The sequence below is a fragment of the Panthera pardus genome, unplaced genomic scaffold, assembly GCF_024362965.1.
Source record: "Panthera pardus isolate Hobbes unplaced genomic scaffold, ASM2436296v1 HiC_scaffold_20, whole genome shotgun sequence".
Lineage (NCBI taxonomy): Eukaryota > Metazoa > Chordata > Mammalia > Carnivora > Felidae > Panthera > Panthera pardus.
The window spans coordinates 13,989,562-14,133,740 of NW_026526766.1; the positions used below are offsets into that span (position 1 = coordinate 13,989,562).

The 144,179-nt window shown below is 41.9% G+C and overlaps 1 protein-coding gene and 2 pseudogenes across 3 annotated transcripts; 2 read left to right on the plus strand and 1 right to left on the minus strand.

Annotated features, from left to right (window-relative positions):
* Positions 1 to 8,109: 8,109 nt before the first annotated feature.
* On the minus strand, positions 8,110 to 94,045 carry CEMIP2 (cell migration inducing hyaluronidase 2). Of its 3 annotated transcripts, none has more exons than XM_053907806.1 (24): positions 93,929 to 94,045; positions 73,856 to 74,198; positions 68,298 to 68,438; positions 67,282 to 67,843; positions 61,139 to 61,308; positions 55,756 to 55,944; positions 53,750 to 53,919; positions 51,363 to 51,572; positions 50,846 to 51,051; positions 50,634 to 50,703; positions 47,086 to 47,214; positions 44,433 to 44,521; positions 39,645 to 39,776; positions 38,380 to 38,415; positions 37,257 to 37,412; positions 34,483 to 34,660; positions 31,877 to 32,092; positions 27,733 to 27,941; positions 23,564 to 23,746; positions 19,230 to 19,449; positions 16,755 to 16,853; positions 12,901 to 13,055; positions 10,499 to 10,602; positions 8,110 to 10,144 (listed from the first exon to the last, which is right to left on the minus strand). In XM_053907806.1, exons 2-24 carry the CDS (start codon positions 74,184 to 74,186, stop codon positions 9,948 to 9,950), a joined length of 4,152 nt encoding a protein of 1,383 aa, XP_053763781.1. In that variant the 5' UTR covers positions 74,187 to 74,198; positions 93,929 to 94,045; the 3' UTR covers positions 8,110 to 9,947. The 3 variants fall into 3 exon arrangements, with proteins under 3 accessions (XP_053763781.1, XP_053763779.1, XP_053763782.1); XM_053907804.1 differs by lacking the exon at positions 93,929 to 94,045 and adding an exon at positions 92,844 to 93,058; XM_053907807.1 differs by lacking the exon at positions 93,929 to 94,045 and adding an exon at positions 85,591 to 85,613.
* Positions 15,072 to 15,216, plus strand: LOC128778747 (U2 spliceosomal RNA; annotated as a pseudogene).
* Positions 94,046 to 127,550: 33,505 nt separating the features above from the next.
* On the plus strand, positions 127,551 to 127,713 carry LOC128778745 (U2 spliceosomal RNA; annotated as a pseudogene).
* Positions 127,714 to 144,179: the final 16,466 nt, after the last annotated feature.

Sequence of the window (144,179 nt, forward strand, 5' to 3'; positions counted from 1 at the left end):
CATCTTTAACAAGAGTCCTCAGCATTTAACACTGCACACACCAGTAAAATATTCTTTGTAGTCCTCACCAAGATAAGCTTCTATAACAGGGGAGGAACCAAATTTTGTCGTTAAAATGTGAGTTTTTGACATGTGGAGGATCTCTTTCCAAATCCTCAATTATATAATTACAAAAAAAAAAAATCCATGTTTCAAAGAAACGTGCTTAATCCTAATATAAAATTCATGTCACTTACCACAAAGTTAGTCAAGTGTATTAAGGATAAACAAAACAGAAGCAGTATTTACAAATTTAGATTATATGAAACATTGTGAAGAACGTTCTGCTAGTAAACAACCTAATACATGCTTTTTTATACACCAAAATGATGTATCTGTGAACAATATGATAAAGTTTATAATGTTAAAGACTAAATTAAATTCAAGGTTGTCATATTGAAGACTTTTTTTTAAGTTTATTTATTTTGAGAGAGACAGAGACAGCACAGGTGGGGGAGGGGCAGAGAGAGAGGGAGACAGAGAATCCCAAGCAGGCTCCGCACTGTCAGTGCAGGGTCCAACGCAGGGCTCGAACCCACAAAGCCACAAAGCTATTTGATCACAACCTGAGAGGAAACCTTAACCGGACACTTAACTGACTGAGCCACCCAGATGCCCCATCATATTGAAGACTTTTAATTAAATGCAAGTACGATAGCATTGAAAACTAAATTCAAGGTCAAGGTCAGAGTGATAAAGACTTTAAATTCACGATTTTAGTGATGATATCAGAATAACTTATAAATTCTCAGGCATATGAGATACACACACACACACACAGTAACAAAGAGGGCAGAATTTGTTTAAAATAGCAAAGTCAGGGGCGCCTGGGTGGCTTAGTCGGCTAAGCTACTGACTTCTGCTCAGGTCATGATCTTGTAGTTTATGAGTTCAAACCCCACGTCAGGCTCTGTGCTGACAGCTCAGAACCTCGAGCCTGCTTAGGATTGATCTTCCTCTCTCTCTCTCCACCTCTCCCACTCACACTATCTCTCTCTCTCTCAAAAATAAATAAAACATTAAAAAAAAATTTTTTTAACTTAAATAGCAAACTCAGAAATTCACTGGCTAGATTCCACTGGTTCTGACCTGCTAATTTAAGTATAGAAATAGTTAATGGAAAGTTTTTCTTTAAAAAAAGAGGATAGTCATTCTTCTCTATCTCATTCTATGTTTCTATTTGCTATTCTTTACGCCTTTCATTGGTTACCTTTATGCTTCATTTTAATCATTTGTCTTCTGTGAGCAAATAAAGAATGAAATACTATTAAAAGATCCTCTCGTTATTTCAAGTATGTAGCAACAACATAGGTATTAAGTTGACAGTTTCAAAGCCAACTATCCAAAATATCCAATAATTATACTTATCGGTAGCTTCTGAATCCAATTATTTTAGATAACATCACATTAAGAATTTATAGCTGAAATAAACAAATTATCCCATTTCAAGGAATTGGAAACAAGAGCCAGAAAATATAGATCACCAATATAATAAAATCACCCTGCCTTCACCCCCCAAAATAATAATTTTGCATTTGTAATTGACCTTCTTCCTCTGGATAAAAGTGTACAGGAAACCCTAATCCTTGTGATCTCTAATTTTTTTTATACATCATCTATCCACTTGGATCCTCACTTAACCTTGCAGGCACATGTTTTCAATATAAGGCTGCAACAAAGGAAAGCTGTAATTACCCAATCTCTTCCTTACAGCTATTGAAATAATGCGATTTACAGAAATGCAAGACAGTACAAACAAAGGGGATTTTCCAGTGTTCACAGAGCACAGCTTCCAGGAACATGTCATGATAAATATGCTTTCTTGTGGCCAAGCCCCCTGGGCCTGGAATCCAAATGGATTATGTTTCAGAGCCAGGTAGGGTTACTCATCTAGTCTCTGTGTTCTGAGAACATTGTTTAAGTAGAAGGAAAATCACAGGAGTATCCATAACCTTCTTCAAGACGATCAGAAGGGATTCTATTCAAATACAAATACTGGTATCCCATAGATGGTTTTGACCCCATTACCCAGTGACTGATTACCTGGTTTGTGGATTTTCCAGATTTGTAACTTTCTCTAGGCTTTGATGGCACCAGCCCCATTTATAGGTGAAGGATGCAGGAGGGCAAAATCGCTTTAAAAACCAACCAAATCAGATAAACAAAACTTCCAGCAACACATTACTTTTAACATTATAAGCAATTGCAGGCTGATTTTAAAATGGCATCATTGCCTAAGAAGGAATTAGTTTTAGACATGAGGACTAATCTGGTTTTGAATTAGTTTAGCAAGGAGTAAGGATCCTGAGGGCTGGACACGGGATATGTGAGCAGGAATGGGTACAAAGAGGTCTGGGAATGTGGTCTTGCCCAGTCTCACGGTGCCGCAGCAGTGGGCCCAGGGCATTGAGAAGGAGGTGTAACAAGGAATGGGGTGCAGAGACATGGGAAGGTTTGGGGCCAAAGGCGTTCATTTTCCAAGCCCTTCGCTCAGCTTCAGCTTGTCATATAAACCCAAGCTCTGAATATTTCACTGTGTTAGCACTTTTCCTGCTTGCTAAGAAGCAAAAGTGAAAATGTGGGCGGTTGAAGCATGGAGCGAAAATTAGAAATGAGCTGTTTCTATTCCATGTGAGTTTATGGCAAAAGGGACTGGAAGAGACAAAGTATTAGCTGAGCTGCAGTTTTCCCTCACGCGGACGGAGAGCAGAAAGCTGCATACACAGCTGTGGGACAGGGTGCAGCCACATGTTCTCATCTCACGGTTGTCTTTCCACATTTTGTAGCTCTAGCCCGTACACAGCTGGTTTGCTGTCTTACCGAGCTGGCGCAACCAAGGGCAGAAATGCAAACTTCACAAGAACGCCCAAACCAAGTCGCTGAACTGCCTGGCCCGAGGTCCGGTTTTCTAGACACAAACAACTGAGTACAGGAAGTGGGTTAGAACTAGGCCAGGGGCTTTCATAGGGCCTCTCAGCGCTTCCCAAATCTGGCATTATCTCCAAAGGGTGTTTGTTTTTTTTTTTAAGTCTTTTTTTAAGTTTATTTATTTTGAGAGAAAGAGAGAAGGAGGGAGGGAGAGAGAATGCATGGGGGAGGGGCAGAGAGGGAGGGAGAGAGAATCCCAAGCAGGCTCTGCACTGTCAGTGTGGAGCCTGACATGGGGCTTAAACCCATGAAGCGTGAGATTGTTGACCTGAGCTGAAACTGAGTCAGAAGCTTAACTGACTGAGCCACTGAGGTTTAATGTATATGGATAAGTTTAATATATACAGATTCCTTAATCCTTAGCCTTGGAAAAACCACAAAATGAGAATTCACAGGTGTCTGGGGGGCACCTGGCTGGCCCAGTAGGTGGTGCAGTGACTCTTGATCTCAGGATTGTGAGTTCAAGTGCCATATATGGTGTAGAGATTACTTAAAACAGAAAGAATGTACAGGTGTCTGGAAATCCGATTTTTTTGGTAAAGAATCCACCCAGGTGTTTATTGTTACTGTTGATGATTAACCATGTTTGGGAACCATGGCTACTTTCATTTAATCCCCTTTGTAATTTTACCCAAGTATTGGTAGTCCCATTTTATAGATGAGAAAGCTGAGGACCAGGACTAGAAACCCATTTAAGTCACACCGCTAGTAAAGACCCCTAACTGGCATCAAACCTAGCGTGGTCACCAGAACATCCACAGTATCTACAGCAGTGAAGTATATGAGGCACTTCACTGTCTCATACCCACTAACTATTCACAAAGGGCCATTCTCCTTAGAAGAGTGTTCACATGCACATTTTTGAAGGAGGCAACAGGTTTTGGATGGTCTTTCTCTCCCCTGTCAGAACTCTCTTCTTCTCTCCCATATTGGGAGCTAACGATGCTTCTTGCCCTGAGCTATGTGTAGATCCTACCTTCTCCCACATCAGAGACCTATCTGATCTATGCCTCCCACTCTTAGGAACTGGGTGTTTAAGACCCACATGGGTTGGCGAGAGGAGGTGGAAGAAGGAAACCCTGCCACCTTCTTCCACAGAGTGTCCCATCCAGTTTCTCAGCAAAGACTAATTTCATAATCCCCCAAGTCCATCGGACTGCCTCTCACCCCCTCCATAAAGTTCACGTATTAAAAGGCTTTCACTTACACAGCAAATTACTTGTATGAAGTAATTCATTCTATCATTTATTTAAAGCTTATTTTCAGAGAGAGAGAGAGAGAGAGAGAGAGCACACAAGCACATGCAAGTGGGGGAGGGGCAGACAGAGAGGGAGAGACAATCCCAAGCAGGCTCCGAGCTGCCAATGCAGAGTCCAACTCGGGGCTCCAACTCAAGAAACTGTGATCATGACCTGAACCAAAATCAAGAGTCAGACATTCAGACATTCAACCAACTGAGCCACCCAGGTGCCTCTTTTATTTATTTATTTTTTTAAGTTTATTTTGAGAGAGAAAGAGAAAGAGAGAGAGAGAGAGAGAGAGAGAGAGAGAGAGAGAATCTCAACCGAGCTCCACGTTTCACACATCACACTGAGTCTGATGGGAGGCTTGATCCCACAACCACCAGATCATGACCTGAGTCAAAACCAAGAGTTGGATACTTAACTGACTGAGCCACCCATTTGCCCCTATCTTAAAAAAAAAAAAAAAAAAAAAAAAAAATCTGCACTTGACAGTGCTTCTACAAATATGAACTAACTAGGGTGGATACAGTTCCAATCTAAAAGCAAAGAAACACTGGGTGTTGTATGGAAACCAATTTGACAATATATTTCATATATTGAAAAAATAAAAGCAAAGAAACTATGCTTTTGTTTGTGCAACCTGTACATTGTGGCTAAATGTACATTTTTCATTTAAACTCCTCAAATTAACAAAAAGAACTTGCAAAAAACCCCAAAAGATGGCTGGGATAACCATAGGAATAATTGTAGGAATAACTGTAGGAACAATCGTAGGAATGACTGTAGCCAAAGGAATAATTCTAACAGTGAGAATTTCAGACAATGGAGAGAGAGGATTTTATCGTGGGCTCCAAGCCTTTGCCCCAGCAAACAGTTGTCTACTGTGCTGTGTGTGTCAGATCTGCCTTGCATTAGTCACAAAAAGTTCTGGGGAAGACAATGTAGATCAGGGTTAAAAAACACAACATTCAGATTTGTTCAGATGTGTTCTCTACTGAAGGAAAGGAGGGAGAGAATTAACAGGAGTTCACTACATGTTATGAGGTTCTCAGAAAAGTTCTCAGACTTTTCTTTATAAGAAATACCTGGGGAGCTTGTTATAAAATATGTTCCCAACTCCAACCCCCAGAGATGCCAAATCTCCAGTCTGAGTTGGGGTTTGAGATTCTTCACTTTCATCAAGCACCTCGGGTGATTCTGATGCCAGTTTTTTCCTTAACGTTCTATTTAAAAAATTCTCAAGCCTTGTGAACGTTCCAAGAACAGGATAATGAACACCAGTATGCCCTTTGCCAAGATCAAGGGTCGGCAAACTTTTTCATTAAAGGAACACAGTAAATATTTTCAGCTTCTCAATCAGTCTCCGTGACAGCTACTTAGATGTGCCACCGAATATGTAAACCATCACGTAAGCAAGTGAGTGTGGCTGTCTTCTAAGAAGACTACATTTATGAACACTGAAATTTAAATTTCACCTAATTTTCACATCACAAAATAATACTCTTCTTTCGACTTTGTCCAGTGGGTTAAAGAGGTAAAAGCCATGCTTAGCTCAGAATTGGTACAAAACCAGTCAGGGCAAGTTTGGCCTACACGTCCTTTGCCAACCCCTGAGGAATCCACCTGTGATTGTAAAGTCTAAGCTTTTCTGAGGATGAACTTTGTTTATTCCAAATGTCTACTTATTTTGAGAGAGAGAGCAGGCATGTGCATGAGCAGGGGAGGGGCAGGAAGAGAGGGAGAGAGAGAATCCCAAGCAGGCTCCATGCTGTTGACACAGAGTCCAACACAGGGCTCGAACTCACAAACCCATGAGATCATGACCTGAGCCAAAATCAAGAGTTGGACACTTCACCAGCTGAGCCACCCAGGCACCCCTTCTGAAGATGAACCTTAAACTGATCACTCTTCATGCAGACTCAACACACTGTCCATCTTAGGAAAATTGAAAAAGTTAATCAATGAGGTTGTTTTCTGACTCTCTGCTGTATTTTCAGATAGAACATTTCACAGCTTCCTATGGCTGATATTTTTGGATGCCCTGTGGGGTACAGTTCCTCCTTTAAAATCTTGATAGTTAGTCATTGTCTAATTTTACCACATAAAAATAAAGTGTGTGTGCCCTTCCCCACAACACCAGGACCCGATTAGCATCTTTTTTAGCTTCTCTCTCATACTGAGGACAAATATGGGTAAAAAGACAAAAACAGATGGGGCGCCTGGGTGGCTCAGTCGGTTAAGCGTCTGACTTCAACTCAGGTCACGATCTCGCGGTCCGTGAGTTCGAGCCCCGCGTCGGGCTCTGGGCTGATGGCTCAGAGCCTGGAGCCTGCTTCAGATTCTGTGTCTCCCTCTCTCTCTGCCCCTCCCCCGTTCATGCTCTGTCTCTCTCTGTCTCAAAAATAAATAAATGTTAAAAAAAAAACAAAAAAAAACAGAAACAAAAACAAACCCTCTATGCTCCAAATGGCTCCAATTTGTTATTTGTGAGCAAGGGGCTGGGGATACCTTTCCTCGATTTTTCTCCTCCCTGACCTTTGGCTGAAAATTTGCCCCAACCCAGAATGTGTGCTCACATTTGTAGCAACACTGGGTTATTACCGAGTTAAGACAACAGTAATGATGAAAATCTGTTAACCAATTACTTCCATTCATAGTCATCAAGAATTCTGGAGGGTAAGGTCCAACTCAGCATCACAAAATCAGCAAACATGGTCACAAAGGGATCTATGTATTTACCCATGAAGGCCAAGACAGTGGGGGGTTGAGGGTGGGGGGAACACTTGAGTTCACTAAGTGCATTCCTGCTTATTAAAATGCCTTTCAACTGGACTTATCCAAACATTACCTCATCTCCTAGGGAATGAACACCTAGTTATCTGAAGCATTCAAGCCTCTACCACCTCATTGCCCCGCCCTTCTCAAAGCAAAGTGATCTGTTTAATGGCAGGAGGATGTGTTCTCCTCTGATGAAGCTGGAGAACAGAGAAGTCATAACCGCCCCCCTCCCCATCCGGCATCTGAACATCAGCTTAGGCTGCTTTGGAGTCACATTGTAAAGACCTTGCATCTGCCTTTCATCTCCCAGCTAGTTCTCCTCCAGCTTGTGAGAATATGTGGCATGCTGGCTCAGGTGGAAAGGCAGGCACCTTAGAGTGAAGACTTAAAACCCAAGTCGGCCGACATATGAGAAGGCCCTGGGTTTCTCATCAGCTGGCTGATTTGTGGACGGTCGCATCACTGGAGCTCAGCCAGCTGCCTCACCTGATGGAAAATGCTTATGAGCTTTGAAATCACCTTTAAATAGGATATATTTTCTCCAAAGAAATTAGAACCGATTGCTAGCTCCCCATTGCCGGAAATGTATTTGTCAGTTTAGATGACCGATTCAACAATTTGAGACGATTAAGGACTACAAACTGTATCTAAAATTCTATTCAAAGAAGACAATAGTGAAATGCTATTTAGGTCCGGGAGTTCTGTAGTATAGGAATAGCAAATAAAAATAATAGACAAATGTAATTTTGTTTTAGTCAAAAATTACAGACCGAAGTTAAACAGTGGACCTATTATATTAGTGTGGTGGGTCCTAAACCTGGCTGCATGTTAGAATCACCCAGGGAGCTTTAAAAAAATTCCAATGCCCAGGCTGCATCCCACACCAATTAAACCTGAAAGTAGGGGTGGGGGGTGGGGCCCAGGCCTTTGTATTTTTTAAAGCTGCCAGGCAATTCCAATGTGCAGGCAAGGTTGAGAATGTGATCCCTGTCCCTCTGCGGCTTAGTCTTTCAAAATCTACTTGGCAGACGGCTTCCCTTCCTCATCTCTGCCGATAGCTTCTTTACAGCTGCAATCTGGAATAAAAAAATGATTGATTGATTGAGTCACACACAATATATAAAAAATACATGCACACACATTTTTATTTATTTAACTTAGGCCCTGATTATTAGCATATAAATCAGAAAAAAACGAGTGCCTTGGAACTTACATAGCCTCTCCAAATCTTTAAAGAACCAAACTCTAAAAAACACACACAAGAGATACTTAAGTCGTAAAAAACACACACACAAACAGACTTTAATCACCTTCAGGAACCATGATCCAATAATATATTTCATAGGTAAGATCTTGTTCATCAAGATACAAAAGAAAAAAAAACAAAAACAGCCTTAAACTTTAAGACATGTGCCCTTAGCAAGAGCACTTAGAGTTAGAATGGTTTATCGGCAGCATTTTGAGGTAGCATATTTTGTAAAGTCAACAGAAGTCACAGAGCTGCTCTGCAGTTTCTCATGGACACAAAGGGACAGGCCCTCAGCCTTTGCTCTCGGTGGAGGAAAACGAGTGTGTCTGTATTCAGGACCAAGTGAGCCTGAACACACTTCCTACCATCTGGCCACGGCCGTGTCTTCATACACTTCATGTATTACAGGCTTCGGAAAAGGTAAAGGCATTTTGATCCTTCTCTCCTCTTGGTGTGGTCACCGCCCCGGCTGTGGGGCCAATCTTTCTACACATGCAATTCTCGCTGACAGAACACTCGGGGGGAAGGGAAATAGGGCATCATGGCACTTTTTTAAAAAAATTGGCTCTAACGATTTAATTAATTAAGAGTGACTAACTCCTCTAAGGCTATACAGAGTACTGTTTCTGAAGATCTCCTCCATGATTCTGACCCTTAAAAGGCTCTCCCTTTTTTCTCCCCCTGAGTGTAACATTTTGGGGTATCCTTAAGCTTTCTGCAATTTTCCTGGCAGGATGGGGAGCAGAAAAGCTTTAAAAAAATCCACACATAAAAACAACAACAAAAACCAGGTGCAGGAGCAACCCCAAGAACAGACTTCCTTTGTGCAAGTTGAAACAACCCAAGTTTACAGTTCAGGAAAACGGCCTTCTCTAAAAAAAAAAAAAAAAAGAAAAGAAAAAAGTAAATATTCAGCTCAGCTCTGCGTTTTAAACACGAATATACAGTTGAAACAGGTTAAGAATTAAAGCTGCAAATATGGTCCCAACAACTTCAGACCTTGGTGCAGATCAAATTTTTGCCCATGGGCGCAGATTTATGAGGGACATCAAATCCCTAAAGCCCTTTTGTCCCAGTATCCTTTCTGTTTGAAAGTTAAACCCTTGGAAGGAATCAATGGACAAACGAATAAAAATAGCACATGCCCAGGCAAAAAAGGGCATGAGCTGGGCCTGAGCTGCCATATGGAAAACTCTGCCATTGAGTATCCTATACAATCGGCAAAAGCTGCCAGCCCAGATCCAGAGCCCAAGGCATCGGTGAACTTGCCAGCCACCCAGGTCAACTGTGGACCCAAAGCCAATGACACAACTGGGCATCAGCCTTCAAGTATATGAGGTGCTACAAGAGCTGGTTTGCTCAAGGACTTGGGCTGACCCTCGGAGGCCCCCGCCTTGTCCCATGACATCCTGTGATGCAAAAAGGAAAGCACTGCTTACAGTCACTAAAACACACAGAGTGGAAGGTGGGGAATCGAACCGCTCTCTGAATATACCAGCCTAACAAATACAAATAAATTCTTCAACACTTTGTACAACTAGAAGGTGCGTGAGCTGGTATTTAAGCGATCACTTGAAGCTCTCTTTTCCCCTGTCTGGATCAAATAGGAAAATGGTTCCGTTGGGTTAACAGTGTCACTTTAAAAATGCCATAAATTAAATAAGTTAGTTCACATTTTTTTCCCCCAGCACTTAAGTTACAGAGAGTCTCTAATGTGCTTTTGAAGTCTGCATCAACAGTTCCAGATCTCTTCTGCGGACAGCGCTGGTTCTGTGACAACCATATTCATCCAGCTGCAAAGGTATGAATTGTTCAAGCAGCCCAAGGCCCTGGCCAGCAGGACTGGTGAATAGCTTAGCCCATGATGGTTTAAAGTTTCCGCTGAATCCCAAAAATATGGTACTCCCTTTAAAAACAAACAATAACAAAAAAAAAAGGGTAATTCGTACATCTACTAGTTTCAGGCAAGATAATGCAGGAGGTGAGTCGGAGGTGAGCAAAACAAAGACAGTTATAAACACAAAAAAACTATCCTTCCTTACGTCAGCCATTGAACTCTTACCACCCACCTCTTGCCCCAAATAACAAACCACATCCCCAAACGCTTCCTCTAATAATGTTTCCTTATTTAAAGATGATCTTAATGATGCCCGCTTCAGCAAAATAAGCTCATGAAAACGATCTGGGGGCCATAGTCCACCATAAAAATGCTCATGTGGCTGGACTCAAAAGAACTCCATAGAATAATACAAATACAAACCTTTTTTATAAAGATGAGCTGGTTTGGCTAATCCCAGAGGTACTAACGATTCTGAAATATTCAAATGCTTTATTTCTCCTCTTGTGCTCAACAAAACAATTGACCTGTATGTAAAAGTTAGAAAGTTGGAGGGAATTTCAGTAAATCAGCATGTGTTAATTGAGTACCTTTCTGAACTGAGTACACCATAGATATGCTAGACAAAAGCAGAACTCAAAACAAACAGGAAAAAAAAAAACCAGATGCTTTTCACCTTCCTGCTGTTCCAAGTTTGGCTCCCCTGACCCACCCAGAACTGTGTTGCTATTCCAAGGTGTCTCCAAGAGTAGGGAAGGCAAAGGTCATTTAGGTCAGTTGACCCAGTGAACAAATCGGGACTCTGCTCTTTTATGGAATAAACTAACAGAGGAGGTTAGTTTTGTTTGTTTCAGATACTCTACTTATCTATTTAAGTCCTATTATCTATTTATCAAATAAATTAATAAACATCAATTCTAAAAAGAAATAAAATCTGTGCCCCATGGTTTGGTTGAAATTGCCCTGTTTGCTATGTAGCATAGCAACATATATACTTAGATCTGTTTGTGGATTTTCTCTTCTCCTGACCTCTCTTCTCTCCTCTCTCCTCTGCCAATGCTATGCTGGCTAAATTACTATGGCCTCATGATTTATTTTAATATCTTATAAAACAAGCCCCCTGTATTAAGTTGTCTACAAATATTTTATTACTCTCCCACATTTATTCTTCCAGATGAATTTCAGTACCAACTGTCAAGGACAATAGAAAAGTAACCTATTAGGACACTGATGGAAATGTGTTAAATTTATATTTATGTAGGTAGAGTGACATCTTTACAATATTAATTTTCCCTCTAGAAACAGGGAAAATCTATCCTTTTCTTCAACTTGCTTATATCCATCAGTATTCATTTTCTTAATGAGGGTCCTGACATGTTTTATTAAGATCCAGAAGTTTTAGGTTGGTATGGATTCTTTGAAGTCATTCTAAAGCAGTGGTGACCATTCAGACTCAGAACAGAGGTCTGACCATAGCAACCCTACAGGCCTGACTCCCTTCAGGCTAGTCCCATGAGATCACTTACAGGTCCCCACTCCCCCCCCACCCAATACGTGCACAGTCTCTCCAGAAGTCACTCCCAATTGCGCCATAACCTCTTAACACTTTGTTAAGACACAACACACAGACAGTAAAGTATTACTAAGTGTTTAGCACACCAAATTTCTGCCCACTAAACATACTTATGTCACCAGCCCAGATGAAGAAGCACAGCACTACCCATATTTTAAAAGTCTTCCTTCGGTCTCCTTTCTAGAAACAACCTTGTGACTTTTTAATGACTTGGTTTTAACTCTTAAATCTATAGGGTACCGTGAAGGACACCAAGTTATCCTAAATATTGGTGGTGAGAGGTACACTCTGGATTGTTTTAGGTGGACTGAGTACCTGTGTTTCCACCACTGGGAAAAGTTTTAAATCCTGAAAGAAAACTGAGGCCTTGGAATTCCCTACAAGTATCTTAAAGCAGAAGACAGGGCTACACATGCACATTGTATATTACACTCAAATAATCCGATGACTTTAGGGGACTCTCTGAGACCTGGTTCTGTAAAGCGTAATGAGCGTAAGTCATCAGATAACCGAAGATGTGTTCAAAAACTAGACAGGACTTTACTCCCCAGGAAGCTTATGTCCCTCCCTTAGTTACTTCACTAACTGAAAATCTGCATGTAAATCAATGTCTGTAGCACAACCAAGGAAGGCAGAAAGGAGCCTGAATTCATCGCCTTGCCTCTAGGCAGGGTCTAACCAATCCCCAAAAAGAAAGGTTTTGTTCATGTGCCTGCTTCTTCAGAGACCAACAAAACAAAACCAATCAGACCAGGGCTCTGAAAAGAGAGACCAGATACTCAACTGCTTAAAAATCAGTTGACTCCTTTCCAGTCCCTTCCATGTGAGCCAGGAGATGAATTCACAGCACAATGCCATCTGGGGGCTTATCAGTGGGACAGATGGCCACAAAGGCAAAATTGTGTATAAAATTGCTTACATCAGTAATGAACCTTCTGAGTGAGTTAGGTGCAAAGCAGATCAACCAAATGCTAAAATGTGGGACAGTAAAGCTCCAAAATACAGAACAATACCCCTTCAAAGAGCCTTTACACTATTTGTAAACTCTTCTAATAGCCCGGCTTTCACTTATCAATGATAGGTACTTTAGACCACAGGGGTGTCCATCTGAGAAGAGGAAGGAATGGATACCTTTCAACAGCCGTAAGTGCCCACCGAGGAAAAGGGTGGAAAGACAAACCAAAGCTCAGAGTTAACCGGGTGTCACTTGCTCAAGGTGACTTGTCCCTCTTACAGAGCAAGCTTCACCTACCTTGGAGGGATGCCTGTTCTCAAATACTCTTCCAAGCGACTGATATCAGCAAGAGAGAAAACCTTCTTTGCCATTAAGCGGAAAGGAACGCTGCAGGCATCCACAACGAGGAGAAGAACACCCGGATTTTGGATGGTAAAGTCGGTGCCATTGACCTGAGAAGAGAGAAACGCCTTCCGCCGTCACCACCATTTCATATCTCCAGGATGGCTCATTTTTCTAGTCTGTCCCTCTGTCTTCTAAACCCATGATTCAAATTATAGTTCCAGGATTCAAGCTGCATGATCCATTTATTCTTTCTCCACCAACATCTGAAACTAAGCCAGTGTTCTCTAGGCCGTGCCTCGATTGGTCTTTACTGTTGGGATAGATGCTCGAGAAAGGCATCTCGATGGAGGCACTCAGTTGAGCAGCGTGACTCTGCACGTGTACGGGATTAATTTTTGCACACACTCTCTCACTGGGGCCAATGCTTGCAAACTCAGTGAAAGATCAGTTGATAGCCTTGTACTGCAGCTCCGATAGCTCACTTAATGTCACATTGGTTCAGAAAAAAAATACCACACCTCCCCCCACACGTAAGCCCCCCGTTAGAGTTTAGGTTTGGAACAGGAGAGGAGCCAGATGGCTTCATCTCCTTTTTTCCATCCACAGCTCTCCTGTAAAATCAAAGTGGAAAAGTGGTAATTTCACCAGGATTTAAGCCACAAGGTAGTAATAGATTTGGTTCACAATTATTGTGAGCTGAAGTTTCCAGTAGTCCTCTTTAAACTAAATTAGCAGTTTGAGACTTCTTGAAGAAAAAGGAACGCCAGACACATCCGAATATCATTAATTCATCAGCCAAAAAAGAAGGAAAAAAAAACCCTCACCAGACTAAAAAATGATTCAACACCAATTTAAGCCACAGGCACTGTTCCTACCTAAAATGTGTAAAATTGGGGCATTTGGCTGGCTCAGTCGGATGAGCGTGTGGCTCCTGATCTCAGGGTTGTGAGTTCAAGCCCCAAATCGAGTGCAGAGATTACTTAAATAAATCAATACAAACTTAAGAAAAAAGTTTTCCTTAAAAAATAAAGAAAGAAATTGTGTAAAATTATAAACTATACTAAAGGCTAACAAAGGAGAAATGCTATCACCACTGCACCTGTACTTGTTTGGGGAAATTATATTGAAATTTTATTTCTAACCACTACTGGTCTCACAGGAATCAAAATGACTTTTTTGCTATGTTTATATTGCTCTAATCTAGAGAACAATTCTGGAAATCCTTGAGGTGAAGTAGCCTTTTATATTTGGAAAGACTGAAGTGTTTTTAAGACACTTGTTTTTAAAACTCAGAATACATAAAATTAAGATACATCTGAGAAAAAATATATAATGATACCCAACACGCTTAAACTGTCCTTTTGCAAAGAATCCCCTAAGACCTACTGCTTAAAGAAACACAGCAGTTTCCACACAGACCAAAGCAACGCCATGTCCTAGCAAAGACTCTTCAGGTACTGCAAGGGGAAAGCACTGGAGGCAAATGTGACAAAATACAATGTTCTGTGACTTTTTTGGGGTCCCGAGCACTCAGTATGCAGCAATGGAGGTTTAAAAAAATGTCTTCACAGGGCACCTGGGTGGTTCAGTCGGTTAAGCGTCTGACTCTTGGTTTTGGTTCAGGTCATGATCTCACAGTGCATGCATGAGTGCAAGCCCTGTGTCAGGCTCTGCACTGACAGTGTGGAGCCTGCTTGGGATTCTCTCTCTCTCTCCCTTTCTCCCTGCCCCTGCCATGCTCACGTTCTCTCTTTCAAAATAAAAATAAAACTTACCAGAACAAAACAAAACAAAGTCTTCCGACCCTGGAGCAGAGCCTGTCTGAGATTTTTTTGAGCAAAGCAGTATCTTCTTAAATTATTTAGTGAAGTTAATAGAGCAGAAAGACTCGGCACCCACTTGCTTCCATTACACAACTGACTCCCACCCAGATACCATGCCAACCGGCTAGGATCAGGCTCTCCAGGTAGCCGACGGCATTGAGATACTGAGTTAACAAATTTCATGCCAAAAAAAATCACATCTCAAACATAGTACAAAACGAGCAGTTGCTAACACAGGATAGTAGGCATAAATATACAGTTGGGAAATCTTTGGGCTACCTTTAAATAGGAATCTTCTCTATCGCTTCTCGGCCTTTTGGCTAAGATCAAGTGTAAATAGGAATCTTCTCTATTTATTTTTAATATTTGTGTGTGGTCATTTGATCCAACCGCTTAACAAATTTTAAGTGTGCAATACATAATTGTGGACTGCAGGGACAACGTTGTACAGCAGCTCTTGAGAGTTTATGTATCTTACTCAATTGAAACTACATGCCTGCTGATCAGGAATGCCTCATTTCACCCTCCCACCTTAAGTAGGGATATTCTTGTCTTAACTTGTTTTAACGTTTATTTTTGAGACAGAGACAGAGACAGAGAGAGAGAGAGAGAGAGAGAGAGCGTGAGCTGGGGAGAGGCAGAGGGAGAGGGAGACACAGAATCTGAAGCAGGCTCCAGGCCCTGAGCTGTCAGCACAGAGCCCGACGCGGGGCTCGAACTCACGAACCGCGAGATCATGACCTGAGCCGAAGTCGGACACTTTACCGACTAAGCCACCCAAGTGCCCCAGTAGGGATACACTTAATTCAGAGTTGCTACAAAGCTCTTAATTCAGAGTTCAGCCCTGGAAATGGATGGTGGGGATACCTGCACAAAAATATCAATGGACTTCATGCCACTGAGTTGCACACTTAAAAACAATTAAGATGATTGGGGCGCCTGGGTAGCTCAGTCGGTTAAGTGTCTGACTCTTGATTTCAGCTCAAGTCATGATTTTACGGTTTGTAGGATCGAGCCCCGTGTTGGTCTCTGCACTGAGAGCTTGGGATTCTCTCTCTCAAAATAAATAAATAAACTTAAAAAAGAAAACCCTAAAAAATGGTTAAGATGATGAATGTTATAAATACTTTAACACAAGTAAAAAATTGGGAAGGAAAACAAGAGTAAGGTAGAATTTTGTCAACATACAACATGTGGATTTGTGATTGTGTTGCCCACCACTTTAAAACACTGGGCTCGTATGGTTAGAGGATGGGTCAAGCAGGTGAAGGGGATTAAGAGGTACAGACCTCCAGTTATAAAATAAATAAATCACAGGGAAGAAAAGTACAGCATAGGGAATAGAGTCAATAATATTGTAATAACTTCATATGGTGTCAGGTGGTAACTACACTTACCATGGTGAGCATTTCATAATGTATACAGCTGTCAAACCTGCTGTGCCTGGAACTAATATAACATTGTATGTCAGCTATATTTCAATTATGAAAGTTAAAAAAGAGGGGCCTTTAAAGAGACCACGCGAGACTGGGACCAGGCCCAGGCTGGACGTCACTTAGATGGCTACATACCTGCCACCACAAGAGTTCCTAACACAGTGGCACTTGGGTCAATCTGATTTTGGACAGATCTCATGCCAACAGCTGGTTACCACTGGCGAGCTTGGCTCTTAACCCCAATTCTAAGTGTTGGCGATGAGGTTTAGGCCTTAACTTCCATAAACTTGCCTAGAACAGACAACTAACACTTTGTGAACAAGTTTTGACATTCACCTCAAAGTTATCAGTAAAGACAATCTACTGAGGAAAAAAAAAGATTTTTTAGTAAGTTTGAACTTATTTAAAACTGCAAATGTTTAGGAGGTACTTATAACTTTATTACATTGCTTGCCACCAAGGGACTGTTGCCAGAGATGATTCATGTCACCGGGATGAAATATCAAAGTGAGAAACTGAGGCAGGGTACATGTCAGATGGTACTTACGGAGATCACAGACAGGTCTCCACGCTGAGTCTCTGCTTTACTGGGTGACTGGAATTGCACGGGGAGGTAGCTTTTATGAGGATCACTAGTAAACACCACCTAAACGGGGAGGAAATTCCCTATTAACGTCAACTGCATCTTCCTTCAAAAGGGCCTCAAATTAAACCCAATTATATCAAACCCAATGGTGTTTTTTCCCCCTTTGTACATATTGCATGGCCTAGAATTCCATGTGTTGATACAGATGTAACACAAGAAGTGATTGTTCCTCACTTTCTGGTATAATCCCAGTCTCAAATAATTGTACTCTTATTAATAAAACCAATTCTGCAAAAGGCTAAGTAAGTGTGCTTTACACTTATAAACACTTTATACAAACAATAGTCACAAATGTTTTTAAAGGTCCTTTTCAGACCAGTTATCTTAAATAGGGACTGAGTCACTCCCGAACTAAGAAGTATAGATGACAAGGATTACCCTGTTCAAAACCTTTTAGCAGGCTGTGCATCACCAGGCTAAATTCTTCTACCAGACTTGCAATGTGTCCCATAAATCAAGCCACGCCTTATGTACGGGCCCCTAACCCCACTGTTCTAGCACATTCCACACACAGTGCAGCAACTTTGCTTTCCCACAGTGCTTCATCTCCTTTCCTGCCAAAATTCTGCCTTTGCAGATGCTGTTCCCTCCCAAGAGTGTCCTTGTTTCCTTCTACTCCTCAAAATCACCCCCAGCCTCCAAATCCCACCTCCTCCCTCCTCCCTAAAGGCTTTCTTCTCATTCTAAAGCAAGCTTCTCACACAACTGAGCACCTAAAGTATATATCTTTCGGAATGGATGTCAACAACTTCCTCACAAGGGCAAATAGTCATGAGACATCATGATGCTAAACATTCAGAAGCTCCACATTTCTTTGAGTCTCCGGTTTGGAGTCAAAAATTCATGTGAATTTTCCTATTTACTCCTAAGGTACATGTGCCTGTTTTTAATATTCAAAACAAACTCATTCCCTCAAATCTCCAAGTAAAAGCGATGTTTTCAAACACTTCAAGTACCATGCAATTGCACCAATATATATCATCGGTATTTTCAAAAAAATAAATTCTAACCAATGTTTCAAGAGCATGCGCACACACACACACACACACACACACACACACACACACACAACAAAGAATGCTAAACATTAAGGTATGGAACCATTAACAAGACAGGCTATTTCCAATGATGATTATTTTTAAAAATTATAATGTTGGAGTCGTAACTATAAATTATATAATCTTGTCAGTAATGAAGAACTTTCTTAACAAATTCAACTTGAAAATTGGGCTGGAGAATTTACTTTTCCACAAAGATTATCTAAAAATGCCACTTTAGCAGTTAAGACATTACATGGGACAGGCAAGGATCTATATAAACTTCTTCAGGTACATGGCTGGTGGGTTGGTGGGTTGGTGGGTTGGTAGGTGGGTTGGTGGTAGAGTTTTAGTTGAGTTGAAGAATAGAGGTGGCACAGGGATATGAAACACTGAAACTGTGATAGTGAACTGCCATTGAAAATATACTTACCATATATCATAATAGGAAGGAAAAAAAATCCCTGCCCTTACTATCACCGATAGGCAAAAACAAACGAGAAACATTTCTGATTCAGTAGGATTGGCATAGGACCAAGAATTCTAATATTTCACAAGTTCCCAGGTGATGCTGATGCTGTCAGTCTGGAGACCCCACTTTGAGAACTGTTTCCCTTAACCCATATTTGTTTCTGTAAAGGTTAAATATTAATTCCACACTTCTTTTTCACTTAGAATTGGTCTGACTTCCTTTAGAAACCCCATGCCCAATTTGAGCTCATATTTTGGACTTTCAATGTCATGTTTTCTTAAGATCCAGAGAGAAACTTTATAATTAAGAATATGTTAGGTGAAGCATTTCACTTCTAGCCCAAGTTAGTTTGTACTTTTAACTACAGACAAATATAATAGCACATGCTTCAAAATTAATCACTTCCAACCTTGAAAAAAAAGGAAATAATTTTCATATCAAGTGCATTTTTGGAAGAGAAATTTTACAGTCATCAATAAAACAACGTATTTTTCTACATCATTGAAATGTAAACCCAATAGCAATATTGTAACAGAATCACACCTGAGGGGGGAAAAAAGATGAGGACCAAAACGTCTATAGTCATCCAGGATAAACTGACATATCACAGGGGTAAGATATTTTTATTATGAATTTGGACTAGTTTGCTTCTTATAAGCATCACATTCTACAATGGGCCACAATTCAGGAGAAACCATGCAATATTTCTAACTTGGCAATACAGATGTTTCAAAGAAAAATGTGCCTATTGCAAAAAAAAAAAAAAACAAACAAACCCAAAAAACAAAAAACAAAAAAACCTCCAAAAACAAAAAAAACTTTTCATTCTTTCTCTCAACCCACAGTCCACTTTTCTTCCTTGTTTACCTGTTGGGTCCCGCAGCCTTGACAAAGCCCGGTGAGCATGGATGGCATGCGCTTGAGTGCTGATGGCTTCCTGTAATACTGAGGATAAGCTTTGGCCATGCAGTTACTGATGTCTTTTGAGTCTGTTGCTGCCTGGATCTTGACTCTTTCGCATCCCTGAGATGAACAGTAACTGTGGCCATCCCTGTGGCTTTTGGCTTTGAGATACAAAAATAGTAACCTGTATAGAACACAAACCAATCCATAGGGTGTTAGACTGACACTCACAAACTAACAAAAATTCCTCAGATCAGCTCATGGCCTAAAGGGACATTCCTTTAATAAAGTAACTTTTCCTTAAAAGAAAATAAATTACAAAAGTAATAAAGTTGTTTCTCATTCCTTTCTATCCTCCTAGGGTCCTAAGTCAAATGTAAAGACTATGTTCAGAAAATATTTTGATAACCCAATTCAGTCATTCTGGAACATATCAAAGCTAATTTCTGGATTAAATTAGTTCAATGGGTAATTTGGGAGGATGGCCTTTGGTTTGGTTCAAAAATTCTTTGGAAAATTTTAGACTTGTATTGAGTTTTAGGATTTTGTAAATTAGTGTGGTTTATTCTTTTTTTTTTTTTTTTTTTTTTTTTTGGTTTATAAATCATTTTGGTTTAAGGCATAAAATTGAAATAATAAAAATAGCAACTGTGACTTGCTTGGCTAAGGCCAAGATATGGTCTCACATCAGTTCCTGTGATGTTTACTAAGAGCAGATGGGCCTGAGGTCCTTCTGTCTGTACTTTGGCCAAAATCAAGTGAAATGAATAGTCACGCCCACTCTGAATGATCCTCCAGCTGCCAAGATGAATGGAAAAGTCACTTCCAGGCAACAGTCCAATGTCTGTCAGCGGAACTGGTGTTTCTGAACCAAGGGGAGACTGTAAAGCATTTGATCAAATGTGATTGATTACTAGAGATTAAGAACTCATATTTTAATAGGAAGTCAGTGAACAATGAAAAGTTGTGATACTGAGGAAAAAATCGGCCATTGTCTTAACATCGATACTTTTAACATATATGCAGAAGGAATGAAAGGGACCTAATTAGGTCTGGGCTTTTTGAGATATAATTAAAAATTGTCAAAATGAATAGAATTAAAAAGAATGAGAACCTTGGAGACTGAGGGATTATAAAAATACCTGGCTGAGCAATCCCTATCAAAATAACAGCAGCATTCTTCACAGAGCTAGAACAAACAATCCTAAAATTTGTATGGAACCAGAGAAGAACCCACATAGCCAAAGCAATCTTGAAAAAGAAAACCAAAGCTGGAGGCATCATAATCCTGGACTTCAAGCTGTATTACAAAGCTGTAATCATCAAGACAATCTGGTACTGGCACAAAAACAGACACTCAGATCAATGGAACAGAATAGAGAACCCAGAAATGGACCCACAAATGTTTGGCCAACCAATCTTTGACAAAGCAGGAAAGAATATCCAATGGTATACAGATAGTCTCTTCAGCAAGTGGTGCTGGGAAAACTGGACAGTGACATGCAGAAAAATGAACCTGGACCACTTTCTTACACCATACACAAAAATAAACTTAAAATGGATGAAAGACTTAAACATAAGATAGGAAGCCATCAAAATCCTAGAGGAGAAGGCAGGCAAAAACCTCTTTGACCTTGGCTGCAGCAACTTCTTACTTAACACGTCTCCAGAGGCAAGGGAAACAAAAGCAAAAATGAACTATTGGGACTTCATCAAAATAAAAAGCTTTTGCACAGCAAAGAAAACAATCAGCAAAACTAAAAAGCAACCAATGGAATGGGAGAAGATATTTGCAAATGACATATCAGATAGAGGGTTAGTATCCAAAATCTATAAAAAACTTATAAAACTCAACACCCAAAAAACAAACAATCCAGTGAAGAAATGGGCAAAAGACATGAATAGACACTTCTCCAAAGAAGACATCCAGATGGCCAACCGACACATGAAAAAATGCTCAACATCACTCATCATCAGGGAAATACAAATCAAAACCACAATGAGATACCACCTCACACTTGTCATAATGGCTAACATTAATAACTCAGGCAACAAAAGATGTCAGCGAGGATGTATAGAAAGAGGATCTCTTTTCACTGCTGGTGGGAATGCAAGCTGGTGCAGCCACTCTGGAAAACACTATGGAGGTTTCTCAAAAAATTAAAAATACAACTGCCCTACGACCCAGCAATTGCACTACTAGGTATTTATCCACGGGATACAGGTGTGCTGTTTCAAAGGGGCACATGCACCCCCATGTTTATAGCAGCACTATCAACAATAGCCAAAGTATGGAAAGAGCGCAAATGTCCATCGATGGATGAATGGATAAAGAAGATGTGGTATATATATACAATAGAGTATTGCTCGGCACTCAAAAAGAATGAAATCTTGCCACTTGCAACTATGTGGATGGAGCTGGAGGGTATTATGCTAAGTGAAACTAGTCCGTCAGAGAAAGACAAATATCTTATGACTTCACTCACATGAGGAATTTAAAGATACAAAACAGATGAATATAAGGGAAGGTAAGTAAAAATGATATCAAAATAGGGAGGGGGATAAAACATAGGAGACTCTCAAATATAGAAAACAAACAGAAGGTTGCTGGAGGCGTTGTGGGAGGGAGGAATGGGCTAAATGGGAAAGGGGCATTAAGGAATCTACTCCTGAAATCATTGTTGCATTACATGCTAACTAACTTGGATGTAAATTAAAAATAAACAAAAAGGGCGCCTGGGTGGCTGAGTCGGTTGAGCGTCCGACTTTGGCTCAGGTCATGATTTCGCGGTTCATGGGTTCGACCCCAATTCAGGCTCTGTGCTGACAGCTCAGGGCCTGAAGCCTGCTTCCGATTCTGTGTCTCCCTCTCTCTCTGCTCCTCCCCTGCTCATGCTCTGTCTTTCTCTCAAAAATAAATAAAGATTTAAAAAATTTAAATAAACAAACAAACAAACAAATAAATAAGTAAATAAAAATACCCGGCTGAACAAAATATTTCCCAGCTAATCATGAATTTGTGATCCCCAGACCATCCTCACAAATTTAGGTGTTGCATTTATTTTTGTGGAAAATCAATAGGGAATGTGGAATTTCTGTCATCTGTAGAACTAAAGTCCAAGTAGGGTGTTTTAAGTCTAATTAGAAATTGAAAATCAGAGACAATTATGGTAAGAGAAGACTTAAGCTGGCCACACTGGCTGCTGGAGGGGTCCTGGAGGGCAAAAGAGCTGCATCTTACTCAAAAACTAATAAGGCACTCGACTAAAACCCGACCTCATTCCCCCATCAGACTCGCCACCCTTCTCCCCATTCTGAACTTGTCTTTCCCCAAACATGCCATGCCACGTTCTTCCATGCCTCCATGCATCTATCCACACTGCTCCTAGGGACACCTTACCCCTCTCTTTTTCCATCTCCTCCTACTGGTTCCTCAGGAGTTAGCCCCATGACTGGGCATCCTAGACCGAGCTTCTGGGTTACCGCAAAAGGCCTACTGAACATCCTGCTACGGGATTTACAGCATATAATCCTCTAGCTCTCTAATTACTTGCTTGGCATGCCCACATCCTTCAATGGACTGTGAATTTGTGGAAGAAATGAGCCTTATTTACATCAGTATCTTTACAGCACCTAGACGATGGCACGTGATAGGAATGTCAGCTCAAGGAATGGATACTAAAGGAGCATGCTACTTGTTGGAAGAGTACAGGAGATCGAGCCTACCATAACCCAAAGGCTGAGAGACTGTAACTGGATAAAAGCAGACAAAGCCAACAGGACCCCAGGTGAACAGGATTAGAATTAAAAAGTGGAAAGATGTAGCCTAGAGAGAGTTGAAAGCAAATATGCCATGGTTATACAGTGGTTTGTTTTTGTTTTTTGTAAACTCAAGGTCAACTTGAAAGATCACCTTAAAGGAAGAAAAAAAAGAGAGCTTTTGCTGAAATATGAACTATATCACATGTAAATAATCATCTTAAGGGTTGTGATAGAAAAAAATTATTTTGATTTTCCATTGGGTCTACTGGTTCTTTACTGACAAGGATAATTTCTCTCTCTAAATTGCCTTAATAGGTATATGGCAAACATCTTCATTTCATTCCTGCTGCCAACTATAATTACGAGGCATTCTGTCTCTAAACCTCTAATAGTGATGAGCAGAGAATTACCCACATCAGCTGCTTTTCTAAACAGCTGTCACATCACAACCTATTCTTAGTTAGGGTGAAGAACTAGTCATTTCACCATTAAAGAAAAATAGCAATAATTCTCATTCACTGGTTGTGCTTCATTACCCCGCGCTGGAGTCAAAATAGAATTTCCTCTCCGACTGCTTTCTCTGCAATTCCTCCAGTGAATGCACAGGCTCATACTCTTCCATTTTGGATAATGAGCCATTATGGCGCTGTAAAAAGCCAAAGGTAACCTGAAAACTTGTGTTTGATGGATAGCAGAGGCCAACTCGAATCCAGTCATTCCTGTAAAGAGAGACAATAAAACAATGAATTCACACTTAGGCCTATATAATTTTGAGTATTATAGCATATGTAAATTTCAGCCATGATTTTTCTCCTCCTTAAATTTCTCCTGTGTACTGAGCCACTAACAGTGAAGTCCTGTACCCCAACATACCAGCAAATACCCTATCTTTGTATGTTCCCCACACTTCTCAATATATATATACAACAATTGTCTGGCTTATAAAAAATGTCTTAGTTTCAACAGGACTTCAGGGAATGTGAATAGAAGTTGGATAAAATGTACTTAGGCACTGCAAGAAGAGAATAAAGTTAAGTGACATGGCTGGGTATGGGGTACACGAAGATGAAGGAGACACTAAGAACCTGATAGCGGGAGCATACACCGGTAAAATCTTTGAACAGAACTTTTTTAAATTTTTTAATGGCTACTTATTTTTGAGGGAGAGAGAGAGAGACAGAGAGGCAGAGCATGAGCAGGGAGAGGGGCAGAGAGAGAGACAGACACACACGGAATCCAAAGCAGGCTCCAGGCTGTCAGCACAGAGCCCGACGTGGGGTTCAAACTCACAAACTATGAGATCATGACCACAGCCGAAGTCTGACGCTAACCAACAGAGCCACCCAGGCGTCCCTAAAGAGAATCTTCTTTAAAGTAATCTCTGCGTCCAACGTGAGGCTCAAACTCACAACCCTGAGATCAAGAGTTGCATGCTCCACTGACAGAGCCAGCCAGGTGCCCCTTCAAAGAATTATTTTGTTTATAAATGTGTTTTGTCTTTTGTTATTGCATTTAGGATAAATACCTAGTGGTAAAATTGCTGAATATAAAGGCATATGTATTTTTAAAGTTTTTGATGCATATTACCAAATTACCATGGTGTTTTTTCCTTATCTGATGTCCTATCTTTAGATATAAAATCAATACTTTCCGAAAACAATTAAAAATATTTCCCTTTTTTAAATCATTTGCTGTTTGGGGGAATTTTTTTTAAGTGATTTAATGTTTTTTTTTTTTTTTTTTTTTTTTTTTTTTTTTGACAGAGAGAGAGAGAGAGAGAGAGACAGTGTAAGAGGGGAGGGGCAGAGAGAGAGGGAGACATAGAATCTGAAGCAAGCTCCGGGCTCTGAGCTGTCAGCACAGAGCCCCATGTGGGGCTCAAACTCAGGAATGGCGAGATCATGACCTGAGTCAAGGTCAGATGCCTAAATAACTGAGCCACCAGGCGCCCCTTCAGGCATTTTTTAAGTTGTGGTAAAATATATGTAACAAAAAATATCATCTTTTTATCCATTTTAATTCCACAGTTCCATGGCATTAAGTACATTGGCAAGGTTATATAAATCACTACTATTCTAAAGAATTTTTTTTAAGTTTATTTATTTATTTGGAGAAAGAGAGACAACACGCAGGGGAAGGGCAGAGAGAGAAGGGGAGAGAGGATCTAAACCGCATTCCCGCTAACAGCAGAGAGCCCAATGCTGGGCTTGAACCCACGAACTGTGAGATCATGACCTAAGCCAAGATTGCCTGCTTAACCAACTTAGCCACCCGGATGCCCCCTCTTCTAAAGAATTTTTAAGGGCACCTGGTGGCTCAGTCAGTTAACGGTCCAACTAATGGTATCGGCTCTGGTCGTGAGCCGATACGTGAGCCGTTCGTGAGTCTGAGCCCTGCGTCAGGCTCTGCGCTGAGCCCGCTTGGGATTCTCTCTTTCCCTCTCTCTCTGCCCCACCCTGCTTGTTCTCTCTCTCTCTCTCAAAAAAAAAAAAAAAAAAAACACTTTAAGAATTGAAACAATATGTAACAAGGCCTTAAAATTATTCATGCAGATTTTACCAGTACTTTCGCTAAAGAATAATTAGAAATGCAGACCAAAAATGTCTAAGAAAAGATGCTCTGTGTAATATCATTTATAATAGCAAAAGGGGGATATGGAGAGGCTGGCAGAAGAAACACTAAATGTTCATGGAGGAAGAGAGTAGTTAAATAAATCTTGGTTTATCTATATGCTCAGAAAACACGTGAGGGCGGAGAGAGAGAACAATACGTTTATAATGTCTCACTTCGATTAGAAGAATTCTAGGGTTTTTTTTTTCCATTTTCCTCATGTTTTTCTCTATTTTCTTTATTTTGTTTAAGGAATACGTACAGCTTTTATCATGTTTAAAGTGTTATTTGCAGAAGAGGCACTGTGACAAAACCTATGACCGCTCCATGATCATATTAAATTTGAGAAGAAAAAAATTATCTGTCTCCTCCTCTTGCCTCTGCCCATGATGTAATTTTTACAAACTCTGAGCTACTTAAGCAAGGAAAGTCTGACTGAACTTCAAAAGCCCATGCAGATTTTTGAAACTTCTGGGCTCAGCCTTTTTTCACTTTATTTTTACTTGCTCAGTATTTGTTCAAAAATTACACGTGATACTTATAGAATCCTGCATACCACGTGGTTGTAATACCTCACCTCAAGTTCGTAACCTGCCAGATATAATTCTTCGGACTACTGATCGCTGACATTTCTCCTTGAGCCTCTGTAGCTATCATTTGTTTCTTTCATTGCCTTCTCCGCTGCTCACTCATGGGAGCGATAATATCATACTGGCTTTTAGGAAACTGCCCCCCAGACACACTGTGAACTAAGGATTAGAGACGAGGAGATAGAACAGGATCCAGGCAACAGATGATAATGGCCTGAACTCAGCCACAAGCATCAGAGGTGGAAAGAAGAGGAGAGATGCAAACAACATTAAGGAGACAGAGCTAACAGGGTTTGGTCACTGATGGGAAGAGATGAAGAAAAAGAAGAGTCGGTGATGACTCCTGGGATTTTTGCCTTGGTTGACTCAGTAGGCAGGGCTGTGATTCTCCAGCAAAGGAACAGAGAAAGCGCAGCAAGTATTATAGGAAAACAGCAATGGTCCAGTTTAGAGGATGTGCGAGATCTAACAGCTCAGAGCCCACTGATATTCACCGATCCTTGGAAGTGACCTATTCAGAGCTGAATTCCTACATGTTCTATGCCTCCCTCTGTTCATTTCAAGTGAGCGTTTTAAGAGAGTTCTAACAAGTCAGAGCTTTATGACCAGCCAGGTGAACAAGCCATTTTGATTTTTTCCAGTACATATCTGAGCAGTTGCATGGAGTCTCATAGGTTAACCATCACATATAAATAGATTGGTTACCTCTACCTTTCAAAATAATCCCATCCCTCCCTTCCAGCATCCTCTGTCACCTCCCCTGAGGCACCCTATGCTCTTAACACGCTGAATCCATCAGTCCCTGAGCAGAACCAGCTTTTTCTCAAAGGTATTGTTTTTATAACAAGACAAAACACTTAGTATCCCTTCCTCAGGGGCACCTGGTGGCTCAGACAGTTAAATGTCTGTCTCTTGATTTTGGCTCAGATTGTGATCTAACGGTTCATGGGCTCGAGCCCCACGTTGGGCTCTGTGCTGACAGCATGGAGCCTGCCTAGGATTTTCTCTCTCGCCCTCTCTCTCTCTCTCTCTGCCCCTACCCTGTTTGCTCATGCTTTCTCTCTCTCTCTCTCTTTTGAAACAAATAAATAATCTTAAAAAAAAATAAATAAACACTTAAAAACAAAATCACACGACTCTCTTCTGCCAAGTCTGAACTTGGCCTCAAAAGTCTTTTCATGTTCTTGATTACCAAGTGCTCAGTTGGAATACCAGATAAAACTTCTTTCCATCTCAGCTATGGGGCATTAAAGTATTCAGCAGACTATATTATAACCTAATGGCTTTCTGCACACAATACCTTGACCATAGACAATAAGAAATGTTTTTAAAATGACAGGATTCAATTGCTTAATCTCATCGGCATAAAATACATACAGCCTCCACATGAGAAGAACAAAGTACATGAAAACTGGCATTCTTTACTCACTACAGAAAAGTGATAATTTTTCTCCACTAAATTACAACTTGCTCAGCTACTTGAAGTAACCGTAAGAGAGACATACCTGTTGAAGTTTATGAGGTATAGAAAAGCAGTCCGTGGGGCAGGTCCATTCCAGTGGATGGTATAGCCCTTTTCCAGCATGATCACAGGCTGGTACTGTGGAAAGGTGGCCTTCTGGTTAATGCCTCGGAGCACCATCGGATAGGAGGGATACTCATCTCGTGCGATGGTCATCGTCAGATTCTGAGTGCTCCATGTCTGGACATAAACCTTCAAAGAACAATTAAGAATGAAAGGGAAGGGGGCGCCTGGGTGGCTCAGTCGGTTGAGCAGCCAACTTCGGCTCAGGTCATGATCTCGCAGTCCGTGAGTTCGAGCCCCGCCTCGGGCTCTGTGCTGATGGCTTAGAGCCTGGAGCCTGTTTCGGATTCTGTGTCTCCTTCTCTCTGACCCTCCCCCGTTCATGCTCTGTCTCTCTCTGTCTCAAAAATAAACGTTAAAAAAAAAAAAAAAAAAAAAAGAATGAAAGGGAAGAAGACTCTTAATTACAGAGAACAAACTGGTGATTCCCAGAGGGGGAGGTGGGTGAGGGGATGGGTGAAATAGGTGATGGGGATTAATACACTTATCAGGGCACCTGGGTGGCTCAGTCGGTTGAGCGTCCAACTTCAGTTCATGATCTCGAGGTTCGTGGGTTCAAGCCCTGCGTCAGGCTCCGTGCTGACAGCCCAGAGCCTAGAGCCTGCTTCAGATTTTGTGTCTCCCTCTCTCTCTGCCCCTCCCTTCCCTCTCAAAAATAAATAAACACTTAAAAAAACTTTTTTTAAAGCACACTTACCATGGTGAGCACTGAGTGATACATAGAATTGCTGAATCACTATATTATACACCTGACACTAACACTGTATGTTAAGTCTACTGGAATTAAAACTAAAAGCTTGATACAAACTTTTAAAAAGAATTAAGGAGGAGAGAGCAAAAGCTTAAATAGCTAAACAAACATTTCCAGCACAAAGTCCAGTGTCTCTACTTTCAGAACAGAGGTTCTGTGATCTGAGCCAGACTAAACGAGTAGAAGCCAACTTCATCGTAAGTTATACTTAAAATGAAGCCCCACTTAAACTGAAATGGTAAAACCAGACCAAGCATTCTGCTAGCCAAGATCTTCATCATCTCCTCCGCCACAACGGGCCAGCTTATTCATCAGAATATAAAGCCTTTGCGGCTTACACAGCTTGTCAAAGAAATACCTCAGTCTGAAGAACACACATCCAAAAAAAAACCCGTAAATTAACATGAAACCTGATACCCTCCAGTCAAATCTGAAAGCCTTTTCTCTAAAACAAGAGATGGAAAATTGAAATATCTTAGAGCTTTGACTTTTCATTTTCCATGACCTACATCAGCCCAAGAAGTCATTTTTCACCCATTCAAAAAAAAAAAAAAAAAAAAAAGGCTTTATAAAGCACTTTACAAAAACTGGAAAAATATATTAAACAGAGACAACTTTGAGAATTCTGAATTTATTCCAGTGGTATTTGAGCCCTTGCTCTGCCAAAACAAAACCTTCCCCAAATGCATCCTCTAAAGAACAAACCTCAGAACAATTTCCTAAAGCAAATCAGTATCCTGTAACAGAATTCCCCAGAAGTCTCAAAACATTTGCAGAATACTGTATTTAATCCACAATATTTCTCTATTTTTCTTCCTGTCATTTCTACAGTTTTGTACATATTGAGCCAGGAAAGCTTAAGTCTTATTTGTGTTTCAACACAATACTCTCCTTTCTGATACCACTTAAAGATTTAAAATAGATGGGAAATATATATTTTGAGATTACTGACTGTCTTCATTTAAATATATATATTTAGTATGTACTATATATTATAGTTACTACAAATAACATACTTATTTTTTTAATTATTATTATTTTAATGTTTATTAATTCTTGAGACAGAGACAGAGTGTGAACAGGGGAGGGGCAGAGAGAGAGGGAGACACAGAATCTGAATCAGGCTCCAGGCTCTGAGCTGTCAGCACAGAGCCCGACGTGGGACTTGAAACCACGGAACTGTGAGATCATGACCTGAGCTGAAGTCGGACGCTTAGCTGACTGAGCCACCCAGGCACCCCATAACATACTTATTTTTAAACACAGGTTTATATTTAACCTGTAGGTTATATATAATACATATTGTTTTTAAAAATGTTTATATTTAACCTGTATTTATTTATAGGTTATATAAATATCATATATATACATGTATATATTACAAAATATAAGTTAAAATAATAAAATATTAAAACTACATAAAAAACAAGTTATATATAACAGGTTATATATAATATATAATGGGAGATAGATAGATAGACAGATAGATCTCCTCCCTTCTTCCAAATCCGGGAAGATATGAGGTAGCACATATTACCTTAATTCTCCTATGTTACCACCTTTTTTCCTGAGCCCCTTTAACCCTTGGGTTAGCAAAAAACAAGCATCCCATTAAAATATATTTACAAATAGCTAAGTAATTGTTATTCTATCTTGAGATCCAGGTGTTCTACCCTTTGCTTAAAGACATAAAGTCTTCTACAAATATCTGCAGATCTGGGCCCCCAGCCCAAATCCAAAATTCTTAGGAAAAAATTTCTGACCTGTGGTCCTACCATTCCCAGAGCCTCCTAGGAAGTATTAGATGACTTATTTCTTTCTTCATCCTTCAGTAAAAAGTGAATTACTACTCTGCTTTATAAGATAGAAGGATCAGGTTCACATTCTCAAATACGCTTGAAATCCAAAGGGTTGACAGATGCATTTATAATAATTTTTTATTTCCTTGGTGAGTACACACCACTTTCAGACAGACACATACACACGAAACTTAACTAAAACTATAGCTACAAAAAGGAGCTGAAAGCTTTTTGTTTTAATTCTAAAATTTCTTCTTTTTTTTTTTAAGTAGGCTTCGTGCTCAGTGTGGAGCCCAGTGTGAGACTTGAACTCACAACCCTGAGATCAAGACCTGAGCTGAGTTCAAGAGTTGGATGCTTAAACGACAGAGTCACCAAAGCACCTTGTAATTCTAGAATGTCTATAGCTTCCTAGGTATTGATAGGTTACTTAGTTTTAGCAGGCAATTCTGATTAGGAATAAAATGAAAGGGGGGCACCCGGGTGGCTCAGTTGGTTGAGCTTCCGACTTCAGCTCAGGTCATGATCCCAGGGTTCGTGGGTTCGAGCTCCATGTTGGGCTCTGTGCTGACAGCCTGGAGCCTGCTTCAGATTCTGTGTCTCCCTCTCTCTCTCTGTCCCTCTCCCACTCAGACTCTGTTTCTCTCAAAAATAAACATTTAAAAAAAAATTTTTAAAAAGAATAAAATGAAAGGAAAAAAGAAATTACATTTTAAACCATGTTTTCTTCTTTACTAGAGTTAATTCATTTTTTCCTTGTCCTTCCCAGGACTTAGGCAAGAATAACATTTTTTTTTTTTTCCATATTGGAATGAGAAATCCCACAACAAAGAAGCTAATACTCCTTTAAAGTAAGTCAGGAGACTCCTTCCCATCTTCATCCCTCTGCCAGATTCCCTAATTTAGTAGAGATAATGACCCTGAGAGCAAAGAATAAATACCCCTCTCAGGGGGCACAGCTGTCGCATGACAAGGAAACCTGGCCTAAGACTCAGGAAATATGGGTTCTCACGCCAACCATATCCCAACTATATTTAACCAAGGGCGAGTCGTACTATTTCTGTTGGACCCACTTTTCCACCTGTTTAATTAATTTGGAGCAGTGGAACCTTAAATAAAACTGTACGAGTCCATGGGGCACCAAAGTGGCTCAGTCCATCAAGCGTCTGACTCTGATCTCTGTTCAGGTCGTGACCTCACTGTTTGTGAGTTCGAGCTCTATGTCGGGCTCCATGTTAACAGTGCAGAGCCTGCATGGGATTCTCTCTCCCTCTCTCTCTGCCCCTCTCCCGGGCTTGCTCACATACGCTCTTTTTCTCTCTCTCCAAATAAATAAACTTAAAAAAGTTTGTCTGAGTCCATGACTCCTAATGATTTTATTTTTCTTTTTTCCTAAAGGAAGCTCATGCCTTGGAAAGTATCGACCATGCTGAGGGGCAGAGGAGTACTCCTTGTGGAAGTGGTGCTGTTAGGAGCTGGGTAGGAATCAGGCACCAGAGAGCATTCTGGCCTACCTGGGCATAGTTCCCGCTGCAGACCACTGCATTCCATTTGGTAATATTCACGCAGCTTGGGTGGCGGATCAGGTAATTGTCGATTCTTCCCACATACGCATCCTTGTATCCTGTCACAGAGCCGTCGATGTCGTGGAATATGGAGTTCTTATCACCATCCAGCTCACAATCTTCAAACCAGGGGCCAGGCTTCCCAAAGAAGACATTCAGAGAGACCTGCCAGCAGTGAAAGACAAGGACATCACAAAATGAAGGCTTCTGCATTCCTGGCCAGCGTCCCCTGCAAGGATCCAACTGCATATCCCTTACAACTGCTTTGAGGTCAGAGAAGTTCTGAGTCACAGTTCATAGTTGTCAACCACAGCACCCAAAGTTTTCACTTAATTATGACATGGTTCGTTGGGGGCAGGGGGGGTGGTGGTGGAAATTACAAAGCCTTGCGGAGTTCAAGTGGCAAATGTTAAAAATATAGCTGGTGTTTCCCTTTATCTTCCATTTAAAAACTATGACCTGCTCTCCAGACAAAACTAACCTATGGTAAGAGAATCAGAACAGTTGTGGGGAAGGGAAATATGGAGCCATGCATATTTGTTAAAAATTATAAACCTGACACTTAGGATGTGAGCATGTCCCTGTATGCAAATTATACCTCGATTAAATAAAGTCTGTTATAAATTCTATCTTCTGAGTTAGTTCGTCATTTTATTTCACTCCAAATGCTTTAGTTCTTGTTCATTTGACTCCTTACACCCCCCCCCCCACCAAAAAACATGTACAGTTTCAAATCAAAACACAGGCCAAGTGTTGCCTTGGTATGCTGGGTGACCAATGAACTCACTCAAATCTGCTAGAAAGTGTATGTTACTTTCTCGTCAACATAGACCAAACCCAGCTCAGTAATTTTTATATCAGGTAGAGTTAATTTAAAGCTTTTATTAAACATGTAGTACACAACTGCAAAGCAGGCTGCAGATTACATGTTTTATAGTCTTTAGCTGTTTCTTATTAGTGGTAAATTATTCATACTATTCAAGGGGTGCAGACACACCTTTTTTTTTTTTTTTTTTTTGACAGAGAGAGCACAAGCAGGGTAGGAGTAGAGAGAGAGGATCCAAAGCAGGCTCTACACTGACAGCAGCAAGGCCGATAGGGGGGCTCAAATTCACCAACCCTGAGATCATGACCTGAGCCAAAGTCAGACACTTAACTGACTGAGTCACCCAGGTGCCCCATCATGCTCAGATGATTTAAAGTCAAACTGAACGTCTAAATGATAAGCAATTCAATGAAAAATCATTGACGTCTGGGACACATGGCTGGCTCTAGGTTCTTAGTCGTACGCTTTTTTTCTCATTTCCCTTGTACATCCTGTTGTTAAACCTAAGAGAAGTTTGGGCATGTTTCCCACTTTTCAGGGAGCACAAATGTGGCAAACCATTCCCTTTACAGGCTGTTCCCAGGGTGTGAGCACCATCAGACCTCCTGGATGATGACCACCGCGTTTGCACGGCAGGGATGTTAGAAGTCGGAACTCCACAACCAACACAACACCTGATGAACTGTTTCTCAGAACGACTGTGTCATCGTCACTGCAGCTCCATGTACGGAGGTCTGTGTGCACAGCAGGTGAACACCCGGCCTCCACACTGGAGAGCTGCTCCAAAGACCGTCCTATTTATTCATGTGGGAAGCTACCTGCTAGTGTCGCCCTCCCTCTTCCCCTGCAGTCATGCGGTTGAAAAGAGAGCCAGCCAACCAAGCTGGCATCCCAATTTGCACCTGTGCCTCTGTTTCCTGCCTCAGCCATTCTGGAAAACCAGATGCAGGCTTTGGTAAACTATCTCATGTTCTATTTTAAACTAGGCTACCACAGAGTCAGCCCACGGACGTGAATGAGAGAGGCATGAGCCCTTCCTAGTCGTGGCTGCCTGTGGAAGCGGCGAGCGAGATGGTCTGAGACCCAATCTCCATGTACCAAGGTCATTTTGGAACTGGCAAGATGGTGGAGGGAGAGGTACGTAACCTTACTGTCCTGTGTACTAACGGTACAGGGGTCACCGATGAAACTACTAAGAAAACAAACGATTCCTGTGGGCAACTGTACTGCAAACAATGATTTCTCAGTCTTCTTTGCAGTCTTCATAAAAACCTTCCGACAGTTTTTATCCATATTTGCTTTATACCACCCCAGGACTCCTCTTCTTCCCCATCCTTTTATCCTGTTTCCCCAAAAGAATAAGCCCCAGACAAGTAGAATACCAGGCAGAACTCAAATCACTTCATAGATTATCACAATGAACTCCCCCAAATCCTCTGGTTCCTATGAAACTCTACCATCCTCAGTCCCGCGCTATCATTTTAAGACACTGTCCCTTTCGAGATATCACTTGAATGTCAAAAATACCCCTGGTCACATGGGATCTCTGTTCTCACCTTGAACTCAACGGGACAGCGTGCATGGAATGAGGAGTCTCTTTTGCATGTATTTCTCCTCCCAGCTGTAAAGACTCGTACGAACACTTGGTTCGTGTGTTTGTCTCTGGGGATGCGCTACCCCTCTTGCTCCTGTCGTGGTCACCACATAGGTACCGTAAGAACATACTTACGTGTGGACCAAACTTCACGAGGGAGATGTTATTCCTGGGAGTTATCTGCCAGGGATTCTTCACAAGGAAGCCGATAGCACTGGTGTACCTATCTGGAGTTGGCACATATTTTTTGAAAGTGCACCTGGTTAGATGAATGGGCCCGTCATAAATCTGAAAGCCTCTAATTGGGAACGTCCTGTTGAAATACAAGATTGTGTTTAATGTGCATGGGCCCATCCCTGCACCGGCACGTCACTTACAAGTTTGTTTTATAAACACTGTTGAATATCTCATACACGCTAAGCACAATTCTAGGATACAGCGGTACCATGACAAAATCCCCGAGCAAAACGGTGGAAAAAGGCAAACAGAAAAACAAGGATAATTTCAGGCAGTGAGTGTTGTGCAGGCAGAGACACGGTAATACAATAGGTTGGGTAGAAGAGAGACGCTGTTTTGGACAGAACGGAGGCCTCTCTGAAGAGGTGATTTTTGCTTCCTTGAATCAACTCAGTCAAGACCTTTTATTTGGGAACTCCTATACTTCGGTTTTGGTTCCAAAATCTCTGGCAGGAGAATAAAAGACCAATCTGTGCTTTCACAGAGAGAACCTCCTTTCAAGCCACTAAATGATAGTAATAAGATGAAATGATACACTTAAAAGCATAAAAGTGTAAATCCTCAAGGCTTACTATGTCAAAGGGGTTGGCTGGATTGAGAAATTTGGTTTATTCATTTTCCTCCTTTCTGTTCAAACACAAACTCCTTAACCTACTAATCATATATCATTAATTATAATTAAGGTACAAAACCCATAATATTCTGGATCCCTTAGGTTTCTCCCCCTGTTAAATTCTTTAACGGCACTGCAGAGGATTCCTACAGCAACATCAGTTTACAACTTGGCAGTGTTTTACAGTAAAAACATACATGCCAGCAAGAAAATGAAGTAGCCTGCTTAAAAATCTATGCACCTTGATGAACGTCTAAGGATATATCCCAAAATGGCTCTCTCTCATAGAAAAAGTTGTAAAGATACAGTAAAATAAACACTGGATCCACTGACCAAGGAGGACTCTTTGTTGTAGAAAATCTTCCTTCATGAAGAAGCGATAAGAATTTTGAAACAAATCTGAAGGCCACATCGAATCAAAATTTTGTACACCTGAAACTAACATAATATTATATGTCAACTATACTTCAATTAAAAAAGAAAAATGGAGGGGGTGGCACCTGGGTGGCTCAGTTGATTGAGCGTCCAACTCTTGATTTTGGCTTCGCTCATGATCTCACAGTTGTGAGATCGAGTTCCATGGCGGGCTCCACGCTGGTGGTAGGGCCTGCTTAAGATTCTCTCTGCCCCTCTCCTTCCTTTGCGCCCTCCCCCACTCATGAGTGTGCGCTCTCTCTCAAAAAAGAAAAAGAAAAAAGAAAAAGAGAGAGAGAGAAAAAAGAAAAAGAAAAACACTAGAGGCCAATGTCAAGTGAAAAGAATGGAACTGGGCACCATCATACTGTAGCCAAACGCTAGCCGATATACAGCTATTTTTCATTACACATTAGAAGAGACAGCTACAGCCCAATCTTGACAGGCACATCACAGCGATGAAGGCAGACTAACAGGGTTTGAATCCCACCTCAGCTACTTTTAGTAAGCTCCTCATTTATAAAGCAGGATAATGATAGTACCTACCTCACTGGGCTTTGCGAGGATTAAGTGAAGAATAAAGTATTTAGAATGGGGCCTGACACATGGCAAGCACTTAATAAACGTTAGCTATTAAAAATCCACGAAGTTTCTTCCCTCATGGCTTCCACAGTCTGACTAACAGGAGGGCTACACAGAGCGTAGCTTATAAGGGCATTCAGGATTTCCCAACAACAAGCAAAGGGGGAGTGGAACCAAGCTCACTCTTTGCCAGAGGCTAGTAAAAGCCCTTTTGCCAACACTCACCTCGCTGCCCCTCAAAGTGAGCAGTCTGTGTGGCCCATCCCCCTGACCCATCCTAGCCCAATGCCTACAGTGTATAACTTTAAGGGAACTGATGCTTGATGAATTCTGGCAGCGGGTCCAACATAAGACCTTCAGAACATGAGTTGTTCTCTGTTTTTCTCACAAGTAAAATGAGGACAATTCCAAACTGGGTCTCAGAACCGAGGTATGGGTTAATTACTTACTAGTTCCCTAAAAGCTCTAAAGTATCTTTCTGGTGCTAAGTACTATTTTAATGACTCTGTGATTATTTTGACAGAAAACATGCCAAAAGTCTGCTCTGTACAGCTGAAACACTGGTAATTACACAGCCGTGGTTCGGTTTTGAGTCAGCTTTGGCATCTATCAACTCTTATTTTCTAGGACTTTTTTCAATAAGTTATTTCCTTTTTCCAGTGGCTATTTCTGCAAACCCACCTCACAAATTGAGGCAAGAGTGACCTAACGTCATAGTTTACAGTTTGGCCACTTTCTGTGGCTCAAGAAAGAAGAAAACAAAAAAGTCAGCAGCTTATATAAGGCCTTAAGCAAGAAATGAAAAACGAGATAGTTTCCTTCGTTAATTAATAATGAAATCTAAAGTGCTTGATAGTTAATGCTCCAAAATTCCAGAGTCTACCCAGCTGTAATAGTAATGATATAATAATAATAATAATAATAGTAATAATAATAAGATAAGGTGGGGAAAACCATCACAGAGGGAACCAATGCACCCAGGATTATTGCAGAAACTTCCGATAAGGGTTAGGTTTTCATTTATTGTTCAAATTTAACAGTCTACTGCTAAAGCAATGCTTACCTGTTCCTAGGTAGGGTCCGAGGCTTCTGGTCTATTCCTCCAGTGCCTACATATTTGTTCTGACCACCCTGAAAGCCATAATTCCTGCTCTCCCCAACAAAGAGAGATTCGGATACCTCCTGGCTGGAACCTTCATCACTGGGGAAGCTTCCATCACTGTTAAAATGAGAATAACCGTTACCTCCCACCTCCAGGAAATTTAAATTGGCCCTCAAATCCAGACACGCCATAACTTAAAAGCTAAAAATTTGCAAAACAGATAGGAGCTTTTTCTAATGCATATTATCAAGTCATCAAAAAGTCCTTCTAAGCTGTGAACATACCTCGTATAAATTAATACATGGTTTGCACATGAAACAGGTGACATTTCATTTAACAGCAACAATTGATTATTTTAGTCTGCAACAACCGTATTGTACATGGGGGATGAACTTGCCCTGAGTTTAACACTTAGATGACAGTCATATTTAAGACAGTACCCAAATAACTCTTGTCTGGAGAAAAATATGTAACATTAAAAGTTCGGTTCTTAAAGATCACTGCAAAATTAGACCAGGTTCTAAGAAAGAAAATATTTAAATATTTTTTTAATGTTTATTTATGTTTGAGAGGAGGTGGGGTGGGGAGATACAGAATCTCAAGCAGGCTCCAGGCTCTGAGCTGTCAGTGCAGAGCCCGATGCGGGGCTCAAACTCACCGGCTGTGAGATCATGACTGAGCTGAAGTCGGACACTTAACTTAACCGACTGAGCCACCCAGGTGCCCCTAAGAAAGAAGATATTTAATATGCTCCCAACTTTTCTTCCCTTCCTCTCAAGTGTTTTCTCCTAAGCAAAAAAATATGACAGGCCAATCCTTCTACAGAATTCCAGCTATATTAACCTATGACTTTGGTGCGAATTCAATTAATTAAGAAAAATGTATTTTGGCCCTCTAGTGGTATCAGGAAGTGGGTGCTGTTTTGTTTTTTCAACTGCCAACGTAATGATAGAACAATCCATGTGTGATCAAACCCACCCCTCCCCCGAAACACACACACACACACACACACACACAAAACCAGGGCCGTTTTACCTTACAGCTTTGAAATAATCAGATAAGTATTTTAAAAACAATTACAAACCTGGCAAAGGTCAGTCCTATTCCATTATCTGCAAATCTATGAGAAAAGAGAATAAAAGAATATTTAATTTATCACCTCATGTAAGAGATAATTTCTCTCAATATTTAATTTTTGGGAAAATCCAGGAGGTTCCAATAATGTTTACTCCCCAAGACCACAAGAAAATGTTTCACTTCCCAATAACTTAAAGCACACACTCCACAGTGAAGGTAGCGTTGCTGATTACCGGCCACATGACCTTGGGTAAGGCATTCGCCTTGACTCTCTCTCAGTTTTCTCACCTAGAAGTTGAACCGAGAACATAACCTTCCTCAATGGATACTTGAGGGCATTGAACATACTAATTAATGCCAACCCTTTAGGACAGTGCCTGTACACAGTAACCAGCACACAAGTGTGAGCTATATTATTTTTATGACTATTTTTGAAAACAATTAGGTCATGGGATTCTCTTCCAATTTTTCAACATTAATACCCAAGCTATTTCTACAGATTTAATACAAAACTAATTTTTTGCATGATGAAAGTCAGAGGTGACAGTAAAATGCCAAGAAGCTAATGTCAGTGCCAGTTGGAAAAAAAACATGTTTTTCTAGACTCTTGAACCAAATCTTAGCTCAACATACATCAGACTTCTAAAATTATGCAAACGGGAAAAAATTAAGATGCTTACTGCCTCAAGTCGTATTAAGCCATAAGTCAACAGACTTAGTAAGGTGGAATTCACGACTTGTATTTGTAATGGCAGTGGGAGAGCAACAGAAAAACTTCTGAGTTTCCAAAAGGAAGGGAAAAAAATCCAGGTAGTTTCAAAATCTTTATTTAGCTCTCTGACATAGACGATACTTGTTATATAAAGTTAAATCCGCAACTCCTGTTCAATCTCATCAAAAAACTCTCGTGTCACCAGATGAGTTCAATTCCAATAAAAGCAACAGAAAGAATGATTCCAAACATTTGCTGCCTATGAGCGCGAGCAAACACTTCCTCAGAGCTCACCCCGTCTGTTAGTAATAATAGTAATATGATTCCAGGGGTGCCCGCTGGCTCAGGTAGGAGAGCCGGTGACTCTTGATCTCGGGGTCGTGAGGTCCAGCCCCACATTGAGTGTAGAGATTACTAAACATAAATAAATTTTTAAAAATAATAATAATATAATTCCAGAAACTATCACTGTATTTTCAGCATACTGGGTTGTTTAAAATTGCCTTAAAAAAATAAACACATAGGTGCCATCAGATAATGACTGTGTAGAGAATACCTACGCTGAATTCTGAACGACAATGTCTCCCCCTCTGACCCAAGCTCCATTGTCATTATTTTTAAAAGAAATGAGCCTGTCAATTAAAGCAGCAACACGTGGCTTTTCAGGGTCCGCATCCTGATGAGGCCTAAACCTTGGAGTTTAAAAAAAAAAAAGAAGAAAAAGGACTTTTTAAACAAGCATTGGAAATCATTTATTTTACAATTGTAAGCTTAAGTGTCAGAAGGCAGGATTTACATATGACCAAGACAAACAAAATCTTAATGAACAATTTACAACTTAATTATTTGTATTTCAGATACTGAAAAAAAATTACATTTATTTATAGAAGTTTCCCAAGAACTGCTTTCATATTTTCTTATTGTTTTAAAGCAACTTACATTATAGAAGAGGACACTACAGAACATTCTAAGCACTAAAACCATTTCAAAACAAATAAATAAACAAAAACCTCAGACTAGGAAATCTGGTATGTTTTCACAAATTCTTAACTACATGGCACTAATATAAACACACTGAATAAATTCATCAGGTATTTTAACATACATATATGCAAACTAGAGTATTATTTGAGTTGTGTGCTAGTGAGATGTTTTAGATACAGAGATAAAACTAGTTCAATATTTAAAATGCCTAAATTTAAAACAGAGTGTATTTAATTAACTTGTTAATTACAAAGACTGAATTTTACTTCTTCTTTCTCTTCCTTCTACAACACTTACAAGGACCTTAATGAAAAGGTCAAAAAAATTGGTGTCAAACCACTATATAAATCAAATAAATAATTCTATAAAGCCACCTGGTTTTTAAATGTTTGTTTATTGAAAGAGAGAGAGAGAGAGAGAGAGAGAGAGAGAGAGAGAGAGAGAATCCTAAGCAGACTCCATGCTGTCAGCACAGAGGCCAACAAGGGGCTCAAACTCATGAACCATGAGATCATGACCTAAGCTGAAATCAAGAGTAGGACACTCAAGTGACGGAGCCACCCAGGCGTCCCAAGGCCACCTATTTTTTAAAAAAGATCATTTCTATCTTAATTTTTACAAAGCTGGGGGGTGGGGATGGGGGAGAAACAACTAGATAATTTTCCAAAAACCAATTCAGCAAGCTGAGATTTTCAAACCATGCAGTCAGGAAATACCATTTGTACAAATGCCATTACCATAGTTGCTGGCACGGTAGATGCTATCATGGGAGAAGACGACATGCACAGAAAACAGCAAGTGAGAAGGTCCTTAGGCATGAGTGAGCTCAGCCAAGGAACAAACAAATTGGCTGGAGAGTAAGAAGCATGGGGCAGAGGACAGAGAAGTGAGCATATGCCAGGCAATGTGAGGGCCTAGGGAGAGCAGGACACAAGGCAGGTGATGGTCAAAGAGTACAAAGTTTTAGTTATACAATATAAATAAATTCTAGAGGTCTATCATACAGCACAGTGCCTTAGCTAATAATACTCTATTGTGCACTTAAAATTTGCTAAGCCAATAGATCTTAGGGTAAATGTTCTTATCACAAAAACATAAAAAATATTCTTAAATTTTTTTAATGATAACAATAAAGGAAGGTGAGAAAACTTTGGGAGATGATGGCTATGTATATGACCTTGATGGTGGTGATGGTTTCGTGGGTGTATACCTATCCCCAAACTCCCTGAGATGTATACATTAAATAGACACAGGTTTTTAGACGGTAGTCATACCTCAATAAAGCAGGTGGAGAGGGAGAGGGAGAGGGAGAGGGAGAGGGAGAGAGAGAGAGAGAGAGAGAGAGAGAGAGAGAGAGAGGGAGAGAGAGGGAGGGAGATGGACAGTCTTCAGAAACATGGAATCAAGGAAGTGATACAACTGATTTCACTTTTTTCTTATAAACTGGTACTCACTGCTACTTGGTGAAAGGACTGTAGAGAATGGACCATAGGAGACCAGTCTGGAAGCTTTATACCTGTCCTTAGATTGTGTACATGACCCCTTACACTAAAGAGCTCTGACCTAATAGGTGAAATGTCTGACTCTGGGCCATCACCCACTCTCTGGTAATTGCGGTTGCTGCCAAACAGCTTTGCAGTCATTACGCAGTATCAAGCAGATGGAAGAGTTCTGGAAAGAAGACTACACAATGTTCTACAAGAAAGTTAAAAAAAGAAAAAAAAGGATCCTAAAGTAACACTGATTCTCTGCTGTAGCCATCTCACCTTTTCTGAAATTCCAATCCATATACATCAATTGTTGACTGCTTGCTTGGATACCCTTTATTTCTAACCTCTTTCCCACTTGATCTGTAGGCGATAGCTAACTTTCCCAATTTTTCACCATCCTCATTCACGAGCTTTCAGCACACTTTCCAACCTCCCTTAATTGGCCTTGGCCTTAAATACTACCTGGTTTCTGTGCTCTTTCATTCCCTTAGACGAAACGTCCCAATCTGACACCAAGAGCTTTCTTGGGTTACAATTTCCCTTCTTTGGATGCCTATAATTTCACATCTTGAAGACACACGAAAAGGCTCATCTGATTAACTGTTGAGTCAACTTTCCCTTTGTTGTACAGACTAAATATCTTCTGGATCCCATGAGCCTTATGTTTAATTCATGGGCTTATTACTCATTGTGTTAGTTGTTTTATCATTCTTACTCATGTCTGGACTGTACGAATGTACGTGGGCATATTCTACACATGAGTTTATACAAAATTAAATATATACACCAACTGCCAAATGTCTTATTCATCTTCCATAATCAGTTCTTTCCAGTAACAACTTCTAAATGGAGTCTAATTCTCACTATGTATGCATTTATAAACTGGTAAGACAAATAATGAAGAGCAGAGGAAAAATTACCATTATCATAATATACACACATACCCAGTAAAGAACTTCTCAGGCCATTATGGATAAATTGTTTTACTGTCAAGCCTGATTAAAGCATCAATGAATTTCTGAAATATATTTTCTCATTCATCCATTCATACACACACACAATTTTTTAAGGCAGGGAAGAGAAAATCAATTGTGTTGTGTTTAAGCATTTTTCTATTAATACTAAGCAAAGTACACATTACTAGTTCTACCAGTTAAAATAAACTCTTAAAAAGCAGCCGTGTCCTGTCAGCAAAGATTTCTTTGTTTTGCAAGTTAATATCCTCTTCTTGGTTCATAGTCCACTGTCATCTCTATGCTTCTTTTTCTTTTAAAGTTTATCTCCTATCTTCCCATTTCATATCTTGCTTAGCTATTAGGTGTCCAGTAACTTGTGTTTTATTTAAATAACGTCCAGAGTTTCCTGGTTTCTCAAATGTCATCTGATCATTGCTTTAAAATATTTCAGGCTCAACTTGACCTTTAAGTAGTCCTGATGAGTAATTTTACTAACTGTACTTTCTCCAGTTTTCTCTTGGCCTCGTGCCTTATTACTGTGTCGCAAAGATCTTGCCTCACACTTAAGTGGACTTACCAACCTACAGTGAGGATCCTATCTTATTCCCTTGTGAACAGTAGGGCCTGGTGTCTTTTTCTTAAATATCTATCAAAAGAGCCTATTAAACCTAGCACCCTTTAGAAACTATAAGTTGGTGGGGCGCCTGGGTGGACCAGTCTGCCAAGTGTCCAACTTTAGCTCAGGTCATGATCTTGCAGTCTGTGAGTTTGAGCCCTGTGTCATTCTCTGTGCTGACAGCTCAGAGCCTGGAGCCTGCTTCAGATTCCGTCTCTGTCTGTCTGTCTGTCTCTCTCTCTCTGCCCCTTCCCCGCTTGCACTCTGTCTTTCTCAAAAATAAACAAACATTAAATTAAAATAATAATAATAATAATAATAAAGAGGGGCGCCTGGGTGGCGCAGTCGGTTAAGCGTCCGACTTCAGCCAGGTCACGATCTCGCGGTCCGTGAGTTCGAGCCCCGCGTCAGGCTCTGGGCTGATGGCTCGGAGCCTGGAGCCTGTTTCCGATTCTGTGTCTCCCTCTCTCTCTGCCCCTCCCCCCTTCATGCTCTGTCTCTCTCTGTCCCAAAAATAAATAAAAAACGTTGAAAAAAAAAAAAAAATAATAATAATAAAGAAACTAAGTTGGTCAATCAACTTGAAGTATAGGAAAAAAACACGTACGCAGTTTCTGCTGAATAGGACTTTAAGTTGCCATCTTTTCCAAAAACTTTTATTTCCATTGGAGACATGTTATTTATTTTGGCTCTTATAGAGCACATAGAGGAACTCTGTTGAAATGTTCTCCCTATCCCAACCACATTTTGCGGTTACAAAGGGGGGCAACATAGAGCCCAGAGACGATGGGACTCTGAGACTACAAACAACTGAACCAAACTAGCTTGCTCATCAAGTTCAAGACCTTTCTCTGTGAAATACATTTCAATGCAATGTTCCATTTTGACCACTAACAATAAATTCGATAGGCCTTGGTTTTCAGGAATTACACCAAAATGTCTTAGCTTGTTTTTCAATGAATCATGTTCTATGTTAGGCCAAATGTAGACCCTGTTTTCAACACCTCTCTCTCCTTTTTCTTTCTCTTTCTGAATATCTCTCTAACATCAATTTACAATGGTGAAAAAAGGGGAAAGTATCAACTTCTCTGGCATCTCAATAATATTTTAAAACAAACAAACCAGCCACAGGACCTAGAACAGCAGGGGGAGAAAAAAAAAGTTTCCCCAAAGCCTTCCTACAAGCTTTGAAAACTTTAGTTTAAATGTGTTACTGGAGAACAGAGCACAATGACTTACAACTCAGGAAGTTTTGTTTTGGCAAGATAGGGCCAGAATGTGATGTAAAAGGATGGACTCTACCTTGCGCTGTTATCCAAACAGAGGTATTCTCTTGGGTCTGCCGCACTAGCATTGGTTGTTTTGACACCTTTGTCAATAAATAAGCCAGCCTGGAAAATATAATAAGGGACTGAAGTGAACATGAGTCCTAAGTTATATCTATATACTTCTCATGACTCATGAAAATTACTTGTAGCTTATCACATCCACCAAAGAGAAGGGAGAGGAGCGAAGAGCAAGGCAAAGGTTTTATGAAAACAACTACCTTTCTGGATATTTTTATAATTTTATGTATTCAGTCATTCAACAAATATTTACTTGGTGCCTACCTTGTGGGAGGCACCAAGCGTGATGCATTAACAAGGAAACCGTGGTCTTTGCTGTTGTTGGCATATCCAGTAGCAGGAAGACACGCAATTAAAGAAACAATTACCATCCTGTATGATAAGCAGTGATGAAGTGAGTAGATGATGCTTTAGCAGCATGTAAGAAGAGGCACCAAATGAGACCTTCCTCATAGATGGGAGACAGAGGATTCAGGGAAGGTCTCCTCAAAGCAGTGACCTCCTAAAGCTGAACGATGAGGGATGGGGAGGACCGAACCACACAAAAGAATGGGTTGGGATGAAGGGTGGCGGGGCATGGGTGGGAAGCAGCTGAAAAACCCGGAGCAAAGTACTCAAGGAAACCGTTGGTACAAAAAGTCTGGAAATGAGGGAGAGCAGGGCACATCTGAGAAGAGACTTAGATGGATGAACAGGAAATGTATGGAGGAGGGGAAAGCAAGGAAGAAGGCTGAAGAGAAACAAATGGTGGACAACATAGAGTCAATGTGCTGGAGTCCATTTAACGAGACTTTTAATAAAGGCAATGTAATTAACCGCACGTTAAGAATGAATGCTCTACCCACAGGATGGATAATGGATCAGAAAGGGAAAGGGGCAAAAAGAGAGATGAGAGATAAGAGATAAGGTAGGACATGACCCTGGTAATCCAGAAGAAAAACAAAGATGACAGAGACTTGGGCAGTAGTAATGGGGGAAAATGGATACGGTGAGAATTCTTTATGAGGTAGATACTGCTTAGCAATGAACAAAACGTCTAAGGGTGAGGGAGAGGGAGCGATAAAGGTTCATATCTTTCTGTTGGGGCAATCAGGTGGCCGGTGGTTTCATTCAGTGAGACAGAGATATGGGAATGGGTCTAGGGATACACATAAGGATTTTAGTTTTGAACACATTTTAGTGATGTGTCCCTGAGACAGCCAAATGTCAGTTGGAAATCAGACATGACTGACCTGTGCCAGATGCAGATTCGGGTGTCATGAGCAACCAAAGCAAAAAGGTCAGTGTTGGTATATTTACAGCTTATCCAAAGATGACAGGTTACTGTCTGAGGACCCCAAGGGTTCTGTTTCCCTTGGCTGTAAAGTATCATTCTGGACAGTCAGTCCCAAATTAAACAATTTAAAACCTAATCATCCGCTCATTATTTAGATATGATATTCTTCTAATCAATAGAATAGATTACTACATGTACTTCTGGTATATGACATTAAAAGTTAATTAGAATAGGATGTTTTTTTATATCACTACCATTAGAAAATTTTGAGGATTTCCACTTTGAAATGGTACTCTCAATAATTACTGGGCTTAATCAACTACTCGGCTTCTGACCAAGGTTTTTTGCTCTCTCAAGTGTTTAAGTGATGCTAAGCTCTTTAAATTATAGCACACTTAGGTCTTTACAGGATCCTCTCAGCATCGTAAATGGGAAGTATTTGTTGAACTTTGACGTGGATCATATCAGGGTAAAGAATCTGGGCACTATATTACATAGTGAAAATACCCAAGTGCCTTGTAAGCACAACATGAGGCAAATACATTTATCACTTGAGGGTGGGAATAAATACTAAATATCATGAAAACCGGTGTTCCTAAATGGCTTTTGCTTTAGTTGATCTGTATCATTTTAAATTGGGCCAAATATCATAAACAGTATTTTACCACATAATTCGTATGAAATGCCCAACAGGACATTCTACCAGCACTGTGAACTGAGAGAAGAAAGGAAGTATGCTTCTTAACCCACAGAAGCATATCATCTAATGTGTACATCCCTAATAGGTACTAACGATTGGAAAGAAGGTGAGAGGGAAAGAGGGAGGGAAGGAGTGAAGAGGGGAAGGTAGGAGTGAGGGAAGGGACAAGGACACAGGGATCAAGTCCATCATTGTAATTACTCAGATTGTATGCACATGCATGTGTTGGTATATATGCCTGGGTGTGTATAAATGAGATCCGGTATGTAATCCTGAATGTGTCTGCTTTCCTTTTTAAGAATTTTTCTTTAATGTTTATTTTTGAGACAGCAAGGGTGAAAGGGGGAGGAACAGAGAGGGAGACAGAGAATCTGAAGCAGGCTCTGCACTGCCAGTGCAAAGCCAGACGTGGGGCTTGAACCCAGCAACCACAAGATCATGACCTGAGCTAAAGTCAGACACTCAACTGACTGAGCCACCCAGGCGCCCCTGTGTCTGCTTTTTTAATCACAAATTACTTTTTGTGATGACAGGTTTTACCTAAAACTGACATTTCTCACTTGTATTTCTCAGCATTCCATCCTTCACCCTGTAAATCACATGAACTGATTTTGTTAAGGCCTAGGAACCTACCTTGAAACTTGAATGGACCCTGTTGTTATAAAATATACCCAACGGAGTGAGTTCTGGTTTTGCTAAGAGCTGCAATCCACTGGATTCTCCAGTAGGTTCCTTGTGGAATAAATACCATATTCCAGCATCCTGTAATTAAAAGGGTGAGATCATTAAAAGCCTTATTTTATAAAGCCACCCTATGAAATGGCTTCAATAGACTAAGTGCTTCAGAAACAAAAATGGATCTTTTTTAAAAAAATTTTCTTGAGTTTATTTATTTATTTTGAGAGTGAGAGAGACAGAGGCAGCGTGAGCAGGGGAAGGCAGAGAGAGAAAGAGAAAGAGAAAGAGAGAGAGAGAGAGAGAGAGAGAGAGAGAATCCCAAGCAGGCTCCACACTGTCAGTGCAGAACCTGACATGGGGCTCAAACCCACAAAACCATGAGATCATGACCTGAGCCAAAACCAAAAGTTAGACACTTAACTGACTGAGCCACCCAGGCGCCCCAAAAATGAGACTTTTTAACACTAATTTTTCATTGTCTCAGGCTCAGAATGGACTATAAAAACTTGTGCACTCACCTAGCACTTTCAGAGCCATTATAATCATGTTTTTAAAAAACAAATTTACTTCTGCTTGCAGTGTTCGATAGAAATAACTGGCTGAGGCCAAAACTCATTTTCAAAACATAACTCTCCCATCGTTATCTACTTTAATAAGTTATGCAGAGTTAGAACCAAACAAGGCTGCCTGCCTTCCATGTGACCAGGACAGCACGGCCTTTTAGCAATATGAGGGTTTTTCTGTTTACCTCCAAACCTGATCAATAGATGAGTCATATTCATTAAACAACTATCCGCCAACACGCAGAGCTCACTGACTTCTTTCAAACAACTCCAATGCCCTTCCTGTCCCGAGGCAAATTTTTGCCAAAGAAAAAAAAAACCACCACACGCATGAATCAGGATGCTGTCTCAGTCTGGATCCTGTCTGTTCAATTTCAGTATTCCTGACCTCAACAGGAGCAGCAGAACAGTTTAAACATCTTTGATACTCAAAATGAGCTATAAAAGTCAAAATGAAATGATCTTAATCTCCATGACCATTTTTTTTATTTTACATTAAAAAATTTTTTTTAAGATTTATTTTTGAGAGACAGAGAATATGAGCAGGGGAGGGGCAGAGAGAGAGGGAGGGAGACACAGAATCTGAAGCCGGCTCCAGGCTCTGAGCTGTCAGCACAGAGCCCGAGGAAAGGCTCAAATTCAGGGAACTGTGAGATCATGACCTGAGCCTAAGTCGGAAGCTTAACTGACTGAGCCACCCAGGTGCTTTTATTTTACATTTTAATTAAAAACCAGCCCAATGCTAAAAACAGCTTCACGTAGAAGAATGTGGATTGAATGGGATGTTCCAACGTAAACATACAGTCCCAAAGTATGCTACAGATTCAAATTCGGCAAATATTTGTTTAGAGCCCACTGTGTGCCAGGTATACAGTAAGACTATTCTCAAAGAATTCAGAGTGTAAGTGGAAAGAGAGAACAAAAATATACATACTAGGTACTACATTACAATTAATTACAAAGCTCTGCAGGAGCACAGAGAGATGCACCGTGGAAAGCATATATACCTACACACAAAAATGAAGGTAACATTTAACATTTTTCCACGATAGAGGAACTACCCTGAAAAAATGTGTTTGCCACCTCTACTTTTGGGGGCACAAAACAGACCACAGAAGAAGATCTGAAGGCTCTATACCATGGCCTTAAAAGCGGAGGGTAGAAGCGAACCCTCCCAGGATGCAACGGGAGTCTGGGGAAGGGGCAACATGGGGGGTAGCTGCTGTTTCCTGTTAAACACTGTGGTGTCAAAACAGGTAAAGGGAGCTCTGTAAAAAGGCAGTGGAAACGTACAAGAAGAAAGAGTTTGATTTATTTTGGGAGGAAAACCCTTGCCAAAACATGAGCTTCGCCGGGACAGTTTTTCTAGAAAGAAAAGAAAGAACTCACAGAACGAAAGGAAGAAGAACGAACACGGGGTGGAAAACAAGAGACCCGCTTCTTCGTTTCTCACACGAGCCCCAGGAAGGGCTTCTGGCAGCCTCACCTTACGCTTTTTCATCAACTATTTGCAACTTGTTTTCATCTTCACTGTTCACTTGAAACGTACCACAGGTCAGAAGATGATCCGGGGTTGAGGCTGCATATCAAACTCGCATCTTTACCCCTAGAACTCCCCCTTCTAATTAGGAACTCTCAACACAAACCCCGATAGATTGCTCAACAAACATCGGATGAAAAATGAATGAATGAATGAATGAAACCTGAAACGATTAAATGCCCAGGTCTCTACCCTGTCAAGTAAGAATTTTACATTTTATGTTTTTAAGGAAAATCGCAGAGGTCAATTCCACCATCACCCAGAGACGCCCGTGTTTTAGTTATCGGGAAGAAATACTTCCTTCAACTTATCTTTCACTTGGTCCTGGGAAACAATGCTAGGTATGTCTTTACATTTAATTATTTAATTTTAATAGTCACGATACATAAATATGAATATTTAGGTGTTGGTGTAAAGCTATTTCTCTACTGTGGTTTTCAGCACAGATATAATCATGATAGTATAATGTCTTCAGGATTCACTTTTATATTATAAGCTAACAGTTTTAAATCACACTCAATTATGAATGTAAATTTCTCCAGCTTTCTTCAGGAATTATTTCTGCCATCCAAAAATAGTTCACTTATTGTCTTGAGTTATACTCGTGTGTGTGCGTGTCTCTGAAATAATTCAAGGCACATAGTAATATAAAGTACAGAGTTGGGTTGACCTGCTTTGCCAAGGAGATAAAACCCCTAAGTGTGGATGATCCCTGCATTTAACAAAAAGACATATCCTTTCACCAGAATGACTGCTGTCATAATGTTCTACATAATAATCCATTCCTATAAAGAAAAGCTAAGGCTTTCTTTGTTCATCAGAATTAAAAACTGAAATGATCAGGGGCGCCTGGGTGGCACAGTCAGTTAAGCTTCTCACTTCATCTGATCTCACCATTTGTGAGTTTGAGCCTCACATCGGGCTCTGTGCTGACACCTCAGAGCCTGGATCCTGCTTTCGGATTCTGGGTCTCCCTCTCTCTCTCTGCCCCTCCCCCACTGGTACTCTGTGTGACTCTCTCTCAATAATAAATAAACATAAAAAAAAAAGAAACTGAAACGATCAGTTACTCGGACACACATGACTTAAATAGAAGTCAGAAAGATTACAAATGATACACTAAAAATACACTCTGAAGGTACAATAAACCCACATATCAGCCAGCCTCTTTTCTTCCATTTGGCATCTGTCTTACCCCACTCATAAATACTAACTGGCATGAATGATTTGGAAGAAACAGAAGAACCACCAACTGTATTCTCCTTTCAACAAAACAGGCAGTAGCAGAAAACAAAGCCATGCTTGAGTTAGACAGTCACACGTTACATTACATCCATATAATATCCAAAATACTTATAAACACGAATACAAAACAGCCGAAAGCATCTAATATTACTTACCTGTGAGCCTGCAGCCGCATTACTAATCAGGTTATTGTTGGGATGAGCAATCCAGAAAGTCGAAACAGCCCTGCAAGGCATTTTTTAAAGTGATTTAAACATCAGCCAATGAAAAAATCCTGCCCGCTAAAAATGTCCTCCAAAACATCTTCTCCCCAGAGTCAAAGGCCTTGAGCACCACACATGAGGTTTTCTCTCTGCCAGATACTCACATGCAGTCCGTGGCGGGCACAGGGACATAATTTCCAAACACTTTGTCTCGCATGGCAGTGCACATGGAATTATTCCTATCAGTGGGGAGGAGGGTGCCGGGTTTGGTGAGGAGTCCCAGATTGTGGAACAAAGTATTTCTCTGTTCAATACCATCTTCCAAAAAGAAACAATGACCCAGTGTGTCAAATCCAATTGTGTCTTTTATCTGCAGAAACACAAGCGTATCATGTCACTGGTAACATGAACGACTGCGGTGTTAGTGACGAGGCTATCTATGTAGCATGCTCAGTACAAACGCAAAGAGACGTTTTAATCTTCACCGGAGGGGCGAAGTCAACTGTCAGGCTTTATTGATCTCTTAAGAGAATAGAGGAAAACACCGGAATTCTCAGTACAAGCAGGATAGAGTAAGGGATGCGGGACAAGAGCCGACTTCTCTCAAACTGAGAAGTTGGGACAATGGAAGACAGTTAACGCTTCTGACAACACGCATCGACGTGATGAGACGCTACGTACCAGCAGGCCATTTGTTCCGTGCACAGTGATGCACCTTGAGAAGCTGTGATGAATAGACAAGCCATCCACAAATGTCGCGTGTCTGTACCCTCCCTTGTGATCCACGTCCCCACACAGGTGAAAATGAACAGGATACCGCCCCAGATGCTGCTGACCCATGTGTCTCAGCTCCACATAGGACAGATGCACTGAAGTAAAATTTTTCCTTATCTATAAGACAAGATAACTGGAATCACACTGATAGGCTTTGGAATATTTTTTTAAAAAATTGTTTTTTACATTTATTTATCTTTGAGAAACAGCCTGAGGCAAAGCGTGAGCGGGGGAGGGGCAGAGAGAGAAGGAGACACAGAATCCGAAGCAGGCTCCAGGCTCTGAGCAAGCGGTCAGCACAGAGCCTGATGCGGGGCTCGGACCCACAAACTGTGAGATCATGACCTGAGCCAAAGTCGGACGCTCAACCGACTGAGCCACCCAGGCGCCCCTAGGCTTTGTAATATTAAGGTAGGAAAAAAAAAAAAAAAAAAAAAAAAAAAAATATATATATATATATATAGTTCTAATAGAAAATGTCTGAAGGAGAACACATATTAAAACTTTTCTTTCTTTGGCACCTTGCTTTCTAGGATCTCCAGTTACTAAGTTAGCAAGTGCTGCTGCTTCTTTTTTTGGTTTTGTTTTTTGTTTGTTTGTTTGTTTTAAGTAATCTCTATACCCAAAGTGGAACTCGAACTCTTGACCCTAAGGATCTGGAGTCACATGCTCTACTGACTAAGCCAGACACAAGTGCCAGCAAATGCTTCTTAACCAAGTGAATACTTTCAAGAGCCATAAAAATGGCCTCTCATAAGAATACAAAGACATGTAACCAGGAAAGCCACAGAAATGATTTGTCTATATAATATGTATTGATTTCTTCAAATATTTTGGTCATTTCCAGTCTTATCTTGTTCTTTGATTTCTATAAACTCCACAATAGTTTGATAGTTATTTGTAAATCCTTCTCAATGTTTTAGCACATAATATTATTTACTTCAATTCTTTTTAAAACTTTCTCTGGGACCCACAATTTGAGCATAAATTAAAAAAAAATTTTTTAATGTATGTTTATTTTTGAGAGAGAGAGAGAGAAAGAGAGAGAGAGAGAGAGAGAGAGAGAGAGAAAGAGCACAAGCCAGGGAGGGGCAGAGAGGAAGACACAGAATCTGAAGCAGGCTCCAGGTTCCAAGCTGTCAGCACAGAGCCCTACTCGGACTTCGAACTCAGGTCAGATCATGACCTGAGCTCATCCAACTGAGCCACCCAGGCACCCCAGAGCATAAATTTTTAAACACCGGATTTTTAATCATACTGTTAAAAATAAAAAAATAACACTGACCAACATTTCCTAAAACAGTGTGACAGAAATGTTGCTAACAACCATAACCTACTGAGTGTACAAAAGACAGATTTTAAAACACATGTAGCCAAAATGCAGCCCAGAAGGCCAATCAGCTAGTACACAGTGCAATGCTTATCATATAGTGAGTGCTCAATACTTCTATATAAATAAAAATCTACATATAAAAGTATGTGTAGATTACTATTGCTTACCTTTTCATAATATCAAGGTATTTTTTTTAAGTTTATTTATTTATTTTGAGGGAGAGAGAGCATGAGTGGGTGAGGGGGAGAGAGGGGGGGAGGGGGGGAGAGAGGGAGAGAGAGAGAGAGAGAGAGAGAGAGAGAGAATATCCCAAGCAGGCTCCATGCTATCATCGCAGACCCAATGTGTGGCTTAAACCCACAAACTGTGTGATTGTGACAAGCTGAAATCAAGAGTTGGATGCTTAACCGACTGAGCCACCCAGACGCCCTCATACATGGAGATTGCATGCATGGATACCAAGACTCTTTGTTTTTTTTATCTCTATGTGGTTCTTCTCAGTGTAAATGGATTTAATTCTTCATGGGACAAAATGGTTTACGGCTCCAGATCAACTAAATGAAGATATAACTTTCTCTTTCAATTCTGAAAAATCTCCTCACTGTCACTAAATAAAGAAAACACAATTCCTTTTTAATATCCATATAGATCTCATCCCCAAACTTGAAACTTTCGGGGTGCTTGGGTGGGTCAGTTGGTGAAGTGTCTGACTTGGGCTCAGGTCATGATCTCGCGGTTTGTGAATTTAAGCCCCACGTCGGACTCTGTGCTGACAGCTCAGAGCCTGGAGCTGGCTTCGGATTCTGTGTCTCCCCCTCTCTCTGCCCCTCCCCAACTCATGCTGTCTCTGTCTTTCTCTCTCTAAAAAAAAAAAAAAAAAAATTCAAAAAAATTCAAAACTTGGAAGTTTTTTCAAACATGTATTTAGCAAGCAAGGAGCTCCTTAAATCTTTTTGCCTACCATGACATGTCCCCCAAAGGTGTCATAATCAAAGAACTGGCACTGGTTTCCAGCGTAGCATGAGTCTTCCATTTCTCCTCGGATCACAACATTCCGTGTGAGAATTCCGACCTCTGCTCTCATGTCTACACCATCAGTGATCTCACCCATGTGCAGGAACTGAGGGGCTTCTGATTGATGTGGACAAGAGACAAAAAATATTAAAAAAAAAAAAAAAGAAAACAGGAAACATATCAAAAAGACAGTCCTCTAACCACAGAATATAAGGAAGCAAGGCTTTTAAAGATCCTCAGTGTCAAAACCACACACAGACAAGGAGCTTAATCCTCTCCTGGATGGCACCAATATTCTGGAATCTACCTAAGTATCCACCCCCTCTCTCTTTCTTTCATTCTCTCTGGTTCCTGCCCATATGCTCTAGTTCTAATCCCTTGAGGACACATGAAGAATGAAATGCATAGTGAATCCAGATTAAAAGGAATGGTTTTGTAGATGTTGATAATGGGGTCTCAAGTTGTTTTTGCTTTTACTTCAAAGCTAAAGTAACATCCATTTAAACATTAGCAGTACAAACATTACCAAGATTTTATAACATTTCATAAAATAAAATATCTTATTTTAATATTGATAAGCATTCTTTTAAATGTCCACCTTTATTGGAAGTCTAGAAACCCTTTAATAATGAGCTTTTCTCTGATGTTTTTATTACATAAACTCAGGAAGGAAAAATACAAATAAATCAAGCAGTTAAGATCGTGGGAGATTCATTATCATGTAGACTTGTTAACAAGAGTGGGAATTTCCAAACAAAATTAATGCCAGATGGTATCATAGTTTTTTGGGTTTTGTTTTCCGCTTATGCTCTATAGTGTCAAGAAGGAAAAGTACAACACTGAGTGAAGCAGAGACCAAGTCCCAAGTGAGCCAATCATCCTATTTTTTTTTAAAGCAAACCAGAAAGCTCTAAATTACCCATGAGTGTGTGCCTATTAAATAGGTACTGTAAGCTCTCTTGTTTTATATCATAATTGTATATAATCTTGAGTACAGAAGGAAAATGATGTAAATAAGTGAAATGAATAATAAATTCCATAATTAAGGAAACACACGAACAAGCTTTGCCTATTACCTGCCTCAGGATAAGTGGCTGGTAAATGTCAGCCCCTCTTCCTAAATATGGCTTACAATACGGATCTCACTGCATATTCCTTTCATTCAAAAAACATTAGTCAAGACTGTGATTTAAAAAATGTAGTGTACGAAAATACCTTTTTGGTTCTATTTTAAGTATTAGTGAAATGTTTTTGTTTTTGTTTTGCCAAGGAAGTAGGCACTCAAAAATCATGAGATTTTTTAAAAAATTTTCTTTTAATGTTTATTTTAGAGAGAGACAGAGCACAAGCAGGGGAGGGGCAAAGAGAGAGGGAGATAACAGAATGTGAAGCAGGCTCCAGGCTCTGAGCTGTCAGCACAGAGCCCGACGTGGGGCTCCAACCCACGAACTGCGAGATCATGACCTGAGCCGAAGTCCAAAGTTCAACCAACTGAGCCACTCAGGTGCCCCATGAGATTAGTTTTTTTAATTAAGAAGAGAAAGACTTCTATTTAAATATGAATCAGTTGATAATTGGCATTATTATTATTATTTGATAGCAGAAAATTAACAAGAAGTTGGATATGATCTTGGAGAAAAAAAAAACAATCCATGTAGTTGCTATATATATACATATACATATAAATATAAATATATCTATAATTTTTTTTTAACAAAGAAATAGCACAAAATACTAATTTGCCTGCAACACTACTGTTCAATGAGTACTATACTTTTTATCTAACATCCTCTGGGATCTAGTGTTCAAAGCACCCCACTGTTAAGATCTTCGATATCAAGATGATGATGGTGATGGTGATAATGCCTTGGGATGGGAGTGGTGGAAGGGGACCCGGGAATGCAAAGCCAAGAGAAGAGCGTTTGCCAAGAAGCATTCTAAGCAGTCGGATACCTTTGACTTTGACCTGGAAACGGCTGCACTCTGGACAGGGGAGAAGAGTGAACTCCTCTGCTTGGTACATAGAATAGTCTGTGCTTGCAACCACAATCTGGTCTCCAGGTTTCCAGCCACTAACATCATCCAGCAGATGAAGCTTCACTCCATCCACAACCTCCACCCGGAAACCTGAAAGAGAAACACCTAAAGGAAAAAGCAAGGAAGAAAATGATACATCATAGGCATTTTTTCCCCTAAAATCAATTTTCTCACTGATTCACATCAAAAGTTAAGACAGACACAAGTCAGTATGATTTCACCAGTGCTAACCATGTGCCAGTCATTCCGCAGATACTACTAATAAAAAGATGAACATGTACATCCCTGACTTCCAGGGTAGAGAGCCCCAGCACCCCGAACCATGATGAGACAGAAAATGTCACGTTTCGGTACCATTTCTTTTATAATTTTGAAGAAGCCTCTCGATCCCCAGATCTTTTGCTATACTTCAACTCAGTGCTAAAACTGGGGTGTCTGGGTGGCTCAGTCGGTTAAGCGCCCAACTCTTGGTTTCAGCTCAGGTCATGATCTCGCAGTTCACGAGTTCGAGCCCAGCATCGGGCTTTGTGCTGACAGCTCAGAGCCTGGAGCCTGCTTCGGATTCAGTGTCTCCCTCTCTCTCTGCTCCTCTCCTGCTCACACACTCTCTCTCTCTCTCTCTCCCAAAAAATAAACATTAAAAAAAAAAGAATAAAAGCTTGCCTCTGGCAATCTCTCTTTTCTGTGCCTTTGCTCAAGCTTCATTCTTCAGTTACAGCGTCCTTCCACTCTTAATTCACCAACCAAGATACTATCCATCTTACAAAAGTCATGCAAATCTTTTTCTTTTTTTTTTTTCTTTAAGTTTAAGTAACCTCCACCCACCGTGGGGCTCGAACTCACAACCCCAAGATCAAGAGCCACAAGCTCAACCGACTGAGCCAGTCAGGTGCCCCAAGATCAGACTAATCTTTAAAGACTTCCCAAACATCCTTGCTGGAAGCAACCTCTTTCTCCAGTATCCTTCTTCTAGTGCTCCCTCTGGTGTTATCCATACCTTTCCAATGGAAGAATAGCTCCCTTCTTTGGAAGCTACATCTGTGAAGGCAGCAGAGTCCGTCCACCTGTGTATTCACTCCTCTTGCAAACTCAAAGATTTTTGCTGAAGGGATGAACATTCCCACTATGACCTGCAATGTCCCCCAGAGGTCACATGATAGATCCCCTGTCCAACTTGGCTCCTTCCCTGTGACTCTATCAACTATGCAGTCTACACAACCCAGGGACTACTAATCACTGATCTCTCCTAATACCTCCTTTTAAAACTCAAACTTGATTCCCAATTACGCAGACAAAACCTGAAAAGTTGATCCAACATCTTAACTTACTCTTTTACATGCAACCAAGTGTAGAAGCATTTCCTGGCTCTAAAGCATCTGTGATAAAATCTGCCACAAACCAAAGGTCGATTTAATGCAAATGTATACACACTAGATGCAAGCCACTTCATGCGACTGGTGGAGAAGGAAAAACAGCGCATCGCAAAGGTATCTGTGCACTCGTATCTGTACTCCACAACCATCCTTCCAGTTAACCACAACACTATTCGGGGGCTACTTTAAGATACTGACACCATGGGTCAATGACAGGAGTGAAGAAACACATTTATTTACTCAAGTTAGAGGAATCAAAAAGAGGGACATTCGGGCAGGGCACAAGGAATACTACAGACATCCTTACAATCTTGAGCCAGCTCTCCTGATACAACCTGGCCGTAACAAGTCTTAGATTCTGTTCCTTGAGATGCCAACATACCATGCATTTGTTTTTGCAAAGTACCAAAAGAAAAGTACCTTAAAAAATGTAAAGTAGCTTTCTTTTTTATGTGTTTCTTGCATCCAGATACTAAAGCCTATAAAGTAATTTGGTCTAAATAAAAATAGTAATAATGACTCTAATAACAGCCGATAGTCGCTGGGACTTCACTCGCATAATAAATAACCTTTTATTGGGGCGCCTGGGTGGCTCAGTTGGTTAAGCATCTGACTTTAGCTTGGGTCAAGATCTCGTGGTCTGTGAGTTCGAGCCCTGGATCATGCTCTGTGCTGACAGCTCAGAGCCTGGAGCCTGCTTAGGATTCTGTGTCTCCCTCTCTCTGTCCCTCCCCCATCACACTCTGTTTCTCTCTCTCAAAAATAAATAAACATTTAAAAAATTATTAAAAAAAAAACCTTTCATCAAAACAACTTTGAGAGGGGTAGCTGGCTGACTCAGTCAATACAGCATGCAACTCCTGATCAGAGTCATGAGTTCAAGCCCACATTGGGCATAGAGCCTACTTGAAAAAAATTAAAAATAAAAATAAACAACTTTGAGAGGCAGAAACCATTTTGTGTACTAAAGATGAAGAAATCTGAAAGAAGTCAGGGAGTCTGGAGAACAGCTAAAAAAATGGTACAGCCCACAAATGAATGCTCATTTAACTCCAGAGTCCAGTTTCCTAACTTCTTTATTATTCTGCCTTTCCAAGAATCCCAACAGGCAGGGTAAACACAAAGACAATCAAGAAGCTCAACAACAATGATTATCACTGACCAAATTTTCAGATTTTACCCCCAAAAATTTATCTAAAAAACAACTAAGAAACATTAATTTTTTTCACACAAAATTTTAAAAAATGCTTTCTAAAAAAGAGGACTGTTAGACAAATCCATTTCAACTTAAAAGATCATTAGAATTTGTTTTTAAAGAAAAAAGTCAGAAAGTTAGATGGGAAAGATCTGCATTATTCAATAATTTCTCACTTTTTCCTAGCTTTAGATGAAAATCCTGCCTAAGATTTCCTCCCATTAACACGAGTGAATTGGAAATAAGGGAGGAAATATGCTCATCCTTCTTGCTTCCTGGAGAGAATTTCCACCTCTTCCAGAAAGTAAGAGTCATTGCAAACACGGGCCTCAATATCCTACGATAGCTAGAATGTACCCTCTTCCAGAAATGAGTAGTCACTGAGAATGTGGAAACGAAAACAAAATTTTCCACAGAGGAAATGTTGACTCGAGGTTTGTCAGTAATTATCCTCTGCATGAACTCTCACTGGAAGCGTTTCCACTAAACCCTTCATGCAGGTTCAAATTCTTGCTAAGAAATGCTTCTCATCCACCTATGCTTTTTGCCGGAGGCAACCATGATGGGGTAGAAAGCAGTAGTCTTGGGGAACCTGGGTGGCTCAGTCGGTTAAGCATCTGACTCTTGGTCTGACTCTTGGTTTGAGCTCAGGTCATGATCTCATGGTTTGTGGAATCAAGCCCCACATCGGGCTCCATGCTGACAGTGGGGAGCCCGCTTGGGATCCCTCTCTCCCTCTCTCCCTCTCTCTGCCCCTCCCCACTCTCTCTCTCTGTCTTGAAATAAATAAATAAGCTTAAAAAAGAAAAAGAAAAGTAGTCTTGGAGGCAGAAAGCTGAGGCTCGATTCTTGCATCATCATCCGTAACAGCTACCATTTCCTCACCCCAGACCCGGAAGGCCGCTTAGAAGCAACAGTCAAAGTCTCTGTTACATACCAGGAACTCTATTTACCTGTTTATTTTAGAGCAAAAGACTTTCTCCCTTTAATTACAAAGATACAAGATACATGGTTATAACCCAAGTCATGTATGGATCGCCGTTAAAAGAGCTAAAACCGTATGCTAATTATGCACGCTGTGCGAAGAACTTCACATCCTTCACATCGTGATATTCACAGCGGCCCTATGTGGTCGTTTCTCTTATTATCCCCACTTTTGAGATGAGGAAACCGAAGATTAGGAAGTTAAAGTCACACAATAAGGGAAAGAGCTGGATGATGAACCCAGGCATTCTGTCTGCAGAAATCCATCTAAGTAAACATTTTGCTACATTGCTGCTCAAAACAGAGGCGTGAGCCCTAAAATAAACCTTTATGGGTAATAATGCACTTCTGAATTACTCATGTCATGTTAATTTCGGCATACTATTTGGTTGGAAAAGAAAGGCCGAGGGCAAGTACAAGAGGCTGCCAATCCATACTGGGCGCCAAAAAATCTGGCAGCGACATAGGTAAGTAAACACCCTTTTTTTTTTTAATGTTTACTTTTGAGGGACAGACGGGGGGGAGGGGAGACACTGAATCCGAAGCAGGCTCCAGGCTCTGAGCTGTCAGCACAGAGTCGGACACAGGGCTTGAACTCGCAAACCGGGAGATCATGACCTGGGCCAAAGTCAAACACTCAACCGACTGAGCCACCCAGGAGCCCCAGTAAATAAACATCCTTAAAGAAACAAGTCAGGAGTACCCAAAACACCCAGTGCTAGGCATTATTTAATAAATTATACTTCTTCTAAAAGGTGGATTCAAATATAAATCATGTTAAAGAAAATGTAAAGACTTAAGATAACTGAATAAAATGTTATTTAAAGAGAGGGAAACAGGTTAAAACAAAATGAACACTAGAGAAGAAAATATATACAAGATAAAAATTACTAGATTATGTGCACAAAAATAATCATCTCTGAATGACAGAATTAAAGCTTAATTTTTACTTTGTACTTTTCTGTGTTTTCTGATCTATTTGTAAGACATACGTATTAGTTGGATCAAGGAATAACTGCTAAGGAAACGGGAGGTTTGTTTGTACAGCCTGTGTCTAAAAGTAATATTTGTTGTCATGTCTACATGAAGAGAAGATCCAAAGTACAAAATCACATTCACTGTCACAGAGCACAACCGAAGGCAGCTCACCCTGTCACATTTAGATTGGTCCAACTGGTACCAAATCCAGGAGACAAATCCATTTCTTTTTGTTTGTTTGTTTTTAATGTTTACTTATTTATATTTATTTATTTTGAAAGAGAGAGAGAGAGAGAGAGAGAGAGAGAGAGAGAGATAGAGAGAGAGGTAGGGAGAGGCAGAGAGCGAAGAAGAGAGAGAATCCCAAGCAGGCTCCGCACTGTCAGTGCAGAGCCCAACATGGGGCTCGATCTCATAAACCGTGGGATCATGACTTGAGCTGAAATCAAGACTTTGGACGCTAACTGACTGAGTCACCCAGGCGCCCCAACAAATCCATTTCCAATGGTTAACCACACCTTATGACTCAAGAATCAAGAACAAAGTCCAGGTGGGAGTGGAGCACTAGAACAGGGCGTTCTCCCATCCAGCGAGAACTCTTGAGTTCTTGATCAAACACAGTAGGGAAACCATAGGTTTCATCTTCAGTCAGTTGAGAAACCTAATCAGACTCTCCTTCGAATACAATACCACCTAAAAACCAAAAACCAAACCCAAACAGTCTTTCACAATACTTACCAATGTCTTAGTCTAAACTGTACTTGCTTACCTTCGATCCATTCACTGTAAGCCGTCACAGTGAACTTCTGACCATCCACAGTATAAAATTCTCTTTGGGCAAGAGCCTTCCCTCCACTGCTGTGATTTTCATAGTTCCTCACAGATTCATTGCAAGAAGCACTTCCACCATCAATGACACCAACCAAAGCCCATGCTTGCCTAGAAGGAAAAACACCATGAGCCTTATTTGTCATGGTACCAGTCCAGATCCCTGACACACGTGTTATGTCAGGTGCTGCTAAATGCTTGTATTTCATTTGTATCAATCCCTCTACTTCTTTTACCATGAGGTTGTAAGTCTAAACCTTGACTGAAGTAACCGACTTCACAGAAGGAAATGCACCTGGACTTTAAACCCTTGTTTGTCTAGCTCTGTAACAGGTGAAATACCAATGACTGGCACTAAGATTAATCACTGTCTTCCCTCCTCAATACACACCCATTTGACACATCATTCTGGGCACAAACCCATGTATTTCCCTTCTTTTAAAATGTGTATTGCAGGCACCCTGATATTTATCGCAGCATTATCTACGACAGCCATATTACGGAAACAGCCCAGCTGTCTAATGACTGATGAATGGATAAAGATTTGGTATATATATATATGTACACACACACACACACACACACACACAAAAACACACAATGGAATATTACTCAGTCATTAAAAAGAATGAAATTTTGGCATTTGCAATGACACGGATGGAGCTAGAGAGTATTTTTTAAAGAGTTTTGTTTGCTTATTTATTTATTTATTTTTATTTTTTAGAGAGAGAGTGTGCATATGCGTGAGCAGGGGAGAGGGGCAGAAGGAGAGACAGAATCTTAAGTAGGCTCCGCACTCAGCGCAGAGCCCAACACTGGGCTCAATTAGACAACCTTGGGACCATGATCTGGGCCAAAATCAAAAGTGGGACACTCAACCAATTGAACTCTAGATGCCCCTAGAGAGTATTACGCTAAGTGAAATAAGTCAGTTAAAGAAAGACAAATATCATATGATTTCACTCATATGTGGAATTTGAAAAACAAAACGAACATAGGGGAAAAACTAGAGAGAGGCACGCCAAGAGACAGACTCTTAACTACCGAGAATGAACTGATGATTACCAGAGGGAGGTGGGTGGGGGGATGAGTGAAATCAATGATTGGGGTTAAACAGCACACTTACAGTGATGAGCGCTGCTGGGTAATGTATGGAAGTGCAGAATCACTATATTGTGCACCTGAAGCTAATATTACACTGAATGTTAACTAACTGGAATTTAAATGAAAACTTCAAAAAGACAGAAAAGAAAAATGAACAATAAAATGAGTATCGCCTGCTGTCTTTTGAACTCTCGGCAATGTTCTCAAATCTGGCTGCATAATAGAGGCACCTGGGAGATTTAGGAGTCCATCCGTGCTCAGACCCAGCCCAGACTGATGACATCATCATCTCTCCAGGTGGGGCGTGGCCTTATTAGGTTTGTTAAAGTTTCCCAGGCGATTGGGATGTGCAACCAGACTTGAGAAACACTAAGTTGGAGAGTGGTTCTCACACTTTGATGTGCATCAGAACACCCAGAGTGTGTCAAACCAGATTGCCAGGCCCCACTCTCAGATTGCTTGGGGTTGGGCCAGAGCATTTGCATGGAAGCAGGCTCTGAGCTGACAGCAGGGAGCCTGATGGAGGGCTCAAATTCATGAACCATGAGATCATGACCTAAGCCAAAGCCAGAAGCTCTACTGACTGAGCCACCCGGGCATCCCTCAAGAATTTGCATTTCTATCAAGTGCCAAGGTGATGTTAAAGCTGCTGGTCTGGGGACCACATTGGGAACCCCTGAGTTAGTCACCAACCCTGACTGCACATCAAATGCCTGGCGGGGAGTAGGGGGTGGGGGGGCCCATCCTTCAGAGATTCTGATGTAAAAATTTCTAGGTGGGCCCTGGGCATGGGATTTTTAAAAATTTCAGGAGGGGCGCCTGGGTGGCGCAGTCGGTTAAGCGTCCGACTTCAGCCAGGTCACGATCTCGCGGTCCGTGAGTTCGAGCCCCGCGTCAGGCTCTGGGCTGATGGCTCGGAGCCTGGAGCCTGTTTCCGATTCTGTGTCTCCCTCTCTCTCTGCCCCTCCCCCGTTCATGCTCTGTCTCTCTCTGTCCCAAAAATAAATAAAAAACGTTGAAAAAAAAAAATTTAAAAAAAAAAAAAAAAATTTCAGGAGTGCAGGGGCCCCTGGGTGGCTCAGTGAGTTGGGCGTCCGACTTTGGCTCAGGTCATGATCTCACAGCTTGTGGGTTCAAGCCCCGCGTTGGGCTCTGTGCTCACAGCTCAGAGCCTGGAGCCTGCTCCGGATTCTGTCTCCCAATCTCTCTGCCCCTCCCCTACTCACACTTGTCTCTCTCTCCTTTAAAAATGAATAAACATTTAAAATTTTTTTAATGTTTATTTATTATTTTTGAGAGACAAAGACACAGAGCATGAGCAGGAGAGAACCAGAGAGAGAGGGAGACACAGAATCCGAAGCAGGCTCCAGGCCCTTGAGCTGTCAGCACAGAGCCCGATGCAGGGCTCAAAGTCACAAACCTTGAGATTATGACCTGAGCCGAAGTTGGATGCTTAACTGATGAGCCACCCAGGTGCCCCTTAAACATTTAAAAATTAAAAATAAAAATCTCAGGAGTGCAAAACTGAGAACCAATAGGTTACTGGTGTCTTAATAGGCTTAAATCCAAGTTGTATAATCACTCTCCAACAGATTTACATTTTTACATCTCTTTGTTGAAAGCAACTGTGTTTGAAAATTCCATTTAATTTCATTTTGTTTCTGTAATAAACATTCCAGGGACTTGCTCAGACTTGTGGCCAAAATAAAAAAAGAACAAAGACAAAAAGCCAAAAAATGTGCCTTAAGACTCCAGGTTTAAAACACAGAAAGAAAAATGTCAATTTCCTACTCTGGGGGCCGGGGGGTGAAAATGTGTGTGTGTGTGTGTGTGTGTGTGTTTGTGTGTGTGTGTGTGTGTGTGTATGGAATGTAATCTATGTCAGACAGATGGCTGGATACTCACAGATAAAAGTCAACCAAAGCATGCCTACATCCTTATAAATTCCACACCTGCCCTGGCATGGATTAGCTACTTTTCAGCTGACTATGCTTTATAGCTCTATTTATATTCCTTGACACTGCACAAGGAATCAAATGCAGAATGTTTCAATTTATTATCTCCTATGTGAGAGGAAAGGAGAAGAAATATCAGAGACTCCCTTTATTCACCAGAACTGCCTCAGCAACTATAAAACAATGCTCTATTCTACTGACATTATCTCCAAAACACTCCTACTTCCCTCCTCCACTTGAGGAAAATTTCAGCGCACCAGAACATTATCTTCAAAGGCGTATGCTTATGTGCATTGGAGATAATGTCAAAGCAATGGAACACTGGCAAAGGATCACAACCCAAATCCCTCTGTCAAATCAGCAGCACTATTTTAAGGGGAATTTAGAAACCAGGAGGGAAAGGAAACAAAAAAAGGTCAAATGCAATATTCATAGCTAATGACCACACAAATCCAGAGAAACAATGGAGTAAAGAAACAGAAGTTGTCATCCTGGCATTAATGGGTAATGAAACAAGCAGGTGTCTAACTTTGCAAAAGATCATGTTTCCACTGCTAGGTCTAGAAGTTACAGAAATATATACACATGGGTTTCAAGAGATGGATAAAAGAACATTTGGAGAAGCACTTTTTATCGCAGAGGTTCAAAGTGGAAAACCTCCCAGATGTCCAGCAGTGAATACACTGTAGTACAGGCATACATAACACTCAGGAACATAGAGTTGAGCAAAGAAGCCAGATGCAGAAGATGATACATTGTCTGCTTGCATTTGTATGAAGTCCAGGGGCACCTAGGTGGCTCAGTCCGTTGAGTGTCTGACTCTTGACTTTGGCTCAGGTCACGATCTCACAGTTCGTCGGATTGAGCCCAGCATCGGGCTCTGCACTGACATCTCGGAACCTGCTTGGGATTCTCTGTCTCTTCTCTCTGCCCTCCCCTGCTCTCTCTCTTTCTCTCCATCTCTCAAAATAAATAAACAAATTTAAAAATATATATATTGGGGCATTTGGGTGGCTCAGTCAATTGGGCATACGACTTCAGCTTGGGTCATGATCTCATGGTTTGTGGGTCCGAGGCCCAGGCTGGGCTCTGTGCTGACAGCTCAGAGCCTGGAGCCTGCTTCCGATTCTGTGTCTCCTCTCTCTGCCCCTCCCCTGCTCATGCTCTGTGTCTCTCTCTCTCTCAGAAATAAATAAGCATTAAAAAAATTTTTTTTAATATATATTATATGAAGCCCAGAAAGAGGCAAACCTAAACTTTCATATTCTCCACAAATTCAGATGCATGGTGACCTTTGGTGAACAGAGAGAGTGATTGGTGAAAAGGAGGAAACAGCAAGGGCACTGCCAGGCCACTGGCAGTTGTTCTATTTCTGACCTGGTGGGTGGCTATCCAGGTATCACATTGTGATAAGTCATTAAACTCTGCATTCCTGTTTTTTGGCACTTTTCTGCATGTGTATTATATTTAAAAGCATAATTTTTTCAAAAACCCACCTCCTGCTCTTCTCCACCTCCCACTGCCTACACAGCATCCTCCTACACTCCTCTCAGGTGTCTCACCTTTGGGAAGCCTCCCCAGATTCCCCAGGCCGATCTGGGGGCTCCCTCTATTTTACGCTCCCATTACAGCCTGCCAGCAAGGGTCTCACTGTCTAGTTTGGTGTGTTTCTCCACTGGATTGAACGAGGGCTCTGAGGCTGTGTTCTTTCATCTAAGCACCTGTAGGTACCCAGTACTCGGCATCTCAATATTCCCTGGGTGAATAAAAGGGATTTAAAAAGCATTACAGGGGCACCAGGGATGCTGGGGTTGAGCATTCGACTCTTCATATCGGCTCAGGTCATGATCCCAGGGTCACAGGATCAAGCCCCACACCAGGCACTGCTCTGGGCACGGAGTCTGCTTGGGATTCTCTCTGCCCCTATCCCGCTCACGCACGCTCACTTTCTCTCTCTCAAAAATAAATAAACTGACGGCTGATGGGGGGTGGAAGGGAGGGGAAAGTGGGTGATGGGTATTGAGGAGGGCACCTGTGGGGATGAGCACTGGGTGTCGTATGGAAACCAATTTGACAATAAAATTCATATTTAAATAAATAAATAAGCATTAAGTTGTTTTTAAAAAGCATTACACACACTTTTCTTCTTTAATTTCGTCTTCTTTAACTTTGTCTAGAAATTCTACAGATAATATCCCATTCCAACACCCAATCAAAGGAAAATAATAACTGTATCACTCAACCATCCAAGGAAAAAATAACCAGATCATGTCAACATGTGAGTTTTAAAGCCTTCTTAACTTTTCACAGCAGATACTCTCCAACTTCACTAAGAACAGTAAGCAGGATTAAAACTTCCGTTTTTTGAATTGAAAGCGGAGCCAGCTACTTCCCCCAGACTCGGGGCTGCGTTAGGAAGTCACGGTAACCAGAGCACGGCACGAGAGCCATCGGCAGGAGAAATGAATCCTGCTCACGGATGGGCTTCCAGGCCCCTCCAGCTTGTCGCTCTCTCACACGTGCCAGGGCTCCACAGGCCTGCGCCAATCAAGCCGACGGACTCAAACCAGCGTGCAGAGGAGTCCAGAAAAAGAAACAGAAAACCGTGCGTGTTCCACAGGCTTTTCAGATAACTTTCACACCTCAGCGTGGGATCGGGGCCCCAACGAGCCTGAGTTTCATGTGGTTTTCAAAAGGTAACGAAAGAGGGAAGTAAACTGGCCTTGAACTGCCTGCCAAGTTCTCAGTACCACATTTCCGTACCTAACTTTTCACAAGCCTGGTGCTACGGTTCACAAAGTGCTTCATAAACCAAAGCCAAGAAGAGAGCTTTGCTAACCAGCGTCCCGTCCTCCATCCCGTCGTTTCACAGCACGAGGTAACCAGACCTGGAAACGGTAGCTGCCATTCTGACGACTGGAGACAGTCTATGGAGTGATGTGTCCCTTTCTCCAGCCCCCTGTCCTGTCACACAGATAACAGACTCAAACGCATAGCTGGGAGGGAAAGTAAAAGGTATGCCCACCTGTAGCCCAGTCCCTGGATGAGCTTACTTCCCAGCCGGTCCTGGATCATTTGTATGGTTCCTTGTAAGAGGCTCTTGGCTGCCGAATCTCCAACGGCGATAGCAACAATCCGGCCTGGATCCTGGATTCTCAGAAGTTCCTGAAGCCGTCTACTCTCATTGTGGTATTCGTGGGTATCAAACTTCTCACTTTCCAAAATTTTGGCCGTGTCTTGGTCGATGATCCTCACATTGAGGCCTCTAGAAAAGTCCTTTTCAAAGGCATACGACCCAAAGGTCAAGCCCGAGGAATGCAGAGTTCTCGCCAACAACGTCCACGATACTGTCTGCGCCCCGTGGATCTCCAGTGTCCCGCCAGCTTCCACACCAATAAATTTTTTGCCAAATGTTGGCATACTTTCACCTTCATCTGACTTGCCATACAAGGCAATTGTCGCTTTGGATTTATAGCGGCATTTTTCTGCTCCAATATGAAGCGCCCCACCATCCTTGATCAGGATGTAACGAGTCCTCAAAGTAATATTTCTGGATCCATCTTTATCATCCCCAAATACAAGCAATCCTGCAAGGAACAACACTAGTGTAAGCCAACCTCTGAAACATCTCTCTGGCATACAGAGAAATAGAGTTTACTTTAAGGCAGTTACTGCAGGATTAGCAAAACTCTTCTGCAATTGAGTTGGGAAAAAAAATTCATTACCAGTCTGTTTAGAAAATTAAGCCTGTTTTGGGGTACCTGGGTGGCTCAGTCAGCTGAGCGTCCGACTTCGGCTCAGGTCATGATCTGGCGGTCTGTGAGTTTGAGCCCCGCATCGGGCTCTCTGCTGACAGCTCAGAGCCTGGAGCCTGCTTCCGATTCTGTGTCTCCCTCTCTCTCTGTCGTCCCCCTGCCCCCCCGCCCCCCAGCTCATGCTCTGTCTCTCTCTCTGTGTCAAAAATAAACATTTAAAAAAAATTTAAAAACATCAAAGGAAGGGGTAACCTCACGGCTACCATAGGCAGGGACCTTTCTTTACCTCCATCCTGAATGACTACAGAATTCACCGTGGCATCTGACGTCAGACGGAACATATCTCCCTCCTTGATAACAACTTGCTTGGCAGAGTCTTGTCCTGGATCCCAGTTCCTGAGACGTGGGTTTTGATCTGGGCAATTCTCTACAAGCAATGCAACATCAGTAGCCATCAATGCAACAAAATTCACGAATGCTTTTAGCCAGATCCAAGTTCTACTATCATTTACGGCAATTTGCAAGGGATGGGCGGACCTGTTTTAACTTCCTGCCGTAAGGATGGAAATCCCATCCCGTTTCACCCAGCAGATATGTCAAAGCCTCTACTTCAACACATTCAAAAAGTTTCACCATGAAACTAAGTCACTATCATCTGGTTTGGGTCAAACTCTACAAGGTAAACAAGGAGTTCCTTGAATCATCGACTCTGGAAATAAATGAACAATACAAAACAAAACTGTGAATTGCTCTCAGACCTACACTAGGAAGGTGTTTTAGAAAACCAGTATTCACAACATACTGGTAAGTAAAAATTGGAAACTGCTAATACGTCTACCAGGTCCTCCCAAGTTCCCTGTGCACAGTGAAGCATAGCATAGGCGATAAAAGCACCTCTATCACCCCAGAGGCAGCAGCTAATACCAGCTATCTTCAGACATGTGCGCTTTCTCAATGAAACTGCCAGAGGCAGACGGCCAAAGACATGACTTCTCATTTTCAGAGATGAGGAAACTACAGATCAGAGAAGTCAAATCCAAGATGACTCAGCAAGTTGAGTGATATTCAAGTTCCCCCTTAAGAAAGAAATGAGGTTTACTGGACATGGTGTGTTTCTTTACTAAATTAGAATGTGACTCTCGAATGGGCGACGAGGAAAACATGAAAGCATTGCAACAGCTATTTAATGCAAGAGACCTTCAGCTGCTGCTATAATTTGGAAGAAGGGGGAGGGAGGGGCAGGAATCACACTGGTTTCGATCAACTAATGACCACATATTTACTGAGGATCAACGTGTTCACTTTGTACTAGCTATTGTAAAATTTATAAAGCATAGAATGAACTCTATTAAGCATAGAATGAACTGCAAAGGTTATACTCTACTAGGAGAAAAGTCACCAGGTAGGAAATAACTCCATATTGAACAATGTGGTACTCACTTGATGTGCCAATGAGCTCAGAGGGGTCGGCTGGAATAACTGAGGCAGTTTCAATGGAACACAGGGACACTAGACCTGGACCCCCAAAGGGCAGACAGTACTTAAATAAGAGGAGCACGAAGGTGGGAGAAGCAAGCGCCCCTTGCTGTCCAAGTCCATTGGCTGCTCCGTTAAAAGAGCCCACGTTTAAACTCAAAGTAGAGACAGGCAAGGAAGGTGTACTTGGGAATCGTATGAAAGTGGAAGGTGCATGTTGGGAAATAACATGAGAAAAGCCTGAGGAAGCATGAGGAAAAGTAGACAGGCTGAGTGCAGCATGAAGACATTATTTTTTATAGAAAGAAAATTCTGATTCCTCGTTTTTGAATTACACAACACTCAGGGCAAACATGTTATTTCTAAGCACTGGGGTTGACCTAGGCTTACGCTTTCTCTTTGACAGTAACTCCTGCAGTTACAATTAGCCTCCCTGGTTAAGACCTTGGCAATTAACCATTAAGTCCTTGGCAATTTCTCATGGAATTTTTCTCAGAGAAGTTTCATAATCACCAATATTTAATTCAGATAAATCAGTCATCATCACTATTATACTAGAAATAATCCTTAAATGTCTCTTTCCATTAAGAAAACAAGAACTCTCTTGGGAATGCAAACTGGTGCAGCCACTCTGGAAAACAGTATGGAGGTTCCTCAAAAAACTAAAAATAGAACTACCCTACGACCCAGCAATTGCACTACTAGGCATTTATCCATGGAATACAGGTGTGCTATTTCGAAGGGACACATGCACCCCGATGTTTATAGCAGCACTATCGACAATAGCCAAAGTATGGAAAGAGCCCAAATGTCCATCGATGGATGAATGGATAAAGAAAATGTGGTATATATATATACAATGGAGTATTACTCGGCAATCAAAAAGAATGAAATTTTGCCATTTGCAGCTACGTAGAATGGAACTGGAAGGTATTATGCTAAGTGAAATTAGTCAGTCAGAGAAAGACAAAAATCATATGACTTCACTCATATGAGGACTTTAAGAGACAAAACAGATGAACATAAGGGAAGGGAAACAAAAATAACATAAAAACAGGGAGGGAAACAAAACAGAAGAGACTCATAAATGTGGAGAACAAACTGAGGGTTACAGGAGGGGTTGTGGGAGGGGGGGATGTGCTAAATGGGTAAGGGGCGCTAAGGAATCCACTCCTGAAATCATTGTTGCACTATATGCTAACTAATTTGGATGTAAATTTTAAAAAATAAAAAATAAAATTAAAAAAAATCAAGATTCAAAGGAAAAAAGAAAACAAGAACTCTCTTGAATGTGTTCTGACTTTAAGGGTTTCTTAAACTTCTGTCTTCCCATAAAACATCTAGCTGGAACCCCCCATGATGTTATATCACAAGCAAATGTATGCCCCAGACAACAGGCCTGTACCCAGCCACTGAGAAAGAAATCTGGTCTGTTGACATGTAGGGCCCACTAAATGGTTATATAATTTCTCTTCATCTTTTAAAATTATTCCCCAGGAAGCACGCTTCCTCAGGAACCATCAGCAGAAATCCTAGTCTATTTCCCTCTAGTAAAGTACACTTAATGAGAAAATACGTGGTCTGCAGAAAGGACTGACAAATAGCTCAGCGGCCCTGCCTTTCTGGCTGCCCACTGTTGAGCTGTGGGTGCATTATCAAGGTTCTGGAACAGCAATAACCACAGCGAGGCGGACCCTGGAAGATGTCAGCATACCACATATTTCCACTGAAGTTCTGCACTTTTACTGCCAAAATTTGAAGCTGAGGAATGTTGATTCAAAGGAACCACATCAGTAATTCAATGTCTTAGATGGAATATTAAAAGGTCAATTAAAGCCAGAGGTTTCACCTCTGATTTTCCCCGAATCTAGCATCTCCTTACTGCAGATTACTTGGGAAGAATGAATCAATGGCAGTGAACTTGGTTATTCTGCTGGAGAAAAGGGGAGAGAAAGTCAATGCTAAGAGCCAATCAATAGAGAGCAGTGTCACAAATTCATTATGTGATCTACTGGTCTGGTTAGCAAAGACATTGCTATGAACACCCCTCTGTCTCTCTCTCTCTCTCTTTAAACACTTATTTATTTTTGAGAAAGAGAGAGACAGAACATAAGCGGTAGAGGGGCAGAGAGCGAGGGAGACACAGAATCCAAAGCAGGCTCCTGGCTCTGAGCTGTCAGCACAGAGCCCAATGCGGAGCTCAAACCCACGAACCATGAGATCATGATGTGAGCCAAAGTCAGATACTTAATCGACCGAGACACCAAGGCGCCCCTGAACATCTCCTTTACTTCAGGTCTATTTTCTTAGAAGCATTGACACAATCTTTCCCAGGACTTTCAAGCCTATAAAACCCCTAAAGCACCCATGGAAACTAAATAAAATAGTATTTGTAAGTTTTATAAGTGATGAAGTGTTTCTCAAATGTTACATTCATTTAAGGAGGCACCTAATTTGACAAAAATCTGTTGTAGATAGTAAAAAAAAAATTTTTAAACAGGCAAAAATGGTGCCCAATCCATTGTTATGGTCTGCTTCTCCTGAGACAGTCCTGAGACCTCTGATTTTTGGACTGATGGATGAGATTCTATCATGAGGTTCTATCATGAGGATTCTATCATGAGATTCTTGGTACTATATTGAGGCCGACTGGGCAATGAATTTCTTCAAAACCATTCAAAGTATTGATATATTACCAACTTGAAAAGCAAAGGCCATATAAAAAATTAAAACCTCCCACATGATATTTAACTATGAAGTAATGAGTGATTTTTAGATAAATGTATTGGAACTTGAAACTCCTAATGGATGTTTTCCTTTGGGGAAAAACATTGTTCCTCAAAAATATTTGAAGCTTCTTTTTGTCTCTCTGTCTCCCAGCTGGTTTCAAACCACAGAACACAAATCATAGTATTTTCACTCATTTTTTTTTTTTTTTTTTTTAGTAAAATGTAGGGGCTCCTGGCTGGCTCAGTTGGAAGACAGTGTTACTCGATCCCAGGGTTGTGAGTTTAAGCCCCAAACTAGGTATAGAGATTACTTAAAAATGAAATCTTAGGGGCACCTGGGTGGCTCAGTCGGTTAAGCGTCCGACTTCGGCTCAGGTCACGATCTCACGGTCCGTGAGTTCGAGCCCCGCGTCGGGCTCTGGGCTGACGGCCCAGAGCCTGGAGCCTGCTTCTGGTTCTGTGTCTCCCTCTCTCTCTGCCCCTCCCCCGTTCATGCTCTCTCTCTGTCTCAAAAATAAATAAATGTTAAAAAAAAATTAAAAAAAAAAAAAATGAAATCTTAGGGGTGCCTGGGTGACTCAGTCGGCTAAGTGTCTGACTCTTAATTTTGGCTCAGGTCATGATCTCATAGCTCGTGGGTTTAAGCCCTGCATCGGGCTCTGTGCTGACAGCTTGGAGCCTGGAACCTGCTTCTGCTTCTGTGTCTCCCTCTCTCTCTGCCCCTTCCCCACTCGCATTCTGTCTCTGTCTCTCTCAAAAATAAATAAACATTAAAAAAAAATTTTTTTTTAAATAAAAAAAAATGAAATCTTAGGGGCGCCTGGGTGACTCAGTCGGCTAAGTGTCTGACTCTTAATTTTGGCTCAGGTCATGGTCTCACAGTTAATGGGATCAAGCCCTGTGTCAGGCTTGGCACTCACAGCACGGAGCCTGCTTGGGATTCTCTCTCTCCCTCTCTTTCTGCCCCTCCCCCACTCACACGTGTGAGCTTTCTCTCTCAAAATAAATAAACATTTAAAAAAAATGAAAATATAGGGGCGCCTGGGTGGCTCAGTCGGTTAAGCGGCCGACTTTGGCTCAGGTCACGATCTCGCGGTCCGTGGGTTCGAGCCCCGCGTCGGGCTCTGTGCTGACTGCTCGGAGCCTGGAGCCTGTTTCGGATTCTGTGTCTCCCTCTCTCTGACCCTCCCCTGTTCGTGCTCTGTCTCTCTCTGTCTCAAAAATAAATAAACGTTAAAAAAATAAATAAATAAATAAAAAGAGAAAAAAAATGAAACCTTAAAAGAAAAAAGAACAAATGTAGTTTTACCATTACACTTAGTCATTTTTATCACTAAAAACCTCTGGCAGTCAGACAATCATACCCACCAGAAAGGATTAAGTCGCAGGAAGAATTCTGCTAAAGTGGCAGAATGGGCAGGAAGGGCAATCCTTTAACCGTGTCATGTCCACGGATTCCTTTAACAATTGCTTCCATAAGCAGCTACAACTCCTGTTCTCTAATTATCCTTTAATTCGCTAGAGCCAAGTGAAGATATCACAAGGCTTTCTTTTTAATTTCATTCCGCTTTTTCCTTCCCTCTTCCTTCTCCTGCACTGGGTCGTCTGTACACGTGCATGTCCACGCGTGCGCACTTACCATCTGGGGCGTATTTTGAGGATATGCCTAAAATGACCGCGAGTGCAACGAAAAATGAGAAACTAGTGACGGCGAAGCAAATGAAAGTATTTTTGTGCCTCTTCTGCTTTCGGCTCTCTCGCTGGGCCTGCTGCTCTTCAGGTGAGAAAGCGAAGGTGGCCCGGGCTTCCTGTCTGACGGAGGTCAATTTGGCTGAAGCTTGGCTCTTTGGAGGAGGAGGGGGACGCAGCGGCACAACCTTCCCGGGAACATAGCCAGACGAGCGATGGCCGTTTCCGTTCTGAGGTTGCAGGAAAGCAGGGGGGTGTCCCCTGGAATCAGTGGCATGCATGATACACTGTCACTGCGAAAAGAAGAAAATTACGGTTCAGAAATGTGAGAATTGTGATGGTTTTATTAAGCGTCTTTGGTGGTGGCCAAATCGCGTAACATAAAACGTGCTATCTTAACCACGTTTCAGTGCACAGTTCAGGGGCATCAAGTGCCTTCAGCGGTTGTACGACCGTTACCACCATCCATTTCCAGGACTTTTTCATCATCCCACACAGAAACTCTGCAGCCATTAAGCAAGAATTGCCCATTCCTCCCTGGTAACCACTGTAATGACTTTGAAAATACCAAGTCAGCCTACATCCCTGATATAACCACCAATTGTTTTCTAATGCTCCTGCTTTTTAAAAAAAATGTGTAATGTTTTATTTATTTTTGAGAGAGAGGGCACGAGTGGGGGAGAGGCGGAGAGAGGGAGAACAGAATCCGAAGCAGGTTCCAAGCTCTGAGCTGTCAGCACAGAGCCCGACGTGGGGCTGGCACTCGTGAACCCTGAGATCATGACCTGAGCCAGAGTCAGACACTCAACCAACTGAGCCACCCAGGCGCCCCGTAATGCTCCTGCTTCTTGACCTTGGTGGCACCTTATAATCACCCTCTAACATTAATGCCCAGTGCCACACCCCAAACAATCAAGTCAGGATCCAAGCATCTCTATCTTTTAAATGTCACCTGAGTAATTCTAGCAAGAACTTGGTTGAGAGCCGCTCTTCAGAGGCAACTGTTTTCAGTTTTCATTGTACAAAAAAGAATCACCAGGGATGTTTGTTAACAACGTAGATTCCTCGGTTCTCCACTCCAGTGATTCCAGCTCAACTGGTGCAGAGGGCCGTGGATTTTACATTTTTAAAACACACCCTGGTGACACTAAAGCAAGTGGTCACACTTTTTGAGGAGCATTACCATAAGCCCTTCAAACTGAACTTAAAGTCCATGCATCATATGAAGACCGTAAGTTGGCTCTAACAAGTTCCAATAGACAAGCTTTCATGTTTAGGTGTTCGATTTCCCCACAGATTTTTCTTTCAGTGAAGCAACTTAAGTATTTCTACCTGTTATTACTTAACTATAGGCTATGAGTTCATTTAGTGAGAAAACCTAATGTCTACATTAGCTGGTTTAAAAAGAGACAACGGGCTCTTTGGGGCACCTGGGTGGCTCAGTCAGTTAAGTGTCCGACTTCAGCTAAGGTCATGATCTCATGGTTCAAGAGTTCGAGTCCCATATCAGGCTCTCCACTGTCAACTTGGAGCCTGCTTCAGATCCTCTGTCCTCCCCTGTCTCTGCACCTCCCCTGCTCTCTCTCTTTCTCTTTCTTTATCAACATTAAAATAAATAAATAAACATTAAACATTTTTAAAAAGAGAGAGAGACAACAGGCCCAAAATGGAGTCACTTATGCTAAGGCCACGTCAGCAAACCGAGACTTAACAACGAACCCAATTGCAGTTCAGCTTCTCTCAGGAATATAACCTTTAACCAACCTTTAACCAACCTTTAACCAACCTGGTCAGCACTGGCAAGGTAATCTGCCTGACAAACCACTGCCTTCCCCCAAAGGAAGATACCTTGCCTGAAACAATACACTCTTTGCTAAAAACTTTTTCTGCCCCCTCTGCCTGGAATAAGCCTTCCATTTGGTACAGCTCCTCGAAGCCCCTCTCTACCTGCTAACATGAGATTCTGCCTGATTCATCAATCATTAAGTAAAGCCAATTAGATCTTCAAACTCACTCAACTGAATGTCATTTTTAAACAATCTCTTTAAATCCTCAAAATTTGTTTAAAAAATAGGCACTCAAATATTATGGTTAGGATAACTAAAAAAAAAAAAATCTGGCTCAGAGTACTTACGCCAGGCACTATTCTAAACATCTTACATGTACTACTCATCTAATACATTTGTTTTAAATGTCTATTTATTCATTTTGAGAAAGAAAGCGCACCACCGAGTTGCGGAGAAAGGGAGAAAGACAATCCCAAGCAAGCCATCAATGTGGAAGCTGACACAGGGCTCGATCTCAAGAACCATGAGATCATGACCTGAGCCACAATCAAGAGTTGGATGCTTGGGCGCCTGGGTGGCTCAGTTGGTGAAGCGTCCGACTTTGGCTCAGGTTATCATCTCATGGCTCGTGAGTCCAAGCCCCGCGTCAGGCTCTGCACTAACAGCTCAGAGCCTGGAGCCTGCTTCGGATTCTGTGTCTCCCTCTGTCTCTGCCCCTCCCTCACTCATGCTCTGTGTGTGTGTGTGTGTCTCTCTCAAAACTAAATAAACATTTAAAAAAAAGTTGGATGCTCAACCAACTGAGCCACTCAGGCGCCACACTCATCTAATGCATTTAATACAACAAATCTGTGTATCTCCCATTATCCTTATTTTGCACCTGAGAAAGGTTAATTAGCTATTATATGGAAAAAACAGGACGCTAGAGTTCTGGCTCTTAACCGTTACACTAATGTGTCTTTCAAAACAATTGAGAAGCAAGAATTCCAAAGAAATCAGTTTTCTGATTTGCAAGGGTGTAACTCGAACTGAGCTGAGTCTAAAAGAATACAGCACATTAATATTTTCAGGAATTCTTCAAGCAGAAGTTCACTACAAATGATTCTTATCTAAGAGAAGCTCTCTCTCTCTCTCTCTCTCACACACACACACACACACACACATGTCAGTCGTTTTTATTTTTTATAGTAAGCACTTGTAAGTTTTTGAAAGAGTAAGTTTTAAATGCAACCCTATTCTGTTACTTTGCAAAGGGAAGGGAAGGGAAGGGAGGGGAGGGGAGGGGAGGGGAGGGAGGGGAGGGAGGGGAGGGGAGGGGAGGGGAGGGGAGGGATGAAAGAAAGAAAGAAAGAAAGAAAGAAAGAAAGAAAGAAAGAAAGAAAGAAGAAAGAAAGAAAAAAGAAAGAAAGGAAGAAAGGAAGGAAGGAAGAAAGGAAGGAAGGAAGAAAGAAAAGAAATCCTATGCTACTATATAATGTTCTTATTGCAATGACTCTGGATAAATAAGATGTGCTGAATGGTTTCAGAAACATGGTGTTCAACCTCTCCCATTCCGTAATAACTAGAGCATCTCAGAGTCACCTGATTTCACTCAATAGCCTTGTAATTAATTCCCCTCATGTTTTGCCAAAACAATGAATGAGATCCCAGTCATAAGGGTACCCCCAAATTGCTCTAAACTACACCAAACCCATTAAACATAAAATGCCGTCATTAGAGAAGCCATCAGTAAGCATTCCCAGGACCCAAACGACCTGCAAATTCATGGGGACAGAAAGGGAATCTAATCAGGAATTGATGCTGATTTTACATGGGGCAAAGAACATTCTGAGTCAGTGTGTCTGTCAAAAACACTTGGTTAGCGGGGTTTGATTTCTGAACAAAAGTAATTATTTAGATGAAGCTTAAGCTCCATGACAAAGGAAAGAGAACATGATTCAAGGTGCTATTGAAGACATTACCGCATGTGCCAAACAGCAGAACGAGATAATAGAGACATCCTGCTGGAACAAATGAGAGAGTATAACAAAGAGCCCTTTCTGATCCTCTATTAACAAAGAAAAGGCTAAACTAGATATTCTTGAGTGCCAGGCTCACCAGGGCGGGAGGGGAGTCATGAGTATAATCTGCTCTGAAAGGGAGTGGGGATCTTTTGTTTGAGGCTGCAATCAACTGATACTTCATTGTTTCAGGGTGAGAAAGGTTGTTATTACTTAACAGGCTGGAGGGCCCTTTTGTGGGAGATGATGTGTCTCCAGATGTACCCACAGTATAATAACAGGCAGTAAGAGGCTAAATGAAGCCACCAAGCCACTGGGAATAATTTGTCTTCACAGTCATAAAATGATAGACTCACATGGAAAATTCAGATGGTGTCTGCCATAAACTAAAATGGTCAAGAAATGAAAGTAACTGTGGTTGTGTTTGCCCCAGAACTCTTTTGTAAAACTATATGCAAAATATTAATTTTTATTATTTTCTTAAGTAAACTCGATGCCCAACATGGGCTTGAACTCATGACTCCGGAGACCAAGGGTTCCATGCTCTACCAAATTAAGTCAGCCAGGCACCCCAAAACTAAATATATTTCTATTCATATATTTTGAGCCCATTAGCTCCACTCTATTGAAAGACATGTAAATGCATAAGCAGCAAATACAATCATTTTCTTCCTAAGAAGTAACATACTGTTGAAACCATCTTAAAATTACAATCAGGGGCACCTGCCTAGCTCAGTCAGAAGAGCGTGCAACTCTTAACCTCGGGGTCATGAGTTCAAGCCCATGTTGGGTGTAGACATTACCTAAATAAATAAACTTTTAAAAAATTACAATAAAAAAAATCACTTTATGCAGATTTCCCTTTCAATTTATTATAATTTGTAAAGACACAAGATAAATTTAGGATATCACTTTACATTTATGAGTTTATTTTACAAGTAGTATTATGAATCAGTTACTTAAAAATATAATTATTGCTAGTTATAGATTTAAACTATTTGTGGGAAAAATTGACATTTCACTCATTCAATAAGCAATAGTGAGATCCTAAGGTCATTAGAGGATTGTGGTAAGAACTACTGAGGATAGAGAAAAGATTTACTGCATCCCCAAAAAACACAATTCCTAAATTCAACTTTAATCACTCACTTGAAGGCAGAGTTAAATTGACCAGGGAAATACAGCTGACCCTTGAAGTGGGGGCACTTATCCCCTGCCATGCAGTCAAAAATCCATGTATAACTTTTGACTCCCCCAAAACTTAACAACTAATAACAGCCTACTGTTGACTAGAAGCCTTATGGATAACCAAATAGTTGATTAACACACATTTTGTATGTAATATGTATTATATACTGTATTCTTACAACAAAGTAAACCAGAGAAAAGAAAATGCCATTACGAAAATCCTAAGGAAGACAAAATACGTTGACAGCACTGGACTGTGTTTATGGGGGAAGATCCACATATTAGTGGATCCGAGCAGCACCGTGAGAACAGTGGTCAAGTTCCCAAGCTCTCTGACCCATGGCCGTTTCATCCACGAGATTGTTAGTACAGCCCCTGCAGCATTAGTGAGTCTGGCGTTCTGAGAACAAAGAGGCACCTAACAGAAGAAAGAGGATGAAGAGGTCCCTCTGGGCTTTCAAGACTTCAAGGTGAGTATTAGCTGTCATTGTGAAGTTTTGACGACAGACCAATGTTTTTACTTCATACGCTACTAATCTGTTCCCGTTACATGTCGTTTTTAAGACGGCGGTCTTTCTAGTGGAAAGCACACAGTACTATACAGAAGGAACACGTTCGCATTTTATGATGTATTTGAAGAGCTAAATCCCTAAACACAGATAGATAATCCAAAGTGGGGGGAAAAAAGTCATTCGTATTGAGTTGGGAAATGCACTCCATGCAAGTTTTGAAGCATAACTTTTGGTATTTGAATTATCTCGTATTTATTTACTGGATGACAGCCCGAAAGGCTTAGTAATAATTAATTAATTAAAATGTTAGTATAGGTGCTGCCGAAGCCAGCACTAATTAATTAAAAAGTTAAATCACTAAATATAAATAAATAAATAAATAAATAAATAAATAAATAAATAAATAAATAAATAAAATCATGCCATTAAAGATATTCACAGGGAATTTGGGCAAATATTTAAAATAGAACAGTTCATGGTGCCAGACTAGAAGTCTGGTGGGTATCGGGGTTTATATATCATAGCAGTAGCTCAGCTTTGGGAGTATCATTCATCATATTTGTCTACATTGACCAACTGGGAAAAGAAGGTAGAGGAATAAAAATTAAGATTTCTTGGCCCCTTATCCCTTCACTGCTTAGGGAAAAGTTTATAACGAAGGGCTGATTCTTCCCCCTCTTACCTCTAAAATAAGTAATACAAGAAATTACTAAAACTATGAAACTATCAACTTAAAAGATAAAAATGCAAATGCTGAAAAAGGGGGAAGCATTCAAAACCTACCATTTTGGGGGCACATGGGTGGCTCAGAGCCTGGAGTCTGCTTCAGATTCTGTGTCTCCCTCTCTCTCTCTCTGCCCCTCCCCTGCTCACACTCTGTCTCTCTCTCTCAAAAATAAGTAAACATTAAAAAAATTTTTTAAATAGAACTACTAATTTTGTCAAAAAAAATTCGCCAAAAAGAAACCTTTAAAACTTCCTGTTACTTTGAAACAAAATTCTTCTCTTGCATAAAAAGAATGCATAACCTTCAACAGCAACTCAAGGTGGGAGGGGGCCTGTACATTTGATAAGAACACTCAATTACAAGAAGTAATCACAGAAAATAATTTGTTTTGAAATTTCAATAACATTACAGGAGATCAGGTTGGTAAGGGTTTCTTGGGCCTATAAAAATAAAAGAGCATGGGGCACCTGGGTGGCTTAGTCAGATGACTGTCAGACTCTTGACTTCGGCTCAGGTCCTGGTCTCATGGTTCGTAAGTTCGAGCCCTGCATCAGTGCTGCTAGAACAGAGTCTGCTTGGGATTCTGTCTCCTTCTCTCTCTGCCCCTCCCCACTCGTGCACTCTCTCTCTCAAAAATAAATATTAAGAAAAAGAGAGAGAGCATGATTTTAAGAAAACTGAGATATTCTCATTTAAAGTCAGCAAACACTGTGCTATCCCATCCAAGAAACCCTTCCATCTCAGGATTCTGCAAGAAGTTCTGTCTGTTCTGCCCTGTACTCTGTGTAAAACTCTTGTTAGGGTGCTCCTGGCTGGCTGAGTCGGTAGAATGTAAGACTCTTGATCTCAGGGTCATGAGTTCGAGCCCCACATTGGGTGTGGAGATTACTAAAAAATAAATAAATAGATAGATAGATAGATAGATAGATAGATAAATCTCTTGTTGGATCATCTTGCTCTCTGCCTTATGTTCCAGTTAACGTGTAGACTTGTCCGTCCTTCAGTCAACTATAATAAGCCTCTTGAGAACAGGGACTATGTCTTACTCATCTTCATATTCTCACAGGATCTTACACATAGTAGGTACTCACTAGGGGCTTGTGGAACTTTGATCAATATCCCTCTATAGACCACACATACACATATACACAGACTGGAATTTCCCACTTAATCTTTCTTTAACATCCTTGAGGCTCTGGGAAATTTGTCTAATCTATCTGTATCTATTGCCCTGATTTAGGAAAAACTGAGAATGTTTACAACTTCAAGCAAAAAGGTCAAAGCATTAATTTTTACAAAATGCAGTCCTAGTGTGCAATCTAGCAGGTGACTAAAGGTATAATTACCAGCTGCAAACAGGAATTCTAAAGATAAAGAGCAGCACCCTAGACAAGCCCAACCTTTCACAATATTTTGTAATAGTTTTAGCAATACAGTATGAAATGCAGTAGGCACACAGGAAAAAAGAAAGTGCTCCATTCCGCTTTATGTTGTTATGCTGACGGCCAATAAATGCTGTGATCTGGGTCACTTGGCTGGCTCAGGCAGTAGAGCATGTGACTTTTGATCTCTGGGTTATGAGTTTGTGCCCCAGGGTGGTGAGTTCAAGCCCTACGTTGGACACAGAGCTTAATTTGGAAGAAAAAAAAAAAAAGGCGGGGGGGGGAATATCGAAAAATTTTTGAAAAAAAAAATTTATTGAAGGAGTCTTCTCATTACAGACATAGCAGCAGTAATTCAAAATTAATAAGAGCTCTTTAAAAGGACCAAGTTTTGAGGCGCCTGGGTGGCTCAGTCAGTTGAGGTCTGACTTCAGCTCAGGTCATGATCTCACAGCTCGTGAGTTCGAGCCCCGCATCGGGGTCTGTGGCTGACAGCTCGCAGTCTGGAGCCTGCTTCCGCTTCTGCGTCTCCCTCTCTCTGCCCCTAACCCACTCTCATTCTGTCTCTGTTTCTCTCAAAAGTAAATAAACATTAAAAAAAAAAAAAAAATTTAAAAGGACCGAGTTTTCACGTGCTTTCTACTGCGGAGACATTAATATAGAAGACAAAAACTGCTTCCTACATACGCTTATCACTTACATGGTGCTTGAGGGCACTTAGTGCCAGAAGCTGTATATTCAGTCCCCCCAATCGCCCAGCCCCTCCAACCCCGTGGGGAGGGGCTCTCATAGCCCATGCTATGCCCTGCATACTGACCCCATCATAGTGAACACTTAATGAAAACTCACTGCTTTTGATTCATTTAACCATTTTTAAATCCCGCCTGCACTTGTTTCGAGAACTTATTTTTGAATGGAAAATTTAGGCTTATAGGAATAGTCAAGAAGCTGGCATGATCTCAAGCTTATTCTTCTTTGATCAAGGACATAATTTTGGAAACAGTGTCCAATCTAAAGGTCACTTCTGCAAGTTACGGTCTTCATTTTCTAAGAGTTTCGGTACAACCGGCCAAACTCTGGCCGAGGAAACTTCCTTTTATTAAGATCTTGGTAGCTCTTCATAACACACTCACTGGTATGCCTAAGTCACAATAAAAAGTAAACCATGCCAGGAACGAGTGGTCATTTGTGAATTACCTTGAAAATAAATGATAGATGTTGATAATTATTAGTAATTATGACCTAGTTAAAATTTTAACCAGCTCCTAACGGCTTTGAACTTCCAATTAATGGTTTCAACTTCCAATCTCTCATGTTTAGGAAAAAGATAACACAGAATAACATCAAGGAACCAGGTTTAGGATTTGGGAGGGCGGTCGGGGGTTTCTTTAGTTTTGTGGTAGATTCGGACTACGTCTACAGTTGCTAAACAATGAGCTCAATACTTCAATCATATAAAACTGTTCAGTAAGAAATAAGCTTAGCACAACTGGCTTGTAGCTCCTTTAGTTTCTCAAGCTGTCAAATAAATACTTAAGTCTGATCCATATGTTTGTGAAGATTGTGTATTTAAACAGATATTATAAAGATTTTCAAAAAAACGATGGTTGAAGAAGTTTCTGGGGGGAAAATATCCTTCTACAGACAGTTACCAGGAATATTTTTTAGTGCATATCGTATTCCCAGAGCACACAGGATAAAGTACATTTTTAAACAGTGCTCCCCGCAAAAGAATTCAATATAAATGCTAGGTCTATACATAGAGCTATTTGGGAGAATACAGACAGATGGTGGGGAAAGATTAAGTTCACTTTCCCTCAGAGATCTGCTTCATTTGTGTAAGCATACTCCCAGAGAATCCAATACCCAGAGACCTCCAAACGGGACGGTGCCTTCACACAAGACACACTCACACAAAAGGGTAGCCTTTTTGGCTTTTCTTTCAACTCTCTAAACCAAGACGAGTCACTATCACCTGCAAATGTCTGGTATGTTCCCAAGGAATAAGACACTTTGCACAGTTTCTTCACATTAACTCTGGTTCACTTTTACTAAGCTGATCGTACCCAGGCCAATGTTTCCAGGAAGAGGGGAAGAATTGGCCCTTCATTATAAACCTTTCCCTAAGCAGTGAAGGGATAAGAGGCCAAGAAATCTTAATTTTTATTCCTCTACCTTCTTTTTCCAGTTGGTCAATTTAGACAAATATGATGAATGATACTCCCAAAGCTGAGCTACTGCTATTACATATAGACCCCGATTTTTCTAGTCTGGCATCAAGAAGTGTTCACATTATCTCCTCCCTCACAAGGAAATCACTCTCCCAGTACAGACTAACTCCATTAAAATAAAATACTTGGGGGGCACCTGGGTGGCTCAATCGGTTGAGCATCCGACTTCAGCTCAGGTCATGATCTCGCGGTCCGTGGGTTAGAGCCCCGCGTCGGGCTCTGTGCTGACAGCTCAGAGCCTGGAGCCTGCTTCAGATTCTGTCTCCCTCTCTCTCTGCCCCTCCCCCACTCATGCTCTGTCTCTCTCTCTCTCTGTCAAAAATAAATAAACATTAAAAAAATATATAATACAGGGGAGCCTGGGTAGCTCAGTAGGTTAAGCATCTGACTTCAGCTTAGGTCATGATCTCCAGTTCGTGAGTTCCAGCCCTGAGTCAGGCTCTGTGATGACAGGTCAGAGCCCGGAGCCTGCTTCAGATTCTATATCACCCTCTCTCTCTGTCCCTCCCCTGTCCTCTCTCTCTCTCTGTCTCTCTCTCTCTCTCTCTCAAAAATAAGTAAACATAAAATTTGTTTTGAATACAATACAGAGAAATTATAAAGAATCTTTTAGGGGCTCCTGGGTGGCTCAGTTGGTTGGGCGTCCAGCTTCAGCTCGGGTCATGATCTCATGGTCCATGAGTTTGAGCCCCGCATCAGGCTCTGTGCTGACAGCCCAGAGCCTGGAGCCTGCTTTGGATTCTGTGTCTCCCCCCCACCCCCGCCCCTCCCCCACTCATGCTCTCTCTCTCAGAAATAAACATTAAAAAAAAATTTTTAAAAAAATGAATATCTTAAAACTATAAATCTCCTCAAAAGACCTACGTTGACTAAAAAGCATTTTGGGTCAGTAAATATTGAGTCAGAATAAGTATTCTTTAAAGCAAAAAGAGGAGATACCAAGTAAAATGCGTGCATTTTTAATAACTGTGTACTTCTGGTGACTGTATAGTTTAAAATCCTATTTTTTTTATCAAGTTTTATAAAAATGGGAAAAAATAAAAGCTAGGAGACATTTGTATCTGCTCAGAAATTCACTTTTCAGAAAAAAAAAAAAAAGAAATTCACTTTTCAGTTAAGCTCTGCTCTCTTTGCTGGAATACTACAGTCAGGGAATAGTAGACCCCCAGAAAACAAAAATTAACCAAAATACAAAGAGGTGGCTTATGTTAAAAACAACAAAACAATAAATACTGAGTTTATGGGCCTGCATGGAGGAAATTCAGATTAGCAAGCCAGCTACAATTTCACTAAAGTGGAGATATCCTCGGCAAATTACACTGGACTCTCCTGTTAAATATAGATCCCTCAAAACAAAGAGTCTTATTTATGATATCTAACACCCAAAAGCAAACCAAGTGAACACTTTCGCATCTTAAAGTTATAGAGGTGACCTTTAAGACATATCTTTAATTATATTCTTATAGTCCTCCCATTTACGCAAGATACAGGAGGCAGATGTCTGATTTTCCTGACACCACACACGCTCATTAATCCCGTCTTTTCCAAATCTGTTAAGCATCTCCATGAAAAGCAAGGCTTGACCCCAAAGCCAAGATGGCTGACAGAGTGAAAAGGCTGAAGAACATTACCGTGGGCAACAAAAGGGAAGCAAAAGAAAAAAGACAGACCTTCAGACCAACAGGGGAGAAAGGCTGATAGTGAAGAATATCTCACACTCCTTACCCCGTCGAAAATAAATCTTAAAAGAGCAAAGTATGTAGGCCCTGGCTGGAAGGAAAGAACTAAGGGTAAACACAACAGGAGAAAGAACAAGGCTTCCACTTGGGAAGCTGGAGAAAGGAGAGGGTCAGTTTACCTCCCAGTCCTCTGCTCTTCACGTCTGTTTCTTTTTCCTGATGATTATTCCTCAGATTCCTTTTTCTCCTTAATCCTTTCTGTTGAAAAGCTGCCCCCTTTCTACCCTCCTTCCCAATGCTCCTTGGACCACCCCCCTTCGCCCTTGTTCCCCACAGGCTGGGAGGACACAGCAGAGGCTTCCACCCTGCTGACAGTGACGGATGGCTGCCAGAGGCACACAATGGCAGATGAAGGCGTGTCATCAGCCTTGCAGCTGGCCTTCGAAAGAAAGAACCGAAGCCAACGTCTGACCTGAGGGAGGCTGATTTAATTAAGGTTACGGCAAAGGGCAGAACTGTCTGCAGGCTGCATTCTCCACGAGCGCTGGGGACAAATCTTGAAAATACTTCTCAGGAAGAAAGAGCCAAGAAAGTTATGTTGGCTTAAATGTTGAAAGGGAGGAAAAAAGTAAAGGCAACAGAGATAGGTTTGATAAACAAGCACAGATACACCAAAAGTCCATGATCCCCTGATACACAGACATCAAGATACAGGGACCATAGGAAGCATATAACGGGTATGTTTGGACATGCCTTTCAAACTACGAAATATCCCAGATGAATAATGAGATGCCCAGAGTGAAGTGATCTGGGGCCCCTCAATCCAGCATCAAAGCAAAGTTCCTACCAATGGCAGGACCAGGACCAGAATCCAAATGTCCTGTTTCTTTCACTGACAACCTCGAGCCTATTTTTAATACAATTTTCCCCACTGAGAGTAAAGGCTTGCCCAAGAGGAAAAACATTCAGGCTTGAGCATCTCTTATGAGACAAGGACTCTGCTAGATGACAGGGACCCAGTGGTGCACAAACAAACAAATTCTCTACCTTCAACGAGCTCAGAGCTCAGTGTTGGGGTGGAGGGTGTCAGGAGATGAGCCAAGTAAAGAAGTCATTACAATGCACATGAAGCAGACACTGGGCTAGGGGGTTCTAAAGAGGTGATCGCCTGAGTTTATTAGATCTCAACGAATGGAACAGAGGTATATTTTTAAAAGCCCTGGCGAACTGACTTACCCAAATGCATATCACCAGACTACTACTAATAGCTTCTTTTTGGATGTGCAAAGTGAAACCTACCACTGAACTCTGCCACTGAAATGACAACACACTGTCCAACAATGACCACTATGTGGGGAAACCAACAGAAGTCTTTCGTAGTGTCTGGAAGGCTTGCAGGCAGAGTGTTACCTGCAGATGAGTGCCCGGCCGAAATAAAAACAGTCACAGCGCCCGGTCTCCCGGGGCATGTGAAATCTAGGCCTGCCAAAGGGACCATATCACACCTCCTCCAGTCTCGATGTTCATCAAAACTCAACGGTGCCAGAGCGTCAGCAAGGAGGACCAGTGAATGAGCAATTACTCAGCACTAGAGCAGTGTTTAGACTTTGCACAGCAGAGCAGGGACAGAACACAGCCAGCAGCAGTGGGACAGGCAAACAGAGGCTACGTGATCAACTCAACGGCTGCAAACACAAGCAGGGAGCAAGAAGAAACACTTTAAGGTTAAAGCCAAGCTCAGACCACATGGTAAGTAGGCAGCGGGGGAAAGTTATCCGTGAGCTGACTGTACATTGTGAAGCACGACCATGTGGAGAGGACAGGCAGTATCTAAATCAGTCCAAGCACTTGGGAAAGCAGCTATTAACATTAATCAAAAGACATTATTAACATGCGGAAAAGACGATTCATCTTCCATTTGGCCTTTCCAGCTATACCTTCACGCACACCCTACTTGCTCCCAACTGCTAGCTTCTCAACATCACCAGCCCTTCGTTTCTATCTCAGCATGTCCTCGGGGGGCTGGCGAATGACTGTCACCAAGTGCCCACTGAACAATTAAAGGTGTCTTTTGCACTAATGAAATATATTTTTTTAAATCCTCATATGAAGTTGGTTTTATAGAGGTGGCGCTGGTGATATGAATAAACAATAAGAAGTGTGTTTTTTTACCACAATAAAAAAAAAAAGACTCATTTTCCTCATTCCTTCTGAAACAGGAATCAGGCATTTGTCCTTGTGCTAAACTTAATCTTTCCACTCCCTAAAATGTTAATAATTAATTTTCCAACCCCAACCCCACCGTATGTGAAAAAAACGACTCATTCTGGAGGGAAGTGAGTCACCGTTAGTGAGGGCCACTGTAACAACAGAAGGTTGGCCGTCTCCAAGTACAAGCCAATAATTAGGCAAGAGCCCTCAAATCAATAACAATTTCTTACTCTTTGGACAGACTTCATAACTAGACGTGACCAAGACATCTGGCTTGTGGTGGATGTTCATGTGTTTTAAGATACTTACATCAAATTCAGAGTCAATAGGGACAATTCTTTTTTCTCGGTGGCTCAGTATGGATCATCTTAAATTGCAATCCTTTCGGGCAAAAACGTTCCAATCACACTTCTATGCAGTGTTAACACCATTTTAAAAACTTTATTAAAGCTAAGACTGCTACAAGATCCCTGAGGCAAACTTTTCATAATATAAAATCCCCAAATGTTGCCAAATTTTTACTTATTGTCCAAACTGAGATGGAGCCCTGATAAAATAAATATAAAAGGTTTATCACTTGTTACAACGTAATGAAAATAAGTGTCATGTTACAAATCTGGCTACAAGGTTAGACTAACTAATAACAATTTCAATGCAGATTTGCCTAACAGATCAAAGGACGGATTTTGGTGGGAGACAACAATTCCCTGTCTTTTAAGTCATACACAATGTCCCAGTCTGGGCCATTTTTTTTTTTTTAAAGAGACATTTTAGTAAAGACCCTACGCTTCATTCGTCTTTGCACTGCTCACAGCAACCAGCACAGAGCCTTGTACATCTTAGGAATGCAATAAAATATTTGCTGAACATAGTTCCTGACAACCAACATTAATGGCTTCCAAAGCAAACACAGGGAAAACAAAAGAACATGCCAACATATTTCTAATATACTTTTAACCTATGATTCACAACACAAATCTGAATAATGTTTCCAGGAACTTACTTCTTTTCAAAAATGTGCACTTCTACAATATTTTAAATTTGTGTACTATTAATGGAAAATGCAAGTAAAGCTAACATTATGGTTACATTTAGTTCCCTATTTGCCAGAAATGTATTACGAGTAACATCACCCCCACTGTGTACATCATGTCATGTGTAGGTCCTCCCAAACAAAAAAGAGTATCTGCTTTAAAGCTGGGTGCAATGGGTTTCTCAGCCTGAATGCAAATCATTTCACCATTAAAACATTAAAATAACTAAGTTGCTAACAAAAGCAAACAGGAACTAATTAGAGTACATTAGAGGGGGAAAAAAAATGCTGACCGGAAATAGGGACAAAGGGGTTCTTGTCCCTTGCTCAGCCATTAATTTACTATATGACCTTATCTAATTAGCCTCTCTGAGTCTCAATTTCCTCATTTTAATATTATTTTTAAGGCCCCTTCAAACTACAGGCTAAGATCCAATATGTCCCTGAAAATTGATTTACATTTGTACTGCTTCCCGCCCCAAGAAAATCACACTGAACTGATAGTTTGAAATATGTAAGTATGGATTTCTATCAAAGGCAATTTATTACACTGTCAGATGAGCTTAAGTTCATTTCAAGTGGGGAGTAAGGCAAGTACATTAAAGCAAGACGTGCTTACAGATTCAAGTTTCACCGAGACAGCGACTGTTCTGACTGTGAGAACAGCCTTTTCTTTAACAGCATCGTTGAAAATTACACCTCTTTATACATGGAGAAAACTAGTAAGGGTCATTTTCAGGATCTCGAAAATGCAGATGCATGGCTTTTCCTTCCTTTTCCATATTTATCTTGTTAGGATAGAGGAAAGCAGAGGGGTTAGCTTGCCTTGGGAGACGGGGGAGAAACACGGCAGTTACAGAACAGCCCCAGACAAGCCCCTCTCAATCGAGGTGCTGTATGCACCAGCCCATCATTCTAATTAGTGCTCACCACCTGAATGCAATGAGAAGATTTCCTGTGGCTGGCATGGGAAGCTGCCTGGACAAGTTGAGGAATGCCATATGACAATAACCAGCATAAAGTCTGAAGAATTGCACTCAAGATGGGATTCGGAACACTCTGGAAAGGGTCAACAAAATAGAAATCTGTCACTGGAGCCAGCTGGACTGAGTTATGATTTGGATCTCTTCATTGCTCTAAAAAGAAAATATTTTTGTTTGTTTGTTTGTTTTAAAGCTTTTTGTCTTTTGTGTTTTGGTTGTTTTGTTTTGGGGGTGTTTGTTTGTTTGTTTGTTTTTGAGAAAGACAAAGAGAGAGGGAGGGGCAGAGAGAGCAGAAGAGAGAATCCCAAGTAGGCTCTGTGCCGTCACAGTAGAGCCCGATGAGGAGCTCAGTCCCACGAATGTGGTATCGTGACCTGAGCCGAACTCAAGAGCTGAATGCTCAACCAACTTTTGGCTTTTCAAGCCACCCAGGCTAAAAGAACGTACCCTAAAAAGAACGTACTTTGAAAGTACCTTGCGAGAGCAAACAGCACTAACTTGTATGGAACTTTAGTATATGCACAGCAAATTAAATCAAAGTTAAACCTGAAAGAATTCAATAAAATATGATTAAACTCATTCTACAGATGAACAAAGTGTGAAGAACTGGGGGATTTGGGCAGCACCAAAGGGTTAGCAAATGTCAGAGCTTCGCTTCAGACTGAACTCTGCCTTCAAGTACTCCCATCTTTACATTTCAAAATGGTACCACTGACACCAGTGTTCTGCCCCTACTGTTTCTGTCTGAATTTTGAAAAGTTTAGTTTTCACCAAATTGCTTCCTTCCGCCCACTGCTCCCAATCTGGTCCTCCTCTGGATTCTTAAAGGATTCTATGCATAATGGTCCCCACACTTACACACTTCCTGCACCTGTTTCCTTTCCTCTCAGCCTAGGCTCTTTCCTTCCAACGCAGAGACTGGCTCATCTTTCTTTACAGATGGAAGCCACACACAGGTGATCTCGGCTCCCTTGGACTTCCCAAGCTTTAACCACTCCATCCACCTCCCTCTGCCTGCCTACTGACAAGGTGGGCACTCAGACTGTTTCCAGAGGGCCTGACACACAATGGGTGAACGAGAATTGTTAGTTGAATGCATGGTGGGTGGGTGATGCAATACTCCTCTTTTACAGCACTTTACAAGGTACACGTTTAAAACTTTACAAGGTACACGTTTACATACGGTATCCCATGTGAGTCTAAGACTGTGTATTTGATGATAATCCTCTAAATGCTCTCTTTCTGCACTGTGGTTCATCGTATCATCATTTGCAATTTCAGAACCCTGCCCAGAGGGACAGAGCTGGTAAACAGTAGCCTTTCAACTTCGGAAACGGCCCACAACTACTTTACTTTCTAGTTGGTCTTCTCACCATTCCCAAGAGAGCTTGGAAACAAGCTAGATGAGGTCTGTTGGAACAGGAATGAGGTGCTGTCCCCTGGTTTCCTGCCATGAAATCTGAGACTCCTGAAAATTTGCAGGGTACAGGTTACATCAACAAAGGAGACTTAACTCAAACAATTCCACTGTGACAAAAGAAATCTAAACAAGCAAGGGGTAAGGATATACTGATTCCACCTCCCTGTCCACACAGCCCGTGGCTTCTGTCACTGGCTGTTGAAGCAGAACAGGTAGATGATGATTCAAAATTCACTTCTAACCTTAATTTTCTGAGTCTGTAAACACACATTCATCAGATAAACCAGCTTCAGGAAGATTGAATTGAAAGCCAAAAGCAGACTTCCACCCACACAGACTCTGACCCTGCAGTGCAGGTTCACACAAAGCTGACGGGAGGAACTTTAGTGTTGAGAATACAACACCATAAGGTACTACCCAGTGTTGACTAAGCAGAAGGGCTAGTCCACTGTCTTCTCCTTTGCCCAGAAAGGCAAACCCCAAAGAGCCCTTTGAATAGCTAATCAAAGGCACACAACTAGAGCATGATGCCCAGACCAATTTTGAAAATAGCAAGCTTCCTTCAAGGGTCAAAGATTAATAGCTCCATTTTTGCCAAACCAAAGAACCATAAGGCTAACTACATGCGCTTCTAACACACCCGTTTCCAACAGGTATGTCTGGCTGCCCTGAGGCTTGAGGCCTCCCTCAGCTCAGGTGAAACTTCCTTCCATCCCATTTCCTCTAAATTCTTATTTTGCTCCTGAAAACATCTGCACACCCTGCAATTATGCAACAGGGCATCGCATGGTTGAAATGAAACCAGGAGAGTGGACACAAGCCGGTGAGTGGCTTCTGTGTGGAATGAAAGTTCTTAAAATTATTAAGCACTCCATCCTTAACCCCAACTCCTGATGAAAGGAGACATATATCAAAGTCTGTTTTCCTAACCTTACCCAGAGAATTTAAGTTGAGTGGTTTCTGCTCAACAGCGAGGTCTGGAGACAACCCTCAGCAGAGAGCATCCAGGGACATCAGGACCTCGGTTTTATTGCAAAGGATGTAGAAACTGGCACTAACTACTGAATTCTGGGATCCTCACAGAGCGGGACCCCCCTCCTTTGCCAAGACCTCGCAACTCTGCAGAGGAAAGCTGGGCGTGGGGTCCAGGGCTTAGGCTATATTCCCCAGCTGTAAAGAAAGCTGCAAGCGATTTTTAAAGCCTCCCCTGACTTGAACACAAAGCGGGGTAAGGGGTGTGGGGTGCACCAACCCAGGGGAACAGTAAAGAGACAAAGGTCACCCCAAACGCGTCCGCGCGCGCGCTGAAGCCCAGACTCTGCAATGCACATTCTATCAACCTTTCATAGTGGTCAGCTTCCCGTGGGGTTTATCCCCCACCCCCACCCCCACTCCCACCCTCTCCGGAAAGTTTGCGGCTGTTCACACCGACTTTCAAAGGTCCATTGTTTCCTCCCCCGTAAACGTAATGAAAAGAGAGACGGAAAGAAAGAAAATCTAGACGTGGTTCCCAGACCCTTTCTTACGGAGAGGATTTACTCCGGGGGAGTCCGGTTACTCCCGAACCCGAGAGGAGGGAGACCGGGAGAGGCGGTGCGAGGGGGGAGGGCGGGAGGGTGCTTCAGGGGGCGGGAGGATGTTTTCCATTTCGGCAGCAGCAGATGCCTAAATGCCAGGCCGCCGGGAGCCGCGGTGGTGCGCGGGGCCGCCGTCGGCGACCTCGCGGTGGCCCCAGCAGGCAGCTGGGGAGGCGGGGCGGGGGGCGGGGGACCCTTTGCTTCTTACCTTCCCCTCCCCCGCTTAGCGTCGGCTACTTCAGGTGCCTACACCGCGGTCCAAAGAGACGGAGCCGAGCTCCTAGCGTCCCCGGGTCCGGATCTTCCCTCCATGGCCAGAGAGCCCGGGTAGCCCCGCGCCCGCGCCCGCCGCCGCCGCCACCGCTGCTTTTATGCAACTGGCAGCCGCAGCCTCAGCCTGGAGGTGAAACACTCTCCTCCCGGGAATGACGCGCACTTCCCTCCGCCTCCGCCTCCTCCTCCTCCAGCCCCGACACTCGGGGGCAGGGGCCTCGGCTCGCTCGCTCGCTCCCGGAGCAGCCGCTCGGCTTTCTCCGCTCCTTCTCCGCGGGGAGGAAGAGAAGCTCGGCCCTGGCGGCGCGGGCCGGAGCGTCCCCGCGACGACGGGAGGAGGCGGCAGCGCGGGGCAGAGCGGGGTCCCGGGAGTCGCGCTTGTCCCTGGTCGGCGGGCGCCGCGGCTCGCGAGGGTCGCGCTCAGCCTCCGCCGGCCAGACAAGCCGCCCGGCTCTGCTGGGCCGAGGGCTGCGGATTGGGCGGGCGGGCGGACGGGACGCAGGAGGCGGGGGCAGAGGAGGGGCCTGCGGCCGGAGGAGGCGGTGGCCGCGCTGGGCTCCTCCCGCCGCCCGGCTCCGCGGGAGCTCGGGACCCGGCGCTGAGCGCGTCCGGACGCGGCTGCAAGCTCCTGCTGGGCTCGGCGGACCCTGAGCCGGCGCCCCCGCCACCTCGCGGCTGAGCCCGACCGCGAGCCCCTCTCACCCGCGGCTGGACCTGACAATGGGCTCCCATCACCCCCCCCCCCCCCACCCCGCCCCCGGCGGAACCTGCTCGCGCATCTGGTCCTGGCCGAGCCTGACACTGCGCCCCCATCACTCCGCGGCTAAGCTGGACACTGCACCCCCATCGCCTCCCGGCTGAGCCCTGGCTGCGCCCCAACACCCCTCGGCTGAGCTGGACTCCGAGCGCCCTCATCGCTCCCGGCTGAGCCACACTCGGAACCTCATCATCCCCAAAGGGACTTCCAGAACTCCCGAAAAATTTCTGCGCGTTCCGCCGGCGCAGCGCGGCCGCCCCCACCTGGCCAGCCACGCGCGCCGGGTTCTTAGCCCTTTCCGAAGACACCGCCCGCTCTCTGTCTCAGGACAGCTCCTCGGGCAGCTCGGAGCGGCCGGGGCAACCGGCTCTCCAGCCAGAATAAATAGAACGACGTCTCCCCACGCCCCCTGCCCGCGCCACTCTGGAGTGGCTGCGGCTTGCGGGAGTGGCGCTCTACAAGCCACTCCCCCGCCCACCCCAACGCCCCTGGACCTCTCTATGTATGGACTCCTGCTCCGGAGCTGGAGGAGCTCCAGCTGCCACCTCCCCGCCCCTCGCTGGAGCTGCTCCCACCGAGCACAAGTCTGGTCTCCGGGGGAGGGCGCCTCCGGGGCTTGGTCAGTCAGACCCACGAGGTCCCCAGCTGGTGACAGCAGTGGCCCTCCCCAATCCAGGCAGTCGTCATCCTCTGTTTAATTCGGAACTGGCGGTTGTCCCGACGGGGAACTCTTTCAGCGAGTCCCGGACAGATAGGGGTGTTCGGATTTCAGGGTTGCCCTTCCCCGCCGCCCCCCACCCCCCGCCCCGCCGTTTTAATGACACCTCAGTCATGTAACCATGATACACCCAGCGGGCGGGAAAGGGAATTTCCCCATTTCCATGAGTTAGGTTCAGGAATTTGTAGAAATCAAAGTTTCCAAATTTCGCTGATAACATTCTCCTGCGGCACTTTGAAAAATTAGGATTGCCAAACTTGCCGCCACCTACTGAATCAGAGGTGCCTGGAAGACTCGAGTTTGAGAAACAGCGCTACAGAGCATCCGCAAATGACTTCAGACTTTGGGGGACGCGGGGGCGCCTGGATGGCTCAGTCGGTTAAGTGTCCGACTTCAGCTCAGGTCACCATCTCACGGTTCGTGAGTTCGCCCCCCACCCCCCCCCTAGCGTCAGGCTCTGTGCTGACAGTGTAGACCCTAGAGCCTGCTTCGGATTCTGTCTCCGGCTCTCTCTGCCCCTCCCCCGCTTGTGCTCTGTCTCTCTGTCTCTAAAATAAATAAAGATTAATTAAAACTTTGGAAGGATGCCTCCAAAACAGCAACACGGTCCAATCCAACACGGTCCAGTGCTAAGATCTTAATGAAACTACCCAACTTTGGATGCCACTGTTCCTTCTGGGAGAGGGAGGAAGGTTCTTGAAATAAGGCAGATGATTTTGAGTGACAAACTGGAAGGGAGGAAGGGCTGTTTTCGTGATCAAAGGTGAAATGTTTGGGACTATGCCTTATGAAGACAGGATAGGAAATGTGTCACCCTGTGCTGTAAACTGAAAAATACCCCCCTCCCCCCACTCAGAGATTTCAGACCCTAATCACCAGAACCTGGAAGTGTTCCTTTATATGGAAACAGGGTCTCTGCAGATGGGATTAAATTAAAGATCTTGAGTCGGGGGGTTATCCTGGGTTCTCAGGGTGAGCCCTCAGTGCAATCACATGTACCCTTATGAAAGGAAGGCAGACAGGAGATGATGTGAGCATGTAAGCAGATGCAACCACAGTCAAGGAGCACCAGCAGCCACCAGAAGCAGAAAGAGGCAAGGAAGGGTTCTCCCCTGGAGCCTCCTCGGGGAAGGGAGTCTTGCCCACTCCTTGATTTCAGACTTCCAGCCTCCAGGAGCATGAGAGAATAAATTTCTGTTGTTTTAGGCCACCGAGTGTGTGGTAATGTGTTATAGGAGCCACAGGAAACAAATGTATCCTACCACCTGCACAGGGCCAACTTTATATTATAATGCCCATTTTCTGGGGCGCCTGGGTGGCTCAGTCGGTTAAGCGTCTGACTCTGCTCAGGTCATGATCTCACAGTTCCTGAGTTTGAGCCCCACACTGGGCTCTGTGCTGACAGCTCAGAGCCTGGAGCCTGCTTCAGTTTCTGTGTCTCCCTCTCTCCCTGCCCCTGCCCCCCTCTCGCTCTGTCTCCATCTCAGAAATAAACATTAAAAAAAAAATTTTTTTTTAATGCCCATTCTCTGAATGTTTAAGTGCCAGGCGCTTTGCTTGCAGTCTGAATATGTTACTCAATTTAATCCTCTCCCAAATTGTTATTCCAGTTTTAGACACGAGGATACTAGGACTCAAAGTTAAGGGAACCTGCCGCACAGCAAGAGCCCATTGGAATCAGGCCTGCCAAGCACTCAAGCATTAAAAATAGCAATTAAAATATCACATAAACTGTTTTCATGGAAGGTTTGGTTTTAAAGAGGTTTTACTTCCATAACCTATACGTGTTGTCAAAACCAAAGGAAATGGACGTCAATATCCAGGAAAGCTGTACGGGAAAGAGGCGGGCTGGTGGCGGTGATCGGTGATCGTAGGGGATTCTGTATCTTCTGCTCAATATTGTTGCGAACCTAAAAATGCTCTACGGGAGCCTGGATGACTCAATCTGTTGAGTGGTTGAGCACCACACTTCAGCTCAGGTCATGATCTCGTGGTCATGGCAGCCCAGAACCTGCTTTGCATCCTCTGTCCACCGTTCTCTCTGCCCTTTCCTTTGCCCCTCCCCTGCTCACACACTCTCTCTCAAAAACTGAATAAACATTTAAAACTTTTACAAATTAAAAATAAATAAAACTGCTCTAAATAAAGCCTATTGGGGGGCACCTGGCTGGTTCAGTCAGTAGAGCACACGACTCTTGACCTCAAGGTTCTAAGTTCGAGCCCCATGTTGGGTGTAGAGATTACTTAAAAATACATTTTTTTCATGATAAAAATTAAAAAATAAAGTCTACTGACCAAAAAAAAAAAAAAAAGAGGGCACTGAATCTTTGTGTAGCTGACCATTGAGAATTTTACAAACTTTTGTTCTTGGATATTTATCAGGAACATGAAAAATCAAAGGTTCTTGAAATAAAGCAGATGGTTTTGAAACTACAGATAGTCCCCAGCTTACAGTGGTTGGACTTAATTGTTTAACTTGACGATGATGTGAATGTGAAATGCACTCAGAAAATATACTTCAGATTTCCAGTTTGGATCTGTTCCTGGTCCAGCCATAAGCGGTATGAGACTCTTCCAAGATGCCAGGCAGTGACAGGGAGCTGTAGCTCTGTGTCAGCCTGGCCATCATGAGGGTCAACAACTGATACACTCAAACCATCCTGTACCCAGACAGCCTTTCTGCTTTTCACTTTCAGTACACTATTCAACACGTTACATGAGATATTCAACACTTTAGTATAAAGTAGGCTTTGTGTGAGATGATTTTGCCCAACTATAGACTAATGTGGGTGTTCTGAGCCCGTTTAAGGTGGGCTAGGCTAAGCCGTGCTCTTGGGTAGTTGAGGTGTACTAAATGCACTTTTGACTGGAGATATTTTCAACCTACGGGAGGTTTGTCCAGACGTAACCCCATCGTGAGTTGAGGGAGATCTGTAATGTGAAAGGAAGTCACACTGGAGACCAAACAAAGTGAGAGGCCACAGACTTCTCTGGTCAATGGAATTGATGTTGTCCTGGATCGGGTTCCCAAGGAAGCAGGCTCTGAGACAGAGGAGCAAGATGTTCGTTTAAAAACGTCCATGAGGTCAACACCTTTGGAGGGAGGGACAGGAAGCAGGATGGGACAGAGGGAAAAGTTGAGCTGCAATGTGAACCCAGCAACAGGCTCGGCCAACCTCCCCTGGGGGCCCTGGAGCCCGCATGGCCCTTCTGAATTACTGCACCCAGATGGCCGGACCTTTATATAGCCTCCTGAATTAGTCACTGGATGTGGTGCATCCTGGGAAGTTGCAAGACCTTGGGCAAGGCAGCTCAGCAGCTGAGGCAGTCCTGGAGAAGGATCACTGCCAATAACCCTCATTACGGGGCAGCACATCCTCCCTTGAAGGCAGATCAGGTGGTCATATCTCTATGTCACGTACTCCCTCAGGATGTGACACCCTCACTGTTGTTCTGTCATTTCCATATGACGGGGGGAAAGCCCCAGGATGAGTGAGATGCTCCTTTGATGCCTTTTCATTTGTGCTCTTCATGATGGTGGTGCTCACTGTGTTGAGGCAGGATAGCGCATTGGCCAAGAGTGAGGGGCCTTCAGTCAGGCGGCCTGGGTTAGAACCATGGTCCATGGCTCAGTGGCAGTATAACTTCGGACAAGTAGCCAAGCCTCTCTGTGCCTGTGTCTTCATTTAAAAATGGGAATAGGGGCACCTGGCTGGCTCAGTTAATAGAGCATGTGACTCTTGATCTTGGGGTTGTTAAGTTTGAGACCCATATTGGGTGCAGAACTTACTTTGAATGAATGGATGGATGGATGGATGGATGGATGAATGAATACTACTGAGCCCATGCAGGTGTTATGAGAATTTATTATGATAATGTTATAGGGGGTTTAGCTGCACACCCCATAAGTCCTCAGCGCACTGTGCCATCGGTGCCTCTGGCCATCTCTTCTTTAGGCTTCCACGACTGGCTAAATTAGAATCTTCTATCATACACTCACTACGACTTCCTCCATGGGGATTGGAAAGTGAGTGCTCTAAGATCCAGGCCAGAGGTGAAGATCATGAGAAACATACTTGGATCATTACCTAAAGGAAGCTGGAGCTTTCGTTTTAATGGCGAGAAACAACGACCACACTTCAAACATGCCTCATTCTTTCAACCTCTCCGGCCCCGTATGCACTTTCCTTTCCCCATCTCTCTGAAATGCCAGTTCTCCCACTCTGTACCCTGGCTGGCCCATCCTTATCACATGCACCACTGTCCTTTTCATTTTGCGAACTAGATCAAATGTGACCCTCTTCCTGAACCACTCTAGGATCAGTCAGGACCTCCACTCAGCTCCGAGGGCTCTATCCACACCTGCTACAACTCTAGCAGCCCTGCGTCCTGATTATTAAGTACGTCCTACCCCCAGCCATCCCCATCCTGCCCCCTTCCCTGCAGCTGGTAAACTGGGCACCTGAAGATTCAGCACGCACCACCTCTCCGCCCTTCCTACCCTCTTCCGTGGGCCTCGTGTCTACGCTTGGCTCCGAACATTCCGCTCTGCTCTGAAGGTTCAGAAATTCAAGATGGAGGCTCACCTTTATTTATTTATCTATCTATCTATCTATCTATCTACCTATCTTTTTTAGTAATCTCTACACCCAACATGGGGCTCTAACTCACCGTCCCCGAGATCAAGAGCCACACGTTATTCTGACTGAGACAGCCAGGCACCCCAAACCTCCTTTGTTTTTCAATCCTAAGAGTCTAGCGGTGTTTGCAGAGTGATGCTGCCTGCTGTATGGATGACAAAGGAGTCCACAGAGCCCTTCAGGAGAGGGGAGAGGATCAAACACCACGATCTGGAAATAACCTGTACACCTCTGCGTTCAGCATTTCAGTGCCTCTGCGTGGTTTGTATTTTTCAGCTCCAAACCCTTTTAAGGCAGAACCTCGCTTAACTACCAGCCACTCTTCCCCTTTCTGTTTCCCCCCAGGCTGTTAGAAATTAATTCCCACAAACAGTGTTTCATTCTGTGAGGGTCTGAACAGATCGTCTTTAAATCTCACTTTTCTGTTCATACTTGTTCCCTGCTACATTTAGTGTACAGGCTTGGAAATTATTCTCCAGGTGACTAATGCTTCTCCAGAAAGGTGTTGATACACTGTTTGCCATCCTCACCTTAATTAAAAGTCTTAGAAGATTTTTCCCCTGCTGACCCAGTGCAATAACATTACGGAATGTTAGTGTGACCTTTCTCCGCTGGGCTACAGCTGAGTGTCTACAAAACCATCTTTTCTTTCTTTATGTCCTTGCATCCAACTAAGCTCATTCTCACATTTCATCGGCTTGTCATGAAGACAGTATGCTTCCAGTTAAACTCTCTGGATACTTGCTTTAAAGTATGATGTAAGCAATTCTGATATAGCTAAAACTCTGACACGGTTTTTTCAGAGAGAGGAGAAACACTTATTTACTTAATTTTCAGGCTCTGCAATCTATCAGGTAAGTAGGAATGAAACCTCTTTTCTTTTTTTTAATTTTTTTTAAAAAAATTTTTTAATGTTTATTTATTTTTGAGACAGAGACAGAGCATGAGCAGGGAAGGGGCAGAGAGAGAGGGAGACACAGAATGTGAAGCAGGCTCCAGGCTCTGAGCTGTCAGCACAGAGCCTGACGCGGGGCTCGAACTCACGGACCGCGAGATCATGACCTGAGCCGAAGTCGGACGCTCAACCGACTGAGCCACCCAGGCGCCCTGCCTCTTTTCTTTTTGTTATTTGAAAACACAATCTTCCCCTCTGAAAAAAGTGATATTCCATCCTGATTCCCATGCCATATGTTCAAAATGTGCACAAAATCCTTTTAAGTTATATACCATCTCTATGTAAGTGGTTTTGCTTTGCTGTGAGACATCTCACTTCACAGGTGAAGACCCCATCCTTGAAAAGAGAAATGAGTTACCTGATATCAGTCAGCTAGAATAAAGTTGCTACTGTAACGTATTTGGTGTCAAGATTTTCTTCTACCAGGTCTAAGATATATGAAGTATTGCCGTCACTGTCTTATAAATTTGCTGTATGAAGATTTACATGATAAATGTAAATGGAAGAAATACACACGAGAAATGTACCACCTTTTTATCATATACACAAATGGATGTGTACTGAAAGGATTTAAATAGCCAATTAGTATAAGAACTGAGAAAGCTGATTATGTATACAGTAAGTTATTTAAAATAATACCAACATCCAGGGGCACCTGACTGGCTCAGTCAGAACATCTGACTCTTGATCTAGGAATTGTGAATTGAAGCCCCATGTTGGGCATAGAGCCTACTAAAAACTAAAAGTAAAAACTTAAAATTGTCTTTAAAAAACAAAATAAATAATACCAGCATCCCGAAATCATGCATTATCTCCTGGGTTTTATCCCTTCCTTCCTGTTCTTCCCTTCCAGGCAGTCAGAAATATAAGCCCACTGCACCCTGAAAGATTAAGAATCCTGTGTATTCTTCAAAGAAGCATAATTAGAAAGGAGAAGCAAGATTAGGAACACTTTACTTGCAAAAATTCATAGCTGTCAAATTCCCCAAAATATACTGTATAAAAGCTCCCCTGCATTTTCCATAGTTACAAATAAAAACTAACATATGAGAAAAAAAAATAATAGATCCCTGCAGTCTCGGGGGCCATTTGGGTGACAAAACAGCTCTTCAGGAATCTTGAAGTCACCAGTGATTTGAATATCAACAGTTAACAACTTGTCAGAAGTTACTATCAGCCTACCCCAATTCCACAAAACTCTTTTGTGACATTTCCACATTCCTTTCTAAAGAAATGAACATGAAACTATTTTGAAAGATAATTAAGATTACTTGAGGCAGGGGCACCTGGGTGGCTCATTCAGTTAAGCATCTGACTCTTAGGCTCAGATCATGATCTCCCGGTGTGTGGGTTCAAGACCCACATCAGGCTCCATGCTGCTGACAGTGCGGAGCCTGCTTGAGATTCTGTCTCACTCCCCCCACCTCTCTTAAAATAAATGAAGAAAAAAAATCTCTAGATGCACATTGCTAAACTCCAGGCATTTCAAAAGCGCTTAAAAAAAGAAAAAAAAAAGAAAAGAAAAAGGTTCTTGAGACAAAGGACAAATACTGTATGATTCCACTTATATGAAGTGCCCAGAATAATCAAATATCAAATCCATAGAGACAGAAAGTAGAATGGTGGTTGCCAAGGGCGGGAGAAGAGGGACCGTGTTGCTGTTTAACAGATGCAGAGTTTCAGTTTGGGAAGATGAAAAAGTTGTAAAGACGGACAGTGGTGGTGGTTGTACAACAATGCAAATGTACTTAAAGCCACTGAACCACACACTTTAAAATGACTAAAATGGTAAATTTTATGTTGCCACAGGAAAAAAAAATTACTTGAAATATTGTAGACTAACAAAATCATCAATATTTCCCAAATTTGCAACAGTATAATGGAAAAATGACAAAAGTAGAAAAACCCGATTTTATGTTCCATTTGGATGTAAGAATTTATCGCACCTTTAAACTGAACATTGTTTTCAGAAAACTACTGTTCAAATGCACTACAAGGTGGGGCTGCCTGGCAGGCTGGACGGGTGGTGCCTGTGGCTCTTGATCTCAGGGTCATGAGTTTGAGCCCCACACTGGGTGTAGAGATTATTTCAAACATGAATGAATGAATGAATGAATGAATGAATGAATGAATGAATAATGTACTACAAGGTGCTTAAAAATGGAGGGAGAAATTTCAACCCTTTCCATGATCACCTCAATGCAAGTTCTCTTTCTTTCTTTCTTTTTCTTTCTTTTGTATTTTCTTCAACATGCATTTTATTTATTTATTTATTTTTAATTATATTTTCTATTTTTTAAAATTTACACCCAAATTAGTTAGCATATAGTGCAACAATGATTTCAGGAGTAGATTCCTTAGTGCCCCTTACCCATTTAGCCACCACCCCTCACACAACCCCTCCAGTAACCCTCAGTTTGTTCTCCATATTTATGAGTCTCTTCTGTATTGTCCCCCTCCCTGTTTTTATATTTTGTTTCCCTTCCCTTATGTTCATCTGTTCTGTCTCTTAAAGTCCTTATATGAGTGAAGTCATATGATTTTTGTCTTTCTCTGACTAATTTCACTTAACATAATACCCTCCAGTTCCATCCACGTAGTTGCAAATGGCAAGATTTCATTCTTTTTGATTGCCAAATAACACTCCATTTTATATAAATACCACATCTTCTTTATCCATTCATCCGTCGATGGACATTTGGGCTCTTTCCATACTTTGGCTATTGTCAATAGTGCTGCTATAAACATGGGGGTGCATGTGTCCCTTCGAAACAGCACACCTGTATCCTGTGGATCAATTGCTGGGTCATAGGGTGGTTCTATTTTTAGTTTTTTGAGGAACCTCCATACTGTTTTCCAGAGTGGCTGCACCAGCTTGCATTCCCATCAATGCAAATTTTCTTTTGTAAATCAGCTGAACACAGCTAAGGAAATTCAAAGCTCAGTTATTTATTTAACAAATATTAATTGTTGGCCAGCGTGCCAAACACCGACAGATATTGGAGGTGAGACAGCACAGCCAATGTACTTGGTAGGGAGTTCCTCTCTCTCACAGAAGGAAATTGACAAGTTAACCAGTATGCAAATGATAGGGGGCACCTGGGTGGCTCAGTTGGTTAAGCATCTGACTTTGTCTCATGTCATAGGTCACAATCTCACAGTCTGTGAGTTTGAGTCCCCTGTCGGGCTCTGTACTGACAGCTTGGAGCCTGGAGCCTGCTTCAGATTCTGTCTTCCTCGCTCTCTGCCCCTCCCCCACTCGCACTTTGTCTCTCTCTCTCTCTCTCTCTCTCTCTCTCTCTCAAAAATAAAATAAAAACAGATTGTGATAAACTCTTTAAAGGACATAAAATTATGAATAATGAGTAGGGCAGAAGGCATTGATGGCCCTCAATGAACCACATTCCCAGCATTCATGCTCCTGTGAGGTCCCCTCCCACACTGACTCTGGACATGGCCATGTGACTTGCTTTGCCCAATGCGACAATGGTGGGGTGTTGTAAGCAGAGGCTTCAAAAGTGCTTGCACAAGTTGTTGGGTTGAGGTGGAAGATGGGGAATTTAAGATAATATGGTCAGGGAATATAAAGACAGTGGTAGTTAAGATCTAAAGGATGTTAATCCTAAGAACAAAAGTTTGAAAAGGAAAATAAATTATGATGGTAAAAAAGGAAGGACCAAGGTAGGTGAAGCCGAGGACTGGGAATCCAGGCTGGGAATACTGTGGACCCAGGAGAGGCCAATGGTGAACTTTGTGCATAATTTTGGCTTGGACTGGTCTTATCCAGATACTAAATAAATCAAAAGAAGTCATTAAGGTTCAAGAACTTTCTGGACAGATTCCTTGCTTTACATAGAAATATTAAAAAGTTGCATAGCTGAAAATAAGCAACAGTTTTAAGAAGGCCAGGCAACTTTCACTTTTATGTCTTTGGAAGCCTTGAGTTACCATGTTAAAATCTGGCTACCCTGCTGGAGAAACCACATGTAGAGAGAGTTGTGCCTTCACTCTCTCTAAACTGAGAGACTGTGTGTGGGGAAAGAGGACCCAAGATGCAGTGAGAAAGAAGACGCAGCCATCTCAGTATCCCAGCTGAGTTCAGCCCCACCTGCCCCACCCAATAAATGCAGGCATACGAGGGACCCCTGGCAAGAACAGCAGAGCAACTGCCCAGCTGAGCCCAAACCAGATTTCAGAATCATGAGCCAATGAAATAGTTTTCATTTTAAGCCACTAAGTTTGGGGTGGATGCTATGCAGCAAGAAAACACCTCAACCAGTGGTTCTAGACGGGGGCAGTGAGAAACTCTGACCTGCACAAAGGGTGTAAATTTTTACGATTTTTTAAAAATTTTATTTTAATGTTTACTTATTGTTGAGAGAGAGACAGAGTGTGAGTAGGGGAGGGGCAGAGAGAGAGGGAGACACAGAATCCAAAGCAGGCTCCAGGCTCTGAGCTGTCAGCACAGAGCCCGACGCAGGGCTTGAACTCATGAACCGTGAGATCACAAACTGAGCCGAAGTCAGATGCTTAACCAACTGAGCCACCCAGGCGCCCTGTTTTTACGATTTTGATAAGTGATTGTCAAACAGTCTTTCATGGAGGCTATGCCCATGTATTTTCCCAAAAGCAACATATGAGAATATGTCTCACCAGCAGCATATATCACCATCTACATAGATTCGTAGATAAAAATATAGACATAGATACAGGTATGCGCCTGTCTTTGCCATGGGAAAAAAAAATACCATCGCTTTAGCATGTATTTCTCTAATCATAATCGAGGATGCGTGTCTTTTCACATACACAGGAGCCGTTTATGTAGTTCCTCTTCTGTGATTTGTCTATTTATATCCTTTGCTCGTTTTTCCACCAGGCTCTTGTCCTTATTCCTTATTGATTTGTAACATCTCTGTACGTGTTAAGGAAATTACCTCCTTTGTTTTTTATTTGAGTTGAAAGTATGACTTCCCAGTTTAGCAGACTTAGGGTGGTAAAAAAACAACATATTTGTAAGCTACAAGTTGAATCAGTGTAAGAAACTAACAAGTGATGTGCTGAGGAAAGAAAACTAATATCTGTTGCCAAGAATCGCCCAGTAAAGGCTAGAGAGAAGCAGCACGTGTGAGTTGGGGGCAGAATGGACTGGGAAGCCGCTGTCGGAGAAGAGGAAGCCCCCTCTGAGGCCAGACTGTGAACCTGAGAGACTGAATTTCAAACTGTAGGAAATTATTTAAAGCAGTAGACACTACAGGTCAAGGATCAGGCTCCAAGTTCAGCATTTAAGCTCCTCTTCGCCTACTGAACCTTTTGAGTCTTGTCCCCTCTCTCAGTCTCTCTGATATAAAAATGGTGACCAGCCAGAGACCCATAAGCAAGGGTTCTGGAGCCACACTGTTTCAGATCACATCTCAGCAATACCACCTACTAGCTCTGTGACTTTGGGGGAGGTCCTTCAGTTCTCTGTGCCTCCATTTCCTTATCTTTAAAGTGGGACTAATCATAGTAGCCACCCCACAGAGTTGTTATGACAGTAAATGAGTTAATAAACGTGAAGCATTTGGAAGAGAACCTGGTACATATCTGCATGCAGTTAATGTTCTAAATACACACGCATACTTCATCTGTTTCAGACAAGTAATACAATATCTCAAAATTCTCAACCACTTGTTGTGTATAATTATCCTCATTTCACAGCAAGGAAACTGAGGCTCAAAGAAACTAAATAAGATCCACAGTTTTTTATACCCTTTACGTCATCTCCCAATATTAAAAAAAAAAAAAAAGTGAGATCTTTACAAGGAAAACTTAAAGAGAAAAAACATCTAAGTTATCCAGGCAACTGGAAACACCTTGAAATAGTAAGAGGGGTTATCGTGAGGACCAGAAATTAATGCTGTTCTGTTGCCGCAGGGGGCAGAAGTGCTATCAATAGGTAGAAAATCAAGGGAGGTAGAATTTGATTCAGCTTATGAAGAAGTTGCTGTTTTTACTTTCCAGTGAATCTCTCCTTCCTAGCTCAGTGTTTGGCAACAGCTCTCAATAAATACTTGTTGAATGAATGAATAATAAGAGCTTTCCAAAATGGCACAGGCTGCCTCAGGAGCACTCCATCTGGCATGTGTGAGAGGCTACAGCTAAGCCCCTGATGGAGGGTCAGAATAAATGCTATTGACATATAATTCTTCTATCTGAGTCTTTAGGAAGAAAAATGATCCTAGAGGATATGCAGTAAGAGAAGTGCCTCCCAGAACCACTAAAGGACTGACTGATTTCTGGCTTTAAAAGTGTCTGTAGTAGAGGCGCCTGGGTGGCTCAGTCCGTTAAGCATGTGACTTTGGCTCAGGTCATGATCTCATGGTTTGTGAGTTCGAGCCCTGCGTCTGCTTCGGACTCTGTGTCTCCCTCCCTCTCTGCCTCGCTCACTCTCTGTCTCTCAAAAATTGAACAAACGTTAAAAAAAAAGTTTCTGTATTATAGGTGAAAGTAACTTCAAAGGGAACACTTGTCAAATTCTTCTCATTCTTTTTGTGGGACACAGGTGTCCAGAGACAAGACCAATCTACTGGTATTTTATACAAGTAAAATCAAGTAAAGGAAGAAGGTTGTAAGCAGCCTGCCTTGGCAAGAAAAAAACAAAAACAAAAAAGGAGAAGGGATGGTTCAAAAGAGCATTGGCAACATATAAAGTATTAATAGAAATTAATAATTCCGGGGCACCTGGCTGGCTCAGGAAATGGAGCATGTGACTCTTGATCTCAGGATTGGGAGGTAGAACCCCATCTCGGATGTGGAGATGACTCAAACATAAAATCTTTAAAAGAAAAAAGAAATTAATAATAATTCCTACCATTTGAGGACTCACAGTTTGCCGACAACCATGAGAAACCAAAGTCTCAACAGAAAAATGAGTTATCTTCCAATTTTTGAAGCTATCGAAGCCTGAGAGGACCAAGTTCAAATTCGGACTGGAATATTTAATCATTGTCGGACGCTGGGCAAGCTTCCCAAATCCTTTAGTCTTCAGTCTTGTCACATGTAAATCAACAAAATTGGGGATAATCAGTTCACGAGGTTACAACACACTGTATGCAAAAAAAAAAAAAAATCTCACAGAGGACTCCATATATTTTGACACTGCCTTAACCCACCCCTCCCCCCCCCCCCCAATCCGCACAATATAAGGAACGGCCTGCAATAGCTGAAACTGACCAGAGTTTCAATGGCTTGCTTCATGAGCTAAGGAGACCTCCATCTCTAGAGGCGTTTAGACAGGGCTACGCAGCTTCATGCAAATAGCAACACTTACATAATGCTTCCTATGTGACAGGAACTGCAGAGTGTGCTTCACGGGTATAGATATATATTAATCTGCGAATCCCCTCAACCTTATGAGGAAGACACTACTGTTAGGCACACTTTACAGATGAGGGAGCTAAGTAGTGTGAGTGAGATTTACACCTCTAGCAGGTGCCAGAAATTTGAACCCCAAAGTCTTGCTCTTAACCACTTCCCTAACTGCATATAAGCAACAATGTGAAGGACCTTTCGCTATTACTGGCTGAGTGCTGGATGGAGTCCATGACCTTCCAGCGCAGAGATCCCATAAGTCCACAAGCTCTGTCTAGAGTGGACAGCTAAAGGGCTTGGACCACAACAGACAGAAGACGTCAGTTTAAAATGAGAAGCAAGTGGCACCTGGGTGGCTCAGTGCTTAAGCATCTGACTCTTGATTTCTGCTCAGGTCAGGCGGTTCATGGGTTCCAGCCCCGCATTGGGCTCCTTGCTGACAGCTCAGAGCCTGCACCCTGCTTCAGATTCTGTGTCTCCCTCTCTCTCTCTGCCCCTCCCCCGTTCACTTTCTCTATCTCTTAAAATAAATAAACATGAAAAACATTTTTAAAGGAGGAGCAATAGATGTGCACACGTGGGGCGGCCAGAGGCGCAGCAACTCCCACGCTGGGGAGAGCCCCACGCCGAGATCACTGCTCAGAACCACGGGCAGGACCAGGCGGGCGAGAATGGAAGGCGTTTCCGCCAGCCAGACCCTAGGTGTCACCAGCGTGACGGCACAGCCAGCCTTCCGTCCGTCCGGCACTCGGGCGGCACAGGAAATAACAGCGCAGGCAGCGCGGAGCCGGGCCGCTGACGCACGGAGGGCGGAAAGGGCGTGGGTGCGAGGGCCCGGCTGTGTGCGCCCGCGCCCCGCAGCCCCGCGCCGCCCGCCGCCCCTCGCTTACTTGCCCCGCAGCTGCGCGGACAAGGCTCGCGCTGTTCCGGGAGGGGGGTGCGGGGCGCGGGAAACCCACAGCACGCAGTTCAAACTTTGCTTTGCAAAGTTAGTACCGTGGATTTAGGTTTGGGGTTTGGACTTTGAGGGGAAGAGGGGAACAGAGGATTAACCGGTCATAACAGAACTTTTCTTCCTTTGTTCCCCTCTGCCTTTAACTGCATTGCGATTTGATGTCTCCTGCTCAGTCTGCTAGAGAAAATCATAAAACAGAAGTGCATACTAGCGAACAGAATGCATTCACACACTGTCTTGGTGGGTCCTCCTAACATGCCTATGGAATAGACCGGACAAGGATTATCATCCCCATTATATAAATGAGAACAGTGAGGTTTGAGAAGGTGGCAAACAGTACTCAGACGGTATTCGCTTTGCCTGGAAAAGTTGAAACATCCTTGTTTTTTAAATTAAATACTTTTGTATGATTAGCCTCCATTAGATATAAAGACTCATCTTTGTTCAAATCCTTTGCTCATCATCACACTCTCCCCTCTCCCATTATACATGCTGGTCACAGGGGGAAAATGTTATAGCCCAGAGCAAGGAAGAAGACGGTTCAAGGTGAAAAGAGACCTAAAATACACACTAAATGCAATGTGTGGTCCCTGATCGGACCCTGATTTGAATGAGTGGGTGAAAGCCACGTTTGGGATCAAATGGGAAATTTTGAATACAGACTGGGAATTAGGCAGCGTTAAGAATCATTTCCGATCTTGGCAGGTATGATGATGCTGTTGTCCTAATTTAAAAAAAAATGTTCTTGTTTTAGAGCTTTCCGCTGAAGGGTTTTGTGACATCTTTAAAATATGTTAACAAAAAAATAAATCAATAATAAATAAAACATGTCAGCCAAAAATAATAATGGAGCATATGTGACAATACATCGACAATTGTTAACTCAAAGTTATGGATACACATACAGGTGTTTACTATCCTATTTTTCTTGAGGTTTAAATTTTTCATAAGTTGAAAAACACTGTTGAGAAAAAGTGACTCATTCTTCCTTTTACAGTTAAACGTCTTTGTCTTTTTAAAGTTTTTTTGTATTTTGACACTTCCCTTGACTCCCTTTCAGTATATAGAAAATTTGGTGTGTGGGGCGCCTGGCTGGCTCAGTGAGAGGAGTGTGTGACCCTTGATCTCAGGGTTATGAGCCCCACTTTGGGGGTAGAGATTACTTAAATAAATAAACTTTTTTTTTTTTTTTAGGAAAATTTGGTCTCAAACATAAATGGAGGAAAAGGCCTCATCTGACTGCAATCTTACAGCTATAACTGTCTTCGATCACACCCTGCAGATTACAAATGGGATCCAATACATAGAAAGTGAAAAAAATTCCCCAGAAAAGAAAATGGTGCTCTGAAGGATGCTTTTTTTTTCTTCCTTTTTGTTTTCATTTGGAAATCATGTCAAACTTACAGGAGTTGCAAGAATGGTATGAGAACTCCTATGTATCCTTCACCCAGATTCAACAATGGTTAACACTTTGCCATGTTTCCTTAACTCTCTATCTATACAGTTATATGTATTTTTTCTGAACCACTTGAAAATAAATGGCAGACATCATTCCCTTTTACCCCTAAATACTTCAGTGTGAATCTCATGGGAATGGGGATTTTTTTTAATATATAACAGCATAATTACTATCAGATTCAGAAATTTTAACATATATGGTCCCTATTCAAACTTTGCCAATTGGCCCAACAATGTCCTTTATGGTATTTGACCCCAACCCAGAATTCAGGACCAAACCTACCACCATGCATTGCATCTGGTAGGTGCCTCTCTTCAGCTCCTCTTAATCTGGAACAGACTGTTAGCCTTTCTGTCTCTCAGTCCAGTTGTGTATAATTTCCCTTAATTTAGGCAGAAAAGCTAATAACATTCTTCAACTACAGTTCCAAGGATTTTACCAGTTCAATCTCTCTTGTCTTCAAGAACTAGAATTACATTGATAGGAGAAGAGAAAAATTGAACGGTTAAACCTTGAAAGTGTATATAAAGAACATTAATCTCTCAGAGAAGATTGAGAGAGGTCTCGCTGGTGAATGAAATTAGTTAAATGAATTCACGTGACAGTATCAGGTTTAAGCTAGGCAAAAAGAGAACTTGTGACTGTATTAATTTGCCATCAAAACATAGTTCTAAGGGAATCTCTAGTGATTCTCTAAGTTTGGGTTAATTTTCTTTTAATTAATTTTTTTTTTCTACTTTAAAAAACAGCACCTAGCTGGCCCAGGCATGTGACTCTTGATCTCAGGGTCATGGGTTCAAGCCCCATGTTGGCATGGAGCTTACTTTAAAAATATTTTTTAATTAATAAATAAAAATAATTTTTATTATGAGAGGTTTTTAAAAATTGTTAATATATTAGATTCTCTGTACCCATTAAATAATAACACAAATGTATATTTAATGAAACATGCCCATCATATATGAAATGGCAAAGCAAACTCTAAAATATCTTGTATAGTATAATGCTCCCTTTTTTTTTAATGTTTATTTATATTTGAGAAACAGAGTTAGAGATAGAGCAGGGAAGGGACAGAAAGAGAAAGGGACAGAGGATCCCAAGCCAGCTTTTGTGCTGACAGCAGAGAGCCTGATATGTGGCTTGAACTCATGAGCCATGAGATCATGACCTGAGCTGAAGTCAGATGCTTAACTGACTGAGCCACCAAGGCACTCCTATAATCCTTCCCTTTTTAAATAAATGCATATAGGTGTGTGTGGAAGTAGAAAAACTCTGAAAAATAAATATACTGAAATATCACTAGTGATGGATGGCCTCCAGGAAAGACTAAAATTGTGAATTTTTATATCAATTATTACTTCATTAAACAGTAAAAATAGTTATTTTATTGCAAGAAGAAGCAAATATCTTCTTTTCATTCTCACTTCTACCAGTGAATATTAACCACTGCCAAAAGTGTGTGGAACAATGTTATGAAATTGTTATTGGAGACATTATTCATAATATCCAAGATCAGAATTTCACTAAAGATACAGGGAAGAAAGCCATACCAACAGTGTGTTTGAAAGTGGAATTATGTCACTGGGGTTAGAATCCGAAAAGAGGGTGCCTAGGGGGCTCAGTCGGTTAGGTGTTTGACTTTTGATTTCGGCTCAAGTCATGATCTTGTGGTTAGTGAGACTGAGCCTGCATTGGGCCCTGTGCCGATGGCTCTGCACATCTCTCTCTCAAAATAAATAAATAAACATTAAAAAAAAAAAAGAATCTGAAAAAGAAAACAGGGTATAGCTCATTCATTTGAGAATAGCATGTTGTGGGAAATTTTTTGTATGGATAGGTGGAAGGATGGTTGGAAGGACAGATGGATGGACAGATGGGTAGGAGATGGATAGATGGATGCATGTATGCCTACATGAGTGGATGGATGGGTGGATGGATGGATGGTTGGGTGGGTGGATGGATGGGTGGGTGGGTGGATGGATGGACAGATGGACTTAAGTATGTGTGAATATGTATGACCTACCATCCCATAAAGAATCTGAGGTGGCTGGAGAGATGGTCTGCTAGATTGATCCTAGGTTTTCCTCCTTTAGTATTTACACTCAACTTTCACAGTAACTGTACATATTTCAAGTTATTACACTCTCTTAAGAAAGAGAAAGGAGAAGTTCAGGCCTCTGCTATTCCTCCAATCTCTGCCCAATCGATAGCCCTCTATTAGCAACAAAGAGTAGATGAAGGCCTGGTAAAGAGCAATAATCACCACTATCTGAGGAATTCTTAACCTGTGGAGGAGAAGTTGGGGCCCCTGCAAAATCCAGAAAAATGTATACCCAATTCTGGCTCAATTCCAGGAGACTGTTGAGCCTCCAGAATCCTATCCAATAACTTCACTGAGGTTCATCAAGTCCATGTTAAGAACTCCCAAGCTAACCTGTAGCAAGAGATGACTGGACCTGGCAGTGACAGGCAGAACTGACCATAAAAGCTTTAGAGACCAAGCCCTTATATTTCTATTTGACACAGGGGATCTTGCTGCCCTGAATGTAGCTGAAGCGAACAGGCACTTAGAAGTAGGAAGGAAGGGCATGGAGGTTAGTATATTTTTCTGGTTAATACTTCGAGTTAAAACAATGCCTTTCAGAATAAATCATTCACCCCCGTCCCAAGCGGTGAAGTAAGGACAAGAGTCCATAATTCCTTACAAAGAAAAAGAAAGAAAGACAACTGAGCATGCATTTATTTATCCAACAAATCTATATTGAGTTTCCACTATACACCAGGCCTTGTTCCAGGAGCTAGACACAGAACAAGGAACAAAACAGACAAAGTGCCTGCCACGTGGAACTCACTTTCCTCTGGCGATGGCGGGAGGAAGACAATAAACAAGTAAACAAACAATTATGTGATATAATGTCACAATGCAGTAAGTGCCAGAAAGAGAGATAGAAAGAGCAATGGGAAGGTTTTAGAACAGAGGAGAGTGAGGGAAGACTTGGCTGAGAAAGACGCTTGAACAGATGCCAGAATGGAATGAAGGAGCGAGGCATGCAAGCATCTGGGGAAAGAGTTTTCCAGGAAAACAGCACAGGAAATGCAAAAGCCCTGAAGAAGGAATGTGCTCCATGTGTTAGGAACAGCTAGGAGGCCACTGTTGTTGGAGGGAGGTGAACAAGGGAGACAGTGGAGCCAAGTCTAGGAGGTGTCCTGGAGTCAAACCATGTAAAGGCTTGGAGGACACAGAAGGGGCTTTGGATTGTCTCTAAGAATCATGGGAAGCCACTGGAAGGAGGCTTTTCAGAAGGGCAGTATCATGATCTGACTTATATTTTACATGACAGGTCACTCTAGCTGCTATGTTGAAAAGAGAACACCAGGCACCTGGGTGGCTCAGTCAGTTAAGTGCATGACTTTGGCTCAGGTCATGATCTCACAGTTTGTGAGTTCTAGCCCCACATCAGGCTCTGTGCTGACAGCTTCAGATTCTGTGTCTTCCTCTCTCTCTGCCGCTCCCCTGCTCGCACTCTGTCTCTCTCTCAAAAATAAACATTAAGAAAAAAAAAGGGAAAGAGGAGAGACAGCAGGAGGGTGAGAGCGAAAGCAGAGAAGAGAAAAGAGAATGCTTATTTGTCCCTTTCTACATGGCACCAGTGATTTTTGGTGGCCCTGGGGAAGAGAAGATAGATATAAAGATTATTGGATCAAACTGAGTCCTTTAGACCAGTTCTACTGTATGTCACCAATATCCTGGAAATGAGACAGCAATCACCCACTTAATGTTAGCTGGGATACTGTGATTTGTAATAATATATATTTTGTCTTTGTCCCCATTTCTGGCACAGAGCTTCTAAAACCCTTGGAATTTCCTAGCTAATGAGAGTGACAGCAGTATCTTTGGTTATATTAACAAGGTGTCTTCAGGAGAGAACTTAAGGATGGGGGCTGGTTACCTGGGGAACCAGCCATGTGACCAGAGCCTTGCAGATTGAATCAATCTCCAGTGGTCAGTAATTTAAGAATAAAATTTTTTTAATTTATTTATTTCTTGAGAGAGAGAGAGAGAGAGAGAGGAGTAAACAGAGAGGGAGAGAGAAAATCCTAGTTTCTGTGCTGTCAGTGCAGACCCTGACACGGGGCTCAATCTCACAAACCGTGAGATCGTGACCTGAGCCGAAATCAAGAGTCAAAGGTTTAACCTACTGAGCCACCCGGGCGCTCCTCCAATGGCCAGTAATTTAATCAACCATTCCTTTGTAATCAAGCCTCCATGAAAACCCAAAAGGACAGGGTTCAAAAAACTTCCCGTTTGGTGAACACCTGGGATTCGGGGAGAGTGTCCTGCTCTAGAGAGACCATGGAAGTTCCACATCCTCCCTTGCCCCATACCTTCCTTGCCCTGTGCATCTCCTGAATCTGACTGCTCCTAGTTATATTCTTATAAAATAAACCAGTAATTTAGTAAGTAAAATGTTTCTTTGAGTTCTGTGAGCCCGTCTAGTAAATTAGTCAAACGCAAGTTGAGGGTCTCGGGAACCTCCAATCTATAGCTGGCCAGTGTGAGGTCCAGGTGACAAACTGACTTGTGGTCGGAATGTGATGTGGGGAGGTAGGGGGTGGTCTTGTAGGACTGAGCCCTTAACCTGTGGACTATGACACTATCTCCAGGTAGTCGGTGTCAGAATTGAATTTAATTATAGGACACCCAACTGCTGTCCAAAAATTCCTTGGTGGTATGTGTGGCGGCAGATGTAGCCCATACCTCCTTGTTAAAAAAAACAAACAGTATTGCATTCTAACATCTGAAGGATTTAAGGGTCATGGCCTCCATCATATTTCCATTAATTCACCAGTCTGGCACCTGTAGAATGCATCTGGTAGGATGTGTAGACTGTTACAAACTGAACCAAGTAGTAAGTAGCCTGATCGCGGCTGCCAGGCCAGATGCAGTATCTTAGAAGATGTTCACATGACCTCAGGCACAGAGACTGTAGAGGACCTATCAAAAGACATTGGTAGACACAGTGCTTCTGTTGGACACGTGTACCCAGCAATATCAGTTGTAAGCACAGATGATAATCTAGCTTGACTTCTGAGACAAATCTCGACACTGGAGGTCAAAACCGATAATACATCACTTTAGAAAGGTAACTGAGATAACAGCTGAAGTCTCTTTCTTCTTCCAGCCTGGAAGAGTATCAAGATATCTTTCCATCAGGGAAATACAAATCAAAACCACAATGAGATACCACCTCACACCAGAGTGGCTAAAATTAACAAGTCAGGCAACAACAGATGTTGGCGAGGATGCGGAGAAAGAGGATCTCTTTTGCATTGTTGGTGGGAATGCAAGCTGGTGCAGCCACTCTGGAAAGCAGCATAGAGGTTCCTCAAAAAGTTAAAAATAAAACTACCCTACGACCCAGCAGTTGCGCTACTAGGTATTTATTCACGGGATACAGGTGTGCTGTTTCGAAGGGACACATGTACCCCAATGTTTATAGCAGCACTATCGACAATAGCCAAAGTATGGAAAGAGCCCAAATGTCCATCAATGGATGAATGAATAAAGAAGATGTGGTGTGTATATATATATATATACACACACACACACACACACACACACACACACACACACACAATACACACACACACACACACACACACACACACACACACACTGGAGTATTACTCGGCGATCAAAAAGAACGAAATTTTGCCATTTGCAACTATGTGGATGGAACTAGAGGGTATTATGCTAAGCGAAATCAGTCAGTCAGAGAAAGACAAATATCATATGACTTCACTCATATGTGGAATTTAAAATACAAAACAGATAAACATAAGGGAAGGGAAGCAAAAATAATATAAAAACAGGGAGGGAGACAAAACATAAGAGACTCTTACATATAGAGAACAAACAGAGGGTGGCTGGAGGGGTTGTGGGTAGGGGGATGGGCTAAATGGGTAAGGGGCATTAAAGAAGACACTTGTTGGGATGAGCACTGGGTGTTAGACATAGGGAATGAATCAGTGGAATCGACTCCTGAAAGCATTGTTGCACTATATGCTAACTAACTGGGATTAAAACAAAACAAAAAAAGGATATCTTTCCATAGATCAAGCTTGTATACTTGATCAGTTTTATATTACTTTCGTCAATATTCCTGTCCATATTCTACTTCAGCTTTGGATATAGCCACCAAGTGTCTAAACCCTGAATTTCTAGACAGTATTGCCCTCTCTCCAAATATTTACTTACCCTAGAAAGCCCTCATATTCCAACCACGACACTGGCTATAGTGTATGCCACCTATCATTGTATAGGCCATCTGTAAATATCCCAGACGACAATCACCATTCGTAAAGCACTCTGAAAATATTTCTATGTCATTATTTTAAATAATTTCAATGGTTGGGACAATGAAAATTGATTTTGATTTTGCAAATGTGTTCTTTTCTATCCCAATCAGAAAAGAAGGACCAGAAAGCATTTGAATTCACATGTAATAGACAACAATATACATTGATAGTTTTCCCTCAGTGTTATATATTTTCTTTGAAGTTTGTTTCTTTGTTTCTTTGTTTATTTATTTAGTGGGGGGTACAGGAAAAATGGGAGAGAGAGAGAATCCCAAGCAGGCTTCTCACTGCCAGCGCACAGCCTGACACAGGACTCGAACTCATGAACAAGGAGATCATGACCTGAGCCAAACTCAAGAGTCAGATGCTTAACCGACTGAGCCACCCAGGCATCCTCCCTGTCAACGTTGTATTAACCTTCCTTTGTCACAATATAGTCCAAAGAAATCTAGACCATCTTAACAGACCACAGAACATCCCATTGATCTATTACTGGTGACATTGTGTTGATTGGGCCGGATGGCCTCAGAGGCCTTGGTAAGACACAAGTGCTCCAGAGGGTGAGGGAGAAACCCTGTGAAGATTCATGGCCTGCCATATTTCTATTTGAAGGGGTATTTCATCTTGTATCTCCTACCGTGAAGAAGGAAGCACAGTGCCTTTTGGGCCTCTTTGGGTTCCAAAGGCAGCACATTGCACACCTAGAGGTAAGGCTTTGATGCATATACTGAGTGACACAAAAGGCTGCCAGCCTTGAGTGAGGCCCAGGTCTGCATCAAGTCCAAGTGGTGGTACCAGCAGTCCTGCAACCAGGCCACATGATCTGTCAGACCCTATGGTGTCAGAGATACAGAGTGGTGTTTAAAGTCCCAGTAGAGAATCCTGGCACAGGCTACCCTCTCCAAGTATGGCCTCTGAGCTGTCCTCAAGTTGTGCCTTCAACAGGCTGTTCCAACACTCCCTCCACACTGCAGCTTCTGGTGGCATGGTATGTGAGACGACGACCACAGACCCACTCCGACATTTCCTATGCTATAAATTGAGTCCCCGGGCTGATGCCAAGTTGCGTGGGATCCCATACGAGGGACTTAAACTCTTTGTAAGCCCACAGACAGTGGTTCTGGCTGAGGCTCAGAATGCAGAGAAAGGCAAACCCAGGCTCAGAATATGTACCTATTCCTGAGACTAAACTGCGGGCACTTCCAGGATAAAAGGGACCCAGTACAGTCAACCTGTTCCCTAGGGTCTGTTGCTGGTAGTTGGACATTCATCAGGGGCAGTCTTGGTAAGTGGAAATCAGTAATGCTTGTTCTCTGCCTGGTCTCCATTCCTACTACCATGGCCACTTGATTTCATGTGTCTATCGTGCCAGCACGGAAATGGCCAATGACAGGGACTGGCTGTCAGTCAACTGACCAGGTCGTTCTACTTGGTTGTTTAACTTGTCTTCTGCAGATGCTCTCTGAGAGATGTTAACATTTGATGTTTCATGCCCACTCCTATCCCCCCATGCCAGACTTCCTTGTCTGCAACGTTCCGATCTCTTTTTTCCTTCCAGACCCCTGGTCAACTGGCTAGGCCATCTGCCACTGCCCATGAGTTCATATATATTCTAACCTCAGGCTACTTCTCTTCTGCACAAAGTGGACCCCTCAAAGCTCTGCCCAGTAGGAGGATTTTCCCTTGCCATTGTATTTTAAGGCTGCTGAGGGTCTGTAGAAAAGATACCATGCATTTTTAGCTTGCACGCACCTGCAGGGTGGACCCGTCTGCAAAACAAACTTGACCCATTTCTCATTCTTTGGTTGGTCATGCAGAATGCCCCCCATACGGCCGTGAGCATGAGCAGAGGAGGGGCACTGAGGAAACAGTGGGAGGGATCGGGGCGTGGGGTCTGGGATATACTGCTCATGCAACTTACTTGTACCCTCTGGTCCTGCTTATTCTCAATTCTGGAAGTAGCATCTCATTTTATGATGGATTCCTGCCAGGACCCCGTGATTTATGGCTTGGTTGATCTGCCCCAGTTCATGAGGAGAAGTTTCACTGCATGATCACTCGGTGATCACTGATGGGCCTTCTGTCTCAACTAGAGCTTTACAGCATGGCAGGAGTCATTTTTAAAAGGCAGATTCTCTACCGATTCTCTACTGCAGATAGCATGGCCTTGCTCTCAATTCGCAAGGCCCTGAATTGCAATCCCCCACCGGGGTTTGCCAGCCTCTTTCCTACCACTGATAGTTCCAACGTCATGGGGTCTGCAGGATCAGATGGCCTGAGTGACAGGGCTGCTCAGTCCTTACCCTGGACCTGATGCAGAGCACTTCCCTGCACAAGATCCCACCCAAACCTGGCAGTCTCTTAGGTCACTGAGTATCAGAATTGCAGCAATAACCAAAAAATACATATGCCTTCAAGTTTTCATCCTTCGTGACGAGCATGATAACGAAGGTGGTTAAAACCTGGCAGACCCAGCAGAAACATTTCAATTTGCATGTAGAAACCAAGCCTGGGTAAATAAAAGCTAGAGAATACAAACCCCAAAACCATCTAGGATCTTTTCCTTCTGCGGCATGCAAATATCAGACTTTCTAGTTGATTAGCCAGGCATGAGAGTTCTACCCTGAAAATAAAAAAGTGTATCCTGTTGTCTTCATATCTTGATCTCACATGGGTTCTCGTCAGATATTAATACACTGCATTTTTTTAAGCAGAGGAAGTGGGGAGAGCAAAGATTTTCTCAAAGGCTCAGAATGCTACAATTCTCCATTTCCCTTGCCCACACACTCAGAAAAGATACCTGAGTATCTATCTGGCTGAAATGAGTAAAGTTTCATTGACTCCAGTCTAGCAGAAAGGTCCCAGCAATAATCCCGTGTCCTAATTGTTCTACTATAAATAAAAGCTTAGTGTTTATTTATGTTTATTTTAGGGGAATCCACTTTGGAAAATGTTCAGAAAAGTTCAGGCTTGGCTAGTGTCATTTTTCTGTTCCATGTCCTTTAGCATAAGATTCAAATTCACCATGTTATCACAAGATAATAATACTTCTAGTTGTCATTTATTAGTGTTTATTATTATTTACTACTATAATATTATGCAAAGCATAATCCTATGTAATTGGCTAGAAAAATCTAATAAAGTAAGGTTGTGTGAGGGGTCTGCGAGGCCACTCCCAGGCTTACTGATTTGCTAGGAAAACTCACGAGTCTCAGTATATTTGCATTCATGGCTATGATTTATAACAGTAAGTGGATTCAAGGAAAAATCAGCATAGGGCAAAGCCGCATGGGGTGTAGTTTAGAGGAAACCATGAGCTTTCAAGAATCTTCTAGTACAGTCACACAGGACATGTTTAATTCTTCCAGTAATGAGTTGTCACAATGCATGTAAGAGGTGGTCTCCAAGGAAAGCTCATTAGAAGACTCAGTGCCCAGGATTTTTCTGGGGGACTGCTCAAATAGGCAGTCTATGCTTAGCATACACTCAAAGTCCAGACTCCCAGAAGGAAACCAGGTGTGCAACAAAAACCATATTATTTGCACAATTTCCGCAGAGTGAACGACTCTTTAATAAGACAATAGTGGGGCGGCACGTGGGTGGCTCAGTCGGTTAAGCATCTGACTTTGGCTCAGGTCATGATCTCGCGGTTAGTGGGTTCAAGCACCGCATCGGGCTCTGTGCTGACAGCTCAGAGCCTGGAGCCTGCTTCGGATTCTATGTCTCCCTCTCTCTCTGCCCCTCCCCAGCTCATGCTCTATTTCTCTATCTCTCAAAAATAAATAAACATTGAAAAAAAAAAAGACAATAGGGGGAACCTTTACCAAACCCAACCTCCCAAGTGCCAACCCAGGGCCAACCTTGCAGGCAGGGCATTCTCAGTGTTATGTCTGTCTATGCCATATGTCTTTTAACCCTTTTCTGTATACAGGCATTATTAGCCTCCTTAAAATATATTTTACATGTTTATATTTTATATTTTTCTGTTCTATCCTACTTACATTATATATGTATTTAAAATATTTGTATTATAGGGGCGCCTAGGTGGCTCAGTCGATTAAGCATCCGACTCTTGATTTCGGCTCAGGTCATGATCTCATGGTTTGTGCGTTCAAGCCATGCATTGGGCTCTGTGCTGACGGCATAGAGCCTGCTTGGGATCCTCTCTCTCCCTTTCGCTCATTGTCCCTCCCCCACTCATATGCATGCTCTCTTTTTCTCTCTTTCAAAATAAACTTTTAAAAAATAAAAATCAATATTTATACTATACTTTTATATTCATATGTATTACCCACTTTTAAAAGATGTAAAACCAGGGGCGCCTGGGTGGCTCAGTTGGTTGAGTGTCTGACTTTGGCTCAGGTCTTGGTCTCACGGATTGTGAGTTCGAGCCCCACGTTGGGCTTTGTGCTGACAGCTTAGAGTCTGGAGCCTACTTTTGATTCTGTGTCCCTCTCTTGCTCTGGCCTTCTCCCACTCATGCTCTGTCTTTCTGTCTCTGTCTCTCTCTCTCTCAAGAATATGTCTTTCTGTCTCTGTCTCTCTCTCTCTCAAGAATAAATAAAACATTAAAAAAATAAATAAAAGATGTAAAACTGAAACTCAAATACATTAATATCTTGCTCAGGACCCTACAGATCATATATAGCAAGAGCCAGTATCACAGTATATTTGCCTCCAGAAGCCATACAGTTTACTATTACACTGTAATGTCTCAAATCCTAGCATCTAACATGTGTAAAATATGTTTTACATCAAGATTATCTTACTACATACAGATTCCTCTATGAATCAATTCTTGCACTGGTAATTATAGCTGCTATAAATCTACAGACAGAGGAAGAAAAGGAACAGGTTTTAGTCTCAGTATTTCTCATTTCTAAAAGATGCTTGAGAACTTCTGCTGTCCAGTACTGTTTCTAGGAAGCGTGGAAATGCTCACTCCATCCCAATAAATAGTGAAAAGCTGAGCAAACTAAAAAATCAACAATTCTCTTTAGATTCCTTAGAGAAGGGAAGTCACTGGGCAGACTGGTGAGCTTTCAAGAATCTTCTAGTACAGTCACACAGGACATGTTTAATTCTTCCAGTAATGAGTTGTGACAATGCATGTAAGATGTTGTCTCCCAAGAAAGCTCATTAGCACAGATTTTTCTGGGGGACTGCTCATATAGGCACTCTATGCTTCACCCCCAAATTGGAGAGAATGACAGGTAGATACAGAGGACTTACCAAAGCAGAAACCTCCATGGGAAATCAGTGTCAGGGTAGGGAAAGCTGAACTGTCACTGATGAATTACGAGAGGCTCAGCATGGACAAGTCCAGGAGATAAAAACTTGAGGGAAGTCAGTTATCAGGAGGACCCCATCCTTCTATGTTTGACGTCCTGGAGCTCTACCAGGCAGGGGGGAGGAAAAAAATAAACTATTTTGAAATACATCAGATCATTTCCTTCTTAACAAGGTCTGCCCTCAGGAGAGACTCTTTGACCAGAGCCTAACCTGCTGGGGTTTTATCAGAGCGCCAGTGACTTGGGGAAAGGGAAATATCCAATTCCAACCAGCTCTAGTTTTCCAAACAGGAGAGAAGAAATATCCAGCGCCAGCCCCTTCTGGTCGTCCTGTCCCACCTAAGGAGGGGAGACAAAAAAAGAGAGAAACACTTGCGAAGTTCACAGTCCAAAAGGCACAGCCTCCCTAAGAGCCTGAGACCTAATGAACAGTACAGAATGCTTCCCCTCCCCCACCTCACTATTAAAAGTAAATGGATGGGACAAACAAAAGAAAAACAGATTCAAATACAGAGAACAAACTGGTGGTTGTCGGAATGGAGGGGGGTGAGGGCGTGGGTGACATAGATAAAAGGGACATAAGAGGGCCAAATCTGCAGTTATGAAATAAATGAGTCATGGAAATGGAAAATACAGCATAGGGAATAGAGTCAATAATACTGGTCAAAATGGATGAAGAAATAACATATGTGCATTTGTGAGCCTTTTGACCCCAAGATAAGGTCACCCATGAAAACAGGTTATCCACCCTCTTTTCTATATTAAAGCACAACTATGGAAAGGTAAACATGTTGTCTAAAAATAATAACGAATCAATGTATTCTTATCCACTTCTACAGGGCAGAGAGAATAAACCATGACAGGTAGCAGTCTAAAGCATGGTGTTTGCTCTGCACGCTTCTTGCATTTGATTCACGAAGCAGAAAACTATCCTCTTAGGGGGCAGTTTTTACATATCCGCACAACAAATACTTTGATCAACTCCCCAATCCTAACACAATGAGGAGTCATTGGTGATTCATCTTCGGTCCTACGTGTTTCCTATCAAATCACAGAAGCTTTATACAGATGAACTCAGGTTTAGGCTGAAGGAAGGAAGTCAGTGGTTACTTGAGTCACCCCTTGGCCCATCTGTCCTTCCTTTGTCTCCCTGAACAATGCTTTTATGACCAAAATGCCACTCTGAGCCTTGGTGAAAATTTTAGCCCTATAATTTACAAATGAAGTGAGCTTGAGCAAGCTACTGTAACTTTCTGGATCTCAGTTTTCTCATTTGTAAAATGGGGATAAGTATAATATTTCTCTCATGAAGTGACTATAAGGATTACATGATATAATGCATGTAAAACTGTTGGCACACTGCCTGGCATTAAAAAAATACTCAATTTTATTAAACAATTTTTTTAACCTTTTTTTATTTTTTTGAGACAGAGAGAGACAGAGCATGAATGGGGGAGGGTCAGAGAGAGAGGGGGACACAGAATGCGAAACAGGTTCCAGGCTCTGAGCTGTCAGCACAGAGCCTGATGCAGGGCTCGAACTCACAGACCGTAAGATTATGACCTGAGCCGAAGTCAGATGCTCAACTGACTGAGCTACCCAGGCACCCCCAAAATACTCAATTTTATTCTTTCTCACTATAATCACAAGGGTCATTAAGTGATCATTGGCAATCTTTTTCTGAAAACTATGCAATCTATCAGAACAGACATCTTTTCTTTCTTTCTTTCTTTCTTTCTTTCTTTCTTTCTTTCTTTCTTTCTTTCTCCCTTTCTTTTCTCCTCTCTCTCTTATTTTTTTACCAGTAGCAATTTATGTAATGTTAGCGTTATTGCTATCTAAGGGGGCCAGATATTAGTAAAGTCATGGAAAAACCCAAATGGGACCTTTGGTGCCAAATGCTGAGAGTGTTGGGATCCATCTGGGACTTTTCCAGAGCTCATGAGCAAGAGCTGAATATCACAAGACGCCAGACAGCAGGAAAGGGAGCACCAGCTGAGACGGAGAGATAACTTTGGAACTAGGAAGAGAGGCTGCATTTGCTAGCACTTTCTTGTAATCTTTCCTGATAAACTTCTGCTTATTTGGCATGTGGATTGCTAAGGTGATGAGGTGATGGGAGGGAATTGTGCAACAGATGGTCCTAATAGGTTCTTCTTTCTTTCTTTCTTTCTTTCTTTCTTTCTTTCTTTCTTTCTTTCTTTTATTACATTTATTTATTTTTGAGAGACAGAGTGAGACAGAGCACGAGCAGGGGAGGGGCAGAGAGAGAGGGAGACACAGAATCCAAAGCAGGCTCCAGGCTCTGAGCTGTCAGCACAGAGCCCGACACGGGGCTCAAACCCCCGAACTGTGAGATCATGACCTAAGCCAAAGTCGAACACTTAACAGACTGAGCCACCCAGGCACCCCAGTTCTTTTTTGTTGTTGTTGTTACATGTTTATTTATTTTGAGAGAGAGAGTACATGAGCAAGCGCACGAGCAGGGGAGGGGCAGAGAGAGACGGAGAGAGAATCCCAGGCAGGCTCCGTGCTGTCAGCACAGAGCTCCATGTGGGGGTCCATCTCAGAAAGTGTGAGATCGTGACCGGAGCGGAAATCAAGAGTCAGATGTGTGACTGACTGAGCCACTCGGGCGCCCCGGTCCTAATATATTTAAACTTTAGTAAAGTTGCCTCCTTCGAGGTAAAGCTGTAACATACACACCTAACTGCCAAGACACCAGGGAGCAGAGTGAACTTAGACCGGCCTATCTTTCCTACATTTCCTCGTGACCCAGCGAGCCACTGCTGGGGCCCAGCAGTAGGAGGGTTTGGCCAGGCGTGGGGAGGGTTGGTAGCAGTAAGAGTTTGCTTATTAAAGGATCTGGTTTTTACTGTGATGAGAATTTCACAATGTATACAGATATCAAATCATTGTGTTGCACACCTGAGACTAATATAATGTTATTTGTCAATTATACCAGCATGATAATAATAATAAAGCCCTTCCCCCAAAAGGATCTAGAACATTTTGCCCTAAGGTTGTAAGAAAAAGCTGGAGATTTGGAGTCACAAAGATTTGGAGTTCAAAGCTTGCCTCCACTGCTTAATAGCTCTGTGTCCTTGGAGATGTTCATTCAACTCTGGAACCTGATAAAACAGGAAAATAGCAACTGATTTCACTACCTAAGGACTGTTATAAGAATCAAATGGAGGGGTGCCTGGCTGGCTCAGTCTGTGGAACACGCAATTCTTGATCTCAGGGTTGTAAGTTCAAGTCTCATGTTGGATGTAGAGATTACTTAAACATTTTAAAAATCTAAGAATCAAATGGATTAACAAATGTGCAAACATGTTAGAACATGTCATATATCATAACATTATTAAGGCACTACCTAAATGAATGCCTTGGAGTGAGGCTTCGTGCAACCTTTTCAGAGAAAGATGCTTCCTGCCTGCCTCCCAGAAGGAGCTGAAGGAACTGAATTAGAAGGTGATGCACTCCAACAATGCAGCAATTTAGTGAGCACCCCGAATAAAAACTCTAGAAAAGGGGGCACCTGGCTGGCTCATTCAGTAAAGCACCATGACTCTTGATCTTGGGGTCATGAATTGCAGCCCTATGTTGGATGTGGAGTTTACTTCAAAACAAAACAAAACATGGGGCTCCTGGGTGGTTCAGTCGGTTAAGTGTCGACTTTGGCTCAGGTCATGATCTCACAGTTTGTGAGTTCGAGCCCCCCGTCGGGCTCTGTGCTGACAGCTCGGAGCCTGGAGACTGCTTCAGATTCTGTGTCTCCCTTTCTAGCAGTCCCTCCTTCTTTCTCTCTCTCAAAAATAAATAAACATTAAAAAAAAAAAAAAAAACAACTAAAATAGATTGGAAGTGGTACAGGTCCCTTTAGACTTTACCTAAATAGAAAGAACCAACCTGTAAAATTTAGTGACACTTCAAATTTTTCTGAAAAATGCAGTTAGCAAGTATGGGTAAGGTTGTTAAATATTTTTGGGGGGTGGCTGGCCAGCTCAGTCGGTGGGGCATGTAACTCTCGATCTCATGGTCGTGAGTTCAAGCCCCACATTGGGTGTAGAGATTACTTAAAAATAAAAAATCTTAAAAAAAATTTTTTCACATTGATTTTTCAACCTGTTAAAAGGTTTGACAGGCCATGCCTCAGTTTCCTTGCAGTAAGTATTATGAGTTGTTACCAGGCAAAGGTCAAGGCTTCTGTCTTTGGAGTTACAATTTTTAATAATGTGCCTCTAGCTTTGAGATTTTTTTAAACAAGGAAATTAAGACAGAGAGCTTTTTATTTTTATTATATGATTAATTTTTGTCTGAGTATTTTTTCTGTCATGTGAGATACATAAGCGTTAAGGGCTTAAATTTGCCTGTGCCCATTAATAACAGCAGAGCAAAACAAATTTCAACATACGTGAAGTTGCCTCAGATAATTTTTTTAAACGTATGCTTCCATTTTCTATCTGTTCTATCTTCAAAAAAGCCACATCCTTTGTGAGGAATGTGAACAAAATATAAAGGTATATTTCCATCTCTCCAGGATATATTTCACTTCATTAAAACCTAATATATAGATTTTATGTAGACTATTCTAAAATTATTAGAGTGCCTATATTAAGATATAATCAGTTTTTTTATTGTTGTTTTTATTGAAAAGAAAACTTTTTTCTCCATAATATGCCGTATTTTACAAGATTTGCAACAACATTTTCAAAAGAATTTTCCTCTCGGTATGAATAGTCTTTTTTCTTCTTAATTATGCAATAAACGGAACTATGCAAAAGAAGCCATTGGTTTAAAAATACAGGGCAATATAAAAGACTTTTGTTTTCCCTTGCTTTGAGGAAATTCAATATAGTAGTTTAGCAAGGTTGGCAGGGGTGATCCTAAAGAGAAAAGGAGGCCCCTTTGCCCCACTTTCAAGTGTTTGAAACTGAACTTGTATTCTAGGCCATTTACTACGTGGGGCGCTTAAGTCCTTGAATTAGAATATTTTGTGTAAAGAGAGACCCCCCCCTTAAAAATTTTTTAAAAATATTTATTTATTTTTGAGAGAGACAGAGCGTGGTGGGGGGTGGGGAGAGAGAGAGGGACACGCAGAATCCAAAGCAGGCTCCAGGCTCTGTGCTGTCAGCACAGAGCCTGAGGCAGGACTTAAACTCACGAAGTGGCCACCCCCCTTTTAAAGCAGGTGTTTCTTAATATATATGGGAAATAAAAATAAGGTGGTAGCAATTCCTACCACGCTGTGATGTCAGTCTGCCCGTGCCAGATTCTTCATATCCCCAAACACAGTGGTCCCCAGTGATTGGCTGTGGGATAATCTCAGGCCTCTGTTGGCAATGACAGCATGAAAGAAAAATACAAAGTGAGTATGGTTATTTTGATGCACCCTCTGTTAATGAATGACATGCAGATTACCTGTCTAGATCTGGTTCACTGTCAAATGACTCATCATCTTGGGCTATTCTGCTGACACATTGTATCAGCACAAAGGAGCTTGAAAATCATCATGATTAAGAACAGAGTATAGCAGTTTAATTTTTAAAAATAGAAAGAGACATCTTTTTTTTTTTTTTTCTTTGTATATACGTGAGTTTGGGTCATCGTGGTGAGGAATCGAAGCAGAGAAATGTTCACCTTAAGCCTGGAAGGCTGACCCATAGCTTGCATAGTTCCCATAAGGATCAGATGCATCCGAGTTGCTACATTCTTAAGGGGTCTCGTGACTGCCTGTATATCTCACCAATACTTAATATAGACCTGAATGAGAAACACCAGAAAAACTTGTGGAAGTGGTTTTACAAGTAGAACTTCAAAGAAGACATTTATGGTCGGATACTCCCTGCACATCCCCTCCCACTTGAGTACTAAGTATAACTACCAGCTTCATACAACAAAAGTTCGGTTCTTTCTGCCTGTGGGTCCTGTCCCCGAGCTCCTTAAATAAACCTAGTAAGATGCACCATACAGAGTGTCAAGGACTCTCATGCTCGGGGACCCTGCAACAATTGTGTCCAAAAGTGTAGCATTATCCAAGTTACTGTGTTAGTCACTGGAAGTTTAGAAGCTGGTGTTTGTGTACGTGATCATTCACAACTCTTGCCAAGGGAGAAGGAAATCAACACGGTTGAATATTTAATAATGCACGATAATCACTTCTTGGCCTTTTGGCTAAGATCAAGTGTAGTATCTGCTCTTATCAGTTTAATAATGCACAATCAACTTTTCTCTCTCAAAAAGTTATCAGGGGTTCCTGCCGCTCCAGCATCAGAAGAGTGAGTTGGTCTCTCAGTTGTACTAACGTATCATCATTAGTATACATCATTAGTAAAAAAGCCTAATAGTGGTCAACTATACTCACCCCCCACCCCCTCCAACAACACAGAAACAAAAACAAAACCAACAGAGCATTACAAGAATGGAGACCTCTCTCTTAAATATTTGGAGACATTTAATGTGGATGAATATGTAGAATTTCCCACCCATTGTCCTCAAGTCTCCCAATCGTAGGTGTGGAATACCTTTTTAAAAGCATATTGATGTTGATCCTAAAACTGCTCATACCCTTGTGGGAATGGGAATCCTGCAAACTTACAAACAGAATGTGATGCCTTTGAAAAGAAAATAAAAGCTGGTGGAATAGACCTGTTGCAGGTAATATTCTCATAATAGGCATACACAAGGCATTTGTGCTGTCTGTGCACAGCAGTGGAAGAAGGAGTCAGTCACAGGTAGAATATATCATCTTTCCAGCATCATCTCTGAACTACATTTGTGTATGATGAAGATGCTACTTTATTTATTCTTTTAATTTGTTTTTTAATTTTAGAGAAAGAGAGCATGAGTGGGGCAGGGGCAGAAGGAGAGACAGAATCCCAAGCAGGCTCCATGCTCAGTGCAGAGCCCAATGTGGGGCTCCATCCCATGACCCTGGGATCATGGACTGAGCCAAAGCCAAGGGTCAGACACTTAACCAACTGAACCACCCCGGCACCTCCGAAGATGTTACTTACTTCAGAACTAAGAGTTAAAACTGTGAACTACTTAACGGTTTAATGCATGTGCACAATAAACTTGCAGGTCCACTATAGAATATGGTAGAAGGAAACTGAAGAAGATTGGAGCAAAGTCCTGCTTGAATGAACAGAATGTTTTTTATAAGAAGTAGATGAATTTCAGCTTTGCAGTATAATAAAACTGGGAATTTAAAAACATTTTTTAAATGTTTATTTATTTTTGAGAGAGAGAGACAGAGAGAGACAGAGTGCAAGCAGGGGAGGGGCAGAGAGAGAGGGAGACACAGAATCCGAAGCCGGCTCCAGGCTCTGAGCTGTCAGCACAGAGCGCGATGCGGGGCCTGAACCCATGAACCCTGAGATCATGACCTGGGCAGAAGTCAGATGCTTAACCAACGGAGCCACCCAGGTGCCCCTTAAGGTGGCCATTTTTAAAAGTTCAATATCTATATATTAAACATTCCAGGGCGCCTGGGTGGGTCAGCCAGTTAAGCGTCTGACTCTTGATTTCCGCTCAGGTCATGATCTCACAGTTGTGAGTTCCAGCCCCGCACGGGGCTCCTCACTGACAGTGCAGAGCCTCCTTGGGATCCTCTCCCTCTCTCCCTCTCTCTCTGACCCTCTCCTTGCTCTCTCTCTCTTAAAAAATAAATTAATTAAAAAATAAAATGAACATTCCATATTTGGAAAGCATGTATTTTACACTAGGGCTTAGAAGAAGTCATTGGTTCTCATAACCGATAAACTGTTTATCATAAACATTTTATTTAAAAACCAACTTCATTAAAAGTAGTCTATAAAACAGCACAGAAATGAAATACCTGCCTGCATAGAAAATGTCAACTGTCATTTTAAAGGTGGAGATTCTGCATTTCAAGTACCATTCAAGACATGACTCTTGAGGCACAATATACAAGATTTATGTTTTTTAATTATATAAAGATACAACAAGACTTTCAGATATGAATTGACTATCTTGACAATTTTAATTTTGGAATAATATCTTTATATTTTATCTGCATTACATACATGCTTTTCTGCACACGACTGCCGTAGCCATCTTCCTACAATGCCATCTGGACATTAAAGTCCTGCTATATATTGTTGGTCAAGGAAATTTGAAGAGAAGACAGTGCTGAAAAGTATAGTTTATGTCCTTTTGAAAAAATATGTATAGGGCATTTTTTTGACGTACCTTCTTCTTTAGCACTTTTTCAAGAAATGTGCTTTTATTTTTATTTAATGAGTTGGGTTCAGGCCCTTAATATAAACATCTTGGCTATTTAAAAAAAAAATTAATGTTTATTTATATTTGAGAGAGAGAGAAAGTGCAAGCAGGGGAAGGGCAGAGAGAGAGGGAGACACAGAATCCGAAGCAGGATCCAGGCTCTGAGCTGTCAGCACAGAGCCCGATGCGGGGCTCGACCTCATGAACCACAAAATCATAACCTGAGCTGAAGTCAGAGCCTTAACTGACTGAACCACCCAGGCGCCCCTAAGTGTCTTGGCTATTATGAGCTTTATACCAATAGCACAGTAAGGAAATTTTTTTTGAGGAGAATTTTCTCATTATTGTCAAACTTCCTAAATGATTAACCTTATTCCTTACATATAAAAATGTCTAAAAGGATAATATGACGAAGTGTGTATAACTATTTTAGATTGCCATAGCAACTTGCACCTTAACCTACAAGTAAAAGCATATTGTTTTCTACCTTTAATTCAAATAAAGGTTATATAAACAAAAAGCTAGCTAGAAGATCCTAATATGTGCTGCGGCATCAGATTCTGCATTCCCTTTCTGGAAATGCTCCACTCTGCCACTAGAGGGCACCATGTACACACTGGGCAGAGAGAGCGCCAAAGGCCTCTTTCTTGGTCTTGATTCCTTTCCCTGAAGGAATAACCCAGCCAGTGTGGGTATGAGTGGAGATCAGAGCTGGTTGGTGGTGTTGCTTCAGCACTTCTGTGCAACTTCGAACTTTTTTATGATGTCCCTAATCATTTCAGCCTCCAGATGAACTTGAGTTCAGCCTTGATTCAGATGGGAACACAGAATGTAATTATGACTGAATGTTTTTAGAGGTTGCTGACAATAGGGACAGAAGAGTTGAGGAGGGTCTTCTGTGTGTGAAACAGTCCATTGCAACAATCAGACCAAGTCCGGTTCCATTCTCAGCTACACCAATTTCTAAGTAACTTTGTACAAACTAAGAGGGGGAACCAAGTTCCACATACAAATATTTGGTTGGAAGAATACGTTCATACTTTTTATTCATAGTATGTTTCAGAATTTCACTCCAGGGGTGTGTGGCTGGCTCAGTGGTAGAACATCTGACTCTTGATCTCAGGGTGGTGAGTTTAAGCCCCACACTGGGTATAGAGATTACGTTAAAAAAAAAATGAAAAAAAGTTAAAAATTGTTATAGTAATCTTTATTTTTAATATTTACATTAATATTTACTTTTAAGAATGTAATGTTAACATAATCCAAACTAACCTAACCAATTTTATATCTAGCAAAGAACACACAGCAATAGCTGATGTTATTGTAGAAATCTGCAAAGTTGTGAATATTTGATTCAATATTTATTTGAGACACTCCTAAAAGCAGACCTGCAACGTCTCAACATAAGATTGCCCAGCTTTTCAAAGGCATAATGTTAGATGGGGGGAAAATCTATATCTGAGGAATTGTTCAAAATATTAAAGAAAATCTATGAGGAGAAGCTGATACATAAGAAAGGGTCTGTTTTTCTGTTTTTAAATAACATTATGAGTGATGCCTGCAATTGACGTAGCTCTCCCTAGCTTTTAAATCAAACGTAAAAACAACGGGACCGTGTCATGTGCAGGTATCTCACGCTGTCATGTCTATAAGGAAGGAAGGCAATTCTGCTCCAAAGACAAATGAAGAGTTATGCAGATCTTACCTCTGGGTCTCTTGAAGAGGCAGCAAAAAATTGAATTTAATTGCACGATACAGAGCAAATCGTCATAAACATCTTCCTTAGCAAACACCAACCTTTCCTTTCCTTTTCCCCAAGACAGCTGCTCTAACTTCTTCGATCCTCCTCTTTAAAACACTCACCATTCCAGCCTTCCTTCTCAATTCTCTAGCTCCTCATTCTTGTCTTTGCTTGGGTAGTGCCTCGCACCTGCTTCCGTAGAATACTCTGCTCTCTTTGATGTTACATCTTTTCATTTCCTCTCTTAGCCAAAGAAGTCCCTTGGAAAGTGAAGGAAGAAGAAAGACTGTGTTTCCATCTACCCCACAGAAGAAGTGATGGGGATATCATACTGCCAAAAAGAGAAGGGAAAGAACAGGAAGAGAAAGAAATTACTTTTGCTAAGAGAGACTTTGTGAAATCATGTTTGCTTTTGTTAGGTTTGATATCAGCCAAATTCGACATTACCTGGCCGAATCACCTTCTCAAAATCACAAATAGAATCAGAAACTCTCTGATCTGGAAGGGATCAACAAGTCCAAATCTTGCATTTTATAGATCAGAAGGCTGAGATGAGGAGAGGGTATTGGATTAGCCAAAGTTCCTCCACTGATGATAGAGCTGCATTTCTTAACCCAAATCCACTGACCCTGACCTCCTTTGTCCATTACAGCACATTGCTTTCAGCTCAGGTTTTACTTTGAGCTTAGTTTTGTTTTGTATTTTTTAGCATACACATTATATTGAGGTCTTCCTTCCCAGAAAGGCCAAACTCTGAAACAAAAAATCAATATTAAAGTACTATTAATGGCAAACCTTTTTTATATAAATGATAAACTATAAACATCTCAGAAATATAGTGTGTATATTTTTATGAAAGTGATTTTGCAAATATTGAAAAAACCATAGGTAGGTAACATTATATTTGTTTATTTTAACTGGCTTTATTTTTATTTTATTTATTTTATTTTATTTTATTTTATTTTATTTTATTTTATTTTATTTTATTTTATTTTATGTAAGCTCTATGCCCAAAATAGGACTTGAACTCATAACATCGATATCAAGAGTCACATGCTTTACTGATTGGGCCAGCCAGGCACCCCTATACTTATTTATTTAAAATAAAATACAACTATGGGGGTGCCTGGGTGGCTCAGTCAGTTAAGTGTCTGACTTTGGCTCAGGTCATGATCTCATGGTTCGTGAGTTCCAGCCCTGTGTCAGGTTCTGTGCTGACAGCTCAGAGCCTGGAGCCTGCTTGAGATTCTGTCTCTCTCTCTCTCTCTCTCTCTCTCTCTCTCTCTGCCCCTCCCCCACTCATGCTCTGTCTCTATGTACCTCAAAAATAAACAAACATTAAAAAATTTTTAAATAAAATACAACTACAAAACTTTTTAAAAATTGAGATTTATCTAATCATCTCCACTGCTTTGATAGAAAACATAAAGAACTCTTTTTTTTTTCTCCTTTACCATTGATGATTCTCTTCTCTGATCAAGTACAACCCTTCACGAGACATACTAAATTCTGCCTAGAACACATTTTTTAGCACAGCTTTAGGCACTAGGAATACAAGCACCAGTAGGTCATTCTCTTGAGCATCTCGATTTAGTAAAACAATCTAGCCACGCTCACTCCTAATTATTGAAACCATCCCACCACCCAGAATGCCATCCTCCTCATGAGCATTTTTTCTTAAGATTTTTAAGTAATCTCTACACCCAATGTGGGGCTCGAGCTTACAACCCCAAGATTGAGAGTTGTGTGCTCTTCTAACTGAGCCAAACAGGTGCCCCTCTTACATCTTTTAAGTAATTCCACCAAAAAATGTTTCACATTTTTCTTTCCCAGGAGGTAAAAAAAAACCCTACTTCATTAATACTTCTAGTTTCGGAAACACAAAATACATTTCCTTTTTATCACATTATTGCTACAGAGAAGCATTTATCTTGACTTTCCTGGTGGCATACCTAAGATACTCACAGAAATAAACATTCATTGGGAGTATTCTGTATCATAACCGCAAAAGGCAAGATGACCACTTTTTTCCTCTTAAAACAAACAAACAAACAAACAAACAAACAAACAAGCAAACAAACAGATATAAAGGCTTATCTGCTCTGGAACAAGTATTATCATCTGCAAATGGCAAATAAGTAAGATAGCATCATCACTTATTGTGTAATTAACAAGAAGAGAAAAAGATCACGTAATCAAAATAGCCCCAAGTATGATTGTCTTTATCTGGGAACAAACCTGACTGGCCCTGAGTCTTTGTAACCTTAGCTTGGCTTAAATTAAGGAAATGTGGGGCACCTGGCTGGCTCACTGGAAAGAGCATGTGACTCTTGATCTCGGGCTCAAATTCATGACCCCCACATTGGGTGTAGAGATTAATCAATCAATAAATAAATAAACTTTAAAAATTAATTAAGAAAATGCGTGGTGGTCAACCATCTACATTTAAGGGTAAAGGTAGAATGCTAACATTTTTCACTTATCACTTTGGCAAACGTTTTAAAAGTTAACACCCCATGGTAGTGAGGACTCTGAGAAGTTTGCTCATGGGTTTATATTAATGGAAATGTAATTTGGTATAACCTTGCCCAAAGGCAATTTGGCAGTGGGTATTAAAACCTTTATTTATTTAATGTTTATTTATTTTTGAGAGAGAGAGACAGAGTGAGCAGGGGAGGGGCAGAGAGAGAGCGAGACACAGAATCTGAAGCAGGCTCTAGGCTCTGAGCTGTCAGCACAGAGCCTGACGCGGGGCTCGAACTCAAGGACTGTGAGATCATGACCTGAGTGGAAGTCTGGTGCTGAACCTACTGAGCCACTCAGGTGCTCCTAAAATTTTTAAAAGTAGAAACTAGTTATGGCTTTGATTTAACAATTTTGCTTTCTTATGAAAATAATCAGGCAAAAAGGTTTATCACTCATTACTTCAAATAACAAAAAGCTGAGGGGGCGCCTGGGTGGCTCAGTCGGTTGAGCTTCCGACTTCAGCTCAGGTCACGATCTCGCGGTCCGCGAGTTCGAGCCCCGCGTCGGGCTCTGGGCTGATGGCTCGGAGCCTGGAGCTTGCTTCCGATTCTGTGTCTCCCTCTCTCTCTGCCCCTCCCCTGTTCATGCTGTGTCTCTCTCTGTCTCAAAAATAAATAAACGTTAAAAAAAAAAAAAAAAAAAAAAAAAGCTGAGGAACACTTAAATATCCACCAACAGGGTTATAAATATATATGGTATAAGCAAAGGATGGAATACTATGTAGTTACCAAAAATAGTGTTAAATAAGATCTACTAGTATACAAAATTGTTTATGACGTATTTTAAGAAAAAAAGCAAACATAAAAGTACATGGAGAATCCATTTGCATATGTTTTAAAAGCTGTAATGAATATATAACAGAAACTTCCTGATGATTCTCCTAGAATGGTACAGATACATAATAATCAGATACATAGCATTTGTTGTCTTCTCTATATTTTTCTGTACTTTCTAAATTTTCTACAATAAACATGTAGTGCTTTTGTAATCAGGAAGAAAAATTCTGGGGCACCTGGCTGGCTGAGTCGGTAGAACCTGTGACTCTTGATCTTGGGGTTAAGTTTGAGCCCCACATTGAGTGTAGAGATTACTTAAAAATAAGATCGTAAAAAAAAATTCTTTGTTCTCTTTCTTTCTTTCTTTTTTGTTTAAGGCAGGCCTTTCTCAACTGACTGTCCAAATGTGACAATGACAAGTACTCAGAAGACAGTTTGCAACAGTGTTGCGATTGTGTTCAGATCACGCTTGCTGTCCCAGATGCATGCAGGCCATTTGTCACCCTTGGCTCTGGAGCTCAGCGGAGTTTCCTTTCCTTCAGCAGAACACAATCCAAGGAGAAGCACCCCGGCAGGCTGGCCCCGAGCCACCAAGCCTTCCCAAACCCTGTGGGGGGAGCAGAAAGGCCAATTCCCCACTAACAGGCAGATGGCGAAAACATCCTCTTGGCTCTTGTAAATTCAGCCATATCGGTGCAGACACAGCTGAAACAAGGCAGGCGAGCTCTGTAAGGCCAGGCAAAATTAGTCCCCTCTCAAGGGAGTGTTTTGCCATGCCAGCTGGCTTTTCCTGCCATGCCCTTGGCTGGTTCAAGGCTGAGAAACCAAGTGGGTAATGGGCAAAAAAGTGAGGCTGTGAACTGGGGACCTGAGCATCTCAGCTGGTGGGGAGCTGGGCTTCAAGCCCGGTGGGTGTGAAACCGTGCCCGCAGGGCTAAGGAGGTTACCACTGTCCCTGGCAAGCCTCCCACGGACTCCCCCTTCTTCTTCATGGGAACGTGAACCTTATCTTTTGGAGGCAAACAACAAACAGGAAAAGCTCCAGGCAGCTGAGGGCAGTGTGAGTTTGATCACTGACTCACACCTGCACAGATGGGCGTCCAGTCACCCCTACCTCATCGTAATGTTTAACTCTGCACTCCAGGAGGAACACAGCTTCATGAACATAATACAGGACACCCATACAGTACCCCTGCTGGCCTTCCCTGCAGCGATAAAACTGCCCTTTCTGAACATTCATCTTAACACTAAATAAAAGAAACCCACTCGCCCTCACTCCAGGAGTCATGGTTTTGGACGTTATGCCCTGAGATGTCCTTATTTTCTGCAAATGAAATTTCTTTTGGGTGACAACTCCACCTGGTATAGTCTCTCTCTGTCACTTACCAAGGAGCGAACTCACGTTCGTTCAATTCCAGATACACTGAGAGGAAGTGGGAAGAATTCCATACAACAGTCAAGTAGGAAGGAGGTCTGGATTGTGAATGAGGAGCCCTGGGTGCCAATTGTGTCTCTCTTTCCCTCTCTCTGACTTTTAGTTCCTTCTTCTATAAAATAGTGGGGTAGGAGGGGAGATAGTTTAAATGAGCCATAAAGTTGCTTCCAGCCTTCAAAACCTTTATAATGATTTATAATGAGGTTACCCAATATACATTTCGTTCCACACGAATTCATTAAGTACCTACTTTACCTAGCAAGCAGGAGCCAAGGTAAAAAACACACTGCTCAGCCACAGTACTCACAGTCCAAAGCACTGACAAATTTCCCAGTCCCAATAATTATTATAATTATTATATATAATTCACTATATAATTATAATAATAATTCAATATACCATTTATTTAGGAGAATATTTTTTTACCAAGATTGCATTTTTTCCATTGCCCAGAAAGTTTCTTTTATTTTAACTTTTTTAATAGTTTATTTATTTTTTGAGAGAGAGAGAAAGAAAGAGAGCAAGGGAAGGCAGTGAGAGAGGGAGGAAGATAAAATCCCAAGCAGGCTCTGCACTGTCAGTGAAGAGCCCAATGTGGGGCTCGAACTCATGAACACTGAGATCATGACCTGAGCTGAAATCAAGAGTCAGATGCTTAACCAACTGAGCCACCCAGTGCCCCAACCAAGAAAGCTTCTTGTCCTTTGTTAATAAAACAATGTACTGGGGGGCAACATAGGTTTGGGTTAGAAGCTTGAGACAGAATCAGAGTTAAACCAGTTAAATTTGAACCAGAACCAGTTAAATCTGAACTTCTCTCATTTGCTAACAGGATGGCATTGGAAAAATTGCTTACATTTGGCTTTAGTTTCCTTACCTGTAAAATGGGAATAATAGTAGTGCCTATTTTCTATTGTTTTTTTTTTTTTTAAGATTTTATTTTCAAGTAATCTCTACACCCAATAGGGGGCTTGAACTCACAACCCCAAGGTTAGGAGTTGTCCGCTCCGCTTACTGAACCAGACAGGTGCTCCTTTACCTGGGATAAGTATAGGGAGTAAATGACCTGAAGCACATCAACTAAGTTCTCAGTAAATCATAATTGTCAATATAGAAGGTATAAAAATAATTTTAATATGTTTAACCAAGCACAAAATCTTAGAAATTTAGACCGAAAGGGAATTAGAAAGAATCTATTTCAGGGCATCTAGGTGGCTCAGTGGGTTACGCATCCGACTCTTGATTTTGGCTCAGGTAAGATCTCAGGGTTCTTGTGTTCAAGCCTCCATCCAGCTTTGTGCTGACGGCTCAGGACCTGGTTAGGATTCTCTCTCTCCCTCTCGCTTTGCCCCTCCCCCACTCACGCATACACACATGCTCTCTCTCAAAATAAATAAATAAATAAAAACTTTAAAAAAAGAATCAATTTCATTTCAATCTTTTCATGTTACATAAGGAAACTGTGAGTCAGAGAGTTTGAGTAAGGCCTTGGGAATCCCTAAGAGCTATTTTATTTTCTTTATATATCCCAATAATTAATTAGAAAATGTGATGTGCTTCCCTGAGAAACAAAAATTATTTTTCTAAGCCATGTGGAAATTACTTCTATGATTTCTATTATTTTGAATCTTCTATGTGCTTTATTGAAAATTTGACTATCATTTCAGAGAGTCTTTCCAAAAAGGATCTGGCATTTTGGCTAAATAGCCCAACTGATCCTTGCCCCAGCTTCTTTGCAAAATCCATTGTGATTACTCCAAGTAAACTCAGACTCTCCCTTTCTTGTGTCTGTGCCATGCAGGCTGTTTTCTCTCAGTTTTTCTGGCCACTTTTGGCTCGCTAGAAAAAAATACTTTCAACTTTAGACAAGCCAAGTTTGGTTCATTGACTCCAACTAGACAAATACCTTCTCTGGAAATAAAGACTCAGGTTATGCGACATTGTCTGCAGGACAATAAGACAGAAGGAAAGGGCACCCAGAGAGAATAGAGAGAAGGCAAACTAACATTTATCCCATGCTTTCCATATGCCCATGGACTCCCTTAATCTTCACAACCCAGGAATTAGATATTACTATTCTCATCATAGGTGAAAAAGCTAAGCACAAGGGAGCAACTTGCCTGAAGTCACACAGCCAGGAAATGGAGTTGAAGTTTGAACCCAGGCCAGTCTGTCTCCAAATTCTTTCTAGTATATCAGCTACACTCTCTCCCACTCATGATCGCCATGATATTCAAACTAAAATTTTGAATGCTTTTATTTATTTATTTTTTAGAGAGAGAGAATGCACACGAGCAGGGCAGGGGCACGGAGAGAGGGGGATGACAGCAGCAACCCTGATGTGGGGCTTGAACTCACAAACTGTGAGATCATGACCTGAGCCGAAGTTGGATACTCAACCTACTGAGCCACCCAGGCGTCCTGTCATCTTCATGATATTCAATTGATGGCGTACTTCTTGATGTTAAAACAAAACACGACAAAACACCCCCTCCCCCCAATTCCTACAAGATGGTGGAGTCACACATTTGGAGAAAAGAAATCCATCATGCAACTCTCTAAAAAGTGTGATGAATGTCTAAGAGGTGTTAGCAGGATATTGCACTTCAATTGTTAGGACTCATCCCAAGTAAGGTAGGTGAGGCTTTAGTCCTTCCTAATAACATTTTCTTGTATTGTATTATGATTCTTGTATCACAGGGCAGAGGAACTTAATGGATGTAGACAGAGAAGAATCATATAGATTTTGTTTCCATAAAAGCTTCTCTCGAAATCGAATCTCCTTGGAATTGATCAAGTCGTTTTCCTGGCCTTTTTGAGGTTAAAGGTTTTGTGTTCTCTTTCACCTCCCACCTCTGGCTTTTTTTCAAGCATTTTTGCAGTCCACTTACAGTTCAGAACAGATGTGGATGCTGGCCTGCTCCCAGAGTCTTGCTGCTAAATCATGACTCCACCATCCCCATGGACCGAGTCGTGCCAAAGTAGAAAGTGACTTCAACTCACAGCAGAATCTTTGTTGCTGCCAATCCAGTTTAAGCCCAAAGGAAGCAATTCTATTTGCAGCATTTTTTTTTTTTTTCAATTTCCAGTTTATGCTGAGAAGGTATAGTACATCACATTTTGGTGATTTATACAGTACATCCTAAGGCCTGTCTCTCCTCTATTGCCCCAACATTGCATTTGTCAAGTCCTCAGACTGGAAGAGCAAAACAAAAAAGAAAGAAAGAAAAAGAAAAAAGAGCAAAGTCTTCGGCAAATTGGAGATAAGCAGATTAACAGGAACTGAGCAAGAAAATAAAATAGATCTCTAAAAGAACAATAACCTGCAAATCATTTAAAATATGAATGATGTTAGAGAATATGACCCGGGAGATTAAGACAAGATAACTTTGGGTTACTCACATGTAATAATGTCAGCTGTATCACTTCCCCATCACTGATGGGTACAGGAAACTGTACTGTGTTGATAAAGAGCGTATGAGAAAGGGAACGGCTATCAGTAACTTAGCCATTTATTATGGTAAAACGACTCCCAGGGAACCCCCCCCCCCCCCCCCCGTCTGCCCCCTGGGGCTTGAAAAGCTGCAGCATGCCGCAAACAGCAGAACACAAAGGGACTAAAAAGTTCTATTACAACTTTCAATTCCAGGACCATTTGGAGAATATCCATCATGGAAAGGCCTGGACTGGGTGGCAGCTGGACATCTCCAATACAGATGAAGCAGAAGTACCAAGTGTAATCCTGATGGCAAAGGTGGGGCCTTAAAGAACCTGTCCCTTCAGGGTTCTCCTCTTTATTTGCTTGAATATTCTTAGGTTTGAAGCTCTGACATTTCCCCACACAGGCTTATTGACCTCATTCATTCATTCTCTGACCTCGTGGTAGGGTCAGGCATTGTCTGAGGCCCTGGCATGGAGTGTTGAATCAGGAAGACCAGGTCCCTGCTATGAGGAAGCATTCATTCCAGAGTCACACTTATGTTCCCAACAAGCAGATTTTAAGCATGTGCTCTGTATTTCATCACCGTAGAAAACACTCAGCCCCTCAAGTTGTAGCCAGGGGCACAGGGGTGCAAGAGCACATGACTCCAAGGGGGCCCAAGCAGACCAGGTTGGGCCACTTTGCTGCTGACAAAATCCAAAGGCAGAGAGACAGTGGCGGTGAAACAGGAAGGGAATTTATTTCAGCGAAGCCAACACTGGCAAGACAGCGGATTTGCGTCTCAGAGACTGGCTCCAAAGTGTCAAAAATGCTTCCAGGTTTATATGAGAAAAATGTGGGACAGAGGTCGGTGCAAGTGGGCAGTAAAAGTCAGTTCGATCATTGTCTTGGGGTTAATCACACAGGGTCTTACGGACCCAGGGCAGTCCCTGTGGCTGAGGGAGGCTGTTTCAGTTCCCATCATGGGGATGCTTTGCCCTCAGGGTCTTCTGCTTGAGTTAAGAGACAAAGAGGAAAGATGAACCGAATCAATTAGAAAGTACCTGAGGTCAAAATGGCGGTAGGTGACATCCTCTTTCAAAGTGGTATTTCAAAGTGAATAGGTTCCACTGGCAATAAGTTTTCTTCTTCGAACTTTTAGAAGGGTCACTTATTGCTATAAACAGTGCTAAGTTTACCCTACCCTGAAATCTTCACAGAAAAATCCCCCATAAGAATCCAAGGGGATATTATCCATATATCATATGTATGTATGGGGCATTCTGGTCTTTGACTTAAATAACTCTCAAGAAATAACTTGTTAGTTTCTATTACTATTTGATAAGCTCTGACAAATCAGCTCAGAGGATTCAATGAAATGATCTGTCTTAACAGGAAGCCAAAGCAAAGGGAAGAGAAAATAAAATGTACAGAAGGGGAAAAGAATGTTCTACCCCCTCCCCCCCCCCCCCAAATATGCCTCTTTGGCATAAAGATTATTTTAGGCTGATTAGTTTTGAGAAGGTACAGACACAGGAGTAGAAATTGCCCTTTTCTGAGGGACATTTACATTTATAAGGAATATCTCCATTTAGAAGGGTGTCTCCCTCTCTATCAAGAAGAGAAGAATGCACCTAAATCTCTAGAAACTCTTACCGATGGAGAAGGTCTGACTTAAATCTGTAACGACCTTATCTTCTGTTTATTGTGCTTTTCCTGGTAACCTCCCATAATTAGCTTCTCTGCCCAACCCAAGCATTCTTCTTTTGTCAATAGCTGAAGATGGTAGTCAAGGTGGTGGCTTGGGCCATTTCAGGGAGTTACCCAGTCTTCCTGGGTCTCTCCCATGTATACAGAAGGCATATGTGTTATTACACTTCTGTTTACTTTTCTCTGGTTAATCTGTCTTTTATTATAAGAGGGTATAGAGGAGGAAAAATTATTTTCCCTCTACCCTTCTAGATTCTTGGCTGACACTCCCCACCAGCGCCCCAACCCCCCCCCCCCCCCTTCAATCCCATCTTCGACTAAAGACAAAAGGAAAATGTAGGAGGTAGAGAGCCAGTTATGGGAGGCTACCAGGAAAAGCATGGTAAACAAGGGTAGGGTTGTTATGCAGGTTCAAGTGATGTCTTTTTCATTGATGAATGTACAAAGGGACACACCCTCACAAATGGCAATTTCCCTTATAAATGTAAATGTCCCTTACAAAGGGTACCTTCTACTCTTTTTTGGAGCTTATCCTGTGTCTGCTGTTTCTTAAAAATAACCAGCTGAAGATAATGTTTATGCCAAAGAGGCATGTTTTATTTTTTTTTAATGTTTATTTATTTTGGAAGAGAGAGAGTGAGCAAGTGAGAGTTCATGCATGAGCAGGGGAGGGGCAGTGAGGGAGAGAGAGAATCTTAAGCAGGCTCTACTCTGACTCCGATGTGGGACTCAATCTCATGACCCTGGGATCATGACTGGAGCGAAAATCAAGAGTTGGAAGCTCAACTGACTGAGCCACCCAGGTACCCCTAAAGAGGCATAATTTAGAGTGACATATTTATTCTTCAGGAAGGAAGCAGCCAAGAACCTAGAAGAGTAGTGGTAAAATTATTTTTTTTCCCCTACATATACCTCTTCCAATGGATACTGGACTAAAGTGTATGTTTTTTATAGATGAGAAAACAAAGACTTGTAAGAGGTACATTAACTGGTTCCAAAACACAGAATTAGAGTAAGGAAACAAGGTGCTGGGGTTGGAGGAGGTCTGTAAGTAACACAGATCACCACTGGATTTCAGCTCAACAGTAACGACTCACTTCCTCCATATGCAGAAGAAGTTTTAAAAACAATTTGGGGAGAGTAGCCAGGAAGCAAGCTTCAGCTGGGAACAACAGGAAGCTGCAGCAAATGACAGCCATCACGACCACTGTAAATGGCTAAAGGTGAAGAACCAGCATGGTCTGGCAAATACAAATGTATCCAAGAGTGGGAGAGGCCAGAAATCAGGATTTTAGGCTCTAGGGTGCAATAATGAATGACTCAGGGGACTCTGTTCTTCAAGATCTCTGAGTTTAGTATAAGAAACAGACTAATTATATACTACACGAGAAAAGGGCACAGGAGTCAAAATGAGAAACACATTCAGCCCAAGGAAGTAAGGTGATTCAAAAAACACAGGCACAATACAGGAAGGATTATATGTTGGGTCTTGAAGTATACATGGGAGTTTTCCAGGTAGACAAGCACTAAAGGTCATCCTATTCCAAATTAGTGAACACCCAACTGCAAAAGTAAAGAACTACAATCATGGATGATGGCTGAAGCTTAAACACCGAGGAGGAAAAATAGTAGGAGATGAGTCTGAAGACGTAGGTTAGCCAGTGTTCTGTTTGTTTTGAAAATCAAACTTACGAAAAAGTTGCAATAATCAAAGAGTACATAGAACACTTGCATACATTTATCCAGATTTATCTATTGTTAACATTCTGTCCCATTTGCTCCATCATTCTCTCTCTCTTTCTCCACATACACACATGTAACACTTTTTACACCCTTTCAGAGTAAATTGCATACTATCACAGATGTGATTTTGTTCAAGGGGGAACATCATCAGATTCGTGAAAACTATCACTCATGGAGGCAGGGAGACTTTCAGGAAGACATGGAGGAAGTCTGGAAGTGAAATGAATGATGAAATGAAGGATGCATCTGTGGAGATAAGGAGGAAGGGAGTAGATTTAGGAGAGAAATAAATGTTACCAGTTGGATGCAATAACAGAAACAGGGAAGAGAAGGGAGGAAGCTGGGTTTTAGGAACAGATAACTGAGTGGTAAAAGTCCTACCAAGACAAGAGAATAATGACAACACAACATTGTCATCACTGATATATATTAGATCCTAATTACATGTAAGCATTTTTCTAAAACTGTAGATTATAGGGGCCAAGGGCAGGCCACCCCAGGATGGGCCACTTTGGCATGAACACTATTTGGAGTTAAAAGCAATCAAAAGCCCTCAGATTCAGGAAAATCTGTTTACTTCCCCCCTCAACTTCTTCCTTATGCCAGGAAGACAGCTATTAACAGAGATTCCTCTTTACCTAAGAAACTTATCTATATCATAGGGCAACCTTCGTTTTCCAAACGTCCTCTTACCTTCTCGCTAATGGCATTTCTCCCCTTTGTGCCCCCAGACCCTACCCCTCTCCTTAGCTTAGTGTCCAACCTCCCTCAGAAATGTAGTCTTAACTGTAGCCAATGAGTCAGCACCAGGGAGTGCCACAAGGGCACTAAAGATGAGGTAGTCTGCCCTAAGACCCCTTGCTTTTTCCCTAAGGGAAAGCCAGCCTGCCCCAAACAAACCTTTTCTTTTGTTGATGACTTTCTCGCCTCACCCTCCTTCTAAGGAAGACTTTCCTCAGAACCCCTCCCCTCCACTACTTGCTAGATGTGATGCTGCCTGACTCATGAATCATTTAATGAAGCCAACTAGACCTTTAAAACTTAGTCTGTTGAATTTTTGTTACTTAACAATACATATTACATAAGTATAGTTTCAGCTCACGCAGAAGAAAATAAAATCCCAAATTCCAAAGAGTAAAAGATACTTTCAGTCACATATTTGTTTTGAGTTATATGAGGCAACA

Bases quoted from the DNA above. Each gene is read 5' to 3' on its own strand.
- CEMIP2 (XM_053907806.1), bottom strand. From the start codon at position 74,186: ATGCATGCCACTGATTCCAGGGGACACCCCCCTGCTTTCCTGCAACCT. The intron at 51,052-51,362 runs GTACGTAGCGTC...GTGTTTCTGCAG, and splicing joins ACGGAACAAATGGCCTGCTG to ATAAAAGACACAATTGGATT. The intron at 10,603-12,900 runs GTAGGTGAAGCT...TTTTACATACAG, and splicing joins AGAACAGGCATCCCTCCAAG to GTCAATTGTTTTGTTGAGCA.